This window comes from Mytilus trossulus, chromosome 11 (genome assembly GCF_036588685.1).
Source record: "Mytilus trossulus isolate FHL-02 chromosome 11, PNRI_Mtr1.1.1.hap1, whole genome shotgun sequence".
Lineage (NCBI taxonomy): Eukaryota > Metazoa > Mollusca > Bivalvia > Mytilida > Mytilidae > Mytilus > Mytilus trossulus.
In genome coordinates this window covers 4,847,064-4,981,008 of record NC_086383.1, presented here as the reverse complement: position 1 = coordinate 4,981,008, position 133,945 = coordinate 4,847,064, and the positions used below count along the sequence as shown (strand labels likewise).

At 34.2% G+C, this 133,945-nt stretch overlaps 2 protein-coding genes across 2 annotated transcripts; one reads left to right on the top strand and one right to left on the bottom strand.

Moving 5' to 3' along the window:
* Window positions 1-43,436: 43,436 nt before the first annotated feature.
* On the top strand, window positions 43,437-55,818 carry LOC134691599 (uncharacterized). The gene is made up of 7 exons (XM_063552166.1): window positions 43,437-43,570; window positions 45,144-45,315; window positions 51,560-51,639; window positions 52,939-53,010; window positions 53,891-53,905; window positions 55,272-55,289; window positions 55,775-55,818. The coding sequence occupies exons 1-7, from the start codon at window positions 43,501-43,503 to the stop codon at window positions 55,816-55,818; spliced, it is 471 nt and encodes a 156-aa protein (XP_063408236.1). The 5' UTR covers window positions 43,437-43,500.
* Window positions 55,819-57,478: 1,660 nt separating this feature from the next.
* LOC134690664 (tetratricopeptide repeat protein 38-like) lies at window positions 57,479-116,482 on the bottom strand. The gene is made up of 14 exons (XM_063550655.1): window positions 116,341-116,482; window positions 73,893-73,970; window positions 70,148-70,229; window positions 68,503-68,674; window positions 66,933-67,106; window positions 65,968-66,043; window positions 65,375-65,494; window positions 64,599-64,658; window positions 64,014-64,052; window positions 63,293-63,374; window positions 61,980-62,145; window positions 60,927-61,083; window positions 60,471-60,544; window positions 57,479-58,088 (listed from the first exon to the last, which is right to left on the bottom strand). The coding sequence occupies exons 1-14, from the start codon at window positions 116,374-116,376 to the stop codon at window positions 57,998-58,000; spliced, it is 1,407 nt and encodes a 468-aa protein (XP_063406725.1). The 5' UTR covers window positions 116,377-116,482; the 3' UTR covers window positions 57,479-57,997.
* Window positions 116,483-133,945: the final 17,463 nt, after the last annotated feature.

Here is a 133,945-nt window from a genome sequence, read left to right as displayed (position 1 = left end):
TAGGTTGTGGGACCCTAAAGTAAACGAAAGCATTATAGCACTCTTTTACTTTAGGGGTCCCAATCAAATAATCTTTATATGGTTTTTGGCTTGTATATAGGTTGTGCGACCCCTTATAATAAGTAAATCAAAGCATTATAGCACTCTTTTACTTTAGGGGTCCCAATCAAATAATCTTTATATGGTTTTTGGCTTGTGTATAGGTTGTGAGTCCCCTAAAGTAAATGAAAGCATTATAGCACTCTTTGACTTTAGGGTCCAAATAAAATAATCTTTATATGGTTTTTGGCTTGTATATAGGTTGTGGGACCCCTAAAGTAAATGAAAGCATTATAGCACTCTTTTACTTTAAGGGTCCAAGTCAAATAATCTTTATATGGTTTTTGGCTTGTATATAGGTTGTGGGACCCATAAAGTAAATGAAAGCATTATAGCACTCTTTTACTCTAGGGTCCAAATCAAGTAATCTTTATATGGTTGTTGGCTTGTGTATAGGTTGTGGGACCACTAAAGTAAATGAAAGCATTATAGCACTCTTTTACTTTAAGGGTCCAAATGTATGACAAAAAATAAAAAAAGTGAATGTTAGGTCATTTTACTAAAAGCAAATGCATTTTAAAACACCAAAAAAGATTGGAAAATTAATTAAAAAATTAATACACTTAAAACAGGTATATAGGGAACTATTTTTTTTTTATATAATAACATACCACAAACTTTTATGGACTGGGACCCCTAAAGTAAAATCCAAAAATGTTGGGACCCCTATAGTAAAAGAAGGCCAAAAGTCTGTCAGGCATAGGACAAAAAAAATATTTTGAATCCAGATCTTCACCAAAAATAATTTTATCTTTCAGATATGCAAAATAAATTTAACTTTTATATATCTAAAAACAGAAAAACTTCCCAAACCGCACATGTCAGTCTGTACAGTAACACAGTAGTTTTTTTTAGGTGATAATAAGGCCGTATTTGCCAATTTTTTGTGATAAACCATAAAACTAGTGTTACATTTTGACTAAATAATTTTTATTGATAGTACTGAAGGGCTTTGTTAAAAAAAATCTGACTCGAATGCAAAAACATTTGTATTTCAGATCATGTTCAGTTTGGGAGTTCTACATCAATTTCATGTACTAATTCAGAGTCAGTTTTATGTGATTTTTGCATATATTTTTTGTTACATGTACATGATGTAGCTTTCTTTTCAAGTTTTTATATGTGCAAAATAAAATTGAGAATGGAAATGGGAAATACAAGCATGTCAAAAATTTTCTTTCGAGTAAGAAGATGCACTCAATAGGGTGTTTTAAATATTTTATCTGTAATTTGTGTATTTTCCTATGATAATGTCAATGTCAGTATCATGATAAAGAAAATATATTTGGTAAGTATATATTCCCAATTGACATGCGCCAGTGCGCTGTAAAAGGATCTTCTTTCCCTTAAATTCCAAACATTGCACCTGATTTTTTTTCCCTCACAGAAACATGAATTATTTGGTAAATAAAATACTTATCATTGTTTGAAACTTTCAGTATTTAAATTTAGTTTAGCCTTTTTAAATGTTTCACTGATTACATTTAATGAAATTGCATTATCTGCAGAATTATTGATAACTTTCCTCACAATATATTCACAAGGACATAGAACTAATATATTGTCCATGCTATTCTGATCTGAGTTTTTATTCATACATGCATGTATACTGGCATGGCTGGTGCTGTTTCAAGTTGTCTTCTTTTTCTGTTTCTCAAGAAGTATTTGTTTAACCTGCTCAGTCACTATAAAGTGTTACAATTCTTATTTAGACGCAACACATAAATAGTGACCAAAAAAGTACTGCTTTCACATGAGATAAAATTTAAACTTTTTGCAGTTCTATTGTCCCATTAAACAAATACAACAGATATTGTGTAACGGGGTATTTTCTGGTCTAATACAACAAAACTATTCTAGGGTTCTGTTCTTTTAATACACAATATTTAAGACCCTACAACATATAATAACAAATAATAAATATTCACATGACAAGACAGTACAATAACATATGGACAAAGGGGAATAACTACAATTCATATTTATTCCTTTAGATATCTATATACTGAAATAAGTCCTAAAAGCACTCAAATCTAACTCTTTGGTTAACTTTCCAATACATAAATTATTCATATGTATCTCATAATAATTAATAATTATATACATCCCAAATCTATTAATGAGTTGTTCATTCAATAAATATATTTGTATATAAAGTATACAAATTCTGACCAACATAAAGATATTACATAAACTACACTTCACATAAACAGACAATTACTTGAATAAAACATTTTACTCTTTCATACTCCAAATATTCCTCCATTCAATACATACAATCAATCCTTTCACAAAGTATTAAAATGACATACTATAAGTTTGTTAATTAACTGACCTGGATATAAGAATATTGAAAATCCAAGAAGTATAATACAAATATCATCAATGTCAGAATTGAATATATCAAGCAGGTAATTTTCACTGCATTCCAATATGTCTGCAGTCTCAATCTACCAGAAACAATGAAAACATATACATGTAGTGTTTGGCCTAAAGATTGACCAATCAAAAGGTTAGAATTTTCCCTCCAAAATGATATGAAAGAAAAGAGGTTCACCAAAGGGAAAAGAGAATGATACTAGAACAATAGTGCTAGAAATAGAAACAATGAATAACCAAACTATCAAACACTCCAATAAAATTAATATCATCAATATCATATTTGATATATCAATCAAATATGACTCTGCCACAATTGTTCTCTGTATATTTTATAGTCACTCAGACCTTTAAATTTCTTCTAAGAGAAATCTATCACTCATCAATTAATCTACCAGAGTAAAAGGTGATAATAAGATAATTTCACATGGTGAAACAAAACTTGTAAGATTTTTGCAGGTATTTTTTGTTGAATAGGTGCAATTTGGTTACTAAGTACAATTTTGGTACTTTGATGTTATATCATAAGTATGTATATTGCTAAATAGGTTGACATATGAACCTGATAGTGATATAGTGATAAAGTACTTGGTAGAGTGAAAATGTTTTGAACAGGGATAAACTGATGCATAAAATATGCAGGCAACTGCTGCAGCTTGAATTTTAAAGGATGTAGCCCACATTCTTTCAAGTAACATGCCCTGTATATATACCCATCATGGTTTATTCTCATGGGTTATCATAATAACTCCATCTTCCCATAAAATCCAATTTTGGACAATATAATTGGAGCATACAATATATACAGTAATCACAGTGTTCTCCCCAGAAATTGCATTTAGCATCATGGTTAACAGGGAAATTAGAAATACCATCTTGCTTCTAAAAATTATAGCATCACATCCATAACATACATGTAATCTATAAGAAAATCACTTTAGATAGCATCAAATTCAAAAATATAGCATCACATTACCCTGAAGCTAAAAGGTCCTGGGGAGAACACTGAGTCAGTTCTAAATGTACTACTCAGACTCAAGTCTCCTTTTATGATTTAACTTGGAGAGAAACTAAACAGTTTCCATTTCCTGGGACTGTATAAGGTGTGACATAATCAATGAATGGAAATTTGAAAAGATGTCTTGAGAGTTTGCCATTTAGGAAGTACAGAATTAAAAGATTGTGAATTATTTGAATGTTTTAACTTTTGTTAAGTTTTGAATGAGTCTGTGGCCTACCATAGGATCCAGAGGGAGACCCTTTTCTTGAGAAAAAAAAATGATGATTATATAGGGAATAACTGAAGCATGACTGGAGCGCCCCGTTAGCCCCCCCCCCCCCCCCTCCTTTTTATGAAAAATGCTAGATTCGCCATTGACTACATGAATAACCGTGATTACATTCTCACCTGTATAATTGTCACTGTTCCTTGGTTTGGGGAATAATGATATGTGGCAGATGAACATAAGGAGTCATGGTCAACCAGTGCACCGGAGTTTACCCCGCATGCCCGGCATGGCCAATTTGTAAAAAGAAATGCGAAATGTATTGCTTGCAGAGTTTTTTTTTGTGTTTCCATGGCTGGGCGGTACTTTTACGCTAAATTTGTTTTCGTTAACTATGATTTTGTGACTTTTGAATGAAGTACCTGTGATTATTTAGGACATTTGTTTTGACCTCACTCATAATGGAATGTTGAAGCAGACGAAACATGGCGTCAGATGTTGTTGTTATAACTTCGGTAATTTCCGTGGTACAATAAAATTTAAATAAGCTACACAAGTAGCCAAAATTTCTGAATTCTTGTTTTTGCAAACAAATAAAAATTTATGTCGTATTTAACATCGAAATTATTCCGATCTGTCCCGTTTTTTCAAGATCGCGTTAAAACGAGAATTTTGGCAGCCATTAAAAAAAAATAATCGTACGAGATTTAACGAGAGTGACGAAACTTTTCAGATGGGTCGTCTAGCAAGAGTTATCGTTCTTTGTCCCAAAACGATGCTTCTACCATAAGTGCCAGCCTAGCTGGCATAATAGGTATTGTCTTGGCAAATATTTAAAAGTATGTTGATCATGTTGATTGTCGGATATATATTTTCCAGATAAAATATAAATAGATTTCAGAGAACCATTCCTATTGTCTAGGACAAAATATTTAAATGTATGTTGATAATCGGATATCATCGCACAAAAGAATTCTTAATTGGACATACGTATTAACTTCAGTTACTTTAATTGAAAGTATTTACATGGTTTGCTGGTAATATTACATGTATTAACGACTCGCCATTATACTTTTGTTAAAGATATGCTTAACCTAAAACATAAATACACTACGTGCAAACGGATATAAACCCGATAAATATACACTGTAGAAAAATATTAAATTCATATTTACCAGCTTTAAAAACAAAATAGTAAGATAAGAAGTTCGACAATCGTTTCCCCTGTTTCGTAGCGAGTACAAAATATATTTGATTCACTACAGTGTACACATATTGATTTTTATCTTATAATTTAACATTAACGCTCAATAGTTGGTTCTAACTTCTGTCTAACATTTGAATTCGTTTTTTTGAATAAAAATCATCACTTCATAAACGCTTACCTCAATGCGGAATCCCAATTTTATAGTGCGGTATACAATAATTTGAATGAAACTGATCGCTCAAAATAGAACCAGGATACCAGGATAATAAATCGTATACTATATGTCCCTCGTCTTATCTTATCTGATCTATATTTCTTGGTGATAAAAAGTGTTATGGTCTTTTCCTTTACTTTTTGTTAACCTCCGTATTTTTGAAATCGTTTTGTCTGTTTCGCTTCTTTGTTATACTTTTTTGTCCCTTTCTGTTGACTGACGGTTTATTGGTTTCACGTTGGTATCTTTTTTTTTCCTTATTAATAATTCAAAGCAACGTTTTTTTTTTTTAAAAAGCCATAAAACCATATTGAATAGTTAATGAATCTATGATGATAGTTACATGTATGACGTTCTAATGGATAAAACCCCTCTATTTTAGTAATCCATAGAAAGCAAGGGATGTATAAATATGTAGCAACGCTAGTAGCTTTATAACATAAAGTCTTTTGTTTTATAGTTTACTGGATGCATACTTGGCAAAATAGTAATATCTCTACGAGTATATTTAAACAATCGAAACACTCTACTCCACATCAACTTAAATTGTTTCAATCTAATTGCTTAAGCCTTATACAATAAACAAAAAGAAGATTTAGAAACAAGCATATTGTATTTCCTTTCTGATCTTTGTTCAATAACCTAGCTTAAAAATGTAACATGCGTTTGTTGTCCTTTTGTCCAACTATAGTAATAAGTTATATAATAACAAACACAGAAAAATCAAATTTCTATTTTTAGAAACACGAAGTTTGTTATTTACTTCCTGTTCTCTGTGGATCAATCAATTTAAAGAATTGAACGTGGGTTTGTTGTCCTTTTGTTCGATAAGTAAAATTGATAAAAAAAAAAAAATACTCAATTAGACTTGTATTTTGTATAATTATGAATGCTTAGTTTTCTATATGTATGTTAGTAGAATGCTCGGGTTCTATCCACTAAAGAATTACAAAATCTTCACTTATAAATCAGCCACCAGAGGACTTTGACAGTTAGATGTTGGGTTTTTAAAAAAAAATCAACTTGAATATTACTTTTCAAGTTTTAACACTATTCAAGCATATCAAGCTTAGCAATGGACTAAACAAACTTCTCACTTAATCAACATTAAACCTAATGCATCCCCTTCCAAGCTGATGAATTGAAATATTGTTGCTGATTGTTGATAAATCTCGTTTATTTTTGGGAAAAAATATGACATTAAAACTAAAAAGTGATATCATTACAATAGGATATGGAATATATTGTAATATGTCATTACTTGTACATAGCAGTAGATTATGACGAAGCTAATTTTTTTTTTACACTGAAACATATGATGATTTATATGTCATAGTTATCAGAATCATCTATATCGGATTTTTAACCAGTGTGTGTCCACTGATTTGTATTTGTCAAAGTTCTCCAGTCCGGGTAAACGTATTGTACGTAACAAAGGTGTGATATGCAATTAAAGAGCGGATCAGAGTGATACATACAGTTTACAGACCGATACATACTTCTGGAAGAGTCATCATCGGATAACATCTAGGCAAATTGTCTGAGTTCAAAAATTGAAAACGTTCAAAATTATAGATATAGGAAGATGTGGTGTGAGTGCCAATGAGACAACTCTCCATCCAAATAAGAATTTAAAAGGTAAACCATTATAGGTTAAAGTACGGCCTTCAACACGGAGTCTTGGCTCACACCGAACAACAAGCTATAAAGGGCCCCAACATTACTAGTGTAAAACCATTCAAACGGGAAAACCAACGGTCTAATCTATATAAACAAAACGAGAAACGAGAAACACGTATATATTACTTAAACAAACGACAACTACTCTACATCAGATTATAGCAACCAAACGGAAAATATACAACAACAACAAAAATGCGTGAAATTTTGCGTGCGGGATTACCAACCTTTGATCCTCATTTTTAGAAATATTCACTTATTTCATGACGCATACCAAATATTCAAACTCATTTATCAAATGCAAAAAACGAAAAACGATCAAAAGACAAAGAACCGTATACAAAATATAAGTTGTAAAACATGTCCATAATTGTCAAATAAAAAAGCAGATACATTGTACAAAATTAACACAATATTTTTTTCTGATAGAAATTCGCATGACTATTGTGTAGTTCGATTTCTGATATGCCTTTATACACTTAACGAATCTTATGATGACCCATCAGAATTTAAGCATTTCAATATGCTTTTGTCACTTCTTTCTTACATATTTGTTTTATAGTGATTTTTATAATAAGACAATGCTGACTGATGTCACCTTTTTAGACAGTTTTTAACCTTAAAAGAGGGACGAAAGATACCAGAGGGACAGTCAAACTCATAAATCGAAAATGAACTGACAACGCCATGGCTAAAATTGAAAAAGACAAACAGAAAAGAAAACTAAAGAATAAACAACAGGTACCCCACCGAAAACTAGGGGTGATCGCAGGTGCTCTGGAAGATTATTATTCCATAACGGTCAATCAACTCGTGATGTCGTTCGTAAAATTTAAGAAGAGATTATTTCAACTTCACCATTTGGAACTCTTGATTTTACAGCTTCCTTGTGAGCAACAACCCTCTATCAAAAAGATCATGATAGGAAATGTAAGCACGGGAATATCGTATCATTTGGGAGATATATACACCGTATGCAGGTGCTGTTGGAATGATGCTACTTAGAAATGGAAAGTTCACAATTGGAAAGCTGAAATCATCTCTTTCGTCGTAAAGTTTTGTTTTCGATCTACCCTCTTTGTCAATTTCTGGATGTGAGTTAAGATATGAGGCCGACTTAACTGTATCTGTTGTTTACTTTATCTGTATTTCAATGGGATAGATGCGTTCGACATAATCTCCAAATTTTGAATTATTTAGTGAAATAACATCATCTATATAGCGGAAAGTAAAGTTAACGGATATTGCTAACCTCTTATCTTTCTTCCGATAAAGTTCCTGTATGAAGTCAGTCTCACAATAATACAGAAACAAGTCGGCAAGAAGAGGGGCACACTTCGTTCCCATTGGAATGCTGATAGTCTGTTAAAAACACGTCTTCCGAACGTAACAAATTTGTTGTCAATCAAGAATCAAGCATCTTGATAAAGTAAGTTTCAGAGATTTTTTTTTTTTAATCAGAGTGATCCTTTACAAAGTAGGATCTTTGTGTTTTTATATTCTTAAGTTTTATGTCTGTTTGTTTTGATCAAACATCGTTGACAAAATAATAGAAAGTGATGCGACTGTCATACAAGTGAGTGGTTTAGCTTGTTATAAAGCACAATTTCTACACCATTTTCAACATAAGAGAATGCCTGTACCAAGTCAGGAATATAACAGTTGTTATCCTTTCGTATTTTTCTCAATTTTAGGCCATGTTTTGCTGATGTGCATGTAGAGATTTGATAACCCTTATATATAACCCATATTCTATGTTTTTTCTGTTACATTTGCTTATCTGAAAGGTTTTTTTTTTAAATCGTAAAATTTATTTAAAAAAACAGCAGTTCTAGTATGAGTATTGTATTGCAATGATTATGTTTCACAAATAAATTCATGAAATAATAACATTTCATCGACTCATTAGTTTAATATAATACAAGTTGACAAGTAAACTTCACTTTGAATATAATCGTGTCATCGTGACATTGGGATTAGTTTAATAACTGTGAAAAAGATTAAGATATTAGCAATACTAGATTCAAAAACTATCAATCTGTTATTAGAGTCGTGAAACAATTAGAGGCAGGTGTTTACAGATTCGGATAAAAACATGTACAAAAATGTATACTATGATGAATCAAAATTATAGCTGTAACAGGTACAATAATTCAGTATGTGATTCTGTATGAACCAGCGCAACTATTTAACTCAGAATGTATTGACAAAGTGACAAAAATCAAGAAATATCCTGAAAGTTTTTAGTAAAGTTGAACTAAATGTAACAACATTTTTTTTTCTTTAGATGCTTGCTTATGAAGGAAATTTAAAAAAAGCTAGATGGTAAGCTTATTATTTTCGTCTTTTATGTTTCCAACACAAGAAAGATTTCTTGTTAGAAATGTACTTCACAGAATTTGTATATCCAACATTTTTATTTTATTTATAAGCGTGATTAAAACATTCCCACAAAAAGATTAATTTTAAATATCTACGGAAATATGCACGAGCTGTACATATATATTATAATGGCACCCGCAATCTGGTTATTAAATTTTATTCTTGATGGAAACATCTTAATTGCGAAATAATTTCAAAAAACCAAATATTTTAAGATACGCCCCAACTGGATGGATCTGTATTTAGAAATTCTATAAAGGCTGTCATTGTCATTCATCGTCGTCGTTATTTTTTTCACATTTTAACCGTCTTCTAGAGAACAACTGAATGGAACTACACCAAACATGGCATGAGTATTCATTTAGAGGTGCTGACCAAGTGTTTTTACTTTGAAACCTTCAATCATCAAAGATGACCAACAAGGGGGGGGGGGGGGGGGGGGATTACTTTCACATAGGATCCTATTGGATATTCATACATATGTCTTTTTTTAGAGAACCAGTATATGTAATGAAATCAGAAAATGGCATGAATATTCATTAAGAGGTGCTGACCAAGTATTTTTACTTTGAATCCGTTGAATAATCATAGATGACGGACAGGGGGGTGCTTAGTTTAACATAGGATTATATCGGAATTATATTGGAAATTCATACAAAGTCATATAGATATAGGAAGATGTGGTGTGAGTGCCAATGAGACAACTCTCCATCCAAACAAAAATGTATATGTCTTCTTTTAGAGAACAATTGAACTGTTCCTTATTAAGTGCTGACCGAGTTTTGCTACTTTGTTGCCTATTCACTGTGCAAGATGGTCATCAGGATTTTTTCTTTTATTAAATTACGAAGTCAATATGTATGTGAAGTTAGCAGCCGGTTCGTTATTCGTTATTCGATATTCAATATCCAATCGGCTGCTAGCAGCCGGTTTGATATTCAAAATTTTGTAAAAAAAATTATAAGAAAATTAAATACTTGATAACATAAAAAGCATGATTTTCATATTTAAAAAAGACTGATAAAATACGTAGGAAATCGTTAAATGACCTTTTCAAGCTGTCGTAATTTCTCGTCGTAATTTCTCGTTGTCCTCGAATATAAACCCTTTTTCATGTTACATATTTGTCTTCGACTTCAAAGATGTACTTTTGTATATAATGTTTCTTAAGACAAAAAGAAAAACCCATAACTCTAGAAATATTTATAACTATAAATAGAAATATATATGGAAAGCAAAAAAAAACAAAAACAAATCATTCGAAAAATGTCGAAATTTTAGGACAAAGGGCACAGGGTAATGGTGAGAGCCCCCTGAACTCTCAATCTTTCTAATATTTGACAGACATTTAGTCAATAGGTAAATACAAACGTGACTAAAAGGAATTTGGGTACACTTCCTGTCTTCTATGTTAACGGAGCGCCCAAAGTGCCAGTTGGATATTCAAAATATATAGCGAAAACCTACCCGAGACCGCTTAAAGGAGGTTGAGAGCCCCCGGGTCTTTCAATGTCCATATAATTCAACCAAATCATTGACTCTGTATATATGAAGGTTGTATTAGATGGATTTACCAGAATAACTTCATCTTCCATATCTACGGAGGGCTAAGATTGTCACTTTTCAGTCGAAAAATGTCGAAATTTTAGGACAAAGGGCACAGGGTAATGGTGAGAGCCCCCTGAACTCTCAATCTTTCTAATATTTGACAGACATTTAGTCAATAGGTAGATACAAACGTGACTAAAAGGAATTTGGGTACACTTCCTGTCTTCTATGTTAACGGAGCGCCCAAAGTGCCAGTTGGATATTCAAAATATATAGCGAAAACCTACCCGAGACCGCTTAAATGAGGTTGAGAGCCCCCGGGTCTTTCAATGTCCATACAATTCAACCAAATCATTGACTCTGTATATATGAAGGTTGTATTAGATGGATTTACCAGAATAACTTCATCTTCCATATCTACGGAGGGCTAAGATTGTCACTTTTCAGTCGAAAAATGTCGAAATTTTAGGACAAAGGGCACAGGGTAATGGTGAGAGCCCCCTGAACTCTCAATCTTTCTAATATTTGACAGACATTTAGTCAATAGGTAGATACAAACGTGACTAAAAGGAATTTGGGTACACTTCCTGTCTTCTATGTTTACGGAGCGCCCAAAGTGCCAGTTGGATATTCAAAATATATAGCGAAAACCTACCCGAGACCGCTTAAATGAGGTTGAGAGCCCCCGGGTCTTTCAATGTCCATACAATTCAACCAAATCATTGACTCTGTATATATGAAGGTTGTATTAGATGGATTTACCAGAATAACTTCATCTTCCATATCTACGGAGGGCTAAGATTGTCACTTTTCAGTCGAAAAATGTCGAAATTTTAGGACAAAGGGCACAGGGTAATGGTGAGAGCCCCCTGAACTCTCAATCTTTCTAATATTTGACAGACATTTAGTCAATAGGTAGATACAAACGTGACTAAAAGGAATTTGGGTACACTTCCTGTCTTCTATGTTTACGGAGCGCCCAAAGTGCCAGTTGGATATTCAAAATATATAGCGAAAACCTACCCGAGACCGCTTAAATGAGGTTGAGAGCCCCCGGGTCTTTCAATGTCCATACAATTCAACCAAATCATTGACTCTGTATATATGAAGGTTGTATTAGATGGATTTACCAGAATAACTTCATCTTCCATATCTACGGAGGGCTAAGATTGTCACTTTTCAGTCGAAAAATGTCGAAATTTTAGGACAAAGGGCACAGGGTAATGGTGAGAGCCCCCTGAACTCTCAATCTTTCTAATATTTGACAGACATTTAGTCAATAGGTAGATACAAACGTGACTATAAGGAATTTGGGTACACTTCCTGTCTTCTATGTTAACGGAGCGCCCAAAGTGCCAGTTGGATATTCAAAATATATAGCGAAAACCTACCCGAGACCGCTTAAATGAGGTTGAGAGCCCCCGGGTCTTTTAATGTCCATACAATTCAACCAAATCATTGACTCTGTATATATGAAGGTTGTATTAGATGGATTTACCAGAATAACTTCATCTTCCATATCTACGGAGGGCTAAGAATGTCACTTTTCAGTCGAAAAATGTCGAAATTTTAGACAAAGGGCACAGGGTAATGGTGAGAGCCCCCTGAACTCTCAATCTTTCTAATATTTGACAGACATTTAGTCAATAGGTAGATACAAACGTGACTAAAAGGAATTTGGGTACACTTCCTGTCTTCTATGTTTACGGAGCGCCCAAAGTGCCAGTTGGATATTCAAAATATATAGCGAAAACCTACCCGAGACCGCTTAAATGAGGTTGAGAGCCCCCGGGTCTTTCAATGTCCATACAATTCAACCAAATCATTGACTCTGTATATATGAAGGTTGTATTAGATGGATTTACCAGAATAACTCCATCTTCCATATCTACGGAGGGCTAAGATTGTCACTTTTCAGTCGAAAAATGTCGAAATTTTAGGACAAAGGGCACAGGGTAATGGTGAGAGCCCCCTGAACTCTCAATCTTTCTAATATTTGACAGACATTTAGTCAATAGGTAGATACAAACGTGACTAAAAGGAATTTGGGTACACTTCCTGTCTTCTATGTTAACGGAGCGCCCAAAGTGCCAGTTGGATATTCAAAATATATAGCGAAAACCTACCCGAGACCGCTTAAATGAGGTTGAGAGCCCCCGGGTCTTTCAATGTCCATACAATTCAACCAAATCATTGACTCTGTATATATGAAGGTTGTATTAGATGGATTTACCAGAATAACTTCATCTTCCATATCTACGGAGGGCTAAGATTGTCACTTTTCAGTCGAAAAATGTCGAAATTTTAGGACAAAGGGCACAGGGTAATGGTGAGAGCCCCCTGAACTCTCAATCTTTCTAATATTTGACAGACATTTAGTCAATAGGTAGATACAAACGTGACTAAAAGGAATTTGGGTACACTTCCTGTCTTCTATGTTTACGGAGCGCCCAAAGTGCCAGTTGGATATTCAAAATATATAGCGAAAACCTACCCGAGACCGCTTAAATGAGGTTGAGAGCCCCCGGGTCTTTCAATGTCCATACAATTCAACCAAATCATTGAATCTGTATATATGAAGGTTGTATTAGATGGATTTACCAGAATAACTTCATCTTCCATATCTACGGAGGGCTAAGATTGTCACTTTTCAGTCGAAAAATGTCGAAATTTTAGGACAAAGGGCACAGGGTAATGGTGAGAGCCCCCTGAACTCTCAATCTTTCTAATATTTGACAGACATTTAGTCAATAGGTAGATACAAACGTGACTAAAAGGAATTCGGGTACACTTCCTGTCTTCTATGTTAACGGAGCGCCCAAAGTGCCAGTTGGATATTCAAAATATATAGCGAAAACCTACCCGAGACCGCTTAAATGAGGTTGAGAGCCCCCGGGTCTTTCAAAGTCCATACAATTCAACCAAATCATTGACTCTGTATATATGAAGGTTGTATTAGATGGATTTACCAGAATAACTTCATCTTCCATATCTACGGAGGGCTAAGATTGTCACTTTTCAGTCGAAAAATGTCGAAATTTTAGGACAAAGGGCACAGGGTAATGGTGAGAGCCCCCTGAACTCTCAATCTTTCTAATATTTGACAGACATTTAGTCAATAGGTAGATACAAACGTGACTAAAAGGAATTTGGGTACACTTCCTGTCTTCTATGTTTACGGAGCGCCCAAAGTGCCAGTTGGATATTCAAAATAGATAGCGAAAAGCTACCTGAGACCGCTTAAATGAGGCTGAGACCCCCCTAGTCTTTCAATGTCCACAAAATTTTAGTTAATCATAGACTCTGTATATATAAAGGTTGTATCAGAAGGATTACCCAGAATAATGTCATATTCGATATCTATGGAGGGCTTGTATTGTCACTTTTCAGCTAAAAAATATCAAAATTTTAGGACAAAGGGCACAGGGGAATGGTGACAGCCCCCTAATTGCTTAATCTTTCTAATATTATGCAGACATTTAGTCAATAGGTAGATACACACGTGACTAAAAGGAATTTGGGTAGACTTCCGGTCTTTAATGTTTACGGAGCGCCCAAAGTGCCAGTTGGATATTCAAAATAGATAGTGAAAAGCTACCTGAGACCGCTCAAATGAGGGTGAGACCCCATGGTCTTTCAATGTCCACAAAATTTAAATAAATCATAGACTCTGTATATATAAAGGTTGTATCAGAAGGATTGCCCAGAATAATGTCATATTCGATATCTATGGAGGGCTTGTATTGTCACTTTTCAGCTAAAAATTATCAAAATTTTAGGACAAAGGGCACAGGGGAATGGTGAGAGCCCCCTAATTGCTTAATCTTTCTAATATTATGCAGACATTTAGTCAATAGGTAGATACACACGTGACTAAAAGGAATTTGGGTAGACTTCCGGTCTTTAATGTTTACGGAGCGCCCAAAGTGCCAGTTGGATATTCAAAATATTTAGTGAAAAGCTACCTGAGACCGCTTAAATGAGGGTGAGTTTCCCCTGGTCTTTCAATGTCAACAAAATTTAAGTAAATCATAGACTCTGTATATATAAAGGTTGTATCAGAAGGATTGCCCAGAATAATGTCATATTCGATATCTATGGAGGGCTTGTATTGTCACTTTTCAGCTAAAAATTATCAAAATTTTAGGACAAAGGGCACAGGGCAATGGTGAGAGCCCCCTAATTGCTCAATCTTTCTAATATTATGCAGACATTTAGTCAATAGGTAGATACACACATTACTAAAAGGAACTTGGGTAGACTTCCTGTTTTTTTATGTTTACGGAGCGCCCAAAGTGCCAGTTGGATATTCAAAATATTTAGTGAAAAGCTACCTGAGACCGCTTAAATGAGGGTGAGTTTCCCCTGGTCTTTCAATTTTCATTAAATTCAACCAATCATAGATTTTATATAAATAAAGATTGTATCAAAAGTGGAATGTTCTTGAACGGACTGTTTGCTGCAGATCAGATCAGACCAGAACGATAGGCCTAGTCGAATCGATGACCTAGTTTAAAATACAAACAGTCACTATAGGTTGAAGGGAAAATATACAGACCTTTATCACACACCTTCAAACAGCTCACACAACCACCCCTTTTTATGTAAAATCCAGATCCAAATGCATTGTTGATCGCTATTTCACACAGACAACTTAGGGCTCCAACACCTCATGCTGACATGAATTGTGTTCGCCAACATAGGAAAGGCTCGCATTGCCCTTTCCGCTAGCAGGGATAGGAATCCACTTTCTTTTTGAATGTTTTTCTTCAATTGGTTAGTTCTTGTTTCCACTATAACCATTTTGTAGAAGCTTGGTGATCTTTTCAATCTGTCGCGGGGTAAGCAACATCTTGTGTTCACCATGCTGGTTTGTGTCGGATAAACGAATGGTGACCGGGAAACCTTCTTTGTCTGCCCTCTGTAATATTTAGATTGACCTTTTATAAAGTTCAAACCGTATTTCGATAGACTATCTATTCATGCCTCGCGAAGATGGACGCGGATGGTGAGATGTTCTCTGCGGAGATTGTGGAGGATCGCCGTCTGGATTGGTGAGGTATTTCTGCATGCGATTGATGGTTATCAAGATCACGGGTAAGTACACCATATTTTTGGGGGGTTTGAATGATCTTTTCCCCGGGATCGATTGCGGGGGGGGGGGGAAGCTTCAGATAGTGGACTGTTGGAAGCCGTGTATGTAGCTGCTATTGATGATGCCACTGTTCACCAGGATGCTGTTGATGCTTCTGATGCTAACAATGTATTCACCCTCTTTGTAACATTTGTTGCCCGATCAAATGTGTAGAGCTGTCGCTTAAATCCCAATGTGGTGTTCGATTCCTTAAATTGTAGTTGGGGGAGGGGGTTGAACCGAGTAAAAATGCGACTGCCGTTTCTAGAGACAAGGATGGAAAACCCTTGTTTTTGGTCTGTGTTGTGGACGATTTGCTGCAACAGTGTGGTGTCCATTTATTTATTAAAACACGACGTTCAACTACTGACCGACCGATTCGAACTGGAGGCCTAGGACTCCTACGGAGATTGGAAGTGTAAATGCTTCGGTGTTGGCGGGATCATAACGCTCGAATTCCGCTCGAATCTGGATGTCCGCTCGGACTGATGACTTACATCGATGACCAACAGCGGCTATATGTCAATGAAATCAGAGGGGTTGACATCACCGTTACTAAGGAGGGTGTCAATGTTGTAGAATTTCTTTCTGAAGTCTACATCCTCCTTGAACACTATGGCAACATTGTTTTGTGAAGAAAAAAAACGGCATTTAAGTTGACGGCTGAGTAGCGTTCAGCTTTGAAGGTGACATGGATATTTTGCAATCGACAGCGATTGAACACGGAAGCATTATGGGTTTTGTCATAATCTCTGTCGGTTTGAAAGGCAACGATAATATATCTTGGCTTTTCGCGACCACTATTGGCAGCTAGGCGGCAGTTAAACTGTGTGGCTGGGGAACGACTATGAAATCACACTGTCTCATGCGAAATCCACAGAGGATCGTGGATTTTTTCTGGATGGTTTTGTACAGTTGCATCTTGTTTTCGTCTGCAGGAGTGACGCTCCAGAGTTGGTAAGTTGGGCGCCGGCTTAAGATTCGAATTCGTGAACCTAGTATTAATATTTTTGAAGACTTTCATCGAAGGTCAACCCTTCTGTGATTGTAAGGATGTCAGACATTATGTATTTATTTATAGCATTGGAGGAAGTTGGGATGGTACCGATGCCACGACCAGAGATGAAATTGTTTTAATAACTGGGTTTGGTTGTTGGGCTTTTTGCGTTTAACACTGAGCTGTTGATTGGGCTTGCTGTGTTGGTCAATGGTTTTCGAGTGTGGGTCACTTTGTCAACGACATGGTTGACGACTACCACCTACTACTCATATCATGGCTGCATTGGTGGCAGTGCTCATAGGCCTACTTTTCAATGTCTTGGCAGTAGAGGAGGTGAACATGCGACCAGCGATACTGGCGATAGTGTCAAAAAAATTTCTACCACCATATGCATACTTTCAAACAAAACCTTTCTTAATTGAGGATATTACGATGAAGTTGCTTATATTCCTTGATGCTGATGTGTTCACCTTTTTTTATGTCATCGATGATCGCCATAATCGCGTTGCGCACACCATTGTTTCCAGCACGGTATGCAGTGTTGCACAGATCCAAGCAATAAAGGAGCTGGTCAAAGTCGGAGGGTAGAAACACGGTTTGAAGTCCGCTACAGTGCTTATCTTGCTTTAGATGTGAGACACAATCTTCATCCACTTAGATCTTTATCGCCTTAGGGTTCTCGAGAGGGTTAATTGCCTTGATACATGGCACCGGAACTGTTCAGGATCTCTGCATAGTCGACAAGGTCTTAAAAACTTCGGACACGAAAGATTCTGATTTCTTTTTCACCATGAGTTCCCAGAGGTTAAGGGTTCCTTTGTACCTCACACCATCCACGAAAATATCATCGCAGTCTGAAGTAACTGGTTAGCTTCCGATGAAGAGATCGAGATCCAAAGGTGTGGTCGGCGAAGGATCGTTACTGATCTGCAAATACTGCTGTGCTAGAAGTCCGAGGATGGTGTCTATAGGTGGTGCAATGGGTAGTGGGTAGTCAAACTTGGGCGGTGGAGGCTGGAGGGCTGTCACTGCTGCAGGAAGTTAAACGATCGTTATGGTGGTCGGTGAAGCTGCCTCTCGCTGAGCCTCAACCACTAGCACCTTGGAAAGGTCAGGGTTGAGTCCAATCTTCTCGAGGCGATGCTGCATGTTACTGGCTTGAATCTTCCGCTTGATCTCTTGCAACTCCCTGGCGAGCGCCTCACACTGTTTAGGGTCTGTAATCTTTATAAACGTTCATTTATTTAAAGCGTTGACGTGAACCTTCCTAAGTGAAGGTTTGAATACCTGTAAGCGTTTGTTTGAACGCCCCTAAGCGTTGGTTTGAACAGTTGTACCTTTTTCTGAAACCAAGGCATATATCTATCGAAAGGTTAAAAAAAACACACATGCATTTTTGCTCGTTTTTCCATAATTTGAATTGAAAAGGTCGAGCTATAAATATTTGTTGATAAACACTACAATAATTTATGGACCTATGGGTGGTACGGATAGAAAAATACGGACTGTCAAACAGATACATACCATATAAAACATGCTAAAACAATCTAAATGTTCATATAACCCCACTAAGGAGGCTATATTATTCTTCAATTATCTAAAAATCTATTTCATTGTACAAAAACTTTCATATTTAAAAAATTCACCATGACCATAATGCGATACTAAACTTCTATTAAACTGTGTATTGCTACAGAACCTTATCATTTTTGATTTCAACCTTATCGGTAAATCAAAGCACTCAAAGTCCGCGTACACTACGAAAGGGACTCTCATCGGGTGGGTGTTGCTGACAAAAGTCAGCTGGTATGTCTCTTTTTTGGGCAGCTCTGATCTTGGCTGCCTTGTGGTTGACGCAACACTCTTTGTTGGTTTCCAGAACTTCCTTGCTATAAACGTGGTTCAAGCACATGTAGCCTTGGATCAGCAGTAAGTTGAGTTCTCTCTCCCGCTGTTCACCAATGTTTGAAATGTGCAGCGGGTATACTTCACTATAATCTATTCTAAATACATTAACCGCCAGGGTGGAATTGGACTTCTCAAATTAATTAATATTCTTAAGGCTTACCAGATTGAGCTCTGTGTAACCCTGTCCGTTTGTTTTGGGTCTACCTGCAAGGCCGAAAGAATGGCCCACTTGAAACAATTCTCGTCGTTATTTTTCACATTGATTACAGCCTTCTTATATTTGATCCATGCCGGCTAATCAATGTACTGTGACCTACCCAGCGATCGTTGGTAATATTGACTTGAAATTCTACAATTGCTTTCGATGTCCAGGTCCACTGTGCAATCTTCTCTCCGATCTTTTCATCCATCTTCTCAAGGGTTTCAAGCAAGTCCGTGGTTGAGTGGAAAATCTGGTTTCCCGAGTGAAAGTATCCCACGTTCTCATCATCCATCTTACCTGTTGGGTTAATCTTCACAGTGCAGCATCACATTGACTTGTTATCCTTTCAATGCCCAATCGTCTATAAGTTTCACACTTGACATCTGAAAGACCTCAAGGAAGGTCTGCACATCCATGTCAATAATATTGGTCATCTTTCAGGTAGTAAATACATCTTTAAAGGCTTTCTTCAGTGGATGAACCTCAATTTTATCCCCAATGATTTCCTATCTTCTCTGATCTGTTCCTGTAACTTATCCAGTAGTTGATCTTTCGACATCCTGCTAACCTCTATCAACTCATGCTGTTTGGCCTGGGTGATAATATCATTCCTAGTATAGGGTTGGAACAACGCTAAAAAAATGTTGGTCTACGTTCCGATCAACTAATCCAACTGATCCTTCCTCATCCGGGAGTACCATCGGCGATGGTTCATTTTGGCAATACCACTCAGGGCTTTGACGTTTTCAACAACTAATTTCAGCTATTAATAGCTATTGGATCGATGTCTTAATCTTTATAACAATCCAAAATAAAATCAATTTGTTTCACCCAAAACCAATATCCACGATTAAATGGTTTTTAGACCCAGCTTTTGATCTTTCGATCCTATCGTCCATATCAAAATATATAAAATTCGTGGAAATCATACCCGGTGCGCCTGTTTTTTTCATCCCATAGCTCACAATTTGCCGAGCTCAATCGGTCTCTCTCTTTGTCAAGACGGTGGTCAGCTGCTTGTTTAATCTCTCACAACCCCAAATGGGGATATGGTTGCCCCTTTCCAACATAAGGTTATAATTTCTGCCTACCTATAAACTAAATGTATGCTTAGTAATACAAAGATTGAGAGTTTAGAGGGCTATCATCATTGCCCTGTGCCCTTTGTCCTAAAATTCTGATATTTTTTAGCTAAAGTGACAATACAAGCCCTCCATAGATATCGAATATGACATTATTCTGGGTAATCCTTCTGATACAACCTTTATATATACAGAGTCTATGATTAACTAAAATTTTGGGGACATTGAAAGACCAGGGGGGACTCACCCTCATTTAAGCGGTCTCAGGTAGCTTTTCGCTATTTATTTTTAATATCCAACTGGCACTTTGGGCGCTCCGTAAACATAGAAGACAGGAAGTGTACCCAAAGTCCTTTTAGTCACGTTTGTATCTACCTATTGACTAAATGTCTGTTAAATATTAGAAAGATTGAGAGATCAGGGGGCTCTCACTTTCACCCTGTGCCCTTGTCCTAAAATTTGGACATTTTTTGACTCAAAAGTGACAATCTTAGCCCTCCGTAGATAATGAAGATGAAGTTTTTCTGGAAACTCCATCTAATACAATCTTTATATATACAGAATCAATGATTTGATTGAATTTTATGGACATTGAAAGACCAGGGGGTCTCAACCTCATTTAAGCGGTCTCGGTAGGTTTTCGCTATATATTTTGAATATCCAACTGGCACTTTGGGCGCTCCGTAAACATAGAAGATGGGAAGTGTACCCAAAGTCCTTTTAGTCACGTTTGTATCTACCTATTGACTAAATGTCTGTTAAATATTAGAAAGATTGAGAGATCAGGGGGCTCTCACTTTCACCCTGTGCCCTTTGTCCTAAAATTTGGACATTTTTTTACTCAAAAGTGACATTTTAGCCCTCCGTAGATATTGAAGATGACGTTTTTCTGGAAACTCCATCTAATATAATCTTTATATATACAGAGTCAATGATTTGGTTGAATTTTATGGACATTGAAAGACCAGGGGGGTCTCAACCTCATTTAAGCGGTCTCGGGTAGGTTTTCGCTATATATTTTGAATATCCAACTGGCACTTTGGGCGCTCCGTAAACATAGAAGACAGGAAGTGTACCCAAAGTCCTTTTAGTCACGTTTGTATCTACCAATTGACTAAATGTCTATTAAATATTAGAAAGATTGAGAGATCAGGGGGCTCTCACCATCACCATGTGCCCTTTGTCCTAAAATTGGACATTTTTTTACTCAAAAGTGACAATCTTAGCCCTCCGTAGATATTGAAGATGACGTTTTTCTGTAAACTCCATCTAATACAATCTTTATATATACAGAGTCAATGATTTGATTGAATTTTATGGACATTGAAAGACCAGGGGGGTCTCAACCTCATTTATGCGGTCTCGGGTAGGTTTTCGCTATATATTTTGAATATCCAACTGGCACTTTGGGCGCTCCGTAAACATAGAAGACAGGAAGTGTACCCAAAGTCCTTTTAGTCACGTTTGTATCTACCTATTGACTAAATGTCTGTTAAATATTAGAAAGATTGAGAGATCAGGGGGCTCTCACCATCACCCTGTGCCCTTTGTCCTAAAATTTGGACATTTTTTGACTCAAAAGTGACAATCTTAGCCCTCCGTAGATATTGAAGATGACGTTTTTCTGGAAACTCCATCTAATACAATCTTTATATATACAGAGTCAATGATTTGGTTGAATTTTATGGACATTGAAAGACCAGGGGGGTCTCAACCTCATTTAAGCGGTCTCGGGTAGGTTTTCGCTATATATTTTGAATATCCAACTGGCACTTTGGGCGCTCCGTAAACATAGAAGACGGGAAGTGTACCCAAAGTCCTTTTAGTCACGTTTGTATCTACCTATTGACTAAATGTCTGTTAAATATTAGAAAGATTGAGAGATCAGGGGGCTCTCACTTTCACCCTGTGCCCTTTGTCCTAAAATTTGGACATTTTTTTACTCAAAAGTGACAATCTTAGCCCTCCGTAGATATTGAAGATAACGTTTTTCTGGAAACTCCATCTAATACAATCTTTATATATACAGAGTCAATGATTTGGTTGAATTTTATGGACATTGAAAGACCAGGGTGTCTCAACCTCATTTAAGCGGTCTCGGGTAGGTTTTCGCTATATATTTTGAATATCCAACTGGCACTTTGGGCGCTCTGTAAACATAGAAGACAGGAAGTGTACCCAAAGTCCTTTTAGTCACGTTTGTATCTACCTATTGACTAAATGTCTGTTAAATATTAGAAAGATTGAGAGATCAGGGGGCTCTCAACATCACCCTGTGCCCTTTGTCCTAAAATTTGGACATTTTTTTACTGAATTTTTTTTTTTGCTTTCCATATATATTTCTATTTTTAGTTAAAAATATTTCTAGAGTTATTGGTTTTTCTTTTTGTCGTAAGAAACATTATACACAAAAGTACATCTTTGAAGTCGTTTTTATGACAAAACTCTATATTACATACAGACAAATAAGTCGCACGGAAAAGGGTTTATATTCTCGGTTTATATTCGAGGACAACGAGAAATTGCGACAGCTTGAAAAGGTCATTTAATGATTCCTACGTATCTTATCAGTCCTTTTGACTATGAAAATCGTGGTTTTTATAATTTCAAGTATTTAATTTCCTTATGATTTTTCACTAAATTTTGAATATCAAACTGGCTGCTAGCAGCCGGTTGGATATTGAATATCGAATAACGAATAACGAACCGGCTGCTAACTTCACATACATGAAGTCAATACTAAATGGAATGAAATCAAAAATTGAATTAAAGGTGCTGACCAAGTTTTAATACTTTGAAGCTGTTACACCATCAAAATGACCGACAGGGGAGGGGGGCTTAGTTTAACATAGGACCCTATGGGAAATTCATACAAATATTTTCTTTTAGAGATAATTGAATAGAATAAAACAAAATATGGCATGATTGTTCCTTATGAGATGCTGACCGAGTGTTGCTACTTTGTTGTCTATGTACTGTTCAGGTTGGTCATCAAGATTTTTTTTATTAGATTAACAGATCAATATTAAACTAAATCATTATTTGGGTATCTGTTATGCTTTTTATCTATTTTTACATGATTTCTAAAACCAAAGTAGAGTCAGGTAAGCGACAGAGTCTCCTGAGAGCCACTAGTTTATAGTGATTAGAGTATTGATTTCCCTGTTTAAATTTGTTCACACTATAATTTGAGACCCTTTGATGCTTGTCTTTTGCCTTTGGCCAAGACTCCGTGTTGAAAGATGTACTTTGACCTTTACTAATTAACTGTTTATAAGTTGTAGCATATTACCACATCTTTTTATGTGTCGCTGTGCTGTTTCAAATTTGGAATTGTCAAAATAACAGTCGTTGCCATAGAAATTGGGCGAACAGGGTGTCTTCCGCTATTGCTGGTAATTGCAAATCTACTTGTTTTTGTCTTAACTCTCACTCTTCCTCTGCACCTGTGATCAAACTCAATTTTGCTGGGAGTTGTGTTACTCAGGACATTTTTAAATGTTGTGTTTTGCGTACTGTTTGTTTGTCATTTTGTTGTTTGACTTAATGAGACTGAATTTCTCTTTAATATGTATTATAAACAATTCTGAAACAGCACAAGAGTACCTGACGGATCTCATGAATTTTATTAAAAGATATTGGCACTCACACCACATCTTCCTATATCTATATCACCCACATGCATTGGTATTGTGACAATTTTCAACTTCAAAGAGAAATTATCATTTAAAAAAATTATATTTGGTATTTTCTCTATAATCTCTTTCTATATTGTCAGTGCGTTTGCATAATATTTACTAATTTTTAACATGATTCACCGAAACCATATAGTAATTTTTTTAATAAAAGTTGTTAGCATGCATGTAGTAATAACATTTCCATGTAATATTGCGAGAAAATAAAAATGTAAAAATGTGTAGATAAATTATTAAAAATACATACACAGGTGTTTATATTTAAAGAAAATAATGTTTTTTTTCTTCTATCGATTTTTTAATACATTATCTAGATACAACCAGGTTCAACCAACTATTTCTTCTTAAAAAGTACTGTACCAAGTCAGAAAAATGGCCATTGTTATATTATAGTTCGTTTCTGTTTGTGTTACATTTTAGTGTTGTGTTTCTGTTGTGTCGTAGTTCTGCTTCTATATTTAATGTTTTCCCTCAGTTAGTTTGTAAACCGGATTAGTTTTTTCCTCAATCGATTTATACATTTCGAACACAGGTATACTACTGTTGTCTTTATTTATTCCAGGAAATGGGATATGTAACGAAAGCAAGCGCCACTTGTAGGGTTTTATATTCCAGGTCATTTGATACACAGGTCAAATGTTTTGACATGCACACTTAAATTACAATTAAATATAACTATATAAATCTTGAGTAAGGCATTAAGGATTACTGGATTATCCTGAAAATATGATAACTGACTTAAAAGATTAGTATACCTTTAATAAAAGTGTTAAAACTAATTAACTTTGAATATATAAAAGTTGATGATTAAACCTTAAACCATCCTGTATGACAAACAGCTAAAAGACAAATATTTAAAAAAAAAGGTATGTAAAGATAGTTCTTACTCTTATTGTTATGTATAATCAAATTGCAGAAAATGTTATGATATATAAAATGCATATCTATGTGAAAAATTGAAAACAACACGTTTAATAATTTATTTCGTTCGAAGCGTTTTCCTGGATTTGCCTTCATCAGGAACGTTCAAAGCCAAACATTTGCAATCCGACAATGTTTAAGTACCGAAACCGTTAAAGAGCTATATGTCAAAATACCCTAACAGAAATAGCCAAATTCATCTAAAGCCAACTTTGCCTAAGGGAGTTGAAACCTTAGTTACTTAATAATTTCTAAATTTTTAAGCGGATCATGTCAGTTCTGAAATAGTGACTACTAAACTGATGATATCCTCGGGGACTGATAGTCTACCAGCAGAGGTATCGAATTATTACATTATTTTATTTTGGATAATTTCGCAAACGTCTAATCCGTCAATATGATGGAAACCGGATAAATGTGCTTTTTTTATCGCAAGTAAGATAAAAAAGGAAAGAGGAAAAAAAGGAAAAAAATCAGTTTTATAAATATGTTTCTAAATATGTTCAAATGGTAAACAGATGTTGCAAAATAAGGCTACAGTAGTATACTGGTGTTCAAAACAAATCCGGGTAACAAACTAAAACCAAGAAAAAACATAATCTATGAGAGGAAAACAAATGATCAGTGCAACAAACACAAACGCCAACATACATGGGAGCGAATAGTTTATTAATTGCCGTATCCCAGACTTGGTACACGATGTTTTAAGAGAAAATGGTGGGCGGAACCTGGTGTTATGGATAACATCCCACAAATAAAGTATTTTAATAAACCGACTATGAATAAAGGCAACCGTATATATACATCTGTTAGAAATTTATAAATCGATTGAGAAAAAAAAACAAATCCGGGTTACAATTTAAAACTGAGGGAAACACATCAAATAACTTCGACACAACAGAAACACAACACATAAATGTAACGCACACATAAACGAACTATATTATAACAATGGCCATTTTCTTGATTTAGTACAGGACATTTTAAGTAAACAATAGTGGGGTTAACCTGGTTTTGTGGCTAGCAAAACCTCGCACTTTTATGGCAATATTAAATATTACACTAAAATGACACCATTACATGACAGGATTACAATAAAAATTAAATGCAAGCTCATTCAGACAAACAAACAATACAATATAGTACATTTCGGCAACAAAACAACAGAAACACTGAAGTGAAAATAACGAAAATTGAACACATAAAGTATTCATTCAGCGACAGTTATATTATTATTCATCAAATACTTTTATATTTGACCAGGAAAGTATAGCATATGTAACAAGACTGTAGCACCTTAAGAATAGATACAGAATAACTCTATCACAAGCAAGTGATAAAAATCAGGTGTAGATATAATGCATACTACGAAAATAATATGATTCAAACAGTGAAACATGTTTGGTCGGTTTAAGTCCATTTTTAGTTATTGGATTTTGATTTGTATTCATTTTCTCTCAATCGAGTTTTGATCTGCATAATACTTCTGCTGCCCTTTAGCTATCTCCTGTTTTGTATGAGACATCATGTATTATTTTTTTTTTTTTTATAATTCATTTATTTACCTTTTTTTTACAGGTGCAAACATTTATCATGTTTATATTGAAGAATTAAATGCATCGTTTTGTAAATTTATTGGTGTGTAAAAGTGAAAGCTAGTAATTATAAAAAGGTGCGCACGGTCAACGCTTTTACAACCCTCTAAAATTACTAAAAGAAGCATTTAAAACTTAAAATTACATGTTTTGATAGGATTATGAAATCATGATCACAACCTAGCTTTAATTTAATTAAACTGTGTATTAAATTGCTGAAGCTTTGTCATCATGAATGTTACTTTTCATTTTGAAATAAAAGTTAATTAAAGAATGACACGATATTGCTGTTAGCTAATCAAAATAACGTATTATAATAAAACAAACATGGAATGTAGCTATTAGTTTTTTTTCTCTATTTTATTCTCATTCAAGTCATATGTACCTTTACATTAGAGTACATCAAATAGTAACCCAGTGCAAACGATATGAGTTCTGTGTAGTTGATATTTGACCTTTTAAATTGTCATTCTAAAGATTTAAAGATGTATCTACATTTTGTTCAGTTTTAGAAAGTAGTTACACATCGATGTCCCTAGATGTAAAATTGGGCATGAGCATCCTTAAACTGAAATTGTTTATTACTGTGATGAATTGTTGGTGCAGTTAGTCAGGGAAATAATAAATGTAGCAAAAAAAAAGCTAATGTGATATCTGTTATTTTGACTGTTTGTATAATATACAAGGCAACTAAATAATATAAACCCTGTTTCGACTGACTATATTGTTTAATAAGTTTAATACTGTATTGCATACTTAAACCCTATATCATACACAAGTATTATATAATATACAAATAAAGGCAACGGTAGTATACCTGTGTTCAAAAGTCATTTATAGAATGAGAGAAAACAAATCCAGGTAACAAACTTAAACAGAGGGAAGCACATCAACATAAAACAGTTATCAGAATAGACATCATGAGAAAAGATCAGAAGAATTGCAACTTATTATGTGGTTCATTCAATGCACATGTAAACACTTCTTATATATTATCTTGGCTGATCAAAAGATCCGTTACACTCCTATTATATTATCTTGGCTAATCAGTAGATCCTTTACACGCTTATTATATTATCTTGGCTAATCAGTAGATCCTTTACACTCTTATTATACTATCTTGGCTAATCAGTAGATCCTTTGCACTCTTATTATATTATCTTGGCTAATTAGTATATCCTTAACACTCTTATTATATTATCTTGGCTAATCAGTAGATCCATTACATAAGTAGGACATTATCTACTTTAATAGATCAATCATTTACTATTCACAACAACGGCAAACACATTATATATCATGTATATGGGATAAAAGTAATTTATAGTTTGTGCTTAAGATTACACATATATGTATGATAAGCGTTGTTTCTTAATGTTTTAAAATATGCAATACATTAAATATTATTTGTAAATACAAATGAGAAAAATACAAATAGAAATCTTATATGTTTACAGATATCAGTATGCCACCAAAAGATATATCCGCATGGATGAAAGATTTCATTCACAGTGTACATGACTTGAATGCTGTCAAATCAGTACAGGAAAGTAGTTATTTTTCACCAAAACAAATATATTCGATGAATACTCAACACTTTTATTCATACGTGCAACCAGTTATTATAACTATGATTATAATCTGGCTAATACTGTCATTAAAACTTCTGTGGGTTAAGGATTTCACGAAGAAATATGGCCTTATGACAGCATACACTTGTCTCGATATACTGGCATTTATAATGCAAGACATCTTCTTGGTCATCTTTCTTTCAAGCGAAAAGAAATATGTGCAGTATGAATGGTGCTACGTTTTTGAGGCTTTTACACAATATGTTCCTGGATGTCTACACATGGTTGCAACGTGGTTAAAATTGGGCCAGTCAATACGCATGTTTCTTATTTTCTATAAGCCATTACAAGTCAAAATCATTCTCAGTAATTTCAAGATAATGCTTTATATATTTCTATCTGTTGTAATTTCTTGTGCTATAAGTGTCGGATCTTTCACAACTAACGTCACTTTTGGCAAGGCTATATTGATGGACAGATCCACAGGAAATATCATTGAAGTCTGTAGAGATGATAACTTCTTCAAAATAAAATCAGAAAACAGTTCGCGCTCTAAACAAACAATTGCTGTACAAATTTTGATTGAGGTTTATAAAGGTTTTTTGCCAAGTTTATTTATGATAATTCTCAGTGGAGGTATTTTGTTTTTGCTAAAAAGACAAGAACGCATGCGTACAGATATTAACCGACAGCAAACTAATAGAGAAGAGGCAGATGAAAGGCTGGCAAACGTGACAATTTTTGCTACTGTCACATACACAATAGTAGCCCTTCCATCACTGCTAGTTTATATCCTTTTACATTTACAGTCAGAGTCACAGATAATGCATTCCCAATCCATATATGAACTTCTGTCCGTATTACATTCAGCTTTTGTTATATGCAATGTACCAATTACGTTCATTATATATTCTTGGTTATCGAAAGATGTTAGAAAATCGTTTTATAATTTGAAGAAACGTATATGTAAATATCTATAGACTATCATATTTCGTCGTCAAAGTAAAACTACCGATGGACGTCCGAAAAGCTTCAAATACAATACAGTTATCTCTATTCTAATGCAAAACAAGTTTATAATTAAATTTCAATCATTATTTCAGTGTAAACGACACAATGACGAGTTTTAAATGACACTGTTCCTTTGAGAAGTTAAAATGCATTGATAATTATATTTTGGAATGGTTTACAATAACTGATCGTGTATTCTGTTTTAATACATTTTTGACACAAATGATTCCCTTTGTTAATACATGTAATGGTAAACATTGTCTGCTGCAAATGCAAAACATGATTAATTTCAAATGATATTCAGGCGTTTAAAATATTGTCAAATGGTTTTTAGCTAAACAAAATAAATGTAATTACAGATTTGATACATGTTTTTTTTTTAATTAATTGATGTTGGCACGAATTAGGTGTCAATAAATGTGAGTTCTTCTTGATCTGGTCTTAATGTGTTGTTTGTTCTTGTTGAATGAGATGGAGTATGGACTAATATTTCTCTAATTATTAGCCGATTTATCCTTTTCCTGAATTGTTGAATTTTTTTTTAATCAACGCGTGGTTCGATTGATCTCAGTTTCTCATACTGATGTCACACATAAAGAACACATTTTGTTTCAGATCTGTACTTACTGTCTACTTGTTGCCCTTGTTGACAGAAACGAGGGACGGATACATGTTTCTCAAACACTTGTAGTGAGATATTTTGTGTAGTCATTTATGCAGTAATGTTTTAGATATGAATACATGTAATTCAATGGTAGTTTCTCCCTTTGCTCCATGTTATGTTTGATACCTACCATTTTTTTCTTTTGTCACCATTGTCTTTTAAAAGTTGTTTCACCTTAAAGTAAAGCGTGATGATTGATTACATATTTTTTCAACTGTGTTACCTTCTTAAAATGTATAAACTTTTTCTAAACTTATTCAGGAGCCTGTAATTCAGTGGTTGTCGTTTGTTTTATGTGTTACATATTTGTTTTTCGTTCATTTTTTTACATAAATAAGGCCGTTAGTTTTCTCGCTTGAATTGTTTAACATTGTCTTATCGGGGCCTTTTATAGATGACTATATGCGGTATGGGCTTTGCTCATTGTTGAAGGCCGTCGGTGACCTATTATTGTTAATGTTTGTGTCATTTTGGTCTTTTGTGGATAGTTTTCTCATTGACAATCATACCACATCTTCTTTTTTACAGTATAATTTATTATGTATATCAATGCAGTTGTCAATATCATCGCTATAAAACTATCAGCAATATTACAATTATACACACTACGACAAGTTGTAAATCGTTCCGGATGACATTAAGGAATAACTCAGCAGAGAAAGCAAAGTTGGATTATCCGAACACTGAGTGACGAGATGTATTAAGAATAGTCTTAGTTGAACGACTGTTTCACTAGCATGTCAGAACTGAAGTTGTAAGTTCGAGTTTTACTATTGATTGTCTGCAGTTTTCTGCTTGTACTTCAGATTACTCAACCAGTAAAAGCTGACCGTAACACAACAAAGCAGTACTTCTGATATTGGCATCACACAATAACCAATATGTCAATTAACCATTAAAGTACATTGTATGACGATGTTGTTTACATAGTACATTTGTATAACGGGTATATAGAAATATGTTTTAAAACTCTGAACATCTACATCATATCCACTTCATTAGAATTGTGTTGAAAAGTTGTCGGATGGGCAATAATGTCACATCTCTTTTTTTAAATCAACTTCATTATATGATTATAATACCATGATTACTAGCATTAATATAACACATTTACAAAATGAATCAATATATAATTCGCATCTTTTCCAAATAAAAATGATTTAAACAGAAATGATAAAAAGTTTGTCAATTAAGACTATATCTTCAATTGACAAAGCCATTACGATACGACATATTGCCTTTATAGAGCATTGTCTGGCGTTGTTCATGCCTTAAGACGGGTATATAAAAATGTATTTTAGGACAGTTTCCTAGAGAGAAAACTTTATTTATGTTGTATTTTAACATTTCTATTATTCAGACATTTAGTAATAAATACAGATAAATTGTATGTGTAATAAAATCGCTTGGAATTTTACTGTTTTGGCCAAATGTGAAGGTATCGATATTAGTCAATGTTGCAAATAGATATAGGAAGGTGTGGTGTGAGTGCCAATGAGACAACTTTCCATCCAAATAACAATTTTTAAAAGTAAACCATTATAGGTCAATGTACAAATGTAAGGCCTTCAACACAGACCCTTGACTCACACCGAACAACAAGCTATAAAGGGCCCCAAAATAACTAGTGTAAAACCATTCAAACGTGAAAATCAAGTGTGAATTCTATATACAAAACGAGAAACGAGAAACATATATATATTACATAAACAAACGACAACAAACACTATATCTAACCCTTGAATTATATGACAACACTTTATCGATATCAGACATCTAAATAACAGAACTCAAATGAAGCAGACACGAATATGGGTCCATGTACATTTCCATGTTTTTTTTAATGATAAAAAAAAAGCGGGAAATTGTATTTAAGTTATCTCACAGTGACAATTTTGAATGAACGTGGAGAAAAAATATTCAACAACCTGAAATGTAAACATGTCTGTTTTTTTCATGGTTGAGAGGGTTTGTTGCTAATGTATTAAAATGCAGTGCAATATATGACAGTCATTTGTTTGTTGTGTATTACATGTATTTCAAAATTTGTGTTTCTTCTATTTTCTATCTCAATCAACTTTGGGTTTTTTTAAAATTCAAACTCACGTTTAGCACTATGAAACCATGTTCAATCCACCATTTTTAATTGAAGAGATATAACATATTATGGAGAGGTATTTGCGAAAAATACCAGTCCAGGGCCGGTGAAATTTCCCGATCCGAAAGGCCATGGAAATTCTGTCCCAAGACTGGTCTGGTTCGCAAAGACCCCTCCATAACATAATATATCTTCTTAATTACACCGAATAGATTTGTAATGAAACTTTCTATAAAGGTGCACATAAATACTTGAAAGCTGTAATAAGGAATATTCAAAATGGCAAATACTATCATGGTATTTGAGGTATATTAAAAAAAATGTTTGAATTTGGGAAAAATAAACAGGCTTCCAACCAATCAAAATCTGGCATTCTTATATAAGGTGTAATTATTAAGAAAATGTCTGTCCCAAGTCAGGAATGTTACATTTGTTATCCAATTGTTTGATGTGTTTACGCTTTTGTTTTTACCATTTGATAAGGCACTTTCCGTTTTAAATTTTCATCATAGTTCAGTATTTTTGTGATTTTAAGGAGCCTGTTTCTCTTAACTCGTTTTATATTTAGATTATACCAGGTTTTTTCCAGTTTCAACTGTTTAACACCAGTCATTTTTGGGGCTCTTTATAGCTTGATTTTTGGTGTGGGCCAATAATCCGCGTTGAAGCCCGTATTTTATCTATATCTGTTTACATATTATGACTTGGACGGGGATGTTTTCACACTGACACTAATACATATCTGCATATTCCCACGTGACTCCTTTATGTTTAGTAGGGGGAAACGGGTTTTGTCGTCTTGTTCTCAGGTGTAACACATGACAAACGCTCAATACAAAGTCTTTTCCACTCCAGGAAAAGATTACCTAAGCTGTACTTGGCCAAACCTTGTAGTAATTGTTGGTTTTCACAGCTCCTCAACTTCGTAATTTATTTGGCTTTTTTCGAGCGTCACTGAGTCTTTTTGGAGACGAAACGCGTAAATATAACGATTCAATTCTGTTATCTATGGTGAATTTATTTGACCACTCAAACCAATAACGACGTTGAAAAGCACAATAACATGGATGTCAAATCTGACTAAGATCAAATATGTCTTAGGGTAAAACACACATTAGTGTTGCATAGGAGGAATTTAGGGTTAAACTGGAATATTCTGCAGCAGTGGCGGTATATAAAAACAAAAAAGATACGAGAAAGAAAGAATTTTAAGTTAAAGGCAAAGGATGCTAGTTGGACACTCAAACTCATAAGTTCGACAAAACAAACTCCAAACAAGATTTGGCAAAACTCACCCGTCAAAAGTAGATGATGATAGTTATATGACAATACTTTCTGAAATCAAAAGGACACTAAAGGTTTTAACTGTCTCAGGCAAAGTTGTTCTGCGATTGATTTTATTATTTAATTAGGTTATGTATTGTTATGTATGGTCATATCGCTCTTCAATTGCTTTGGTTCTTATAAATCCTTAGCTTTGCACTATTTGTCATTTTGCATTCCTGGTGAGAGTAAAGCCAGAAAAGAGCGTCGGTGTTATTTTTATTCTCTTCAAGAATTTTACCATGTAACGATAATGCATACGAAACAGTGGCTAAATGAGTCCACGGGTAATTTATAGTGAAACCGTTGGTTTTCCCGTTTGAAAGGTTTTACATTGGGGCCCTTTATAACTTGCTGTTCGGTGTGAGCCAAAACTCCATGTTGAAGACCGTACGTTGACCTATAACGTTTTACTTTTATAAATTGTGACTCGGATGGAGACTTGTCTCATTGTCACATTTGGCAGCTTCTTATATCTATCTATGGCTCAAAAAAGGATGCGAAGACCACCCACGAAATTTCAATGACGTTTGTCCTTTTGCATTATACACGTTACGAAACGTAAACAAATACAGTTTTCCCATGATTCTTATTTCTATAATAGACATACTCGCATATGATAGCGAAAGTGAACTAGCTTGATTTGCACTTAAATACAATGATAGACGTATTTTAACATTTATTATTATTATCATTGAAACATGAATCGTTTTGTGTTAACAAAACTTTGAATCTTTAAAAAAACTAAGGAATTTCTTATCCAAGGCATAAATTTCCTTAGTCGTGTTGGGCACAATTGTTTGGAATTTTGAATCCCCAATGCTCTTCAACTTTGAACTTGTTTGGCTGTATAAATAGTTTGATATAAGCGTCACTGATGAGTCTTAAATAGACGAAACGATCGTCTGGCGTACACAATTATAATCCTGGTACCTTTGATAACTATTTGTATAGGAAATGTTTTTGACCATTCCCTTGGTAAATTTCTTTACTTTTCCTTTACAATAAAATTGAGAACGGAAACGGGGAATACGTACACATCTGACTGTCTAAACGTGACATTGAGAAATCGCATCAAAACTTTAATTAGAGAATTAATCATTCGTTTAAAATGTGTGAAAAAGGTCATTTGGATGATAAATTGAAAATAACTTTTCTTTCTTGTTACAAGTAATGAATGATTAAAACATTTTTTTCTAATTAGCTTCGTAAAATGCATAATTTATATGTTGGTTGCATTAAAAAATTGTGAACGGGTCTTAATAGCAACTACATCTACATGCACATTACTCGTTACAATCTTAAACGGCATAAACATTTAAACTAGCATCAGTTTTGCTATGTAAAATACTCTGCATAATTTCGAACTAGCTAACACAACGGTGACAAAGACAGCAAAAAAGCATAAATAATAAACAAATGAAGGAAAAAAGATAACAAGTGCATTCAGGTTTTTTTTAATAACCATTATAATGCTCTTACAGTAAATATGATCATAAAATTTGTATACTCTATAAATAAAGGCAACAGTAGTATACTGCTGTTCAAAACTCATAAATCCATGGACTAAAAACAAAATCGGGGTAACAAACTAAAACCGAGGGAAACGCATTAAATATAAGAGGAGAACAACGACACAACACCGAAACGCAAAACACACAGAAACGGACTAAGCAACAGACAAAACACCACGAGAATAACAAATATAACATCAAAACCAAATACACGAATTTGGGATAGACAAGTACCGTGCCACGTCTTATCTCAATATCTCAAAAATAAGAGAAAACACAAACGACTCAACGTTAAAATGCAACACACAGAGAAACGAACAATATTACAATAATGGCCATCTTCCTGACTTGGTACATGACACTTTTAAAGGGAAACGCATTGATTATTGGCTACGTTCAGGCCATCTTCTCTATCTGGATACTAGTAAATACATCTGATAATTTAAACGAGGAATGTGCCAAAGAGACAGTCTATCGACCAAAGATAAAACAACAATCTGAGGCAACAAATTGATCTCCATCACAAGGTGAAAATCCCCAACGCAGAGGTTTGTATAATATCTTTATGCAAAACAAATGAGGCAAACATTTACAATATTTGTTTTATATTTCATTTCACCAGTTGATACATTAAACTTCGATATTGATCTATAATATTTGCTATATTGTGATTGTGGCGAGTTCTGGTCTCACGGTCATAAAACTTTCGAGCATGATTTTTGTACTCAGACTCGAAAAATCAACCAATCAAATTGCTGGATTTCATGTTTCGAGCATGATTGTTGTGCTCCGAGCACTGAGCAATGTTTTATGCCTTCAAGGCCTGGTCTATTTAAAATTAGTCTCATGAAGCCAACATCAGTAAAATGAACCGTCTATCACTGTTGTTGTCTCTTGCCATCAAGATTAAGACGGGGATTTACGTTTTTAGCAGCCTACATTTCAACATAATATTAACCTTAAATACTTATATTTTTGCATGGATTCTCATTGCAGTTAACATGATTTATTTCATTTGTTCAATGTAAAGATGTGGTCTGCGAATGAAACAGTCCCTCCTAGAGACACAATAATGTGAAAGGTAACAACAATAGAGCAGTGCACGATCCCCAACAACGAGCATAACCTATACCACAGAGCCAGTCACAAACAGCTCCGAATTGCCGAAAGTCAATCAATTCAAACAAGAAAACAATACATAGGCCCGACCTATGTACAACACAAATAACGTAAAAAATGAAATGTATCGGCAATTACTGCTGTAGTCTCATAAATTTCTGTTAGAGCCAGCAACAAATAGAATAAACAGTTTAACGCTGCATCAGTAACGAAAACATCGATAAAACATTCAATATCTGCTGAAGTCTCATACAAAGCTACTTGTATAAATGCCATCATCAAACGGAATAAAACTTCAATACTAGTAGATACTTTATATTATTCACTTAAACATGCTTTTTTTATACTGTAAAATATTGTATATAGTAATTTTTACAATTGACGAATGTATCGGGCGTTATACGGTAATAATCTTGTTTATGTCATTCAGGAAGTTTTTGCTGATTAATCAATTTGTTATTTCATGAATACTGATTACAACTTTGTTTTCATATTTAGTAAATGTACTTTATGTATGATGCGCGGTTACATCTTATTGCACTCTTCATAACCATAGTGCATGAAATAATGTACAATTTTGTATTTTTTATGTTTCTAACAAATTGATGTAATTTCTATTCATGCTTTCCCTTTACATTTGTTATTCAAATTGTCAAATTACATCGTTGATGTTTTGTTGTAGCCCCATGCGTCGGAATGCATTTCCAGCTGTTTAAAGCCAACATGTTGTAGCTTTACACATACTAGTTCAGAAGGAATACAGTTTTGATACTGCTGTCAGGCTGTTGCGTATTTTGGAATTATTACTAAGTTTTGAATTTTCTCATAGGTTCTTAGCATCGTAAATTAGCACATTTGTTCTTAAACCAGTTGCTTGTGTGATTCGGATTATTTTGTTTTCATCATGTAAGATCGTTTGATACCGAACCCCTTATGCTGCTTTTTTATAACGTTTGTTACTAAGAAAAATTAGGACGTTGAGGGTGGCATATTAATGTAATTTTCAAGCTAGAGATATTATAGGATTAGACAAATTTTTCCTAAAGGTTATCGATGTGTGAACCTGGGCCATTAACTCACAAACTGAATAAAAGTCCGAAGAGACCCGGTTTACACATCAATAACCTCTAGAAAAAAGTGTTTAATCCTTATAATTCTTCAGCCTACCATACGCGATTATCAACTTACATTATTTGTTTGAAAGGTACTATATTCACCATTAAAAGTACAATGGCATGTTGTAACTAAAAAGTACGCCACCGTCTTGACTTCCTAAAAACCATAAATGTCCGATAAAAAAAGAATCTAAAATGAGATAGCATCTACCTAAAAAAAAATCATTTTGATTAGATATTATCCGAATTTGAAGCGTACACGTAACGAAATATCAATATTTCCCTTGAAAATGTTCATTCATATAACGTCGTGTTTTGCCATAACGTAAATTCGCAAAATCCTTTATGAAATTTCGGGGAATTTTATATAAAAAAAAATGTCTACATTTTCGAAGCTTTAGGGCATTTATTTTATTGATTTTTTTGTTATATATGCATTAGAATCAACACAAGTGTAATGCAATTGTTTTATAATCTCAATTTGCTGAAAATCCCAGTATCCATGCAAGAATGTGTATCGTGCATGAATAGATTACGAAAGAAGTTTTGGAAACATGGTTTATCGAAGCGTAAACCAAGAGAACAATTTTAATTGGCCAATCCAATTCATGTATTTATAGACATGCAAATGATAAAAGAATTATTGGCAAATATTGTGTTCATTTTAGTCATAAGTCTATCAATAAGGCAAATTGCTGGTGAAGATTTCGATAAGTTCCAAATAAATTCATTCACGTCTCTTTCGATCGCACTGTCATTTAATGGGATAAAAAGTAAAAACACAAAAAGACTGAACTCCGAGGAAAATTCAAAAAGGAAAGTCCAAAATCAAAAGGCAAAATCAAAAGTCCAAACACATCAAACGAATGGAAAACAACTGAAGATAGAGTAGAAACGGCAGATATATATGCATTTAATTGCAATGCATTTGTTTAACAACGTTGCAAATGATATGCAGACGAACAAATCACTTACGTAATCAAATCATAATACATTTTCGAAAAACCTCTACCAAGTCCGGAATATGACAGTTGTTATCTGTTCGTTTGATGTGTTTGAGGGTTTTTTTTTGTTAAAAAAAATACATTTGTTAAAAAAAAAGTTACACATTAAACAAACAAAAAACGTAGATTTATATTTGTGGTCATTTCTGCCGCATGGAAACATCTATGGATTTTTAATTCCAGTTGTTGCATGATTTTTAAAGCTGGGAAAATTAAACCATGGCAAATTAGGAAATCAAGAATCATTGGAAGTTCAGAAAACCCGGTTAACTTTATCATTTAAAAAACATATCTAAAATACATGATACATTGTTTCAAACTGAAAACGAAAAGAAATACAAATACAAATAGTTGGTCACATGGTGTGGTCTTAATTAAGGAACCACTAGAGTTGCGTGAGGTCCACATTTGGTCATTTGTCTACGTACATGATAATTAACTTGCTTAACATTAATGTATGTGTTGTTTGTACAATTAGTATAATTGTAATTAACGAACAGAACATTCAGATGTTGTTTTTTTTTATAACGCGCGTGGGTTTACATTTGAAAGAAAGTAAATTTAGTCGTATTTTATTCGCAATAAAATTCCTAGGAGGGACAATCTACTAGGCTTCATCTGATCAACTCATTTTAGTTTCAATATTTTTATAGAAATATTACCCTAAAAAATCTATTCATCTTTAACGATATAATTACAAAACTTTCACTTCCGATAAATGTACTTAACTCCTTATCAGTAAGTCAGTATAATACTTTTAATCTGTTTATTTGTTAGAACTATCAAATATGTTTTATAATATAATTGTCATACTAAATTATAATCCTGGTACCTTTGATAAATATTCTGAAATAGTGGTGTACGAGATTAAGGTTGGAAAATTTAGACTGGTATGGGAAATATGGGTATAGTGGATATGGACAGAATTTAAAGCCTTGCAACAGGTAACCTAAAAATGTCGTAGCAAGGGTTCTTGACGAGCAACTAGCCTGACACTCTCTAACATCTCGCACAGCCAAACGGACGCCCAACTGTGACGAGGGTTATATTGGCGGTCGGATGAAAACCAATGGTGGCCATTTTCTATTTCACAGTCTTTCAACTTTGAAACAATTATCTTGTTCATGAATGATGATGTTATATTTGTTATTCTCGTGGGATTTTGTCTGATGCTTGGTCCGTTTCTGTCAGTGTTACAGTTTAGTGTTATGTCGTTGTTCTCCTCTTATATTTAATGCGTTTCCCTCGGTGTTAGTTTGTTACCGCGATTTTGTTTTTTTTACTTTGGATTTATGAGTTTTGTAACAATCGGAGTACTGTAGCTTTCTGATGATTTAGAATAGCTCTTAAACTTATTTGTGAGGATGCGTAGCATGTACGAGAAACTCCCATGTCAGGCATGATTTGACGATACTAATATTTGATGGGTTTGAAATCGATTATTTCCTAAAGTATATCAGTAATTTTTAAACAATAAGATAGTCATGTTAACACAATAAGTCTCAAGAGATGAATAATACATACTCATATAAAATCTTTAACAGACTTATTCAGATTTAGTAACGATAATGTTGTCGGGCCATTAAATATGGCATATGTTGGTATTAATATCGATTCACTTTTGGTCTTTTCATCGGAAATACACACATATATACTAACAACAGTTGTTGGTATGATACGGAACATGTTCTTCTCGTATAATTTATGATGGTATAATACTGAACCCCAGCAGGTAGAATTGCGCTTGATTTTCATATGACATAATGTTTAACCAGTTTAATTGAGGTCTGGGATGTCATAAAAGTAACTGCTAATAGTCCCTTGCCTATTTAGCACCAATGTCGTTTTGCTTAGTTTTTTCCTTAATCTAAGGAAAAACCTAGATATCAAATAATCAAATTTATTAATAACATAATTAAATGAATTAATAAATAATGAATTATAATTCATTTTATTATCAATAAATAGAATAAAGAAACATAAATATAATTAATTCGTTTTATCATTGAATAATTTAGTTTTGGATGTAACGCGTCTTCTGGTTGGCTGACGTTATTTTGTTATCAGCCCATAAACATACTTTAGTCATGTGACCCTGACCACATGAACGTGTTTTCATAGTTTTTTAGGGTATACAATGGAATTAAGAATTAAACTATAATTAATGACTGTAATATTTTTTTCTGTCTATTCGAAATAGCATTACAAATGTGGTAAACACTGTTAAATAACCCGCTACGCACGTTATTCAGTGTGCACCAAACATGTTATTTCTTCACAGCCAGAAAAACTATTACAGTCAGTCTTTAAAAACATAAAATAAATGAAAGATATCAAATAAATTAAATGAAATAAATATAATGAATAAAAGAATCGTATCAATAAATATAAAATAAATGCATACACTAAAGGAAATATATTAAATAAAGGTGGCACATGAAATAAATGAAATGTATAAATAAACAAATAAATTACAGGAATTAGATGAAAAGAAATGAAATGAAATGAAATAAAATGAAATGAATCTAGATAAATGAAAGAATTGAAATAAATTCAAAAAAAATGAAATTCAAAAAAAATTCAAAAAAATCAGGAATATCAAGAAAATCATCTTTTTGATTAAATAAATAAAATTAAAAAAAATGAAACGAAAAAAAAAATTCAAAAAAATCAGGAATATCAAGAATATCAAGAATATCAACTATTTGATAAATAAATAAAATAAATAAAATAAATAAAAAAAAAAAAAAAAAAAAAAAAAAAAAAAAATAATAAATAAAATGAATCAGTTAAATAAAATTAAATCATTAAATCAAATAAATAGATAAAAGAAATAAAAATAAAAAAATAAAAAATAATTAAATAAATAAAAAAACTTAAACAAATTAAATAAATTAAATAAATTAAATAAATTAAATAAATTAAATAAATTAAATTAATTAAATAAATAAAATAATGAAATACATAAAGTAATGAAAGAAATCAAATATTGGATTAAAAAAATATAAAAAAAAACAAAATAAATAAATTAATTAATTAATTAAATAAATAACCAAATAACTTTAAAAAAAAAGAATTAAACAAATAAAATAATTTAAATAAATTAATCAAATATATCTGAGGTAAAATTTGCATTCTATCCGTGAAAACAATTTTAACAATTTCTTTAACGCACAACGTAAGTCATGATCTATAAGATATAATTGATTAATTTCTTGAGTTTCATGGTGTTTTTTGTTCGCGTATAAACCACGAACATCATACGGATCTAGCGACTATAAAATGCAAGTTCCTTCAGAAGTCAGGCCTAAAAAACGGTTTAAATGCAATTTCTACAAGCTTCATTGTATTAATTATGTTCAGTATACTGTGGAAAAATACGTCAATAAATAAATCATTGAATCTTTGTTTTCTTCAAATTCTCGAAATTTAAGAAAGACTCGCCAAACGTGTGCTCGCGATGATTTTTTCAACACCTCGAACACATAGAAACGCATACTAATCATTTCTTTTAATGAAATTTAGCAATAAATTGCATATCTATATCGTTTCATCCTGGTATAACAAGGTATTTTAAGGAGTTTGCTTAACATTTCCATTATTTACTGGATTCAATTTTATTTTTCCCCAAAACATTCTAATATGTTACCTATGCTACTTATATCACTGTTAATACTCTATCATTAGTCCTGGTATTTATGGTGAGTTATTTGCAACCATCGGAATAATGGTACTGCGGTATATTAAGCCCAATAGTTCACACTTCTGTGACATTGAATTGTCCATAATATGTAAAGTTAACTATTTACAACTTAAATGCTACAGCGTCTCTATCCCTGGGATATGTTACATGTGATGTATTTCGAAGAAAAAAAATTCAATGAAGTGCCTTCAGTGCTCTTTAACTTCTTAATTGCTAAGCTATTCATAGTAAGTACAATTATTGAATTGTTTTCATCTAATTTTGTTTCGATTTTATTGATTATCGCCTTTAAGTCTTATCTTTTTCTAAAATATGACATTAACATCACACATGAAAATGTCAAAAAAATGGGGTACAGGAAGAAAAAAAAGAGGCGAGAGAAGCCAAAGGGTATTCAAACTCATAAGTTAAAAAAAAAATAAGGTCGTCAATGTAACAGGTGTAAAAAAAGAAAAGCTTAACATCAGTATGCGAAACACAATAAAAAGACTACAGAACAAAAAAATAATAAACGACTGAAATAGATACTTTGAAGGCAACATTCTTCAGGTAGATAATAAAATTACATTGACCCATAAACAGTTTCATCCTCTCTTATTCTTATAGTTGCATCGGTGGTCAAGTGGTCAAATGGTTCTACTACTGTAATCACTAGCCAGTCAATACTGATTTTGTGAGTTCGAACCCCGATCTTGCGGGACAATATTTCTGTTTTATTACACAGCGATCATAATTCAAGACCATGATCCTTCCGTTTACGGTTATGTCCAAGTCAGTCAAATACTGATTCTAGCTCAGTTCTACTGATTATTTACTCTTTCTAACTTATAACAGGACACACAAAAATAAAGATTACATGTGTATAACCCCCCCCCCCCCCTTTTTTTCCCTAGGCCACTTCATGTCAGTTGATGTTTTGATTGATAGAGAAGATTTTATCATCGCGATGATTATTTTGTTTGCTGTGTTACAATTACTTGATTTATTATATCATATTCGATACATCATTGGTGATTTAACATTATTTTTAATCAAAGGTATTGTATAGCGTGTTTTAATTAGTCAAACATATATATGTGGGGATCATCATTGCAATATAGACATTAAAAGTCACATATAATTCAAATTTTTCTATTCAGATTTTTAGAAGGAAATAGGTGTGTTTCATTATAATATAAACATTATTTTATCACACTGCTTTGACAAACCAGCCATGGCGTTGTCAGTTTATTTTTGATTTATGAGTTTGGCTGTCCCTCTGGTATCTTTCGTTCCTCTTTTAGATGCAGCCTTAGCATATCCATCGGTAAAAAATAAAAAGCTTAACCCTACATCTGGTTGGGACGAATTCATTTCTATATTTCAGTCAAAAGGGAAGCGCTTCACAGATTATTATACACGGAAATATAATCTCTATTTCCTCGAACAGATTGACTCATACTAATCAACCAGTAATTGTAATGATTTCACAATTTTAACTAGGTTTGCCGCAATACAAGGATTGCCAGTTTTTTCACTGAAGAGTGGTGGCTTTCATCGGGCACGCTGGTTCCCTTTACCTTTATACTGACCGTCACAAATTAGCATATTACTGTTGACAATGGCGTAAAACACCAATCAATCCAATAATCAATCAATGTAGAAAAGTAGATAGTATTAACATATTCATTTTATGATATTTCAAACAGCTTTTTCCTGAGTTCGTACAACAATGTAGACACAATGTTGTAATTTCAAACATGTGTTCTTTATCTTGTTTAAGCATTTTTAAATAACCACAAACATTACAAGTTGTACTTGTTAAGGATAATGACAAAAACCATCTCAAAAATCGTACAAAGAAAAAATAAGCGTATCATACATTGACATATTCAGCTATCAATGTCCAAATTGTTTTATGTTATGTAGTGTGGTTTAGTGACCTTCTCATCATTAGAATGAACTTTATTATTTATTTTTGCATAATTTGTCAATGTATTTTGCAGGTAACATCCCATTACGTATAATGTATAATCATATATACGTGACTGTGTTGCATAAGTGATTTAGACATCCCCTATTGTTCTGTGTGTGTTTTAACATTTATTTCAATTCATTTTTGTTAACATGATCATTAAGACGATGAGTTGTTCTTCAATATTTTTTGTGTTGTTATTTTCTTTACTGTTTGTTTTAGGTAAGTGGAATTATTTATATTTATACAATAAAAAAACTATAAAGATAAACATACCAATGTTAATGTATAAATCAACAAACTGGACACCAAGCGATTAAAAACTTAAAAATGAATAATTGTTTTTTTGTAGATCACCAATTTACATCTATCAACTAGTAGTATTTTATATGTTATGTTTTTGTTTTTAATTTTAACTCTTGCAAAGATAGTTTGAAGGGAAAAAGAAACACTTTTACAAAAATTAGAATATTTTTTTTTCAAAACCTTAACCGATTTATACTTTTCATTAGCAGTTAGCAAATATTTAATCATTTTATTGTTCTGTTCATTGGAGCAAATAAAAAATGACGTCAAATGAAATGTTATAGGTTCCTCTTAATTTTCAATTGTTAGACTGAGGATAAGGCGGTCATGCCAAAAAATATTCGACATTTTGAAGTCGACAACTGTTTTATTTTTATTTTAACTGTTGTAGACTGGCGTTTTAAAATTGTCTGAAAGAAGTTTCCTACCGACAATAGTTATGTGATATATAGTTTACCAATGCAATGTCACACAAGCTTTAAAACCAAATGGCAAACGCATTATATATTATATGTATCGACCAACGAGGCATCAATAAAATGCAGACAATTTAATACATTTTTATTGAAACAGCAATGCTACATCAATCTTAGTTTACATAAGAAAATGCCTGTACCAAGTCAGGAATATGGCAGTTGTTGTCCATTCGTTTGATGTGTTTGAGCTATGGATTTCGTCATTTGGTTATGGAGTTTCGGTTTTGAATTTTTCTCGGAGTTTAATATTTTTATGATTTGACTTTTGATGCAGCAAACATAAACAATGAAGTAATATATATATATAATCATACACTAAAAACAGATATGTTAAGCCATGTTCTATTTGGGGATGTAACAGCAATTGATATAGTGTATCCTTGTTTAAACTTCATGTGGTGAACAAATCTCTACAGTGACGTACATTCTGTAAGTGTTTGGGATTCTTAGTATATTTTTTAACCTTCTCTATTTAAAAAAAAAATTGTCTAGATATCAGACGTATAATTATGTACACCAGACGCGCGTTTCGTCTACAAAAGACTTATATCCGACGCTTAATTCCAAAAGTAACAAAAACAATTCAACATTGAGGACCCTTTATTCTAAAATATGTTAGCCAAATACAGTTAAAGAAATGTAATCCTTTGGTAGAAAATTCTTAGTTCTTCGAAAAATTTGAGTTAAAAAAAACAGTACATTTACAATTACGTCCTTACTAGTAATAATTTATAGGAATGACTAGTACTGCCGATATTTTTTATCGATGTAATTGATGTATAAAACCCAACTTACAAACTTCGCTTACCTGTCGTTCGCATTTTAATAAATTGTGCTTGGTTCGGTCGATTTTTATACCAATATACTCCACATGTTGGTCCATTTTATTTGATGCTGGCAGGAAAATTATCAGGCAGATCAGTGGTTATTACATAACAGAACAAAATGATTTCTTATTAAAAATTGACACTTTATGTAAAATATGTATTCAGCTGTTTTCATTTGTTTTTCAGTTGATTCACTTTGCAATTTTCCATGCGCTGTCCGAGAGAAACAAACATTCTCAAGTCAATTCGGAACGTTTAAGTTTTGTCGCTATAATTCATCCTATCTGATCAGAAGTAGTGGAAGTAAACAGGAAAGGCAAGAGTGTTACATGAGAAGCGGACCATTCACTGTCTTAAGGTATTTATCAATTTTAAAATAATCTCCCTCGAAAACATCCATAGTACATAAAGGTGAAATTAGAGAACAGAAAGCATACAAAGTACATAGTGAGCTATAAAAGGACGATACAATAGCAAAGTGTAACCCATATAAAAAATATATACGAAAGTATTGATTCAAACATGTTTACATCATTTCAAAACTGAAACATCTATAGTGTGTGATAACATTGTGTGAGGGAAATCGACGTTTGCTGTACCACTGTTCACTCCAGCGCAATTTATGACAATACCACTTCATCAATCAGAATGATTTGTTTTGCAGTGATTCAAGAAATGATTTTACTTTGATGTCACGTATTATTTATGGATCAATCAATGTATTAAAAATGGGAATTTTCTGTATAAAGTAAATGATTATGTTGACTTTTGAAGGCCAAACTTTCTACAGGCTTAAAAACGCAAATGAAAGATCCAAAAACTATACCAATACAGAACGAAATGTTTATGAAATTATAGCAAATCTATAGGTTAACAAATTTTTATTCTTTATTGCAAAATAATGAACTTAAAAATATCTGAAATTTTCTCCCTCCCCAGTTTACCCCTATACAATTATATGATGTGGACTGGTCACTGTTATTGAATTGTAGGCAATTTGATTGGATTAACTCGTTATTAGTTTACCTTCAAACTTGTTTATGCTTTTCATACATGACTATTGATTAATTAGAACGTGCATACATGTGTACGGTAACTAAAATGACCTTCAAACTGGACACTGGACGAGTAAATACTATGTTTTATCAATGAACGTTAAGGTATGAAAGTAAAGAATTGCCACTTCTTCTATTTTCACAAAATTTTCTGAATACACAGTTGAAAGATTATTTTTTAAAAGCCTATTGTGGAGATAATGAGAAAGTTTACAAGTAAGACGTTTTGTTCCATTAAACAAGTCATTTTCTTAAGAGAAATGCCGAAATGTATTTTACGCACGACTACGGCAGGTAAATTAATATTTATCATAACAAAAAAAAGTATTTTTCAGTTTCATTAGAATATGTTAATTACAATTAATCCCAAACGTAAGAAGTAAGTTAATAAAGTCAAAATATGTGCGATCTGCCTATTTCTGGACATCAAAAATCAATACGATCGTTTTAAAGTCAATTTCGTCTACCTCACAAAATCTTGTTAGGCACTATAGTTACGTCGTATTCATGGGAGATAACTCATGCAACAAGTAAGGAGCTCAGTAAGGTTCCCCGCAGATGAATAGTTAGGTTATTCACCCCTCATTATAAATGATTATAGCTGTTTATCATTCTTTTCTCTTAAACTAAAATTACCTTAATTTTTTCACATCACGTAATTACGTAGAATAATCCAACACCTTTTTACAGGTGGTTTTCATTAATTAAAACAAATAGCTTATTTAGCGACCTTACTGCACTTACAATACATTAGCCTGTTTAATCTTTAATTGGAAACTTATAACACGTAATGTCTAATTTGCCTCGACGACGATAAATAGTGCGGCGTTATTACTGTTAAATAAAGTCAAGGGTGAACATTTTACACACTCCCTATTTCCATTCTCAATTTTATACAATAATTTCAAATCGATTTCAACTTAAAAGTCAATTGCGCAATAAGTCCAGACATTGTAATTTTAAACCAAATCCTCCAAAATGGAAAATAATTTGCTTGATGTACATTTATTAGTGCTGCGTAATTACTGTTAAATAAAGTCAAGGATGAAGATTTGTTGATATAATGTGAATCACACAATTGCTGTTTATGTTCATGCAGAATTGTCTTCTCTATAAGAAACATACAATGTAAATACAAAAAAATCCTATACATTTTATTTTGTATTATTTGCATTTTGTTTATTTTCTGTGATAACATCTTCTAACATCAGACTTGGACTTCTTTTGAACTGAATGTTAATGTCCGTATTGTTATGCGTTTACTTTCCTACATTGGTTAGAGGGATAGGGGGTTGAGATCTTATGAACATGTTGAACCCCGCTGCATTTTTGCGCATGTCCCATGTCAGGAGCCTCTAGCCTTTGCTAGCCTTGTATTGTATTATTTCTAATTTTAGTTTCTGGTATACAATTTTGAGTTAAGTACGGCGTTCATTATCTCTGAACTAGTACAGTGGGGTGCTCATTTTCGCCATATTTCAAATGCAAAATATTCTTAAGCTTGAAAACGTGTTTGTATGAAAATAATCACCTTAAAAGTTAGATTAAAAGGTGCTTGAAATTGCCTGATGTTTTGTCAATGGGGGACACATATTCGCCGTTTTTATACATCTATTTAAACCCAAATAACTGCAATTTTAAACAATATTTTTCAAATCAATTCATTATAGATGGCAATATCAGACATTTTAAAGGTGTACAGAACTGAAATTTAGGGCAATCAGTCAAAGATTTACTAAGAAATACTTCATTGAAATATTGTTACTCATTCAGAAAATTGGCCGAAAATCGTTATCCATTTTTCGGTCAATTGCGGTGAGTGCTGCAATGTTGTCGTAGTTTAAAATAAAATCATATTAGTTATTGAAACCTTAGTTACTGGCATATTTCTTCCATTTCAGCCAACTTTTGAAGTATTTACAACTCAAAATTATAAAACGGCGAATTTGTGTCCTCGGCGAATATGCGCACCCCACTCTATATATAATATTTGTTAAGGGGTCAGCTGAAGGACACCTCCGGGTGAGGGAATTTCTCGCGGCGTTGAAGACCTGTTGGTGACCATCTGCTGTTGTCTGTTCTATTATCGGATTGTTGTCTCTTTTACACACTCCCAATTTCCATTTTCAGTTGTATACAATAATTTCAAGTCGATTGCATCTCTAGAAGTCAATTGCGCAATAAGTCAAGACATTGTAATTTTAAGCCAAATCCTCAAAAATGGAAAAAAAATGTTAATAATTCACTTCCGGCTTTCAGTTATTTTAACGTCAAATAGTCACAAATACATCATGAAAAGACATCAATTGAACATTATTCTTTGTTGGTGCTCATTTAGTACGGTTTTTGGTATGAATATTGAGGTATTATCTCCTGCAAACACTTGCTATTACATATATATTATGCTAAATGGGTGATATGTAACTATTGGTAAATATATTTCGTATTCTTTGAAGATAATATATAACAAAAACTGTCATGTGTGTCGTCATCTTTGCAGTTTAATTGACTTTCAAATGAATAATTATGGCAAATCAAATATTTTTAAACTTATAAATGGTTAAGTGGTGCTACCGTCTCCAGTGCTTTTACGAAATAATGGTTATAACATCGGATGTGTTTGAAACCGTGACATCTTGTTCTTGATCATTTGGAAGTGTGCATGTCTTTGTGTGACTGGCACGAGTAAAGATAGACACTGAATTTGCATTTCAGTTTTGAATTGCCATTTGGTATGAAATATGACTAAGACTTGGGTGTGGATGCTTGACATTTTTTTAATTAACGTCCACACAATATGCATTCAAAATTAATAAATCGTAAATAATGATCTGCTTTTGATTGTTTAATATGCAACTATTTTGCATAAAGTGTGAATGATGTCTTTTAATATTCGCAGATAAACAACAACATAAATGTGTGCTTATTTATATTAAAAAAAGTGGAATGCTGTCAGTTAATATTTTAGACAAATCATTTCAATAAGCACAATAATAAGCATGACATAATTTAATATTGCTTTTTATGATTTCAACACATATGTAAATAAAATCTATTATTTTTTTTTTAATCCGATCGACTGTTAAATGTTTTTATAATTCGATATTCGTTCCTTGCAACAGTTCATCTCTTGATATGTTTTTTTTTAATAAATACTATAATATGAAAGTTCAAATATACCTTCTGAGTGGTGTTCGGAAATACTGTTTTGTTCTTATTCTTGTTTGCTTGATCTTTTATATTTTTGTCATAAAGTTATATGTCTTTCTGCGTCATATGGATTGAGATTGTCCCATTGGTAGTTTTTTTAATTTTTTAATAGAAAAAATGAAACCATAGATCGTACGACAAGTTTACACAGAGAATGTATCACACTACAAATATGCTTGTGCAACCTGCAAAACAATGTGTGTAGCGATATACACACGATTTATTACCTACAACTTTTACATTCATTTGAAATATTTGAAAACTATTATATTATAAAAAAAAAGAAAAAAATGCTACAAAACAAGTTCTTCAATCAACATTCGTGTCCTTAAGTTTTTCCTTTTCTTATTATTTATTATCGTTATAGTTATCATAAACATTCTTTAGATGAATATCATTCGATCTAGAATAATTATTGTATAGATATTACACTAAGTAAGATGTATGGTTTAATCAAGAAGAAGAAATAACACAATTTAACAGTCACACGGTGTTACGCCCCTTACTCGATTTACGACGTTTGAAGTACGGTAAACTACTAAGGTTGTAATTATTTTAGAGCTAGTTTGAAATGATTTCAAGTTAAATGTATGTTGTGGTGCACACGAAGAATTTATCACGCTGCAAATAGGCTTGATCGAAAAGAAAAGTGTTGTGATATACGCCTGATTTATTACATACAACTTCAACATTGAATTTAAAATATATGATTACTATTATATTATAAAAAAAATGTTCCTACAAAACAAGTTCTCCAATCAACATTCTTGTTTTAAAGTTTTTCATTTTTTTTATTATTATTTATTACTGTTAATATCATTATATATAGCTACTTATTATTCTATCTATAATAATTACAGTATAAATATCAAACCATATAAGATGTATGATTTTAATCAGGAAAAAGAATGAACACTTGAATAATAAGTTTTGACAGTTACAAGAATGTTCGTTCTTTATTCGATTTACGACTTTAAATCAACGATAAACTACTAGTGGCTTTATTATTCTTAGGCTAGTTTAAAAAAATCTTTGGTTAATCGTTTACTCTAATCAAACGCTATCGTGCAACGAATTCGAAAGCGGTATATTAATACATCATCGTGTATTGTATAGACTTTTTATTATTTACAAGAATGGTGTAATTTTCGATCTTATACTTTACACAGATGTTCTATTTTAAGAATTATAATAATAAAACTCTAATATTTATAATGAAAATGATTTATGTAATGATAGTGTCGGTAATAACATGAATAGATAACAGCCATTTGTCATTCGTTTGATTTGAACTTATTTTATCTTGATTTGACCAATTTTTTTGTCGACGGGCAAATTATAGGGAAAACGGTTGTATTACATTTTCCCAGCATTAGGTTGGCCTTTTGTGTACCCAAAACAGGTGAAGGAAGTCAAATTAGGAGTGCTGTGATTGGATATAAGGGACCAATATATTTTGTATTTATCTATGAATAACTGCAGTGTGTTTATTCATAACATAAATTTTAAAACCTATTGAAATATTTTCTATAGAATTATTCGAAAAGACTTCCAAAATTTCAATATTTGGTGCATAATGACGGTAGGCATGGATAACATAAACAAGCTCCGTTGGAAGTTGATCATGATACTATTTGGCTTTATTTTTTAAAACAGAACACTAAAGTACTAAAACCATATCTAACTGTTTTATCCAGGTTTTTATCATAAAAATTGGTAAATTTAGAAAATGTTAATGTTGTCGCCTATGGCAGTGAAGATAGTACCACTTTCCCTATAGTTGGGTTGTATACTCTCCAATGACTATGTTAGATGTATGCTTGGACAATGAAACCATTATTGATATTAGTAATTTTGTTTTCAAACAAATTCTAACACATGTGTTTTTTCTTAATAAAAGCTGGGCTTCGATATTAGTCATAACAACTAAAGATAGTCCTCCTACAAAAAGTTATATACAAAAAATCTAAATAATCACTGTTTGAAAAAATGTCCAATAAATTCATTACATTTAATTAATAAAGTAATAGAATTAAAAAAAAATAGAATTAATAACAGTTGGATACAAGTCCATTTTCAGATATAGAAATATTTATCAAAGAATCGTTATGTATACCGTATTTAACTAAGTAAATTTTATAAAAAAGATTGTCTTCAAAATTTCTACTAATTTCTTCAGCCACAAATAAAATATGTACAATGAAAAAGTGGTGACTGTTTTTGAAAAGGTTGAATGGTTAAGAATGTATGTATTGCATAATGTTACTCAAATTGAATTGCATAAAAAGATGATATATCTTTAGTCATAATATATATATATATAATACTTTCTTACAGTCGAAATGGCAATCAATATCAATGTGTGAAGGAAGTAGAACTCTCGGGAAAGATCACGTGGGTGTACGAGAGCAAGTTTAGTATGTATTGATTTTTTTCTGGCAACAATCTCCTACACAACTGCATCTACATGCTTGTTTTATGTTTACTATTACATGTGCTATTGTTGATTTTTTTTGTCTGTGTAGACTAGCTATACTACAATATAATATCATCCTAAAGGAATAGACTTATATTGTATATCATCATAAATGTACGTAAAAGGTTAACACATTGCGACGATGACGACGAATGAACTTCAACGGAATTTAAATAACAGTTCCATAAATCAAGTAAATGAGCTTTACGTTAAACTGGCCAAACCCCAATTTAGAAACTCCAAGAATTCGTATAAGACATATTTAGCAAAGGAATTCAGTGCATTTGACTGCTTATTATTTTAATCATGTTTATTTGTTTCATTTGTAGATTTTTATTATTCTTACATTTTAATCAACATAATTAGCATTTGTTTTTTGTTAAATTTATTGTTAAAGAAATAATTATTTGATATAAAAAAAAAAGAAAAGATAAATCATTCTCAATCATATTGATCCTACTTTTTTCAACTTAACGCTCGTATAACAGAGGTGTAATCTTACTAATTCTTGCTTGGGTGGTCATACTTTTTTATAATGTATTGTTTTAAATGACGTCCAAACTATGATTACTCTTATATTTGTGATTCATGTCCATTTTTTGAAGTTTAAACTGATCTTATTGTGTGCTGTTACACCACTGTCGTAGATTATATGATGGTTTAGTGCTGACAACATATAATCCTACTACAATTTTTGTATGACTGTTCAAAATGAAGAGTGTTGTATGTCATTTTTAATTCGCATTTCAATTGTAATCCATTTATCAGGTGGACTTTTATAGCGGGCTACATGTTATTCATCTTCCCTATTGTTGAGGGCCGCACATAATGAGGGTGACCGTTAATTGAATGTATGTTGTTCAGCTGGACTCTAGTAGATAGTTGTCTCATAAGCATATGTAGAAGTCATATCGCATCTTTTCATTTTTATTTCCAAAGGTGTTTTAATTAGAAAGCCGATCTGCCTCCTATTCAATTGTTAGTATTGCACCCTTTTCCTGGTCTCTTAAACACATGTTAAGCTTGTTTATTTTTCGTGGGAAACACATCATCTATAATCCGACATATTAACATTCAACTGACCAAATGGACCAATAAGACACCTTTAACTTTCAATTCATCTATATATTTTATAATTATATCATATCTTTATTTTCATTCAAATTTTAGAGAAATATAATCATACTTACAGAGTGAGATGTTAATCTGTATATCTATTTAATTTTATATCTTTTTATAGGAACTTACAAACATCCTCCAACTATCTGTGCCATTTGTTCGCCAAAGTATATGAATCCAATAGTTTATGTAGGTAAGTGTCTATATCATTTTCTTAATTTAATGTCAGGACATTAAAAGTCACGATGAAAACAACTAGAACATATTAGGTAATTTCAAGAAATGTCTGCGTATTTGACTTTTTGACGGGATGTAGAACAAAGATCATATGTAGATTAGATAAGGCTAACAACACAAAAAAGAGAACAGGCAAACTAAATTTGATATTTTATAGATATTAAGAGTTTTTAAGGTAGCCGAAGAAGGATGGAAAAGGGTGTAGAATCGTTAAGGAGATTGCAAATGCATTGTTCTTTATTATCCATCCAGAAAAACAAACGCATATTCAAGACGGGACAATACCATTGTGATATGAATTGAAACCTTTCACAGTACCTAAAAAACTAAAACACTAACATGACTAAATAATTGTTAACATACAAACATTATAGTATAAAACTTCGAAGGTCGGCATACCATACTCTCAAGACACACTTATTTGACTTAGAGCTGTCCAGTACTGGCCCTTTTGTGTGACATCTAAATGTTTAACACTCTGTTTTCTTGTCTACATGTCTTTTGGTTTCACTTTGATGGAAATCGAACGCATGACCCCACGCACACTAGGAAGCCATCGTATAAAAATACAGCCGGAAAAGTCAATGCGAAGGAAAGACCAATTAGAAAAATATGCAAAGACTGTAGCAGAAAAGTAATAGTACAAAACATTTCTGCTAGAATGATATAAATGTTCTTTTTGATACTTTATCCCAAATTTAAAGTATGTTTAACATTTTTAATACATTTGTTATCTTCTATATGTAGTTTCAATAGATGCAACGATTAAATTACTTTCTTTTAACTTTTATGTTTTGATGTCTATCCTTATAATTCATTTTTTACTTTTACTTCAGCTAAAGGAGTATCACGTAAGTAGATATTTTCTGGTTGTGTAATGTAAACGTTTTTTTATGTATGATAATAACACTTTTTACTATGATATATGTGCATGTCGATTAATAACAGTGTATTTATGATGGTCATTCGAGATATGTATAGATTTTTATCACAAGGTTATGACAAGTCACTGACCAACAGTGCACTCATACGGATCATTCTCAAAATATCATATTGATGATTAAAATAAAAAGCAAAATAACAAAAATACCGAACAAATTGGAAAATAAAAAAAAAAATCAGTAAACAAATGGCAATAGCAAAAGCTCAAACACATCAAACGAATGAAAAACAACTGTCATATTCCTGACTTGGTACAAGAATTTTATAATATAGAAAAGGGTGAATTAAAAACAGTTATATAACTGTATGACAGCTGAATAAAATTGTATTCTACTGGAAACGACGTGAGAACAAAAAAAAACAGACATAGTAGACAGAAGTCAATAAAAGCATCTTTTGATATTTAACGTAATTCTTGTTTTCGGAGATTCGGGTTAAATACAACCACCCTGATTTATTAGCCATTGGGTTTGGACCAGTTCTATAATTCAATATATGGAATATGAGAACAGGCTAAAATAGGAATAATCAAATTAAAACTGGTTTCAAAAAGTAGAACTATAATGTGATCGGTAAGAAGCATGTCGGATATATTTTAAAATGCAAACAAAATCGACAAATAGTATAGTTTTCAAGGAGAACATAGGACATTTATATAGGAAGAAGCTGGGGGAAAGTCTCGAAGTAGATTATCCATGTATGTTACCTTAAAGAAGATAATGAATGATAACAGTTATTATTTGGCACTTAAAATTAAAAATGATAAAATAGTAAAATGACTTAAGAGTTCCGAAATTATGTTTATTTTATAGATACTTGAACAGGTTAATATAACATAAAAACGTTAATGCAGAAATACCATTGGCAGTATGCAATTTAAACGTGTCGAAACTGACACATTTGACCAGTATCATTTTCTGTTGCAGGAAAATTGGTACCGTTAATGTTTTTTAAAACGTTGTGTTTGGTCAAAATGTATATTAGATAATGTCTCGTTCACACCAATAAAAAAGTAGAACGTGACATTGGCAGGTCAGGGTAAGCGTAACGTCGATTCAGAGTATTTATTTCAAGCAGATTGATGTCAACTCTGACTGTTATAATAGCTTGTTTGTTAAATTGTAGATTGATATGCTTTTACACGAATTTTTAAAGTTTGAAAAATAAGATTATGTGGTTTTTAATACTTATTATGATCTACCGGTATATTCACAGATTACTATATAAATCAAACTATGTCAATATAATTCAGTTAATGCATATTTTTATTTTCAGTGAAATTTGCAAAATGTTGTAAGTATTCATTTGATATTTCTACAAATTTTTTGTGTATATAGTTATCACAGGTACCAGGATTATAATTTAGTACGCCAGACGCGCGTTTCGTCCAATTAGGACTCATAAGTTACGCTCAAATCAAAATATGTATAAAGCCAAACAAGTACAAAGTTGAAGAGCATTGAGGATTTAAAATTCTAAAACGTTGTGCCTAATACGGCTAAGGTAATCTATACCTTGAAAATTCTATTTTTTGTAAACAGGAAATTTATAAACATGACCACATTATTGATATTCATGTCAACACTGAAGTGCTGACTACTGGGCTGGTGATAACCTCGGGGACGAAACGTCCACCAGCAGTGGCATCGAGTGCACAAATCTGCTTTCTATTTCGAACTTAACAAAAAGTTAAATATCTCATAGAATACGTTTCATACGTTCAAGATCATAACATATTGGTATACTTGTTTTGCTTTAAATACTTTCTCAATTGGAAGCTGTTTTCTTGCATTATTTGTTTTTGGAAACATTTCGTAATTGAATATTAAAATTATAGATTTTATAAATAACAGGGAATATTTTACAAGTAATTTTTGTTTCAAATATTTGTTGCACAAAACATTTTGTATTCCACATGTATCTGTGTTAAATATACTTGCATACCTTCATTGTAAGGTGTATTCAATTGTTTCTTTTTAATTTGCAGTGAAGCCACCACGTAAGTACCACAATCAAACAAAATAAGTTTATTATTTAAGAAATGGCGGATGGATACCAGAGAGATTTTTAAATTCATAGATAAAAAAAAATAAAAAATTACAACGCCATAGCTAAAAATAACAGACAACAGTACACATGGTACACAAGACACAACATAGAAAATTAAAGACTAAATGTACCCTTGAATATAAAGGCTTGATTTTTATTATATACATCTAGAAATCAGAAATCTCTTGTCAGACATTACCCCTTTCCTAATGTATGTATTCATAAGCAATAGTTGTAATCGACCAATGAACTGTCTTGTTACTTATGTTATATTTATAAAAATGAAGATATGGTATGATTGCCAATGAGACAACTCTCTATAAGAGACCATATGACACAGAAATTAACAACAATATGTCACAGTACGGCCTTTAACATGTTTAACAATGAACAATACCATATTTCTTTCCTAATCTTGGATTAAAACACGTTGTCTCAAGCTAGTATGTAACTGATGGGATTAATTTCTTTCTTATTCATTCGCATTGGTTTTTTAAAGAAGGGCCAAAGATACCTGCGGCACAGTCAATCTCATAGATCGAAAATTCATTGACAACGGCATGGATAAAAGTGAAAAAGACAAACAGACAATTAATAGTACACAAGACACACCATAGAAAACGTATGACTTAGCAACACGTTGATAAGCAATACTTGATATTGTTCCTGATTTTTCGTTTCTTTTCTTATTTTTAGCAATGGGTTGTAATCGACCAATGAATTGCCCCATTACTGACCGCCGAGATGTTCCATGTCAAGGTTGTGAGAAGTATGATGATGGTCAGTGTTGTGGAATACCACTACCTCCACCACCACCAGTCCAAGCATGGGCTTACGCACACGCAAGTGCTGGATTCAAATAAGAGACGTAGAGCTCGTATTGTTTGAACATGTGGAAGAATGGAAGAAATATATCACACAATGTATATCACCAATATATTTCCTTTATGTGAGATGTGTTACACTGATGGATTATAATTGTTTCGGTTAGAATTTTAAAATATAATCTTTTAATAAAAATGGTGTCAGAGTAGAAGAAATTCATTTTTTGTTATCTTTTAATTACGAAAGACAATGACCTATGATCGCTGATTGGTAAGGAAGGGGAAATCAGCATCCTGATTTTGAGTACTTAAAAGAAACAAGGGATAAACTGTTTTTTTTTGTAAAACAGGGACAAACCATTGAGTGGAGATAAAGAGTATACGTTAATTACAAAGCAAATTGTTGATTGCTTCAATACAGTGGCAAATATGTCATGCATAATAAAGACGATAGATATTAGAAGAATATGTGTTAGTAGGATACTATGCATTATTCGATATTTATACCTTTTCTATAAACTTGGACGAATGCGCCGGAAATGTAGAACACATAATGCGGTAGGAAAACAAAACCCAAACATGTAAATGATGTAAACTATCAAATTTTAAAAAATGTAGCATGTTAAGGGTCGATACATGTGTCAAATACCACAAACAGACAATTACGTCACTTTTGATAAAAAAAATATTTTGTTAATTTACAAATTGTATGCCACTCCTAAATCATAACCCTGTTATGTTGTCCAGGAATGAACAGGTACAGTAAATTATATATGTCATACTGATTAAGGTATTGAACTTGGCAGATTAACAAGAAGTATTATTGTCTATGCAGACTTGTCTAACACACATTCATTGAATATTTCACTGATAAACTGTTTAACGCATTGTCTTTTATGTTTTGAATGAAAGTCAACACACAATTTTGATACCATTTCTTTTTTTTGTAAATTACTATTATATTGTGTAATATGGTACACAAATATATAATAAACAAATGCCATGACAAAAAAAATATATGGATAAAAAATCATTACTCAAATACTTGTCAAAATGTGTATTTTGATTGGTGGGTAGATGTTTGAAGCATCCGTTACTACTACTATCCACAATTCTACAGAAGTCCTGTTAACCTGTATGCTGTACCATGGCTTTTGCCATTAATCTATCCGTCAAGGGTGAATTCTCCTTTAAACATTTTCTTTCTACTAATAATTGTCTGAAAATATTCATAACGTTAAATTAAACACTAAACAGATACAAGGATAAAATCTGAATTTTAAGTGTAAAAAAGAAAACATATAATGACAAACATTTAATGTTAAGCAAACGTATATAGTTTAAACACAAATTTGAACTGCTTGTTAAAATTGCATAGCACATATATGCATAAGGAAGACATATTGTTTGTTAGTGTACAGCACATCTAAATTAATCAAACGTACATAAAAAAAAAAGAAGATGTGGTTTGATTGCCAATGAGACAACTCTCCACAAGAGACAAAATGACACAGTAATTAACAACTATAGGTCACCGTGCGGCCTTCAACAATGAGCAAACTTCATACCGCATAGTCAGCTATAAAAGGCCCCGAAATAACAATGTAAAGCAATTTAAACGAGATTTTTTTACGGTCTTATTAATATTAAAAAAAATTGAACGAACAACATATACATGCGTTATTGTAAGTGTATGTCACACTTACTATTCACACTATGAAAGCCAGCTTTCTGAAAGGTCTTAAACCATCCGTATATACATAAGAATGGACTATTGAATGCAAAACCCCCTTGGTGGACACGATACTATTCGCGAGTTCTGGAGATAACTGAATTGATTCATGGCTGTGTCAACCAAAGACTTGAGCTTTCGTTTTTTATTCTTCATTAGGAAGTGGTATTTAGGTTTTAAAACGAACAAACACTTACTAGTTCGGAGTCCAAGTAATGTGTCAGTGTAGGGTGACATTCCTTCATGAAAACTATTACCATACTGGCCTTTGTTAGTCTTGTATATTTTTTTTTATAAGTTAATTTATATGTTATGAAGTATAGTTTGCCGTACATTTTACAAAGATAGTACACAATTTTATTAAGGGGAAAGCTGCAACCTTCGGGTGCGGAATTTTCTCACTGCATTGAAGACCCATTGGTAGACTTCTTCTGTTATCTTCTGTTTGTCCGGTTGTTGTCTTTTAAGCATTTTTTCAATGTCTATTCTCAAATTTAATCTACGTTACTAGCTGTATTTCAGACCGATTTGATCAGTCAAGTACGAAACACGTCTCTTATTTATCACGGCTCATATTTATCATGTTCATATAGCTTTTATATGTTTCAACTTGTTATGCATGTAATAGTTGGTGATACCAGATGCGTAACACCAATTAATACACATGTTTGATGGTACATGTATCACATACAATGCGTATCCACAGCTTTCAATCGAAGATCTTGAGCATCACCGATGACGATTAATCCATAACCGTACGCACTATATTTAGAAAGATTTACCTCCATTAATCCAAAAAGATGAACTTACATAACTTATAATCTTCTATTGACTGTTGTGTGGCTGTCTGACTTTTTTTAGTTCATGTTTTAGCTGTTCATTTATGGTATTAGGTGTCTGTACAAAGATTTTGTTATGAAAGTTGTGTCGAGTGTATTAAATTTGGTTTTGATATTTAGATATGTGTAGTACATCCGTAATTTCTGTTATTCCTAACAACGTGATAATGAATTTCATAGGCACAGGACAATTTCTGGTTAAAACTTTCACATATAGTAAAAAGTAACAAATCATTTGTGCCATATAACAGTAAGAGGATGTGGTATGATTGGCGTGTGACATCTCTGAAACAGAGACCAAATCATCAGGAATTAGGTCATGTAGGTGGCTGATACGATCATCGATGTGTCTGTGTTTTAAATTGCGAATGAATTGGTCAAGAGTTTTAAGACTCTTAAATACAAGAATAAAACTACAGCGCTTGCGTCTGATAAGTCTTACTTATAATACTAGATTTGAAATATTTTCGACTGTTTTTTACTGATACTATAATTGAATGTATGTTATTGGTTTTAATATACGTAAACTTCTGAAGCCTTTGTCTATCCTTTCACTTCAGTGATACTAAATCACGGCCAAATGTCTGAATGATTCGTGAATCAGTTGTGATGAACAGAAAGTGAGATGTATAAGGGAAGCCTCTTTAGTATATTACTTCTCGGGAAGAGAAATAAGTTTCTTTGGCGTTTAGCTAAATTTATAAATGTCAACAGAACGTTTTAAAAACGCACAAGTTAAAAGTAAACCGACAAGACAAGGTTTTTGGGGAAAATAATTCAAAGATATACAACGGTACAAAATCTACAACAACGACAAATTAAAACTGAGAAATATAACCCAAAACAACAAGCTGCTCCGGGAGGGTAAGTAAATCATGTTATCCAATTTGCAGCTATCGGGTTGCTTATGTTAGTATAAATCCTATGGTAAGTATAACGTCAGTGAGTCCCATTATATTGTGGATACTCCAATTGAAACATAGCCATTCAGATATTTTATAAAGGTCAACAAACTATGAGTGGCATTTACCTTGCAAGTTTCTTGTGCTTCTCTGTGTCAGATTTCATTGCACAGTGAATTAAAAACTGGTTAAATATATCTCTCTGAAAACAAACAGAAAGAAAGACCTTCGTAAAGTTCAAGTACTAATTAGAATATTCAAAATAGCTGGATTGAACTTATTTGATACTTTTAATTACATCATAAATAGTAATCCCTTTGTTTACTTTTTTAATAATTAAAATCATGCATGGAATTTAAGTAGCAAATAGATAATAAAAATCATCGCTGCAGGGTTTTAATTAAGTTTATGTGAACAAAGTTCATTCATTAAGTTATTCACAAACAACAAACAACACATACTTTGTGTCTTTCGTTTCACAATTGAAACTGCACTCTAAGATTGTTCGTCCCAATTTGTCATTATTTCACCAATAAAGTTCTATCGAGTTAAGTATGTCTAACCAGAAAGGCTACAATACATACCTGAGCATGACTCCCGCCAATCTTGATGACTTGGTATCTAACAGGGCTGGCAAGATCCACTGCCTTAGCATAGTCCCCATTATCATAGGCTACTAACGCTTCACAGAGAGCAAGTCCAACTTCGGTTGTTACGTCACAATTATAACCCTTTCCATTTCTGTAAAATATAATATACTTGTTTTTACTACATGGTTCATTTTTCTCCTTATATGTCAATTTCTTTCTCTTTTAACAACAAATGGAAATCGTATTAATTTTGATAGATATTGAGTTCTTCTGGATCTGGTTTTATATTAAATGTTACCTTAAATTTAAACATGGTCATTTTATAATAATATGTTGCTCTTCTTTAACTTTATATTTGAAGTCGTGTTCTAAGTCCAATGAAATATTGCGTACGTCAATATGACGTTACACTTTTTAAACCAGCAATGTCAGATATGTTTCAATTATTGTGATATAGATAAGATTTGAAATTTCTGAAAATGATGCCCTCAATATCTGACAAGTCAATACGATTCCATCTCTTTAAGAACAACGACTAGAACCAACGATTATAAACATTAATGTGACCTTTACTTTTTCTTTCGTGAACTTTTCACATTGACGTACAAGGATCATAATATTTGTTTTGCTTCTATTTAAGGCAGTACAGTGCCCCATAGACGATATTTGTCTAATTTGCCATCAAACTTCAACTCCTTATTCGTATATACTTTTAATTTTAGATAAAGATCATGATTAGGTTATTTAATCAAGTATCAAACACATGAAGCCGCATTTTTGCGAATGTCCCAAGTCACGAGCCTCTTGCCTTTGTTGGTCTTGTATGATTGTTTTTTTTTAATTTTTGTTCATTTATATGCTTTGTAGTTGAGGTGACGTCCATGTTCATTGGACTAGTTCTTATTTTTTAGGGCCAGCTCAAGTCCGCCTCAAAGTGTAGGATTTTCTAGCTGTGTTGAACACGCATTGGTGGTCATTGGTCGGGTTTTTGTGTCTTTGACACGTTCACAATTTCTATTTTCAACAACTTTATTAGCAAATATTTACTTGACAAAATTTCTCATTGATTCCAGCAACTTTTCTGTAGAAACTTTATCGCCAGCTCCTATACAGGACATCATGAAATGAGCATCGTTAAACGCTAACACGTGGTCATCTAGATGTTGTCTACATACGTCCTGGATGTCTTTATATCTATCTCCAACATTTACACCTTAATACAATTATAAAATAATTATCGTTATGACTTGTTTTTTGCTGATTGTAACAATTTGACTGAGTGGTGATTCTCATTGCGACTGGTGCATATGTCGGAGTCGGATTCTTTTAAACTAAGTTTTGCTGTTAGTATTGATATGTGTTAAGCCTGTCCAAAGCCAGGAGCCTCTGTCCATTGTTATTCTGGTATGATATATATTTAGTTCATTCATATGTTTTCGGAGTTCATAGATATAATGAGTCAACTCTCAATCCAAATAACAATTTAAAAAAGTAAACTATTCAATATGACGTCCTATGTAACTACACTAGAACACATATGTGTTTAGGGGCAAGGTGAAGCCCGGCTCCGGATGCGAGGTTTTCTCGCTGAAATGAAGACCCATTGGTGGCCTTCTTTTGTTTAATCCTCTTTATTTGGATTGTTGTCTCCTTGGCACATTTCATATTTCCATTATCAATTTTATAACAGGAGACGACTATCCTGTCGACACACCCGCACTTTTTGGGAGATTTCCTCAGTTTGTCTTCTTAATCAATTGGTAAAATGTGTACGTCGGTACCTTACTGTTGTCTTTATACATAAAGATGTAGAATATTGACTTGGGTTTAAGTGGTTTTATTTTCTGTACATTTATGGTAAAACTGTCTTCCAATCCAGAATCAATTAACCTGTGTGTAGTTTATATATATGTCCATCGTGCTATTATTGAAGAAGGATATCTGTTATCCGAAATATCTAATATTTGTATATTTTATAGTTATTTTATGGTGATGTTGAACCCTTTTTGACTTGTTATATATTATATTTTGTAGTGTACAGAATCATATTACATGATCCATCGCCCTGTAAGATTGATCGTTGACTATTTATTCAGTCATTTAATGTTTATATATATATATATAAAGAAGATGTAGTGAGATTGCCAATGAGACAACTCTCCAACAAAGACCAAAATAACACAGAAATTACCAACTATATGTCATCGTACAGCCTTCAACAATGAGCAAAGCCTATTCCGTATAGTAAGCTATAAAAGGCCCCAAGATGACAATGTAAAACAATTCAAACGAGAAAACAAATTATTTAAACTTAACTTATTTATTTAAAAAAAAAAAAAAAATTATATGTACGTTCTCACCTTCTAGCTGTAATCTGTATAACAATGAACATGCGTCAACCATATCTAACATTGCCCCAGATTTTGCCGCTAGAGGTCCTACCTAAATAAACAAGAAAATAATAATGTACCTATCGCAAAAAGGTTGCAGTTCTTATTTTTTTTTAATTTTGTATTATTTGTTGACGTGCAAAAACACTTCAATATAAGATGTATGAATATAGATTTTTTTCAACAAACCAAAGTGCTGAACGTTTGAAAAAGTGCTTTGCCTACTCTTATCTCGTGATCATAGTTGTTTTGTCTCTTTTTTCTGCATCTTTCTGAGAATTGTCCCATTGGTAATCATACCACATCTTCTTATTTTTTTGTTTGTTACTTTCATATGGATTATGTGTCTGTGTTCCTCTTAGAATAGTATATGTATTATTGTGCAAAGACAACGCACAGTTATATTGTTTTTTACGTCAACATTACTTGACTGCAATAAAAAACAACAAATTATTTATTCATTCACTTTCCATTCTGTCACGAGCAGGATCGTCTCTTTATTGTTTTAAGTATTTTTACCCTTTTTTTAACAATATAATGGTCATCCCACCCAACCTAAACCAGTATACATTTTTACCCAACCCCCCAATCCAAACCAGTATACATTTTTACCCAACCCCCAATCCAAACCAGTATACATTTTTACTCAACCCCCAATCCAAACCAGTATACATGTAAACGAATTACCTACCTGAGTATCATACAATCCTACTGCATCAGAGTAGTTCCCCTGAAAAGTTTCAATTTTTTTTACAATACTTGTAAAACATGTATCATAGAGTTTGTTGATAATTTCAGCTTTTTATTATAAGTTATGTATTGTATACAAATTGAATACAATATTGTAAATAATTGAGGACGATGAGGGGACATCTGAAATATTCTATGATTTGACTTTGTATTTCAAATTCATCTGTAAGTACATGCATGTGAAATATTGATATTCAAAATTTATAAATTGCTTGTTCGGTGTCAATACACAAACTGGTCTGACACATCCTGATTATATAAACAAAGAAAGACAACAACAAGTCATAAGATGAAGAAAACAGAGACAAAATTGTCACAAATATTACTTAATGTGACGAATCGCGTACAATTCACCAGTACTAAACAATGCACCAGATGGACATTTCAAGCATTCAATAAATGGGTCTCTATTGATACTGATCGAGGCTAAACTATAGGACATTTTTTGTAATCTAATACAATTTAGCATAAACTTCTTTATCAATAGACATATACATAAACATTATACATTTTCTAGTATATCTACCTTTTCCACGTTATAAAGAGCGTAATGCCAGTAGTCATGACATGCTATCATTCCACAAACCTGAAACAAAATACATACTAGTATGATGATATATCAAAGAATTTATATAAGACAACTTGCTCAAAAGTAACATAACAAAAAATTCGGGCTCCTATGAAATCAAAAATGGAAAGTTCATAATCAAATGGCAAAATCAAAAGCTCAAACACAGCAAACGAATTGATAACAACTGTCATATCCCTGACTTGATACTATTAGTTACATAGTGTGTTAGGGACCTAATATGATATATACGGGATCAGTAAATTCCATATGGGGTTCCATTGCGATAATGTAACAACCCGCACATCTTATAGCATAAGTTACTCACACCGACAAACCTGGGAAACGAATTTTTGCAGAAAAATATAATTTTGTCAACTTTGTCTTGGACACGGCGATTTCTCAACTTTGTAAGGTAACTAACAGTCCTGCTGATATATGCTCTGGCAGTACAAAGGTTAGGGATGACTTAGATAAGCTAAAAATGTAGGTCTGAAATCCTTTCTCCGGTGAAATGACAGTTTGCAAACATTCGAATCGTATTTTTATTTTATTTTATTAATATTTAATTTTCCGGGATGCGCGGTCAATACATATATGTTTTGAGTAGACATAAGAAAGCAACAACATTCTAACAGATAAGTCGAGTATCATTTTGGTAATCGATACTAGGTGCTACCGAGCGATACCCGAGTACTCGAGTACTCATTGACATCCTTATATTATTAACTTACATTCCAATCATTCTCTGTCGCTGACATGAATTGCAGTCCTTCATCTTGGCGCCCTCCCATTTCAAATACATGTGCCATAGCATGGGTAGCCCAGGCATCGTGTCTGTTTATATCAAGGCTCTATATACAGAGAAAATATATGAAAATTTTGCATTGCTTTCTAACTTAGTGTTCGAATTTATCTTGTTTTCATTTGATAATAAGAATTTAATTATCTTTCTGTAATCTTAACGTGGCGTAAAAGCGGTTTTTTAAGCATTGTGTGTATAAAGAGTTAAAGCAATCCGTACTCAAAACAAACTCATAATCAAAGCATTAAACACCATTTAATTTTTTTTAAAAGAAGCAAAGAAAAGTTGAAGAAAGTTTTAGTCGAAAGTCCTACGGACGGACGGACAAAATGAAACGGTTACTAAGCTTGATTTCACCGTTGTCAACGCAGATGATTAGTGAGTGAGTAATATTTGACACTAAGATAGAACAACTTCAGTGTCAATAGACACAGATATAAAGGTGAATTCACACAATTACTTTTCTTTTCATTCTTGACTATTTATCATAACCATATAAATTTACATATCAAAATTTAATACCATCCTTGCTGTCTTTTCTGCACGATCATATAAGTTTGTTTCTTCTAACCCAAAAGCATACATCCCATATAGATACCTACAAAGAAATAGTATAATTAGTCTCTTTATCGACAGTCGATTCATCAATTCATATATTCAGACGAGTTATAAATCATAACAAACCGACAAAAAAAAATGCAAAAAATATGTAAATCAACAATTAAGATACATGCACTGACATGCACTCTAATCAGTCATGTGTAATTAAATTTGTAAATACAAGTAGATTCAACATATAATGTCATTATGCCGCAATACATCAATCATTTAAAGATGAAACTTTGTAAGATTTTTATAAGTTGATTAAATAAATGACTGATATTTTTTTTTTCTCTCTCCGAAAATTAACATACCGGTAATAATATAATGCGTGCACTGAATAACCCGCGTAGCTAATCAGAGGACGTGTTACACCCAAAATAAAATTATTCCACAGGAAAACAACAACTTAAAGATACAACTTGCTAGTTTTGTTCCTAAAGTTTTTATATATTGTAATGTGGTTTCTGTCTATATGAAGAAATAGCATACAAATTGTGGTGAGTAGCGGATTATTTTAAGGTGTCAGCCAATAAGAGGACGAGTATTAACGTATAAACATAATTTACTGTCAAATATACTCGGCACAGTCATGACTTTTCAAATGAAACGAATTGTATGTTTACCACTTTTTAAACTGTAGTGTCTAGGCTTTTGTCCACAAGAAGTTAGAAAAATACATATAAGTATATGAGGAGATGTGGTGTGATTGCCAATGATACAACTATTCACAAGAGACCAAAAGACGCCGACATTAATAACTCTTGATCGCTCTAAGGCATTCAACAATGAGCTTAACTTATAAAACATAGTCCTCTATAAAAGGTCAGAACTAATGGATTTTTTTACACTAAAAAAATGTTCCAATCCTCAAATTCGAAACATACCCGTATAACGGCATTGACTTTTTCCAGTATGGTATCACTCTTGCTATTCCATCTCTCATCTGAGGGTGATACGCCAGATAGAAATACGAGTCGTGAGCAAACTTCAGAGCAAGCATATCTAGTGGATTGTCGACCAAGATGTCCTCCCAAACATCACAAGCTTTTGACGTCTCTCTGAAAAAAAACATTGACGTTAAACCAAGAGTCTTTACAAACATCACAAGCTTTTGACGTTTCGCTGCAAAAACATTGACGTAAAACAAAGCGTCTTTATAAACATCCCAAGCTTTTGACGTTTCGCTGAAAAATCATTGACGCAAAACCAAGAGTCTTTATAAACATCCCAAGCTTTTGACGTTTCGCTGAAAAATCATTGACGTAAAACCAAGAGTCTTTAGAAACATCCCAAGCTTTTGACGTTTCGCTGAAAAATCATTGACGCAAAACCAAGAGTCTTTATAAACATCCCAAGCTTTTGACGTTTCGCTGAAAAATCATTGACGTAAAACCAAGAGTCTTTATAAACATCCCAAGCTTTTGACGTTTCGCTGCAAAAACATTGACATAAAACAAAGCGTCTTTATAAACATCCCAAGCTTTTGACGTTTCGCTGAAAAATCATTGACGTAAAACCAAGAGTCTTTATAAACATCCCAAGCTTTTGACGTTTCGCTAAAAAATAATTGACGTAAAACCAAGAATCTTTATAAACATCCCAAGCTTTTGACGTTTCGCTGAAAAAAATCATTGACGTAAAACCAAGAGTCTTTATAAACATCCCAAGCTTTTGACGTTTCGCTGAAAAATCATTGACGTAAAACCAAGAGTCTTTATAAACATCCCAAGCTTTTGACGTTTCGCTGAAAAATCATTGACGTAAAACCAAGAGTCTTTATAAACATCCCAAGCTTTTGACGTTTCGCTAAAAAAAAATTGACGTAAAACCAAGAGTCTTTATAAACATCCCAAGCTTTTGACGTTTCGCTGAAAAAAATCATTGACGTAAAACCAAGAGTCTTTATAAACATCCCAAGCTTTTGACGTTTCGCTGAAAAATCATTGACGTAAAACCAAGAGTCTTTATAAACATCCCAAGCTTTTGACATTTCGCTGAAAAACATTTAAAACATGCCAAAAAATGTCCTAAAAAGCATTGCATGCCTTTAACGTCTCCCTTAGACACATTCATAAAAAAAGACGATGTCCTCCGCAAAATCAAATTGTATTTATATATTTGCTCATGTTTTGCTCATGTGTTACACGTACACAACTTAAATACATTCGTAAGTTTAAAAACCCACCCTATTTAAACATTGCATCAGTAGAAGACAAGGAAAATGCAATTGTTGCGCAATGGACTTTTTGCGAAAAATAAGTGTGCGATTGAAACATCGCTACATACAAATTAAAACGGACGTTTGTACAATTGAAAACACTCATCTGGTATATATATCAATAAATAAAATGAATAATGAAAAGTATCCCAAATAATAGTGAATTATTAGGCTGTGTACTTGGTTATGATTTATAATGTTTCTTAAAATTATTTTCATTGAATATTTATACAAACCCTTCAGCCCATAACTTCACAGCTGATACATGTTTTCTTTCCCTCGGAGAAACTTTCTGTTGTTCAGCTATTTTTTCCAAACTGTATATTTCACTTTTGAATTTCGGGTCTAAATCGATTGTCCGACCAGTTCCGAGTAAATCTAATCCGTTCTTTATCACATGACCCATTACTAAAGATAAAACAGTCGTCATCAGAAATTTACAATTACACCACTGCCGAATGTCAAATCAAAACCCCGACTTTATAGGTAGTATCTATCTTTGATGAGTACTTTTGGACCTAGGTACTTGTAAGACTTATAACATAGTTGTTGTTCGGTTTTTTTTATATATAAATCAAGCCGTAATTTTTCTCGTTTGAATTGTTTTACATTGTCATTTCGGAGCCCTTTTATAGCTGACTATGCTGTAAGTGCTTTGCTCATTGGTAAAGGCCGTACTGTGACCAATAGTTGTAAATTTTGTGTCATTTTGGTTTTTTGTGGAGAGTTGTCTCATTAGCAATCAATCCACATCTACGTGTTTACATTAAAAAACAAAAGTTAGTCATATAGTTCTTCGAACTGCTTCGGCTCTATCATATCCTTGGCTTTCAAGTATTCGGCTTCAAGTGATCCAGATGAAGAAAAATAAAGAAAAGCACTTTGAACTCATCAAACAAGAATAGAAATCGTTTAGCATACAACCACAGAAATAGTTAACCTGTACAATGTACGAGAGAGCCATTAATAAATATTTATATTGAATTTTCTATGTAAATAGTATTGATAAGATAATCTCTTTAATGTGACTATACATATCATTAATGAACATTTACCCATTTATGGGGTGCACCAATATAGTGGTGGATAATATATACCAAAGAAGAAGATAGCCATATGTGACAGCAATAAAAAAAATATTGATCACCATGTTATCCTCGTTCGTCGGAAATAAGGAAAGTCTTTTTTATGTTTATCAAATACTAGTATCAATAAGGACAAACGTTTACATTTGTACATGTGTTTATGCTGTAAAGATAAGAAAAGTAACAAAGGGCAGACATAAGGAAAGTCCATTGGTCTAGGAATGGAGGGCACAAATACAGAAAGGAAGGAAATCAAACTGAACGTCCATTCCCCTGTGAAGAGAGGGCAGACAAACTGAACGTCCATTCCCCTGTGAAGAGAGGGCAGACAAACTGAACGTCCATTCTCCTGTGAAGAGAGGGCAGACAAACGGAAAGTCCATTCCCCCAGGAGGGTAAACATACGGAAGTCCGTTTCTCTGGGAAGGTGGTGGACTTTTTTTTCAATAAGTAACACAGTACGGTTATGCATGACAAAACTATGTTATTGTATCAGTCCGTGTGCAGAATAGAGATCAACAGCTGTCTTGAGTTTGGTATATTTTTTTATCTATCCTTAAAACAGTGCATTAAAACAAAACTTAAATTATTGTTATATCTGTATTGATTTAAGTTTTGATTTGTTATAACATGGATACATTGTATGCTAACTAAATTAATTGGCTGGGTATTGATCATAGTTGGTCATAGTTTAGCCGTTTATGTATGTATGTATTTTATTTATTTATTTTACTTTATTTATCAGTACAGATACATATCATTAATAGGTCACAACTAAACAAAATAAAACAATTACCAAAATTAGAATCAGCTGCCATCATCTTATCTAAACTGGCCTCAATTCCGCCCACAGAGCTCTCGTCGTACCAGCCCACATACTGAAACATATTATAGAAATTATGAAATGACAAAAGATTCATTCATAGATTAAATAAAGGACTTGAGTATTTTATTATGATCCCAACCTTTGGGTTGCCAAACGGTTTACTCCAACGGTACTTTTGATCAGTAATACTCAAGTCCTTTATTTACACTATAAACAAGTTGTTTATAAAGTATCTGTGATATGTAATAGTAACAGCTAACGTTAACATAATTTATTGTACTAAAACAAGATGTTTTTCAAGGGGAAATTATGTTAACGCCAGCTATTACGGAAACAATTGATATATACTAATAGTAAAAAACTAATTTACACTTTTCACTCTTTCCATATGTGAACACATTGAGGCGCCTTAGGAACAAGAACACACGTGCTAATGCACATAATGTGTTAGCCTCTCCCTTTTTGAGTAGGTTGTAATATTTATGAATTAAATTATTGATTAAGTTTATTGAATTAAATTAATACTAGAACACACCCGCGAAATCGCGGGCATTCAGAGTGTATTTGAAACGATGTAAAGTGTTGTAGGAAGAATTTTGTAAAAGATTTAATGACTTGAGAATTTCAGGAAAAGTATCAAAAGTACTAAAAGGTACTTAGGGACAGGAAAATGTTTTTTTAACCCTCCTCCTTTATTTCCAAAATTCCCATTTTTTGTTTTCTATTAATTTCATTATGAACATACATTTAGTGTACATACATTATTAACATACATTTAGTGTACATGTATTACGAACATTCCAGTCAGGAGCCTGTAATTCAGTGGTTCAGTGATATTTGTTTTTCGTTCATTTTTTGTACATAAATAAGGGGCTGTTAGTTTTCTCATTTGAATTGTTTTACATTGTCATTTCGGGGCCTTTAATATCAGACTATGCAGTATCGGCTTTTGCTTTTTGTTGAAGGCCGTAAGGTGACCTTTAAATGTAATTTCGGTGTCATTTTGGTCTCTTGTGGCATTCATACCACATCTTCTTTTTTTTGTAAAACATTTAGTGACTTGAGAATTTCAGGAAAAGTATCAAAAGTACTAAAAGGTACTTGGGGACAAGAAAATGTTTTTTTTTAACCCTCCTCCTTTATTTCCAAAATTCCAATTTTTTGTTTTCTATTAATTTCATTATGAACATACATTTAGTGTACATGTATTACGAACATTCCAGTCAGGAGCCTGTAATTCAGTGGTTCAGTGATATTTGTTTTTCGTTCATTTTTTGTACATAAATAATGCTGTTAGTTTTCTCATTTGAATTGTTTTACATTGTCATTTCGGGGCCTTTTATATCAGACTATGCAGTATCGGCTTTTGCTTTTTGTTGAAGGCCGTAAGGTGACCTTTAAATGTAATTTCGGTGTCATTTTGGTCTCTTGTGGCATTCATACCACATCTTCTTTTTTTGTAAAACATTTAGTGACTTGAGAATTTCAGAAAAGGTATCAAAAGTCATAGGTAATTTGGGACAGGATAATTGTTTTTTAGCCCGGCTCCACCTTTTTCCACAAAAACATCCTTTTTCTGTTTGTTCTCTATTGATTTTAATGACACATGAATATTTTTTAGCGCTTATCTGTATATATATATATAATGAACTTTCATTAAAGGGGGTCAGGACTGGGCGGATTTAGCCCCCCCCCCTTTTCTGGAAAAATAATTGGTTGCTTATATAGGATAGGGAATCACCGAAGCATGACCGGAGCGGGCCCCTCTTAGGCAGTCAACGGGCCCCTGCGTATGAAAATTTCTGGATCCGCCACTGCGGAGGGGCCCTGATCCCAATATCCCGGGCTTAAAAACATGAAATCCTGAGGTTCTGAATTTATTATACTAATTAAATATCTCGAAATCCCAAAATTCGAAAGAAGAAATCCCGGATCCCGAAATGGTCAATCCTGAAATTTCGATCTTAAAAACACCCGTCCCAGACGTCCCGAAAGTGTATTTTCTTTTTACAGTCAATTTTCAGTTTTATAATTGATCCACAGCGGTCATTGATTGGTTATTCAGACCCTCTCTATTAAATAAACCCTGTGACTGCCGTGGATAGTAAACTTTAAAATAATATCAGACAGAAAAATCCACTTTATTAGTAGTATATGTATTTGTTTCAAAGTAAAAAGAAAAACGCAAACCGGGGTTCTAATTTGACTTAATTTTCGTCCAATGACGGATATAAGACAGAAAATACATTGTATTCGTAGTATTAATGTATGTTCAAAGTATACAGAAAAAACGCAAACCGGAAGTCTAATCTGACTTAAAACTTCGTCCAATGACGGAATGATATCCGGACGTCTTTTTTCTCGTTTTTCACCCAAAATAACTCAATCCGAATAATCATATGAATGGATGACAAATCTGATTATGCACTGTACCCATAGGACACAGAGGCATGATGATTAATTTATTGTGGAAAGAAGAGAAGCGACACCCAAAATGAGGTCTTCTCGTTTAATAGTATAGATAAAAAATATATAAACGGTTAGATCAAAGGATCGTGATAAAGGGCTGGAAATTTTAGACATTTAACACAATCAAAGCACACTTAATTCAGTAAGATTTACTGCATGATGACCATATTTATATATTCCATTCAATCCCTTTGGTTTAAAGCTATTATAGATTATCGTTGGTTTTCTCAACGAGATTGATTTTCTCGCCTGAGCCGGAACGTCAAAAGTGAGAAAAGCAATCGAGTTGAGGTGACCAATAATAATCTATTCATCGCTATTTTAACTATGATGACGTTGTAAAGTTCATTGACAACCAGCATGTGCGCCCTTAGTTTATAGCGATAATTTGTTATAGAACTTGAATCCACTGATAAAGGAAAATATTAGTCAGAAAAATCATAGGAAAATTTCGTAAAACAGCGATCATATAGTTTACCAGACCCCACATTTGGGGAGGCCAAATGTATCTGATATAGTATATGTGTGTTATTTATATAATTACTGTGGCATTTTGCAGTTTCAGTTCGGGCATTGTACAGTGCTGTATTGTTATTAAGGATTTGAGAATATATCGTCAATATGACTCGATTTCAATTAAAACTTACCGGACTGAACAAAGAAGTAACACGACGGGTGACGTATACGGTGCAGGAAATGCTTACCCTTCCGGAGCACCTGATTTCACTTCCGGTTTTAGTGGAGTTCGTGTTGTTTCTTAATTATTATTTATAACTGTTGATGTAAATGTCCTTTAGTTTTTGTGAGTCTTTGGTTACTCCTTGGTTTTGATTGTTATTGTCTTACGACTAAGAGTGGTCATTTGTATACTGAATTGTTCATAGCTTACGATCAATCTTAGTCATAAGTTTTTTGTGTGTTTGAAACCGAATCCTGAACATTAAAAAAGGGGTTGACAATCTTGCAAAAATGAACAAAATCAGTGCTTAATTTGAGCGAATGCAATCTTGAACATACATACATATATGATGAGTTAACGAACGAACTATATGGATCTTCAATACTTTTTACATTTAATTCAAACATTACTCTGTAGAACTATTTGTGTCATTGTCACATGTTAAAATAAATTCCGTGCGCTCCGTCAGCCAACGATTGATTATTTCAAAGCATTAAGATTGGACTTTTTTTTATTAAGTTGTTACTGTATTCAGTATATCAATGTATCACTAAAATTAATACCAACCTGCGTCAATACAGCGTCGTATAACTTACAGGCTTCATCACTCGTCGTAGTCAGAGGTGTTCCGAAGTCAATCCAGTCCTTAAAATAAAGGAATGTTGAAATCATTCACAATTAAATTATTGTTAAATGAATAAACACATATGTATGTCCTACTCTGAGTTACATCGGAAAAGGTTATTGAATTATATTGTCCGTATTGGAAAAGTGTTCGACTCTCTCCATAGGAAGGGTCTTTATGTAACTTGGTATTTTCTAAGACAAGTACAGAAGTGTCCTTAAGTGAAAACTTGCAGCGGGATCACTTCAAATATCTGAAGCAGTGCAGTAAGGGCCATAAAAGAACAGCAACTTCTACTTCTCTCCTCGTTTATCCTCTTTTTCAAGTTACACTTTGTTGACAACTTTTTCTTGATTCGCGCTGTATGTTTTCGGGAACCCCGCCGCAATTTTGCGCCTGTCCAAAGTCAGGAGCCTCTGGCCTTTGTTCGTATTGTATGATTTTAAATTTTAGTTTGGTTTGTATAATTTGGAGTTTAGTATGACGTCAATTATTACTGATTTAGTATATATATATATATTTGTTTAGGGACCAGCTGAAGGACGCCATCGGGTGCGGGATTTTCTAGCTGCATTGAAGACCTTTTGGTGACCTTCTGCTGCTGTCTGTTCTTTGGTCGGGTTGTTGTCTTTTTGACACATTCCCCGTTTTCGTTCTCAATTTTGTAAAATTGAGAATGGAAATGGGGAATGTGTCAAAGAGACAACAACCCGACCAAAATAAAAAAACACAACAGCAGAAGGTCACCAACAGGTCTTCAATGTAGCGAGAAATTCCCGCACCCGGAGGCGTCCTTCAGCTGGCCCCTAAACAAATATATACTAGTTCAGTGATACCTGAACGTATAAAAAGTCTGCATGTTGAGCTATATTTACGAATGATGTCTTTATACCGATGATAAAATTTAGTAAATGTTTTGACTAGTTTGTGATATCGAAAACCCTGGTGTAATAATTTTTCAGTAATACATAAATTTCTCTCGTTAAAATCTAAAACATTGTTACATACACGAGCGAATCGTACAAGTTGAGATATATAAACACCGTAAGATGGTGACAAGGGAACGTCACCATCTAAAAACGGATAATTAACGATAGGAAATGAAAAATCATCCCTTTTATCATAAACCAACAATATAAAAAACCGAATAAAACTTGCAAAAATTAATCGAAGTCAAAGACCCTCTTCGACGCCGCATTTTAAGTGTAACGTGTTGTAGGAACATCGTGCCCAACGTTTGAAAGTAACATTAGAGCAATTGCTACGTCTTTAATTCACCCTTATTACAAGAAGTTCGGTTTTTTATATTGTTGGTTGATTCTGGTTCTGTTCGTTTTGTGATGTCATTTTATCAAAAATTACCTCGAGTTCTGGAAATCGATATAATAATGTTTACCCTTTAAGTTATTTGAACTAAAAAAAGCAGTACTGTCGCAAGTAATGTAGGAAGGAAAGATGGGACGGAAGTACATGTATACGGTTTTCATATTTTTTTTTATCATAGGATGTTTAACTTTCAAGTTGCATATCATCTGTCATTGTAAAATTTCTATATCTTAATTCATCCCCAATACAAATATATCTGACACTCTGCAAGTAAAGCGAACATTTTTACCCTTGGTTAAATTTGAATAGAATTGTATTTTCCCTCGCACATAAGTTGTCGAAACACACCCCTTCAATTACTTGAACCTTGGCTTGAGAATTATTCCCCAAGTCATCTTCAGATATATACATTTTAAAATATAGTAATCTACTCCTGGATCGTCCGCGAAAACGGCAAATAAAAATATAATCCCGTTTTTTTTTAATTCGATGAAACGGTTTTCGTCGCTGTTTGGGATTTGTCTTTCAATTACCCCCATTTCATGCACAAGTTTATATTGACGAAAAGTTCCGGCTTCGCTAGTACAGGAATTACTTTCATCACGAAATAGCAGAACAAATTGCAAAGTAAAACATTCCGTGAACTGGTATCAAGTGTTTTGATATTGGTGATTGCACCTTACTGAAGTGACGACTTTAAATGATCTATTTCGGAACCGGGCTGAAGTACGTCCATTATTCATAGTTCATTATTCATTATTCAATAATGAATAATGAAATAGTTCATTATTCACTATTCAATACTGAAAAATGAATAATGAATAATGAAATGGTTTATGTTTCATTATTCAAATTGAAGCGGTGAATAGTGAAAAAAATATAAAAAAATTTGACCTTGACACTATAGCTATATTTTGATTCGCAATGACCATAAGAGGGTTTACGGACGACCTAAATGCCACAATATGCATAAAAATGAGGAAATATAAAAAAGAAGATGTGGTATTATTGTCAATGAGACAAACATCCACAAAAGACCAAAATAACACAGACATCAACAACTACAGCTCACCGTACAGCCTACAACAATGAGCAAAGCCCATACCGCATAGTCAGCTATAAAAGGCACCAATAAGACAATGTAAAACAATTTAAACAAGACAACTAACGGCCTTATTTTAAAAAATGAACGAAAAACATATATGAAACACATAGACAAACGACAACCGCTAAATTACAGACTCCTGACTTGGGACAGACACATATATAAATAATTCGATGGTGTTAAAAATGTTAGCCAATTTTGAATAATGAAATGGATATTTTAAATAATGGAATGGACTGCTGCGACCCTTTAGCCCCTCATTATAGATACACTTTATACCTAATTCGAAAGTTTATAACGAGAGGAACAAAATGTATATAGTCAACATGTTCAGCAACGCATATTAGAGGACTTAAATGTCGTAATACGCGTGAAAATTAAGAAATAGCCAATTTTGAATAATGAAATGGATATTTTGAATAATGGAATGGACTGCCGCGAACTTTTAACCCCTGATTATAGATAAACTTTATACCTCATTCGAAAGCTTATAACAAGAGGAACAAAATGTATATAGTCAACATGTTCAGCAACGCATATTAGAGGACTTAAATGTCGAAATACGCGTGAAAATTAAGAAATAGCCAATTTTGAATAATGAAATGGATATTTTGAATAATGGAATGGACTGCCGCGACCTTTTAGCCCCTCATTATAGATTAACTTTATACCTAATTCGAAAGCTTATAACAAGAGGAACAAAATGTATATAGTCAACATGTTCCGCAACGCATATTACAGGACTTAAATGTCGAAATACGCGTGAAAATTAAGAAATAGCCAATTTTGAATAATGAAATGGATATTTTGAATAATGGAATGGACTGCCGCGACCTTTTAGCCCCTCATTATAGATACACTTTATACCTCATTCGAAAGCTTATAACAAGAGGAACAAAATGTATATAGTCAACATGTTCCGCAACGCATATTACAGGACTTAAATCTCGAAATACGCGTGAAAATTAAGAAATAGCCAATTTTGAATAATGAAATGGATATTTTGAATAATGGAATGGACTGCTGCGACCCTTAAACCCCTAATTATAGATAAACTTTATACATAATTCGAAAGTTTATATCGAGAGGAACAAAATGTATATAGTCAACATGTTCAGCAACGCATATTAGAGGACTTAAATGTCGAAATACGCGTGAAAATTAAGAAATAGCCAATTTTGAATAATGAAATGGATATTTTGAATAATGGAATGGACTGCCGCGAACTTTTAACCCCTGATTATAGATAAACTTTATACCTCATTCGAAAGCTTATAACAAGAGGAACAAAATGTATATAGTCAACATGTTCAGCAACGCATATTAGAGGATTTAAATGTCGAAATACGCGTAAAAATTACGAAATAGCCAATTTTGAATAATGAAATGGATATTTTGAATAATGGAATGGACTGCTGCGACCCTTTAACCCCTGATTATAGATAAACTTTATACCTAATTCGAAAGCTTATAACAAGAGGAACAAAATGTATATAGTCAACATGTTCCGCAACGCATATTAGAGGACTTAAATGTCGAAATACGCGTTAAAATTAAGAAATAGCCAATTTTGAATAATGAAATGGATATTTTGAATAATGGAATGGACTGCTGCGACCCTTTAACCCCCGATTGTAGATAAACCTTCAACCTTATTTGAAAGCTTATTCCAGGAAGAATAAAATGTTTATAGTCAACATGTTCCGCAACGCATATTAGAGGACTTAAATGTCGAAATACGCGTGAAAGTTAAGAAATAGCCAATTTTGAATAATGAAATGGATATTTTGAATAATGGAATGGACTGCTGCGACCCTTTAGCCCCTAATTATAGATAAACTTTATACCTCATTCGAAAGCTTATATCGAGCGTAACAAAATGTATATTATCAACATGTTCCGCAACGCATATTTGAGGACTGTAAAAATGTCGAAATACGCGTGAAAATTGATAATAGCAAATTTTGAATAATGAAATGGGTTTTTTGAATAATGGAATGGACTGCTGCGACCCTTTAACCCCTAATTATAGATAAACCTTCTACCTCATTCGAAAGCTTATTACGAGAGAAACAAAATGTATATAGTCAACATTTTCCGCAACGCATATTAGAGGACTTAAATGTCGAAATACGCGTTAAAATTAAGAAATAGCCAATTTTGAATAATGAAATGGATATTTTGAATAATGGAATGGACTGCTGCGACCCTTTAACCCCCGATTGTAGATAAACCTTCAACCTCATTTGAAAGCTTATTCCAGGAAGAATAAAATGTTTATAGTCAACATGTTCCGCAACGCATATTAGAGGACTTAAATGTCGAAATACGCGTGAAAGTTAAGAAATAGCCAATTTTGAATAATGAAATGGATATTTTGAATAATGGAATGGACTGCTGCGACCCTTTAGCCCCTAATTATAGATAAACTTTATACCTCATTCGAAAGCTTATATCGATCGTAACAAAATGTATATTATCAACATGTTCCGCAACGCATATTTGAGGACTGTAAAAATGTCGAAATACGCGTGAAAATTAATAATAGCAAATTTTGAATAATGAAATGGATTTTTTGAATAATGGAATGGACTGCTGCGACCCTTTAACCCCTAATTATAGATAAACCTTATACCTCATTCGAAAGCTTATTACGAGAGAAACAAAATGTATATAGTCAACATTTTCCGCAACGCATATTAGAGGACTTAAATGTCGAAATACGCGTTAAAATTAAGAAATAGCCAATTTTGAATAATGAAATGGATATTTTGAATAATGGAATGGACTGCTGCGACCCTTTAACCCCCGATTGTAGATAAACCTTCAACCTCATTTGAAAGCTTACTCCAGGAAGAATAAAATGTTTATAGTCAACATGTTCCGCAACGCATATTAGAGGACTTAAATGTCTAAATACGCGTGAAAGTTAAGAAATAGCCAATTTTGAATAATGAAATGGATATTTTGAATAATGGAATGGACTGCTGCGACCCTTTAGCCCCTAATTATAGATAAACTTTATACCTCATTTGAAAGCTTATTTCAGGAGGAAAACAATGTTTATAGTCAACATGTTCCGCAACGCATATTAGAGGACTTAAATGTCGAAATACGCGTGAAAGTTAAGAAATAGCCAATTTTGAATAATGAAATGGATATTTTGAATAATGGAATGGACTGCTGCGACCCTTAAGCCCATAATTATAGATAAACTTTATACCTAATTCGAAAGCTTATAACGAGAGGAACAAAATGTATATAGTCAACATTTTCCGCAACGCATATTAGAGGACTTAAATGTCGAAATACGCGTTAAAATTAAGAAATAGCCAATTTTGAATAATGAAATGGATATTTTGAATAATGGAATGGACTGCTGCGACCCTTTAACCCCCGATTGTAGATAAACCTTCAACCTCATTTGAAAGCTTACTCCAGGAAGAATAAAATGTTTATAGTCAACATGTTCCGCAACGCATATTAGAGGACTTAAATGTCTAAATACGCGTGAAAGTTAAGAAATAGCCAATTTTGAATAATGAAATGGATATTTTGAATAATGGAATGGACTGCTGCGACCCTTTAGCCCCTAATTATAGATAAACTTTATACCTCATTTGAAAGCTTATTTCAGGAGGAAAACAATGTTTATAGTCAACATGTTCCGCAACGCATATTAGAGGACTTAAATGTCGAAATACGCGTGAAAGTTAAGAAATAGCCAATTTTGAATAATGAAATGGATATTTTGAATAATGGAATGGACTGCTGCGACCCTTAAGCCCATAATTATAGATAAACTTTATACCTAATTCGAAAGCTTATAACGAGAGGAACAAAATGTATATAGTCAACATGTTCAGAAAGGCATATTAGAGGACTTAAGGTGGCTCGTGGGTACAAAAATTTTAGCAAAAAATTAAACCTTTATATTTTCATTACAAATTTTATTTATTACACTATTAGTTGATACTTTATGATATGGTACAAAAAACAACCCAAAAAAATGATTTGGTTTGGCCCCAGATGACTTTAAAAATTGAAAAAGCTCCAAATTATCTCCCTTTGGTGCAAAAATGCCATTTTTTGGCCTTAAATTTGAAATATTTTTTTAACTCATCGGTGACCTATATTTTTTATTATTGTTTTCAAATAAGCTGTACATAAACTAAATAATTGTAAAATTTAAGCAATTTCTTATATTAGGTTATTTTTTTATTTCGATATTTCCTCTTTTTCTCCTATTAGTTCAACAGAAAAAAAGGACATTAACAAAAATGTATACTTCTTCCAGAGGCAGATTTTAGCTTAAATGAACGGTGACCCCATTTTTTTATTTCATTTTTCTTTTAAGTATATGATAGAGTTCATTTATGAAAAAATATATCGAAATCCTATATTAGGAAAAAAAAATCATTTATACCCAGGAGCCCCCTTAAATGTCGAAATACGCGTGAAAATTAAGAAATAGACAATTTTGAATAATGAAATGGATATTTTGAATTATGGAATGGACTGCTGCGACCCTTTAACCCCTAATTATAGATTAACTTTATACCTAATTCGAAAGCTTATAACGAGAGGAACAAAATGTATATAGTCAACATGCTCCGCAACGCATATTACAAGACTTAAATGTCGAAATACGCGTGAAAATTAAGAAATAGCCAATTTTGAATAATGAAATGGATATTTTGAATAATGGAATGGACTGCCGCGACCTTTTATCCCCTCATTATAGATAAACTTTATACCTCATTCGAAAGCTTACAACAGGAGGAAAACAATGTTTATAGTCAACATGTTCCGCAACGCATATTAGAGGACTTAAATGTCGAAATACGCGTGAAAGTTAAGAAATAGCCAATTTTGAATAATGAAATGGATATTTTGAATAATGGAATGGACTGCTGCGACCCTTAAGCCCATAATTATAGATAAACTTTATACCTAATTCGAAAGCTTATAACGAGAGGAACAAAATGTATATAGTCAACATGTTCCGCAACGCATATTAGAGGACTTAAATGTCGAAATACGCGTTAAAATTAAGAAATAGCCAATTTTGAATAATGAAATGGATATTTTGAATTATGGAATGGACTGCTGCGACCCTTTAACCCCTAATTATAGATTAACTTTATACCTAATTCGAAAGCTTATAACGAGAGGAACAAAATGTATATAGTCAACATGCTCCGCAACGCATATTACAAGACTTAAATGTCGAAATACGCGTGAAAATTAAGAAATAGCCAATTTTGAATAATGAAATGGATATTTTGAATAATGGAATGGACTGCCGCGACCTTTTATCCCCTCATTATAGATAAACTTTATACCTCATTCGAAAGCTTATAACAAGAGGAACAAAATGTATATAGTCAACATGTTCAGCAACGCATATTAGAGGATTTAAATGTCGAAATACGCGTAAAAATTACGAAATAGCCAATTTTGAATAATGAAATGGATATTTTGAATAATGGAATGGAAGGTTGCGACCCTTTAACCCCTGATTATAGATAAACTTTATACCTAATTCGAAAGCTTATAACAAGAGGAACAAAATGTATATAGTCAACATGTTCCGCAACGCATATTAGAGGACTTAAATGTCGAAATACGCGTTAAAATTAAGAAATAGCCAATTTTGAATAATGAAATGGATATTTTGAATAATGGAATGGACTGCTGCGACCCTTTAACCCCCGGTTGTAGATAAACCTTCAACCTCATTTGAAAGCTTATTCCAGGAAGAATAAAATGTTTATAGTCAACATGTTCCGCAACGCATATTAGAGGACTTAAATGTCGAAATACGCGTGAAAGTTAAGAAATAGCCAATTTTGAATAATGAAATGGATATTTTGAATAATGGAATGGACTGCTGCGACCCTTTAGCCCCTAATTATAGATAAACTTTATACCTCATTTGAAAGCTTATTTCAGGAGGAAAACAATGTATATAGTCAACATGTTCCGCAACGCATATTAGAGGACTTAAATGTCGAAATACGCGTGAAAGTTAAGAAATAGCCAATTTTGAATAATGAAATGGATATTTTGAATAATGGAATGGACTGCTGCGACCCTTAAGCCCATAATTATAGATAAACTTTATACCTATTTCGAAAGCTTATAACGAGAGGAACAAAATGTATATAGTCAACATGTTCAGAAAGGCATATTAGAGGACTTAAATGTCGAAATACGCGTGAAAATTAAGAAATAGACAATTTTGAATAATGAAATGGATATTTTGAATAATGGAATGGACTGCTGCGACCCTTTAACCCCCGATTGTAGATAAACCTTCAACCTCATTTGAAAGCTTACTCCAGGAAGAATAAAATGTTTATAGTCAACATGTTCCGCAACGCATATTAGAGGACTTAAATGTCTAAATACGCGTGAAAGTTAAGAAATAGCCAATTTTGAATAATGAAATGGATATTTTGAATAATGGAATGGACTGCTGCGACCCTTTAGCCCCTAATTATAGATAAACTTTATACCTCATTTGAAAGCTTATTTCAGGAGGAAAACAATGTTTATAGTCAACATGTTCCGCAACGCATATTAGAGGACTTAAATGTCGAAATACGCGTGAAAGTTAAGAAATAGCCAATTTTGAATAATGAAATGGATATTTTGAATAATGGAATGGACTGCTGCGACCCTTAAGCCCATAATTATAGATAAACTTTATACCTAATTCGAAAGCTTATAACGAGAGGAACAAAATGTATATAGTCAACATGTTCAGAAAGGCATATTAGAGGACTTAAATGTCGAAATACGCGTGAAAATTAAGAAATAGACAATTTTGAATAATGAAATGGATATTTTGAATTATGGAATGGACTGCTGCGACCCTTTAACCCCTAATTATAGATTAACTTTATACCTAATTCGAAAGCTTATAACGAGAGGAACAAAATGTATATAGTCAACATGCTCCGCAACGCATATTACAAGACTTAAATGTCGAAATACGCGTGAAAATTAAGAAATAGCCAATTTTGAATAATGAAATGGATATTTTGAATAATGGAATGGACTGCCGCGACCTTTTATCCCCTCATTATAGATAAACTTTATACCTCATTCGAAAGCTTATAACAAGAGGAACAAAATGTATATAGTCAACATGTTCAGCAACGCATATTAGAGGATTTAAATGTCGAAATACGCGTAAAAATTACGAAATAGCCAATTTTGAATAATGAAATGGATATTTTGAATAATGGAATGGAAGGTTGCGACCCTTTAACCCCTGATTATAGATAAACTTTATACCTAATTCGAAAGCTTATAACAAGAGGAACAAAATGTATATAGTCAACATGTTCCGCAACGCATATTAGAGGACTTAAATGTCGAAATACGCGTTAAAATTAAGAAATAGCCAATTTTGAATAATGAAATGGATATTTTGAATAATGGAATGGACTGCTGCGACCCTTTAACCCCCGGTTGTAGATAAACCTTCAACCTCATTTGAAAGCTTATTCCAGGAAGAATAAAATGTTTATAGTCAACATGTTCCGCAACGCATATTAGAGGACTTAAATGTCGAAATACGCGTGAAAGTTAAGAAATAGCCAATTTTGAATAATGAAATGGATATTTTGAATAATGGAATGGACTGCTGCGACCCTTTAGCCCCTAATTATAGATAAACTTTATACCTCATTTGAAAGCTTATTTCAGGAGGAAAACAATGTATATAGTCAACATGTTCCGCAACGCATATTAGAGGACTTAAATGTCGAAATACGCGTGAAATAATAAGAAATAGCCAATTTTGAATAATGAAATATATATTTTGAATAATGGAATGGACTGCTGCGACCCTTTAACCCCTGATTATAGATAAACGTTATACCTAATTCGAAAGCTTATAACGAGAGGAACAAAATGTATATAGTCAACATGTTCAGCAACGCAAATTATAGGACTTAAATGTCGAAATACGCGTGAAAATTAAGAAATAGCCAATTTTGAATAATGAAATGGATGTTTTGAATAATGGAATGGACTGCCGCGACCTTTAAGCCCCTCATTATAGATTCAGTTTATACCTCATTGGAAAGCTTATTACGAGAGGAACAAAATGTATATAGTCAACATGTTCCACAAAGCATATTAGAGGACTTAAATGTCGAAATATGCGTTAAAATTACGAAATAGCCAATTTTGAATAATAAAATGGATATTTTGAATAATGGAATAGATTGCTGCGACCCTTTCACCCCTTATTATAGACAAACCTGATACCTCATTCGAAAGCTTATTACGAGAGAAACAAAATGTATATAGTCAACATGTTCCGCAACGCATATTAGAGGACTTAAATGTCGAAATACGCGTAAAAATTACGAAATAGCCAATTTTGAATAATGAAATGGATATTTTGAATAATGGAATGGACTGCTGCGACCCTTTAACCCCTAATTATAGATAAACTTTATACCTCATTTGAAAGCTCATTTCAGGACAAACACAATGTATACAGTCAACATGTTCCGCAACGCATATTAGAGGACTTAAATGTCGAAATACGCGTGAAAGTTAAGAAATAGCCAATTTTGAATAATGAAATGGATATTTTGAATTATGGAATGGACTGCTGCGACCCTATAACTCCTAATTATAGACAAACCTTATACCTCATTCGAACGCTTATTACGAGAGGAACAAAATGTATATAGTCAACATGTTCCGCAACGCATATTAGAGGTTTTAAATGTCGAAACACGCATGAAAATTAAGAAAAAGCCAATTTTGAATAATGAAATGGATATTTTGAATAATGATTATGGAATGGACTGCTGCAACCCTTTAGCCCCTAATTATAGATAAACCTTATACTTCATTTCAAAACTTATTACGAGAGGAACAAAATGTATATAGTCAACATGCTCCGCAACGCATATTAGAGGACTTAAATGTCGAAATACGCGTGAAAATTAAGAAAAAGCCAATTTTGAATAATGAAATGGATATTTTGAATAATGGAATGGACTGTTGCGACCCTTTAGCCCCTGATTGTAGATAAACCTTCAACCTCATTTGAAAGCTTATTCTAGGAGGAATAAAATGGTTATAGTCAACATGTTCCGCAACGCATATTAGAGGACTTAAATGTCTAAATACGCGTGAAAATTAAGAAATAGCCAATTTTGAATAATGAAATGGATATTTTGAATAATGGAATGGACTGCCGCGACCTTTAAGACCCTCAGTATAGATTAACTTTATACCTCATTCGAAAGCTTATAACATGAGGAACAAAATGTTTATAGTCAACATGTTCCGCAACGCATATTACAGGACTTAAATGTCGAAATACGCGTGATAATTAAGAAATAGCCAATTTTGAATAATGAAATGGATATTTTGAATAATGGAATGGACTGCTGCGACCCTTTAACCCCTGATTATAGATAAACTTTATACCTAATTCGAAAGCTTATAACAAAAGGAACAAAATGTATATAGTCAACATGTTCAGCAACGCATATTAGAGGACTTAAATGTCGAAATACGCGTGAAAATTAAGAAACAGTCAATTTTGAATAATGAAATGGATATTTTGAATAATGGAATGGACTGCTTCTACCCTTTAGCCTCTAATTATAAATAATCTTTGTACCTCATTCGAAAGCTTATTTCGAGAGGAACAAAATGTTTATAGTCAATAAGTTCCGAAATGCATATTAGAGAAGTAACGAACGGCCTAAATATCGAAATTAAGAAATAGCTTATTTTGATAAATGGAACGGACTACTTCAGCCCTTCAGTCCCTAACAAAGGCAAATTTTATACACTAAATTAAAGCGTATTGATAGAGGAATAACTTGAGTATAAATGATATGTGCCGCAATGACCATTAGAGGGATTACGGAGGACCTAAATACCAAAATACGCATGAAAATAAAAAATAGCCAATTTTGAATAATGAAATGCATATTTTGAATTACAGAGCACTTGTCTTACAGAATGTACTGTTGTGACCCGTTGACCCCTTATTACAGATATATCTTATACCTCAATTGAAGGCTTATTAAGAGATGAACAGTAGCATGATTATGAGAGTTCTGTCACACACCCATTTTGAGGTTGGAGTCGAGGGAAACGTTTTCTCTGTGGATGAAATAAACACACACACACAAAAATAGAAATTCAAATATATAATAAACACAATGGACTTAAAGATTACAAATATGTCTGGTCAGAGATAGAATTAGGCGCAAGAGGTAGAAATTCTGAAAAAAAACCTGGCCGCTGTTAAGGCCAATCGAGAACAGCGCTGCAATGATGAGGAAATTATCAAATTGCGAAAAGTAGGGCAGGACTCAACCTTGATTGTCAAAGACATTAAAGACTTCGACACGAAGTAAAGGCCTGCAAAATTATAACCTTGTGCTGGAAAGCGGAAATATTCGCACATGGGGATGTGAGAGATTAAATAAGCAACTGACTACCGTCTTGGCAAAGAGAGAACCGATGGAGCTGTGCAAATTGTGAGCTATGGAATGAAAAATCATGACGCACCGCGTACGTTTCTCGACTTTCTTATTTTTTATAAGGATTGTAGGATCGAAAATGTTCGAATATATGTTTTGTAGGCTCGAAAACTGGGTCTAAAACAGTAAATTGGGAATGGTGGTTTTGGGGTGACCTAAATTGATTTTTTTTGTTATGATAAAGACATTGATCCAATAGTGAATATGGAGTTAGTAGTTGAAAACGTCAAATATAGCCAAAATGCACCACCTTTGAGGGTAATCCCGGTTGAGGAGATATCAGTTGGTTGAGAGTTGATAGAAACGAAGACAAGTCTTAAAATTCATCGTCGTCCCAAACCCTACACGAGGAGATTGTCACCCAGGCAAAACAACTAGGGTTAAAAGGGGTAAGCAGGCTGGTCGACTGCTAAAGAAGGTACAGGAAAAGATTTTAGAAGATAGGAAAGCCATTGTGGATAAAATTGAGGTACATTTCGCCTAAAAAAACGTTTAAAGATTTATTTACTACCTGGAATATGAACCCGCTTATTGAGATGGACGTGCATACCTCCCTTAGGGTCTCTCTGATGTCACGGATGGAAGTTAAAGACGATTGGGCGTTTTAAAGGGCAAAACAATGTGATCATGCACTGTATGTACCTTTGTAAATATTAATCCAACAGGTAAGGCGGATGATGAGAACGAGGGACACTTTCACTCGGGGAAACTAGATTTTCACCGCGGCCATGGAATTTTTTGAAACCCTTAAGGAGATGGATAAAAAGATCGTAGAAGGCCAATTAGACATATGACAAAACTAGGGAAATGGTGAATACTTCCTCTGTCCCTCGGGGGTGTATCCCTTCTCGAAAGTACATTTCTTCTTCGGAAATTCGCGGTGGTTAAATGGGAGATGAAAGGTTCCAATACAAATTGTTTTTCATGCTCCTTATGACTTACGGCAACGGGGGCCATCTTGATAGCGGTGTTTGTTGGTATTGTACTAGCGAACAAGATCGTCCAGGACATCGATATAGGTGCGTGTGGAGTTGGCTGAAAAGTTTCGAACGTTTGACAATTCTCGAATTCTATTCGTTCCCGCTGGAGTAGATATCGATACCTTGCTTTTGAAGCAGCTGATTTACGTGTTTGTTGTAAAATTTTTGCTTTTGTCTGTCGATAGCTTCTTGGGCACACCGCTTGGAATGCATTCCGCACCGTCACCTCTTGAGTGGTATAATCCAGCCATATTTGGAAAATACATCGATAATGCTCAGGACAAATTCATTTCCCTTGTCCCTGGAAAAGTCACTCATATCAAAAAAAGGTCGCCCGCCCGCCCAGGTCTCATCCACACCACCCACCGCTACACAGCGTTTATGAAACTAGCGTCGAACTGGTTTGTGAATCCCTCAGCTAGCTCATCGGTCCAGCGAACATTTTTTTAACAACCAGAACGAATCCAACTTTGGTACTGATGATGTATCCGATGATGCTGCAGTCCAAGTGTTAAGCGAGGCTACATTGTAGCATAGCTTCGTGAACGATGGAGTTGTGTGCGGATGAATCATTATACTGGGTATAACAAAGATAGTGGTGATATGCTGCCTCGTCAACTTGATTAATTGGTTTTGACCAAGCCTTCAGGGTGTCGTCTGGAAGTTGTCGCTTTCTAAGTTAAGTCCCTGGCCTGGTGAAGTTGTGTCCGGGTAGATGCATTTCCATGGGTAATCGGTTGCTAAGTTTGTTCATGAACCCTGTACCGGTTGTAGCAAAAAAGTGAGACATCTTGGCATCGCACACCTTGCAGTTGCCAACCTTTCACCGTCGCCCGTTGCTGGTCATTACCTCGCTGGTGTTACTTGTGTCCGTCTTCCTACGACTTTCACACCGAAAATCATCGCCATTTTATTTTAATAAATGAACATTAAGGACATTTCATAGAGTGCCAACGCCCACACGAGGAGTAACCACTACCTCCTACTTCAATGATCGATAAGACGGTCGATCATTGGGAAGTCGGACTGTGGAAAGACGACGCAGCTAAACAACCTATTTCTGTGCGATGGATGGCTCCGAGTACAATCAATTTTTCGTCTTCGGATAATCCATTCTCTAACCTATCTACCAGCTGTTGGAGCAAGCGCTAGAATAAAGCTTCCCCAAAAAAGATATCCGAGACCTCCTACAGTGCAGGGCAAGTCACCCTTCTCGTTGATCGATGTGGTTAATACCTTACTACCACCACGACACCCGAGTATCGACACTTTTTTCTTCGAGCAAGGAAGTGATGTACTAGACCCCCGAGAACTTGATCCCAGCCGCAAGAACCTCATGGTTAACCCCATGGTGTTCTACGATGCTGAGAAAACAGAACATGTAAGAAGACATCGACGATTGTTTCTACTCGTGCCAGAACTACTTCACAGTTGATCCGGGGAAATGCCTACTTCTCCTGCCTCTTCCAGCAGAACGCTGAGAATATCGACCACATCCGACGCAATCACTGCAACGATCTCACCAAGAAACAGTTTGACGCTCTGTGTAAGCATTGCTGGTCCAAGGCAAATGGAAAATATCGATGCAAACTAAATGAGTGCTATGCGGTATAAGATAGAGAATGGATCAGCTCGAACATTTCTGTAGGTATAAAGAATATCTGGACACAGTTCGAATGGCCCTGCAAATGGAACTTGAGTGGATTCCAGTCGATATGAGGAGCATATGTTGAAAATGCGGTTGCGTGATTCTTCACCCGATCTAAAGCAGTGGATGTGATTTCAACGCAAGGACCTCCACCATTATGGTAAGGTGGAGCAATTTTCTCAATCCCAATGCCCTGCCAAGACGATTTCAGGCCATCAGTGCATATACCCATGACACGTGAATCTATCGAAGAAAAGGGATCCGTATCAGCTGTGTTATACCTTCATGTGCAACTCATAAATTAGGACGTTCACACAAACGCTTAGGGTCGTGCAACAGCATTCGATCTATTAGATAAATGACGTAAGTTGCAAGACACCAAACGGAAGATTCAAGCCAGTTATATGCAGCATCGTCTCGACATCACTGAACGTAGCTGGGACCTTTAAAAGGTGTTCAAGCCTGTGGTTGAGGCTCAGCGAGAGGCAGCTTCACAGATCAACGAAAATATGGCAGACCTTCCTGCAACAGTGCCAGCCAGCCATCCCTTCACCACGCCAGAGTTTGCCGACCCACTACTCATTACACGACATACAGACACTGTCCTCGGAGTTCGAGCACAGCAGCATTTGCAGCTCAGTATGCCGACGTTGGTATCTTCATCGGAAGCTCACTAGTTACTTTTGACGGCGGTAATGTTTTTATGGATAGAGTGAAGTACAAAGGAACCCTTGGCTTCTGGGAAGTCATGGTAAAAAAGAAACCATAATCGTTCGAGCTCAACGACCCTGACGACTATGCAGAGATCCTTAAAAGTTCTGGTACTATGTATAAAGGAAATTCCATCCTTGCAAGAACCCCGAAGGCGAATAGGAAGTACATGTGGAAGGGAATCGTGTCCCACATCTTCCAGAAGTATTAGTGCAAACCGTGCTTTTTTTGCACTTCAAGCAACTTCTCGATCGCTTGGAACTGTGTGCTGCAGCTTACCGAGCAGGAAATAATGGTGTGCGCAACGAAATTGTGTCAATTTTCCATGCCATGAAAAAGGGTACCATATCAGCATCGAAGAATATATGGCGCTTCATCATAGCATCCTATAAGTAAAGGTTGCAAATCAAGAAAGGTTACGCCTGAAAGTACGCATACGGTGGTAGAGGACTGTTTGAAACAATCGCCAGTTTGGCTGCACACATGTTTACTTCATCTACCGCCACAACCACAGGAAGTAAGGCCGTGAGTGCAAACACCAATGCAGCCTTTAAAGGTGTTGCAAAAGGGGTCCCAAAGCCGTCGACTACGTGGTTGATAAAGTTACCCGCCCCCGAAACCGCAGAATGTCCACTCAACAGTCCAGTGTTCAACGCAGCAAACCGCAGCAAACCGCAGCAAACCAAGTTGAACAACCTGATCTCCGGTTCTGGCATTGGTACCATCCACGACTTCGTGCAGCGCTTTAAATAAATACATAATGTCCAACATCCTTATAATCACCGAAGGGTTGGTCTTCGACGAAAGTCTCCAAGAATATCAGGTTCACGAATACGAACCTCAAGCTGGTGCCAACCTGAATAATCCAGGTGAGATCCGAATCAACATCGAAACCCAAGACTTGTTCCTCCATCCCGCTGAAAATTATCTCTTGGTAGAGGGGTGACTGTACAATAACGACGGCTTATGCAGATCTAGTGCCTCTCATTCTTAATGGGATCATGTATCTCTTTAAGACCATCAGTTACAATTAATGCAAGCTCTCAAGCTAGCTGATCGAACATCCCAGTCGTTGCCATCATCATGCTGGGAATGTTGATTTATCCCAACAATTTCTCCAAATTCCAAGGATTCAACTAGCTGTGGTACAAAGAACCATCTACCGAAGCCGAGGCCGAAAACACAGGGTTTGCAGCAGGTCATGGGTATATTATCAACAAGCCCACAGAAAAGGATCGTTTTCATTCACCATACATCCGAGACACATTTTCGGCTTTGCAGACTATTACAACAAGATTTTGCATGGATCACGCACGAATTGTCACTCGTACGCGACTCGGATGACAATGCCATCCTGCTACTGCCGTCAACGACGTGGCGAAAATCAACCTGTGGACGTGGCGAAAATCAACATGAGTAAGATATCTTGGTTTGTTCCTCATGTCCTTCCTTCCTTTCGATGAAAACAAAACTGCGGTTGTACAAGACCATCCAGAGAAAGAGTAAGATCGATTGTGGTTTCCGAATACGACAGTGTGATTCTACAAGTGTTACCCCAAACTTACAGTTCCACTGGCGTTTGTCTGCCAAGAGCGGTCGGTATAAACCGAGATACGTCATCGTAGTACGATCAGACTCAAAATGCAATCTACGTCACTCTCATCGCAGAACCCTACCCGGCGGTAGACTTCAATGCGAGTTTCACCTTAAGAGCAACGATGACTCTCGCCAGACTCTATCAACGTTGTCAATAGCATCAACACCGTCTTGGGATTCAAATGGCAGATTTACACGTTCGGTTTATCACAAACGGCTATACAAGACGGGGAGCTCATTGTAAATATCATCAGAATCAACAGCATTCTTGGGAATAGTGATATTAGTGCGGCGGCTACACGTATATTTTAGACGATTTGTACACATCCTGCTACAAGCATGACATTTGGCATAGACCTTCCTCAACTAATACTCTTTCATTTCAGAAACGGAGACATCTGCAAAAAATGTCTCACTTCCGGTAAAATCCAAAATTGCGCTTATCATACTTAAATCCGCCCTATATCGAAGACTAATATGAGAAAAGGTATTATTATCATGCTACTAACATAATATTAAGTACCAACCTTTGTTATCTACTACCTTTGGCTATATGATAGAGATTAATTGTCTTGATAAACCCTACTTCTGGTATAGTCCAACATGGCGCACATACTACTAGAATAAGCTTATTTTTAGGGAGGGTAAATAAAATGTGTTTTAATGTATTTCTACTATCATTATATTGTGCAGCAAACCTTTCTTTTGTGTCTCTCGTTGGTACAATGTATAAGACATATCTCTTTAAAAACATTACCTCCGTTGTGGGCATAGAAATATATTTTTTTCTATTTCAACATTCAACTTTTTTCAAAATAAAAAGAAAACGCTTTTTTTGTTGGTTTTGTTGTTTGTCATTAACTTTGTTTTCTAGTTCTCCACTAAATTATTCTGATCTAAATTTTTAGATAACACTTCCGTTAAAAAAAAACATATGGCGTAGATTTAAGAAATGAGTCCCCAAACCACATCTTTGATTTAAAGTTTTAGATAGATTGATTAAAACAAAATCAAATTACTAAAACACTAAAAAAAAATCAAATTACTACTTTTTGGCTAAAAAAACCATATTCATTCATTGTGACGTCACCACCACATGAAAACAAAGCCGTGCAGGGGAGACCCGATTTTTCACATTAACAACGACCTCTGTATTTGTATCTGTATATAAAATTAAGATTGAAATGGAAAATGTGTCAAAGAGACAACAAACCGACCGAAAAACAACAGCAGAAGGTCACCAACAAGTCTCCAATGTAGCGAGAAATTCCCGCACCCGGAGGCGTCCTTCAGCTGACCCCTAAACTAGTACTAGTTCAGTGATAATGAACGCCATACTAATTTCCAAATTGTACACAAGAAACTAAAATTTAAATAATACAAGCCTCACAAAGGCCAGAAGCTCCTGCCTTGGGACAGGCGCAAAAATGCGGCTGGGTTAAACATGTTTGTGAGATCCCAACCCTCCACGTATACCTGGAGCTAATGTAGAAAAGTAAACGCATAACAATACGCACATTTAAATTCAGTTCAAGAGAAATTCGAGTCTGATATCAGAAGATGTAACCAAAGAAAATGAACAAAATGACAATAATACATAAATAACAACAGACTACTAGCAGTTAACTGAAATGCCAGCTCCAGACATCAATTAATTCACTGTCTTTTCAAAGAGTGAGTTTGAGTATTGTGGTGTTTTGCTTAGTGGAATGTCAAAACACTTAGAGTGATTCGAACTTGTTTTCCACAATATTTGTTGCGTGATAATCTTCGAACTTCTTGGCAGTTATGTTTCTCTTAGGACGTGCTTTTTTGTAGAAATTCGTCTGGTTCAATAACGGGAATCAGCCCCTGAACCACTTTGTACATAAACATCAACTTCTAGCTTGTTAGTCTTGCAATTGTAAAGAGGTCTTGTAGTTCCAGTTTGGCAATCATATTGGAGACACAACCGTCCTCTCTTGACTTGTAATATATGGTGATGAATCTTGCCGCTTGCCGTTGTATCCTTTCTAGCTTATTTTTGTGTGTTACCGTGTATGGGTTATCTTTGGACTGTTGGCTTCATATTCCATCGTTGATCTGACGAGCGAAATGTTTAATATGTGGGTGGTCCATTTGAGGTCTTCCGAAATATTTAGGACTAGGAACGGGTCATGCTTGACTTGTTGAAGTATGTGTCCACTTAAACTGTAGATTGTATGGCTTTTGTTTCTGATGCTTAGGATGTAGAATCTTTTGCATTGAACCGCATTCCCCAGTACATCCCCAATTACAAGCTTCTGCCAAAATGATGAGGCCTTAGAAAGAGTTATTAATAAGTGATCCTCTTTGTCCCTTCGCCATCCATTAGCGCCTGAACTAGGTAGTATAATAGCCAATTCCAAGCTCGTCCCCTCTAAACACCTGCCTTAGTATATTGCACGTTTTACATGCTGGAAAAGACTAGACCAAGTTGAGGGAATACCCTCAATTAGTCTTCCCTTTTGCGTAAATAGATACTTTCTTGAATCGTTAACCATGTTAACCTCATCTGATATGTTTGTGTGATCTTACAATTAAACCTCGGTGATTTATGTTGATCAATCATCATTCTTTACCTTAAATTCACATCTTCAAATTGCCATCAATGTAGCCCACATTTTTTTCCTTTTCAATCAATCAGAAAACTATATCACAACCGGTAAAGACATGGACCACAATAAGTGTTTGTAATCACTCATTGCCAGGTGCATTTGAAAGGTAATTGATATACTAGTATATTTATCAAAAGCTTTTTGCCCTTCAAACCACAACCCATAGTTCGTCTACCCCTGTCACGGGATAGCGAAACAGTAATGACAGCATCATTAGTAGCGACTATTCGAATCATGACTGGTGCACGTTCGTGTTTCATCACATTAGACAAATGCAACATGATTCAATCGCAGCCTGTTAATGTGAACATGGTGAATAACTTGAAATACATCACGAGGTAGATAAGATATACTAGTAATATCAGAAGCAAGAGCTACATTTAGAGAAAGGGGAATACACAGACGAACCCAGAGTTCCAACAAAATCCTCTAATTGGCACAGTGTTCTGAAAGATGACGACAATAAGTAAGAACTTTTAAGTTTTCATTCGCAACAGATTGCTCAAACCATTTTGAGGAAAAGGTAGTTGTAGCAACACTTACTCATGATGTTTTGTGTTATCCACCACATGATGATGTTTCAAGCTTAGCACCATGTTCACACGAAGAGGCTGACACTTGAATCAAGATGCATGTGTCTGATGCAGTGAAACACAGACTTCAATTGAGTCATGGCTCGAACAGTCGATACTGATGTTGATGTCTCGCTATTCAGTGAAATAGGGGCAGACGAACTTTGGCTTGGATTTGGAAGTGAGAAAAGCTTCAGATTAATATCTATCCATGACCTTTTGTTACAGTTTGCTGGAGAAGGAACTGCGTTTTGGACATGGATTATTTTTGAAGATGTGACTCTCTCATTTAAAATGATGATTGATACCCAACGTCTTTAGATATGGATTTAAAAATGTCGTTGATAGAACGATCCGTGGTTTTGTTGTAAGATCGAACAAACCTATTAGATGGGGTTAAAGAAGCAAGAAAACATATGTTTTTTTGGAATAGGAAATACTTAGGGAGGCTATTCCCACGACTTGGTCTAGTCTTTTTCCCCAAGTATAAAACGTGCATTATACCATGGCTGGTGCGAATGAGTAACAAACTTTGTATTTGTTTCTATGCTAACTAGTCAAGACGCTTATGAATGGCGAAGGGAAAATATGATCCATGCGAACCCTTTTGGACAACTCTTTGTGAGGCCTCTTCATCTGATCAGGAGCTTGTACATTATAGATGTAAGAAAAAATACGATCCTTGTAAATTTGGAAAATAAACTCTCCGATTGTGAATAAACATGTATTTGCGGCTATAAAATAGTAGTTTTTAAGATGTTTAAGAACTTAAGTAATTTTATTCTGTTTTAATCAATCTATTCAAAACTCTTCATCGAAGATATGGATTGAGTACTCATCTTTGTAATTTAATCCATATTGGTTTTTTCCCGGAAGTGTTAACTTTGTATTTAAACATATAAAACTGAATAAAATTAGTGGTTTTGAGGATAACTTAAAGCCAAAAATGACCAGCTAAAAAAACATTTTCTTTACATTGGGAAAAAAGTTAAATATTAAAATGAAATACAATATTTCTATGTTCGCCATATTGGATATATCCGGAAGTAGGGTTTTAAAGAAATATGTCTTACATTGTATACATTGTATCCATGACAAGCAGCAAAGAAAGGTTCCTGCTCAATATATTGATAGTAGCAATAGTTTAAAATACATTTCAATTACCCTCCCTAAAAGTAAGCTTATTTTAGTACAATGTCCACCATGTCGACTTTTACGGGAAGTAGAGTTTTTGAAGACGTCTAATCACATATCCAAAGGAGTACATAACAAATGTTTGCACCAAATTTCATGATAGTAGCATGTTCATAACGTCTAGTCACATACTAGCCTTCGGTATTGGGCTAATTAAAGTATGATGTCCGCCATTTTGAATTATACCGGAAATGAGACATTTTTTTCAAATGCCTCACTATCTGAAATAAAAGAGAAGTAGTTTAGTAAGGTCTGTGCCAAATTTCATGTTTGTAGCAGGATGTGCCCAACTTTTCACAAAGCCGCCGTACTATATCAACCATATAAGTTATGTAAATGGTATTACAGCAGTCTTCCATTTAGAGTTTTTTTTTCCGCAGACGGTCCTGGTATAAAAATCATTCAAATCCCCAAGAAACTAGTATACTTACCAGTGATCTTGCAAACCAGCAATCGCATGCAAACATATCTCAACGACTAAGACGGTAGGCAATTCGATCAAGAGTTATGAATAAATGACTTATCACGAATCAGAATTAAGAAACTGAATGGGTCCATCAATGCCCATGCTACGTCAATCTTCAAAGACCCAAATGTTGCTAAACACCTATCCGACTTCCATGATAAATATGTTGATGTCCCCGCAGACAAAGCCCCAAATAACATCGTTTTTGTCTGTAAAAGTCATTACATTAAATGCTTGATAAACGAATTAGGTATAGACAATTCACTTGGAAACTCAACATATACCCTCACGACACTTGCCATAGAGGAAATCCTGGATAATCATAGGTCTGTTCTTTGTTCCTTTGGTATTTCAACCAAAGATGAAGAACTGGATCTTCCATCACTGTATTGGATACCTAAACTACATAAGTGTCCTTACAAACAACGGTATATTGCTGGGTCTTCCAAGTGCTCCACGAAACCCCTTTCTAAATTATTAACATCTTTTTTATCAGCAGTCAAATACGGGCTTCAAAGTTATTGTGAAACTGCCTATTCTAGAGGTGGCGTGAATCAGATGTGGATACTTAAAATTCCAAAGATCTTTAAGAGTACATACAATCTAACTCTCTTTCATCTTGTAACAGTATTAAAACATTTGACTTTTCTACTCTTTACACAATAATTCCTAATTTTAAACTAAAAGACAAATGAAAAGAGTTGGTATTACTTTGCTTCATAAAAAAGAATGGCCAACGTAGATACAAGTATCTTGTCTTATGGAGCAGGATCTGCTTACCCTTCCGGATCACCCCTAGTTTTTGGTGGGGTTCGTGTTGTTTATTCTTTAGTTTTCTATGTTGTGTCATGTGCACTATTGTTTTTCTGTTTGTCTTTTTCATTTTTAGCCATGGCTTTGTCAGTTTGTTTTAGATTTATGAGTTTGACTGTCCCTTTGGTATTTTTCGTCCCTCTTTTCTTCTACAACGGACTGCCAAGTCTGCATTCGTTTGTCCCATGCAAAGCTGGCTCACCTCTCTAAAGGTTCAAAAGATTACCAAGCCTCTCCCAAAAAGGTACTGGTGGAATGAATCGGAAGCTGAGTACCACACAAATGAAGGTAAACGCAACAAGTAGGTGGATATCTACCCATGTTGGCAGGGCTGGAAATAAGGGCACTCCCCATGATAGCAAAAGACCATAATACCAGCCTTGGGTGTTGGAACCTTGAGCGGTTTGGGTGGTGAAGCCGTCAACAATGCCTTAAGGTCTGAATTGTACCTGTAGCGTGGTGGATGCGTTTGCGCAGTGAATCCCATGTGTCAACGATCTCTACCTCAAATCTTCAAACGCCCGGATTACCTATCGAACTGGACTTTACTTGAAGCGTGGTCAGCGTATGTACGTCTGGACAAAGCTGTGCCTGTAACACTGTGTGCTTGTTCTGTGGGTAGTTTGGTGTTAACCAGCAGTACCCTGGGTTCAGTTTTGACCGGCACAGGTGTTAAAGCCACCCTTCCTATGGGATTTCTATCTTGCTTGGATGCTATCACCGTAATGGATCTCACACTATTTTCTAGGCATGTAACCAAAAAGAAAAAGAAACACCACGATACTTTGCGTTTGGCCCAGTCCAAAAAGTCCTTGGTTGAACAATGTGTCAGATCTGCTTTAGCTGATGATGAACAGATCGATGATGCATAGTTTGACTCATAAAGTACTACGACCTTAAAGATCAGATGCAGCAACCCATGTCAAGTTTCAGCGAGGAGGTTTTTCCTACCAACCCCAATTCAATGGTTTGAACCCCATTTTCAGGCCTAAACAACATATTCTCACACTTCCAATCATACCATTTTTATTAAAAATATAAAAGTCGTGGTAGTCATACCCTGTGTGCCTGTTTTTAGCTCACCTAAGTGAGCTTTTCTCACCATTTGGCGTCCGTCGTCCGTCGTCTGTCGTCGTCCGTCGTCGTCGTTAACTTTTTACATTTTGAACTTCTTCTAGAGAACCACTAAATGGAATAAAACGAAACATGGCATGGATGTTCCTTATGAGGTTCTGACCAAGTGTTGTTACTTTGTAGCCGATCCATCATCCAAGATGGCCGCCAGCGGAGGACTTAGTTTAACATAGGACCCTATTGGAAATGCATACAAATGACTTCTTTTAGAGAACCACAGAATGGAATGAAACCAAACATAGCATGAATGTTCCTTATGAGGTGCTGACCAAGTGTGTTGTTACTTTGTAGCTGATACATCATCCAAGATGGCCGCCAGCGGGGGACTTAGTTTAACATAGGACCCTATGGGAAATGCATACAAATGACTTCTTCTAGAGAACCACTTAATGGAATAAAACCAAACATGGCATGAATGTTCCTTATGAGGTGCTGACCAAGTGTTGTTACTTTGTAGCCGATCCAACATCCAAGATGGCCAACAGCGGGGGACTTAGTTTCACATAGGACCCTGTGGGAAATGCATACAAATGACTTCTTTTAGAGAACTACTGAATGGAATGAAACCAAACATGGCATGAATGTTCCTTATGAGGTGCTGACCACGTGTTGTTACTTTGTAGCCGATCCATCATCCAAAATGGCCGCCAGTGGGGGGAATTAGTTTAACATAGGACCCTATGTGAAATGCATACACAAGTCTTCTTCTAGAGAACCACTGAATTGAATGAATCAAATATAGCCTGAATGTTCCTTTCCTTATGAGGTTGTGTTGTTAGTTTTAGCCAAATTTTATGTTTGTTTATATGATTTCAAAAACCTAAGTAGAATAAGGTAAGCGATACAGGCTCTTGAGAGCCTCTAGTTTTTTTCACAGCTCCATCGGTCTCTCTCTTTGCCCAGACGGTGGTCAGCTGCTTGTTAAGTCTTTCACATCCCCAAGTGCGGATATTTTTCTCTTTCCAGGACAAGGTTATAACTTTTGCGAACCAACACTTCATGTCAATATTTTAAATGTCTTTGACAGTCCCGGGTGAGTCCTGACCTACTTCTCGCCATTTGAGGGTTTCCTCATCAGTATTTTCCAAAATTTCTACCTCTTGCGCCATTAACTCTCTGATCAGACATATTTGTATTCTTACAATCCATTGTGTTTATTCTATCTGTAGATTTGTTTTGGTGTATTTTCTTTTTTCCACAAAGTTATATTTTCCCACGACCCCAACCCCCACTTTTTCCCTTCAAGCCCAACCAACAACGTTTTGCCCTCTTAACCTCGTCAACGAGCGTGTAAAATTTTCGGATTTTTAGGTGCAGTCCAAGCAGAACTTACCCTCAAAATGTTCAAGCGTATTTCGATTTTTTGTCCCTTGTTACTGCGCGGAATAAATTGACTATATACCATTTGTTCCTCTTTTTATAAGCTTCCGAATGAGGTAAAACGTAGGTCTGTAATTAAGGGCTGAAGGGTCCCAGCAGTCCATTCCATTATTAAAAATATCCATTTCATTATTCAAAATTGTTTTTTTCTTAACTTTCACGCATATTTCGACATTTAAGTCCTCTAATATGCGTTGCGGAACAAGTTGACTATATACATTTTGTTCCTCTCGTAATAAGCTTTCGAATGAAGTAGAAAGTTTGTCTATAATAAGGGGTTAAAGGGTCGCAGTAGTCCATTCCATTATTCAAAATATCCATTTCATTATTCAAAATTGGCTATTTCTTAATTTGCACGCGTATTTCGACATTTAAGTCCTGTAATATGCGTAGCGGAACATGTTGACTATATACATTTTGTTCCTCTTATTATAAGTATTCGAATGAGGTATAAAGTTAATCTATAATGAGGGGCTAAAAGGTCGCGGCAGTCCATTACATTATTCAAAATATCCATTTCATTATTCAAAATTGGCTATTTCTTAATTTTTACGCGTATTTCGACATTTAAGTCCTCTAATATGCGTTGCGGAACATGTTGACTATATACATTTTGTTCCTCTCGTTATAAGCTTTCGAATTAGGTATAAAGTTTATCTATAATCAGGGCATAAAGGGTCGCAGCAGTCCATTCCATTATTCAAAATATCAATTTCATTATTCTAAATTGGTTATTTCGTAATTTTTACGCGTATTTCGACATTTAAGTCCTCTAATATGCGTTGCGGAACATGTTGACAATATACATTGGGTTCCTCTTGAAATAAGCTTTCAAATGAGGTATACAGTTTATCTATAATAAGGGGCTAAAGGGTCGCAGCAGTCCATTCCATTATTCAATATATCCATTTCATTATTCAAAATTGGCTATTTCTTAATTTGCACGCGTATTTCGACATTTAAGTCCTGTAATATGCGTAGCGGAACATGTTGACTATATACATTTTGTTCCTCTTATTATAAGTATTCGAATGAGGTATAAAGTTAATCTATAATGAGGGGCTAAAAGGTCGCGGCAGTCCATTACATTATTCAAAATATCCATTTCATTATTCAAAATTGGCTATTTTTTAATTTTCACGCGTATTTCGACATTTAAGTCCTCTAATATGCGTTGCGGAACATGTTGACTATATACATTTTGTTTCTCTCGTTATAAGCTTTTGAATTAGGTATAAAGTTTATCTATAATCAGGGGCTAAAGGGTCACAGCAGTCCATTCCATTATTCAAAATATCAATTTCATTATTCTAAATTGGTTATTTCGTAATTTTTACGCGTATTTCGACATTTAAGTCCTCTAATATGCGTTGCGGAACATGTTGACTATATACATTTTGTTCCTCTCGTTATAAGCTTTCGAATTAGGTATAAAGTTTATCTATAATCAGGGGCTAAAGGGTCGCAGCAGTCCATTCCATTATTCAAAATATCAATTTCATTATTCTAAATTGGTTATTTCGTAATTTTTACGCGTATTTCGACATTTAAGTCCTCTAATATGCGTTGCGGACCATGTTGACTATATACATTTTGTTCCTCTTGTTATAAGCTTTCGAATGAGGTATAAGGTTTATCTATAATTAGGGGTTAAAGGGTCGCAGCAGTCCATTCCATTATTCAAAAAATCCATTTCATTATTTAAAATTGGCTATTGCTAAATTTTCACGCGTATTTCGACATTTTTACAGTCCTCAAATATGCGTTGCGGAACATGTTGACAATATACATTTAGTTACGCTTGATATGAGCTTTCGAATGAAGTATAAAGTTTATCTATAATTAGGGACTAAAGGGTCGCAGCAGTCTATTCCATTATTCAAAATATCCATTTCATTATTCAAAATTGTTTTTTTCTTAACTTTCACGCATACTTCGACATTAAAGTCTTGTAATATGCGTTGCGGAACATGTTGACTATATACATTTTGTTCCTCTGGATATAAGCTTTCGAATGAGGTATAAAGTTTATCTATAATGAGGGGCTAAAAGGTCACGGCAGTCCATTCCATTATTCAAAATATCCATTTCATTATTCAAAATTGGCTTTTTCTTAATTTTCACGCGTATTTCGACATTTAAGTCCTCTAATATGCGGTGCGGAACAGGTTGACTATATACATTTTGTTCCTCTCGTGATACGCTTTCGAATGAGGTAGAAGGTTTGTCTATAATGAGGGGTTAAAGTGTGGCAGTAGTCCATTCCATTATTCAAAATATCCATTTCATTATTCAAAATTGGCTATTTCTTAATTTTCACGCGTAACTCGACATTTAAGTCCTCTAATATGCGTTGCAGAACATGTTGACTATATACATTGTGTTCCTCCTGAAATAAGCTTTCAAATGAGGTATAAGGCTTGTCAATAATTCGGGGTTAAAGGGTCGCGGCAGTCCATTCCATTATTCAAAATATCCATTTCATTATTCAAAATTGGCTATTTTTTTAACTTTCACGCGTATTTCGACATTTAAGTCCTCTAATATGCGTTGCGGAACATGTTGACAATATACATTGGGTTCCTCCTGAAATAAGCTTTCAAATGAGGTAAACAGTTTATCTATAATTAGGGGCTAAAGGGTCGCAGCAGTCCATTCCATTATTCAATATATCCATTTCATTATTCAAAATTGGCTATTTCTTAATTTTCACGCTTATTACTAGATTTAAGTCCTGTAATATGCGTTGCAGAACATGTTGACTATATACATTTTGTTCCTCTCGTGATACGCTTTCGAATGAGGTAGAAGGTTTGTCTATAATAAGGGGTTAAAGGGTCGCAGTAGTCCATTCCATTATTCAAAATATCCATTTCATTATTCAAAATTGGCTATTTCTTAATTTGCACGCGTATTTCGACTTTTAAGTCCTGTAATATGCGTAGCGGAACATGTTGACTATGTACATTTTGTTCCTCTTATTATAAGTATTCGAATGAGGTATAAAGTTAATCTATAATGAGGGGCTAAAAGGTCGCGGCAGTCCATTACATTATTCAAAATATCCATTTCATTATTCAAAATTGGCTATTTCTTAATTTTTATGCGTATTTCGACATTTAAGTCCTCTAATATGCGTTGCGGAACATGTTGACTATATACATTTTGTTCCTCTCGTTATAAGCTTTCGAATTAGGTATAAAGTTTATCTATAATCAGGGCCTAAAGGGCTGCAGCAGTCCATTCCATTATTCAAAATATCAATTTCATTATTCTAAATTGGTTATTTCGTAATTTTTACGCGTATTTCGACATTTAAGTCCTCTAATATGCGTTGCGGAACATGTTGACAATATACATTGGGTTCCTCTTGAAATAAGCTTTCAAATGAGGTATACAGTTTATCTATAATTAGGGGCTAAAGGGTCGCAGCAGTCCATTCCATTATTCAATATATCCATTTCATTATTCAAAATTGGCTATTTCTTAATTTGCACGCGTATTTCGACATTTAAGTCCTGTAATATGCGTAGCGGAACATGTTGACTATAAACATTTTGTTCCTCTTATTATAAGTATTCGAATGAGGTATAAAGTTAATCTATAATGAGGGGCTAAAAGGTCGCGGCAGTCCATTACATTATTCAAAATATCCATTTCATTATTCAAAATTGGCTATTTTTTAATTTTCACGCGTATTTCGACATTTAAGTCCTCTAATATGCGTTGCGGAACATGTTGACTATATACATTTTGTTTCTCTCGTTATAAGCTTTTGAATTAGGTATAAAGTTTATCTATAATCAGGGGCTAAAGGGTCACAGCAGTCCATTCCATTATTCAAAATATCAATTTCATTATTCTAAATTGGTTATTTCGTAATTTTTACGCGTATTTCGACATTTAAGTCCTCTAATATGCGTTGCGGAACATGTTGACTATATACATTTTGTTCCTCTCGTTATAAGCTTTCGAATTAGGTATAAAGTTTATCTATAATCCGGGGCTAAAGGGTCGCAGCAGTCCATTCCATTATTCAAAATATCAATTTCATTATTCTAAATTGGTTATTTCGTAATTTTTACGCGTATTTCGACATTTAAGTCCTCTAATATGCGTTGCGGACCATGTTGACAATATACATTTTGTTCCTCTTGTTATAAGCTTTCGAATGAGGTATAAGGTTTATCTATAATTAGGGGTTAAAGGGTCGCAGCAGTCCATTCCATTATTCAAAAAATCCATTTCATTATTTAAAATTGGCTATTGCTAAATTTTCACGCGTATTTCGACATTTTTACAGTCCTCAAATATGCGTTGCGGAACATGTTGACAATATTCATTTAGTTACGCTTGATATGAGCTTTCGAATGAAGTATAAAGTTTATCTATAATTAGGGACTAAAGGGTCGCAGCAGTCTATTCCATTATTCAAAATATCCATTTCATTATCCAAAATTGTTTTTTTCTTAACTTTCACGCATACTTCGACATTAAAGTCTTGTAATATGCGTTGCGGAACATGTTGACTATATACATTTTGTTCCTCTGGATATAAGCTTTCGAATGAGGTATAAAGTTTATCTATAATGAGGGGCTAAAAGGTCACGGCAGTCCATTCCATTATTCAAAATATCCATTTCATTATTCAAAATTGGCTTTTTCTTAATTTTCACGCGTATTTCGACATTTAAGTCCTCTAATATGCGGTGCGGAACAGGTTGACTATATACATTTTGTTCCTCTCGTGATACGCTTTCGAATGAGGTAGAAGGTTTGTCTATAATGAGGGGTTAAAGTGTGGCAGTAGTCCTTTCCATTATTCAAAATATCCATTTCATTATTCAAAATTGGCTATTTCTTAATTTTCACGCGTAACTCGACATTTAAGTCCTCTAATATGCGTTGCAGAACATGTTGACTATATACATTGTGTTCCTCCTGAAATAAGCTTTCAAATGAGGTATAAGGCTTGTCAATAATTCGGGGTTAAAGGGTCGCGGCAGTCCATTCCATTATTCAAAATATCCATTTCATTATTCAAAATTGGCTATTTTTTTAACTTTCACGCGTATTTCGACATTTAAGTCCTCTAATATGCGTTGCGGAACATGTTGACAATATACATTGGGTTCCTCCTGAAATAAGCTTTCAAATGAGGTAAACAGTTTATCTATAATTAGGGGCTAAAGGGTCGCAGCAGTCCATTCCATTATTCAATATATTCATTTCATTATTCAAAATTGGCTATTTCTTAATTTTCACGCTTATTACGAGATTTAAGTCCTCTAATATGCGTTGCAGAACATGTTGACTATATACATTTTGTTCCTCTCGTGATACGCTTTCGAATGAGGTAGAAGGTTTGTCTATAATAAGGGGTTAAAGGGTCGCAGTAGTCCATTCCATTATTCAAAATATCCATTTCATTATTCAAAATTGGCTATTTCTTAATTTGCACGCGTATTTCGACTTTTAAGTCCTGTAATATGCGTAGCGGAACATGTTGACTATGTACATTTTGTTCCTCTTATTATAAGTATTCGAATGAGGTATAAAGTTAATCTATAATGAGGGGCTAAAAGGTCGCGGCAGTCCATTACATTATTCAAAATATCCATTTCATTATTCAAAATTGGCTATTTCTTAATTTTTACGCGTATTTCGACATTTAAGTCCTCTAATATGCGTTGCGGAACATGTTGACTATATACATTTTGTTCCTCTCGTTATAAGCTTTCGAATTAGGTATAAAGTTTATCTATAATCAGGGCCTAAAGGGCTGCAGCAGTCCATTCCATTATTCAAAATATCAATTTCATTATTCTAAATTGGTTATTTCGTAACTTTTACGCGTATTTCGACATTTAAGTCCTCTAATATGCGTTGCGGAACATGTTGACAATATACATTGGGTTCCTCTTGAAATAAGCTTTCAAATGAGGTATACAGTTTATCTATAATTAGGGGCTAAAGGGTCGCAGCAGTCCATTCCATTATTCAATATATCCATTTCATTATTCAAAATTGGCTATTTCTTAATTTGCACGCGTATTTCGACATTTAAGTCCTGTAATATGCGTAGCGGAACATGTTGACTATAAACATTTTGTTCCTCTTATTATAAGTATTCGAATGAGGTATAAAGTTAATCTATAATGAGGGGCTAAAAGGTCGCGGCAGTCCATTACATTATTCAAAATATCCATTTCATTATTCAAAATTGGCTATTTTTTAATTTTCACGCGTATTTCGACATTTAAGTCCTCTAATATGCGTTGTGGAACATGTTGACTATATACATTTTGTTTCTCTCGTTATAAGCTTTTGAATTAGGTATAAAGTTTATCTATAATCAGGGGCTAAAGGGTCACAGCAGTCCATTCCATTATTCAAAATATCAATTTCATTATTCTAAATTGGTTATTTCGTAATTTTTACGCGTATTTCGACATTTAAGTCCTCTAATATGCGTTGCGGAACATGTTGACTATATACATTTTGTTCCTCTCGTTATAAGCTTTCGAATTAGGTATAAAGTTTATCTATAATCCGGGGCTAAAGGGTCGCAGCAGTCCATTCCATTATTCAAAATATCAATTTCATTATTCTAAATTGGTTATTTCGTAATTTTTACGCGTATTTCGACATTTAAGTCCTCTAATATGCGTTGCGGACCATGTTGACTATATACATTTTGTTCCTCTTGTTATAAGCTTTCGAATGAGGTATAAGGTTTATCTATAATTAGGGGTTAAAGGGTCGCAGCAGTCCATTCCATTATTCAAAAAATCCATTTCATTATTTAAAATTGGCTATTGCTAAATTTTCACGCGTATTTCGACATTTTTACAGTCCTCAAATATGCGTTGCGGAACATGTTGACAATATTCATTTAGTTACGCTTGATATGAGCTTTCGAATGAAGTATAAAGTTTATCTATAATTAGGGACTAAAGGGTCGCAGCAGTCTATTCCATTATTCAAAATATCCATTTCATTATCCAAAATTGTTTTTTTCTTAACTTTCACGCATACTTCGACATTAAAGTCTTGTAATATGCGTTGCGGAACATGTTGACTATATACATTTTGTTCCTCTGGATATAAGCTTTCGAATGAGGTATAAAGTTTATCTATAATGAGGGGCTAAAAGGTCACGGCAGTCCATTCCATTATTCAAAATATCCATTTCATTATTCAAAATTGGCTTTTTCTTAATTTTCACGCGTATTTCGACATTTAAGTCCTCTAATATGCGGTGCGGAACAGGTTGACTATATACATTTTGTTCCTCTCGTGATACGCTTTCGAATGAGGTAGAAGGTTTGTCTATAATGAGGGGTTAAAGTGTGGCAGTAGTCCTTTCCATTATTCAAAATATCCATTTCATTATTCAAAATTGGCTATTTCTTAATTTTCACGCGTAACTCGACATTTAAGTCCTCTAATATGCGTTGCAGAACATGTTGACTATATACATTGTGTTCCTCCTGAAATAAGCTTTCAAATGAGGTATAAGGCTTGTCAATAATTCGGGGTTAAAGGGTCGCGGCAGTCCATTCCATTATTCAAAATATCCATTTCATTATTCAAAATTGGCTATTTTTTTAACTTTCACGCGTATTTCGACATTTAAGTCCTCTAATATGCGTTGCGGAACATGTTGACAATATACATTGGGTTCCTCCTGAAATAAGCTTTCAAATGAGGTAAACAGTTTATCTATAATTAGGGGCTAAAGGGTCGCAGCAGTCCATTCCATTATTCAATATATTCATTTCATTATTCAAAATTGGCTATTTCTTAATTTTCACGCTTATTACGAGATTTAAGTCCTCTAATATGCGTTGCAGAACATGTTGACTATATACATTTTGTTCCTCTCGTGATACGCTTTTGAATGAGGTAGAAGGTTTGTCTATAATTAGGGGTTAAAGTGTGGCAGTAGTCCATTCCATTATTCAAAATATCCATTTCATTATTCAAAATTGGCTATTTCTTAATTTTCACGCGTAACTCGACATTTAAGTCCTCTAATATGCGTTGCAAAACATGTTGACTATATACATTGTGTTCCTCCTGAAATAAGCTTTCAAATGAGGTATAAGGCTTGTCAATAATTCGGGGTTAAAGGGTCGCAGCAGTCCATTCCATTATTCAAAATATCCATTTCATTATTCAAAATTGGCTATTTTTTAACTTTCACGCGTATTTCGACATTTAAGTCCTCTAATATGCGTTGCAGAACATGTTGACAATATACATTGGGTTCCTCCTGAAATAAGCTTTTAAATGAGGTAAACAGTTTATCTATAATTAGGGGCTAAAGGGTCGCAGCAGTCCATTCCATTATTCAATATATCCATTTCATTATTCAAAATTGGCTATTTCTTAATTTTCACGCGTATTACGAGATTTAAGTCCTGTAATATGCGTTGCGGAACATGTTGACTATATACATTTTGTTCCTCTTGTTATAAGCTTTCGAATGAGGTATAAAGTTAATCTATAATGAGGAATTAAAAGGTTGCGGCAGTCCATTCCATTATTCAAAATATCCATTTCATTATTCAAAATTGGCTATTTCTTAAATTTAACGCATATTTCGACATTTAAGTCCTCTAATATGCGTTGCGGAACATGTTGAATATATACATTTTGTTCCTCTCGTGATAAGATTTCGAATGAGGTAAAAGGTTTGTCTATAATCAGGGGTTAAAGGGTCGCAGCAGTCCATTCCATTATTCAAAATATCCATTTCATTATTCAAAATTGGCTATTTCGTAATTTTTACGCGTATTTCGACATTTAAGTCCTCTAATATGCGTTGCGGAACATGTTGACTATATACATTTTGTTCATCTTGTAATAAGCTTTCGAATGAGGTATAAGGTTTGTCTATAATAAAGGGTCAAAGGGTCTCAGCAGTCCATTCCATTATTCAAAATATCCATTTCATTATTCAAAATTATCTATTTCTTAATTTTCACGCGTATTTCGACATTTAAGTCCTGTAATATGCGTTGCAGAACATGTTGACTATTAACATTTTGATCCTCTTGTTATAAGCTTTCGAATGAGGTATAAAGTTAATCTATAATGAGGGGCTAAAAGGTCGCGGCAGTCCATTCCATTATTCAAAATATCCATTTCATTATTCAAAATTGGCTATTTCTTAATTTTCACGCGTATTTCGACATTTAAGTCCTCTAATATGCGTTGCTGAACATGTTGACTATATACATTTTGTTCCTCTCGTTATAAGCCTTCGGATGAGGTATAAAGTTAATCTGTAATGAGGGGCTAAAAGTTCGCGGCAATCCATTCCATTATTCAAAATATCCATTTCATTATTCAAAATTGGCTATTTTTTAACTTTCACGCGTATTTCGACATTTAAGTCCTCTAATATGCCTTTCTGAACATGTTGACTATATACATTTTGTTCCCCCTGTTATAAGCGTTCGAATTAGGTATAACGTTTATCTATGATCAGGGGCTAAAGGGTCGCAGCAGTCCATTCCATTATTCAAAATATCCATTTCATTATTCAAAATTGGCTATTTCGTAATTTTTACGCGTATTTCGACATGTAAGTCCTCTAATATGCGTTGCGGAACATGTTGACTATAAACATTTTGTTCATCTTGTAATAAGCTTTCGCATGAGGTATAAGGTTTGTCTATAATAAAGGGGTTAAAGGGTCGCAGCAGTCCATTCCATTATTCAAAATATCCATTTCATTATTAAAAATTGGCTATTTCTTAATTTTCACGCGTATTTCGACATTTAAGTCCTGTAATATGCGTTGCGGAACATGTTGACTATAAACATTTTGTTCCTCTTGTTATAAGCTTTCGAATGAGGTATAAAATTAATCTATAATGAAGGGCTAAAAGGTCGCAGCAGTCCATTCCATTATTCAAAATACCCATTTTATTATTCAAAATTGGCTATTTCTTAATTTTCACGCGTTTTTCGACATTTAAGACCTCTAATATGCGTTGCTGAACATGTTGACTATATACATTTTGTTCCTCCCGTTATAAGCTTTCGAATGAGGTATAAAGTTTATCTATAATCAGGGGCTAAAGGGTCGCAGCAGTCCATTCCATTATTCAAAATATCCATTTCATTATTCAAAATTGGCTATTTCCTAATTGTCACGCGTATTTCGACATTTAAGTCCTGTAATATGCGTTGCGGAACATGTTGACTATATACATTTTGTTCCTTTTGTTATAAGCTTTCGAATGAGGTATAAAGTTAATCTATAATGAGGGGCTAAAAGTTCGCGGCAGTCCATTCCATTATTCAAAATATCCATTTCATTATTCAAAATTGGCTAACATTTTTAACCCCATCGAATTATTTATGTATGTGTCTGTCCCAAGTCAGGAGTCTGTAATTTAGCGGTTGTCGTTTGTCTATGTGTTACATATTTGTTTTTCGTTCATTTTTTTTAAATAAATGAGGCCGTTAGTTGTCTTGTTTAAATTGTTTTACATTGTCTTATTGGGGCCTTTTATAGCTGACTATGCGGTATGGGCTTTGCTCATTGTTGTAGGCTGTACGGTGAGCTATAGTTGTTGATGTCTGTGTCATTTTGGTCTTTTGTGGATGTTTGTGTCATTGACAATAATACCACATCTTCTTTTTTATATTTCCTCATTTTTATGCATATTGTGGCATTTAGGTCGTCCGTAAACCCTCTTATGGTCATTACGAATCAAAATATAGCTATAGTGTCACGGTCAAATTTTTTTATATTTTTTTCACTACTCACCGCTTCAATTTGAATAATGAAACATAAACCATTTCATTATTCATTATTCATTTTTCAATATTGAATAGTGAATAATGAACTATGTCATTATTCATTATTGAATAATGAATAATGAACTATGAATAATGGACGTACTTCAGCCCGGTTATTTCGGAGTACTTCCGTAACATAGATTTCAATTTATTTTATATAATGGGATTTTTCCCACATGCATTTTCAAATTCTTTTAAATAAATCGTTAAAAGCTATACAATTAATAAAAATTGCAAAATTTAACCTGTGTCGAACCTATTTCCCCGGGCAGAGTCTATAGCAACATGCACTATTCTTTTTTTCGGCAGCAATCATCAACATCTTTTTCCAAATTTCATAACACGAATTGTTTTAATCATCATAAACATTTAAATGAAACTTTAGCACATTTAACGTCGGAAATTAGCGTCTTTAGGATTTTAGACGTTTTCAGACGTTTGTAAAAATTGGCGACCGTTTTGTAATGTATGGAAGCATTTTATTCCTTTAAGACCCAAATATGTAGTTAATAAGGAAAGAATCTTGGCATTTTTTACTCTTCGTATATCTAACTTTTGTTTTGATCAATTATATAAATATACGTGTTAACTGCTTTGAAAAATGAAATATCAACTTGGACAAAATGGCTTCCGTTTGAAAAACGACTGTGTAGAGAAGATTTTATTGAATCAGCAATATTTGAACTCACATGAGACAAATATTTGTACTTTTGTCAGATATTATTATTGTCTTACTATTTTTATTCATTTTCTGCTATAATATGCAGTCGAGTCAAATGAAATTTGGTAAAATAACGGCTTTAACGCCACAAAGAACCGACACATGTCGTTGTTCCTGTCAAGAATCAAGAATATCAGAGAATAAGAAATAGGATCACTATACATAAGAGTTAAAACAGTTTTTCATAAATGTAACGTTGAACGGGGACATCCGGTTTTTTTTCACATAGCTTTCTTATTTTAATCCTCAAATATACTAGATATTACTTAGTATATGATCAAGAGCTGTAAAAACATAATTCAAAACATATATTGAATTTGTTTTAATATTGGTTCGTTTTTTCTAACATTTTTATTTTGTTTTGCGGGTGAAATTTCGAAGATTCTGTTTTAAATCCTAGGGGTTGTAGGGAAATCGCCATCTTCGCTAGCCAAGGGTTACGATCCACTCCCGAGTGAAGAGAGCGGGAGTGGATCGTAACCCTTGGCTAGCGAAGATGGGAAATCGCGCGTGCCCAACGTTTGAAAGTAGAAATAGAGCAATCAATACTTCAATACATCCTTATACCAAGAAGCCATGTAGTTTGCGATTATTTAAAGGGAGATGGAAAGCTTGGCTTGACTTGGTTGAACAAATTCAGTCCTCTAATAATTCCTCATTTCATTCTTCCAACATGTGTGACTGCATACAATGTAGCTATTCTATGACCGGTAAGGGACGACATCAAAAGTTCAATGAAGGATAAAAAAACTTAATTCACATAGTTTTTTCACTGAACCCCCCACTCCCATCTTAAATTAATTTGGGAAAAACTGATTTTCCAATATAGATATATGTAAAATTCAATGTAGGTTATCGAAAATTTGCATCAGTTCAACCCCCCTCCCCAAACTATTTGATTTAAGATTTGTTATCGTACATCCATCTTTTCATGTCGTCCCTAACTTGATAATCTAAACGACTTTATCTGGCTGTACAGCCCCATACGATGGGCAATGTTATTCTAAATTGGTATCTATAACATATATAAGTTTCTTACTGAAGGTATCCAAAGAAGGTAACCAAAGATTTTGCGACGATGCAAATATTAAACTTTACAATATAAATAAATATCTTTAATCAATGAATTCAAATAGCAAAAGCTATGCAATTAACAAATATATACTTATTAAGCTTCATGTAAATTATTTAACAATATAATACATTAAATATTAAATTTGGAGTTTTACCAAGGGAGCTAATAATTGAATAATAACACTGTCTGCCACACAGCATTTCGGGGACTCTCCCTCTGGTATTTTTCCTCCCTCTTTTATAGCTGACTATGCGGGGGCTTTTATAATTATCGGGGACGTTATGATGACGAATATAGTTGTTAATTTCTGTGTCATTCAGTCTCTTGGCAATCATAATACATATTCTTTTAAATATAGCAATGTCGTTATTACGACATAGCTATGTCGTTAAAACGACATAGTGATGTCCTTATTACGACATGATATGTCGAAATTACGACATAGCGATGTCGTTATAACGACATGGTATGTCGAAATTACGACATAGCGATGTCGTAATAACGACATGTTATGTCGAAATTACGACATGCTATGTCGTAATAACGACATAACATATTTTTTTTGAATGGCCCTTATCGGCTTCCGTACATAAAAGAACCTATTAAACAACAACTTATAAATTATCAAGAGGAAATAGGCCATGACATCCATATAACACCAATGGGCAAAGCGCTATGTCAGTCATTTGAAATGGACAAAGAAACTGGCATTAACATCGATTTAATAGAGCCGGAATTTACTTATAGACTTGGAGAAACATCAAGAACAAAAAAACACCATCATACTGGAACAGACTCGGCAGCTCGAAATCAAGAACATCAGAACAAAAGAAACTATGCATAACAGTCATGACAGAATTAATAGGTAACACAGCCAATAACCAAGCAACTGCATACACTGATGGATCATGCATGGGAAACCCTGGACCATGTGGAGCTAGTGCAATCATATACACAGAAGACTCAAGACCAGCCATACGACTACACAGACCTGTCGCTCAAAGAGGATCCACCTTACTAGCAGAGCTTGTAGCAATTGTAATGGTACTGGAATTTTGTATACTGGAAAGACTACACAACACCATCACCACACTTCTCTGACAGTCAAAGTGCAGTAGCACTTCTCACTCTAAATTGGGCCCCCAAATCCTATATTGATGTGATTCGAGACATCAGAGAACACATCGAGGACCTAAGAACTAAAGGGATGGAAATGTGCATCCTATGGACATCAGGACATGCAAATATTCAAGGGAACGATGAAGCGGACTATTGGCAAAGCAAACAGCAGAAGAAGCAACACAACTCTTGCCAAAAAACAACATAATTACCCTTCAAGACGTTAAACAAGGTGAACACAAAAGTGTCATGCTGAAGTGGCAAAGACGATGGAAACTAAGCAACACAGCAAGAGACCTCTTTGAGATAACACCAAACGTTAAAAACATCCCAATCTTTGACTATCCATCCAAAAAATTCTTCAGCATCTTTATTCAACTTAGAACTAGCCCTCAACTATTATAAACAACGCACAGGGCAAAACACCATCGACTTATGCAGCTGCGGAAATAAGGAAACACTCAGCACTACCTCACAGAGTGCCCCAACTACGAGAGTTATAGAGAAGAAATGTACCACCAAATTACAAAAGAAATTACAATACACAAGATCAACACATGCACCCTGTTAGGAAGACTAGACCACGAAAACACAGAAGAATATAAACGGAAGTTATAAATCATTTCGGCCTTTATTTCAAAAACAGGAAGTTTCGACTTACCGGAACCACAGGCGCTTCGGTATATGATAATTGTTTTTTTGGTTTTTTTTGTTGATTAAAATATTTAATTTTTCTTTATTTATAATGCATATCTATCACTTCTGTGTATGTCTCACCTAGTTTCGAGTGATTTAAACGACTTATTGAAAATACCAAATTTTACTATCCATACTAAGAAACAAATTATTGAAAATACCAAATTTTACTATCCATACTTATCCATACTAAGAAACAAATGTTTCTTAGTATGGATAGTAAAATTTGGTATTTTCAATAAGTCGTTTAAATCACTCGAAACTAGGTGAGATATACACAGAAGTGATAGATATGCATTATAAATGAAGAAAAATTAAATATTTTAATCAACAACAAAAAAAATAAAAAATAATCATATACCCAAGCGCCTGTGACCGGAACATCCGCAACCTCAATCGTAACAGCAAAAAACAAAATTAAAGTACATGAAGGAAAATACATGGAGGAAGATACACATAGGGCGTAATATGCACCAATGAGAAGAGTTGTGCCATAAGGCCATACGATTGAGGATTGAGGACCGAACGTAAAACGGCAATCTATTACGTAATGAGGACAATGGTCAATTTTCAGTTTTACGTTATAGCGATTTGATTCAATGATCGAAATTTACACTCTCTCCAGCTGCAAATAGCAAAAACAGGGAATGTTCAACCACCCATCCCCACCCCCTCAACCCAATTGCCCCGATTGTTCCGAGAGGGGGAATGTAGACGACATATGCATCAGACCCCCTATATAATCCTTGCTGTCATTACGAGTTATTTATGTTAACAATATAACTTTATTCAAATATGTACTAATATCAATTACTAAGAATATAAAAATATACAAAATACATAAAATAACAGACTATCAAATTTATATATAATAATTTAGTCGGAAGTCTACATTGTACGTTTTCCGTTTTTTTAAATGTATTTTGTTATTAGAATTTCAACATAAGCAATATTTAACATGCAGAAAATCTGTATTATTCAGTTTTATATCACTTTACTATTTATTAGTTATACAGGTTTAATGTGTTTCTGAACGCTTATTCAACAGAGCGGAATATTTCTGAATACATGTACCAAATTAATTGTTATGTAACATACTGACTATTTAAAGTACCCTGTGTATTTATATACGGGGTCAAACAAATATATATATGCGACAACGTTCGAAGTAATCAGGGTAATTCATTGTTATTCCAAGGTTAGATTAGCTCAATGTGCATGTAGTGGGAAAAAAAAAATAGATGTCTTGTGACAGAACTGGTTAAAGAATCAATCAATAAATATACATAAAACACATGAAATCGGAGAAACACGATCAAACATTTAATCGTCTTACAATCATCATATCTACAATTAGTATGTATTTCCATTTCAATAACTAGTCATGCTACATGTAGATCAACGTGTTCAAAATTGTATTTTATCCAAATCTGTGAAATAACCCATGTAGTTTTTACCTCAAAAGAGCCCTAAAGGACACATACATATATAAATTATTATTTAAGCCTGGTTTTACACTGTTCATCACTTAAAGCTAGTATGTTCTTATAAATATACATGATATTATTATTATATAAGAAAGTCGTGTATTTGTATGACATGCAAAATGTAGGAAGTAAATAATCGTAAACATTCTGAGATGATTGAAATCAAAATAAACAATCTAACACCTGACAAACATGACAAAGTCCAACTGTTACCTGACCGGTATATATTTTCTCGTATTTTTAACATGATCAATGTTCCGTAAAAAGATATTCACATGCTTGGCTTTTAATAAATTTAACTATAACTTCGTTTTTACTTATGTGTACGAAAGCATTAGATTATGTAGTTTGGTTTTAAACAAAGCACATTACCTTACAACCTCTCCAATTAGATCGTTGATTTTTCATTGCTTGTCCTTTGTCCTATATAATATTGATGTGTGTACATGTATAAATAAGTAGTTATTTATAAATAGAGCTATGTGTATACTCAACATCCAAAGACACGTTCATCATTTACGATCGACGTATGATTGTCCCGATGATTGTCGAAGTTAAAATTGCACCATACTCTTTGGCACAACGTGTTTGTGGTATGAGATTGGCTAATGATGCAAAAAGACCAAAAGTATCGACTAATAAACCAAATAAGGGAAATAGTAAAATATGTTGGTATATCATAAATACTTAAAAGTCCTTCAATTCCACTAATATTCTTTATATTTTTTATGCTGATTTTCATTAAATGTTTTTAAAATTAATTTCGCCAAATATTCTCTAAACTTTATATTTTAGCGCCCCGTTAATAGATACTAATCTTTATTTTATTAAGTTACAAGTTTCTTTTCTTTAATATCTTTATTTGCAAAACATACAAAAAACAATTTTGGTTGTGGCAAATACATTGACAAACAAACATAATGAAACATAATGAAAACTCGACAATATTATAAGAAATATGATAAAAACAGTAACTGATCTCCTTTCCCCAGTTCTAATGACTCTTTAATAAAAGAAACAACTGCTTTTACATCATTTGGTGTTGATGGATTAAATATTATCACGAGTTTATCAGTAGGTACTAATCTTTATTTTATTAAGTTACAATTTTCTTTTCTTTAATGAAAACAGACACGCTGCATTTTTGCGCCAGCCTCAGGCCTTTGTTAGTCTGGTATGTTTGTCCATTTATATATATTTTGGAGTTTAGGTCGACGTCCATTTTTACTGAACTAGTACACAATTTTATATAGGTGCAGGCTGAGGACAACCTGAGTCCACCAGGTGCGGGATTGTCTCGCTGCCTTGAAGATCAATTGCCGGTGGCCTTCGGTTGTTGTCTGCTCTAAGGGCGGGCTGTTGTTTCTTTGACATATTCTTCATTTCCATTCTTTATTCTACTTAAACGAGACATCGAATTCACACTGCAGTCAAATTTAGTACAGCTGAGACTTGAAAAAAAAATTAAAACTTCATTCAATTAATTCCTTTATAACTGAACAGATTATTCTTGACCTTGTGATTCCAGGATTTATATTTTGTAAACCAGTAAAAGAGAAAAATAGAAAATACGTATGCAATTAATGTTCTACAATTATGGCCTTCATTAAAAGTTTATATTTAAAATTATTAACTCTAGAAAAAGAGTTTTTGTCTGATCCCTTCAGCACTAGTAAAACTAAACTTTTGATGAAGTCCATACTTTTTATACATTATAGAACCGAACTAAGTATAAATATAATATATGCTGATTTTGTTACATGTTTTGTATTTTTAATCTGTTTAAATAAATCTCTAGGCATTCCTTCTCTAAACATGTTAAACCTACGTCATGTTACAATCCTAAACATGTTAAACCTACGTCATGTTACAATCCTAAACATGTAAAACCTACGTCATGTTACAATCCTAAACATGTAAAACCTACGTCATGTTACAATCCTAAACATGGTTAGCCTCCTTTAAATTCCCATCCTAAACATGTTTAGCCTCCCTTAAGTTCCCTTACTAAACATGTTTAGCTTCCCTAAAGTTCCCATCTAAACATGTTTAGCTTCCCTTTAGTTCTCATCTAAACATGTTTAGCCTCCCTTAAGTTCCCATCCTAAACATGTTTAGCCTCCCTTAAGTTCCCATCCTAAACATGTTTAGCCTCCCTTTAGTTCCCATCTAAACATGTTTAGCCTCCCTTTAGTTCCCATCTACACATGTTTAGCCTCTTTTAAGTTCCCATCTAAACATGTTTAGCCTCCCTTTAGTTCCCATTCTAAACATGTTTAGCCTCCCTTTAGTTCCCATCTAAACATGTTTAGCCTCCCTTTAGTTCCCATCTAAACATGTTTAGCCTCCCTTTAGTTCCCATCTAAACATGTTTAGCCTCCCTTTAGTTCCCATCTAAACATATTAAGCCTCCCTTTAGTTCCTATCTAAACATGTTAAGCCTCCCTTTAGTTCCCATCTAAACATATTTAGCCTCCCTTTAGTTCCCATTTAAACATGTTTAGCTTCCCTTTAATTCCCATTTAAACATGTTTAGCCTCCCTTTAGATCCCATCCTAAACATGTTTAGCCTCTTTTTAGTTCCCATCCTAAACATGTTTAGCCTCCCTTTAGTTCCAATCAAAACATGTTAAGCCTCCCTTTAGTTCCCATCCTAAACATGTTTAGCCTCTTTTTAGTTCCCATCCTAAACATGTTTAGCCTCCCATTAGTTCCCATCTAAACATGTTTAGCCTTCCTTTAGTTCCCATCTAAACATGTTTAGTCTCCCTTTAGTTCCCATCTAAACATGTAAAGCCTCCCTTAAGTTCACATCTAAACATGTATAGCCTCCCTTTAGTTCCCATCTAAACATGTTTAGCCTCCCTTTAGTTCCCATCTACACATGTTTAGCCTCTTTTAAGTTCCCATCCTAAACATGTTTGGCCTCCCTTAAGTTCCCATCTAAACATGTTTAGCCTCCCTTTAGTTCCCATTCTAAACATGTTTAGCCTCCCTTTAGTTCCCATCTAAACATGTTTAGCCTCCCTTTAGTTCCCATCTAAACATGTTTAGCCTCCCTTTAGTTCCCATCTAAACATGTTTAGCCTCCCTTTAGTTCCCATCTAAACATATTAAGCCTCCCTTTAGTTCTCATCTAAACATGTTAAGCCTCCCTTTAGTTCCCATCTAAACATATTTAGCCTCCCTTTAGTTCCCATTTAAACATGTTTAGCTTCCCTTTAATTCCCATTTAAACATGTTTAGCCTCCCTTTAGATCCCATCCTAAACATGTTTAGCCTCTTTTTAGTTCCCATCCTAAACATGTTTAGCCTCCCTTTAGTTCCAATCTAAACATGTTAAGCCTCCCTTTAGTTCCCATCCTAAACATGTTTAGCCTCTTTTTAGTTCCCATCCTTAACATGTTTAGCCTCCCATTAGTTCCCATCTAAACATGTTTAGCCTTCCTTTAGTTCCCATCTAAACATGTTTAGTCTCCCTTTAGTTCCCATCTAAACATGTAAAGCCTCCCTTAAGTTCCCATCTAAACATGTATAGCCTCCCTTTAGTTCCCATCTAAACATGTTTAGTCTCCCTTTAGATCCCATTTAAACATGTTTAGCCTCCCTTTAGTTCCTATCCTAAACATGTTTAGCCTCCCTTAAGTTCCCATTCTAAACATGTTTAGCCTCCCTTTAGATCCCATTTAAACATGTTTAGCCTCCCTTTAGTTCCCATCCTAAACATGTTTAGCCTCCCTTTAGTTCCCATCTAAATATGTTAAGCCTCCCTTTAGTTCCCAGCAAAACATGTTTAGCCTCCCTTTAGTTCCCATCTACACATGTTTAGCCTCCTTTAAGTTCCCATCCTAAACATGTTAGCCTCCCTTAAGTTCCCATCTAAACATGTTTAGCCTCCCTTTAGTTCCCATTATAAACATGTTTAGCCTCCCTTTAGTTCCCATCTAAACATGTTTAGCCTCCCTTTAGTTCCCATCTAAACTTGTTTATCCTCCCTTAAGTTCCCATCCTAAACATGTTTAGCTTCCCTTTAGTTCCCATCTACACATGTTTAGCCTCCTTTAAGTTCCCATCCTAAACATGTTTAGCCTCCCTTAAGTTCCCTTCTAAACATGTTTAGCCTCCCTTTAGTTCCCATTCTAAACATGTTTAGCTTCCCTTTAGTTCCCATCTAAACATGTTTAGCCTCCCTTTAGTTCCCATTCTAAACATGTTTAGCCTCCCTTTAGTTCCCATCTAAACATGTTTAGCCTCCCTTTAGTTCCCATCTAAACATGTTTAGCCTCCCTTTAGTTCCCATCTTAACATGTTAAGCCTCCCTTTAGTTCCCATCTAAACATATTTAGCCTCCCTTTAGTTCCCATTTAAACATGTTTAGCTTCCCTTTAATTCCCATTTAAACATGTTTAGCCTCCCTTTAGATCCCATCCTAAACATGTTTAGCCTCTTTTTAGTTCCCATCCTAAACATGTTTAGCCTCCCTTTAGTTCCAATCAAAACATGTTAAGCCTCCCTTTAGTTCCCATCCTAAACATGTTTAGCCTCTTTTTAGTTCCCATCCTAAACATGTTTAGCCTCCCATTAGTTCCCATCTAAACATGTTTAGCCTTCCTTTAGTTCCCATCTAAACATGTTTAGTCTCCCTTTAGTTCCCATCTAAACATGTAAAGCCTCCCTTAAGTTCACATCTAAACATGTATAGCCTCCCTTTAGTTCCCATCTAAACATGTTTAGCCTCCCTTTAGTTCCCATCTACACATGTTTAGCCTCTTTTAAGTTCCCATCCTAAACATGTTTGGCCTCCCTTAAGTTCCCATCTAAACATGTTTAGCCTCCCTTTAGTTCCCATTCTAAACATGTTTAGCCTCCCTTTAGTTCCCATCTAAACATGTTTAGCCTCCCTTTAGTTCCCATCTAAACATGTTTAGCCTCCCTTTAGTTCCCATCTAAACATGTTTAGCCTCCCTTTAGTTCCCATCTAAACATATTAAGCCTCCCTTTAGTTCTCATCTAAACATGTTAAGCCTCCCTTTAGTTCCCATCTAAACATATTTAGCCTCCCTTTAGTTCCCATTTAAACATGTTTAGCTTCCCTTTAATTCCCATTTAAACATGTTTAGCCTCCCTTTAGATCCCATCCTAAACATGTTTAGCCTCTTTTTAGTTCCCATCCTAAACATGTTTAGCCTCCCTTTAGTTCCAATCTAAACATGTTAAGCCTCCCTTTAGTTCCCATCCTAAACATGTTTAGCCTCTTTTTAGTTCCCATCCTTAACATGTTTAGCCTCCCATTAGTTCCCATCTAAACATGTTTAGCCTTCCTTTAGTTCCCATCTAAACATGTTTAGTCTCCCTTTAGTTCCCATCTAAACATGTAAAGCCTCCCTTAAGTTCCCATCTAAACATGTATAGCCTCCCTTTAGTTCCCATCTAAACATGTTTAGTCTCCCTTTAGATCCCATTTAAACATGTTTAGCCTCCCTTTAGTTCCTATCCTAAACATGTTTAGCCTCCCTTAAGTTCCCATTCTAAACATGTTTAGCCTCCCTTTAGATCCCATTTAAACATGTTTAGCCTCCCTTTAGTTCCCATCCTAAACATGTTTAGCCTCCCTTTAGTTCCCATCTAAATATGTTAAGCCTCCCTTTAGTTCCCAGCAAAACATGTTTAGCCTCCCTTTAGTTCCCATCTACACATGTTTAGCCTCCTTTAAGTTCCCATCCTAAACATGTTAGCCTCCCTTAAGTTCCCATCTAAACATGTTTAGCCTCCCTTTAGTTCCCATTATAAACATGTTTAGCCTCCCTTTAGTTCCCATCTAAACATGTTTAGCCTCCCTTTAGTTCCCATCTAAACATGTTTATCCTCCCTTAAGTTCCCATCCTAAACATGTTTAGCTTCCCTTTAGTTCCCATCTACACATGTTTAGCCTCCTTTAAGTTCCCATCCTAAACATGTTTAGCCTCCCTTAAGTTCCCTTCTAAACATGTTTAGCCTCCCTTTAGTTCCCATTCTAAACATGTTTAGCTTCCCTTTAGTTCCCATCTAAACATGTTTAGCCTCCCTTTAGTTCCCATTCTAAACATGTTTAGCCTCCCTTTAGTTCCCATCTAAACATGTTTAGCCTCCCTTTAGTTCCCATCTAAACATGTTTAGCCTCCCTTTAGTTCCCATCTTAACATGTTAAGCCTCCCTTTAGTTCCCATCTAAACATATTTAGCCTCCCTTTAGTTCCCATTTAAACATGTTTAGCCTCCCTATAATTCCTTTTTAAACATGTTTAGCCTCCCTTTAGATCCCAATTAAACATGTTTAGCCTCCCTTTAATTCCCATCCTAAACATGTTTAGCCTCCCTTTAGTTCCCATCTAAACATGTTAAGCCTCCCTTTAGTTCCCATCCTAAACATGTTAAGCCTCTTTTGAGTTCCCATCCTAAACATCTTTAGCCTCCCTTTAGTTCCAATCTAAACATGTTTAGCCTCCCTTTAGATCCCATTTAAACATGTTTAGCTTCCTTTAGTTCCTATCCTAAACATGTTTAGCCTCCCTTACGTTCCCATCTAAACATGTTTAGCCTCCCTTTGGATCCCATTTAAACATGTTTAGCCTCCCTTTAGTTCCCATCCTAAAAATGTTTAGCCTCCCTTTAGTTCCCATCTAAATATGTAAAGCCTCCTTCAGTTTCCAGCAAAACATGTTTAGCCTCCCTTTAGTTCCCATTTAACATGTTTAGCCTCCCTTTAGTTCCCATCTACACATGTTTAGCCTCCTTTAAGTTCCCATCCTAAACATGTTTAGCCTCCCTTAAGTTCCCATCTAAACATGTTTAGCCTCCCTTTAGTTCCCATTCTAAACATGTTTAGCCTCCCTTTAGTTCCCATCTAAACATGTTTAGCCTCCCTTTAGTTCCCATCTGAACATGTTTATCCTCCCTTAAGTTCCCATCCTAAACATGTTAAGCCTCCCTTTAGTTCTTATCTAAACATGTTTAGCCTCTTTTAAGTACCCTTCCTAAACATGTTTAGCCTCCCTTAAGTTCCCATCCTAAACATATTTAGCCTCCCTTTAGTTCCCATCTAAACATGTTTAGCCTCCCTTTAGTTCCCATCTACACATGTTTAGCCTCCTTTAAGTTCCCATCCTAAACATGTTAAGCCTCCCTTAAGTTCCCATCTAAACATGTTTAGCCTCCCTTTAGTTCCCATTCTAAACATGTTTAGCCTCCCTTTAGTTCCCATCTAAACATGTTTAGCCTCCCTTTAGTTCCCATTCTAAACATGTTTAGCCTCCCTTTAGTTCCCATCTAAACATGTTTAGCCTCCCTTTAGTTCCCATCTAAACATGTTTAGCCTCCCTTTAGTTCCCATCTAAACATGTTAAGCCTCCCTTTAGTTCCCATCTAAACATATTTAGCCTCCCTTTAGTTCCCATTTAAACATGTTAAGCTTCCCTTTAATTCCCATTTAAACATGTTTAGCCTCCCTTTAGATCCCATCCTAAACATGTTTAGCCTCTTTTTAGTTCCCATCCTAAACATGTTTAGCCTCCCTTTAGTTCCCATCTAAACATGTTAAGCCTCCCTTTATTTCCCATCCTAAACATGTTTAGCCTCTTTTTAGTTCCCATCCTAAACATGTTTAGCCTCCCATTAGTTCCCATCTAAACATGTTTAGCCTTCCTTTAGTTCCCATCTAAACATGTTTAGTCTCCCTTTAGTTCCCATCTAAACATGTAAAGCCTCCCTTAAGTTCCCATCCAAACATGTATAGCCTCCCTTTAGTTCCCATCTAAACATGTTTAGCCTCCCTTTAGATCCCATTTAAACATGTTTAGCCTCCCTTTAGTTCCTATCCTAAACATGTTTAGCCTCCCTTAAGTTCCCATTCTAAACATGTTTAGCCTCCCTTTAGATCCCATTTAAACATGTTTAGCCTCCCTTTAGTTCCCATCCTAAACATGTTTAGCCTCCCTTTAGTTCCCATCTAAATATGTTAAGCCTCCCTTTAGTTCCCAGCAAAACATGTTTAGCTTCCCTTTAGTTCCCATCTACACATGTTTAGCCTCCTTTAAGTTCCCATCCTAAACATGTTTAGCCTCCCTTAAGTTCCCATCTAAACATGTTTAGCCTCCCTTTAGTTCCCATTCTAAACATGTTTAGCCTCCCTTTAGTTCCCATCTAAACATGTTTAGCCTCCCTTTAGTTCCCATCTAAACATGTTTAGCCTCCCTTTAGTTCCCATCTAAACATGTTTAGCCTCCCTTTAGTTCCGATCTAAACATGTTAAGCCTCCCTTTAGTTCCCATCTTTACATGTTAAGCCTCCCTTTAGTTCCCATCTTAACATGTTAAGCCTCCCTTTAGTTCCCATCTAAACATATTTAGCCTCCCTTTAGTTCCCATTTAAACATGTTTAGCTTCCCTATAATTCCCTTTTAAACATGTTTAGCCTCCCTTTAGATCCCATTTAAACATGTTTAGCCTCCCTTTAATTCCCATCCTAAACATGTTTAGCCTCCCTTTAGTTCCCATCTAAACATGTTAAGCCTCCCTTTAGTTCCCATCCTAAACATGTTAAGCCTCTTTTGAGTTCCCATCCTAAACATGTTGAGCCTCCCTTTAGTTCCAATCTAAACATGTTTAGCCTCCCTTTAGATCCCATTTAAACATGTTTAACCTCCCTTTAGTTCCTATCCTAAACATGTTTAGCCTCCCTTAAGTTCCCATCTAAACATGTTTAGCCTCCCTTTAAATCCCATTTAAACATGTTTAGCCTCCCTTTAGTTCCCATCCTAAAAATGTTTAGCCTCCCTTTAGTTCCCATCTAAATATGTTAAGCCTCCTTCAGTTTCCAGCAAAACATGTTTAGCCTCCCTTTAGTTCCCATTTAACATGTTTAGCCTCCCTTTAGTTCCCATCTACACATGTTTAGCCTCCCTTAAGTTCCCATCTAAACATGTTTAGCCTCCCTTTAGTTCCCATTCTAAACATGTTTAGTCTCCCTTTAGTTCCCATCTAAACATGTTTAGCCTCCCTTTAGTTCCCATCTAAACATGTTTATCCTCCCTTTAGTTCCCATCTAAACATGTTTAGCCTCCCTTTAGTTCCCATCTACACATGTTTAGCCTCCCTTAAGTACCCTTCCTAAACATGTTTAGCCTCCCTTAAGTTCCCATCCTAAACATGTTTAGCCTCCCTTTAGTTCCCATCTAAACATGTTTAGCCTCCCTTTAGTTCCCATCTACACATGTTTAGCCTCCTTTAAGTTCCCATCCTAAACATGTAAAGCCTCCCTTAAGTTCCCATCTAAACATGTTTAGCCTCCCTTTAGTTCCCATCTAAACATGTTAAGCCTCCCTTTAGTTCCCATGTAAACATGTTTAGCCTCCCTTTAGTTCCCATCTAAACATGTTTAGCCTCCCTTTAGTTCCCATCTAAACATGTTTAGCCTCCCTTTAGTTCCCATCTAAACATATTAAGCCTCCCTTTAGTTCCCATCTAAACATGTTTAGCCTCCCTTTAGTTCCCATCTAAACATGTTAAGCCTCCCTTTAGTTCCCATCTAAACATATTTAGCCTCCCTTTAGTTCCCATTTAAACATGTTTAGCCTCCTTTTAATTCCCAATTAAACATGTTTAGCCTTCTTTAGATCCCATTTAAACATGTTTAGCCTCCCTTTAATTCCCATCATAAACATGTTTAACCGCCCTTTAGTTCCCATCTAAACATGTTTAGCCTCCCTTTAGTTCCCATCCTAAACATGTTTAGCCTCTTTTTAGTTCCCATCCTAAACATGTTTAGCCTCCCTTTAGTTCCCATCTAAACATGTTTAGCCTTCCTTTAGTTCCCATCTAAACATGTTTAGTCTCCCTTTAGTTCCCATCTAAACATGTAAAGCCTCCCTTAAGTTTCCATCTAAACATGTTTAGCCTCCCTTTAGTTCCCATCTAAACATGATTAGCCTCCCTTTAGATCCCATTTTAACATGTTTAACCTCCTTTAAGTTCCTATCCTAAACATGTTTAACCTCCCTAAGTTCCCATCTAAACATGTTTAGCCTCCCTTTAGATCCCATTTAAACATGTTTAGCCTCCCTTTAGTTCCCATCCTAAACATGTTTAGCCTCCCTTTAGTTCCCATCTAAATATGTTAAGCCTCCCTTTAGTTCCCAGCAAAACATGTTGAGCCTCCCTTTAGTACCCATTTAACATGTTTAGCCTCCCTTTAGTTCCCATCTACACATGTTTAGCCTCCTTTAAGATCCCATCCTAAACATGTTTAGCCTCCCTTAAGTTCACATCTAAACATGTTTAGCCTCCCTTTAGTTCCCATTCTAAACATGTTTAGCCTCCCTTTAGTTCCCATCTAAACATGTTTAGCCTCCCTTTAGTTCCCATCTAAACATGTTTAGCCTCCCTTTAGTTCCCATCTAAACATGATTAGCCTCCCTTTAGTTCCCATCTAAACATGTTAAGCCTCCCTTAAGTTCCCATCTAAACATGTTAAGCCTCCCTTTAGTTCTCATCTAAACATATTTAGCCTCCCTTTAGTTCCCCCATTTAAACATGTTTAGTTTCCGTTTAGATCCCATTTAAACATGTTTAGCCTCCCTTTAGATCCCATTTAAACATTTTTAGCCTCCCTTTAATTCCCATCCTAAACATGTTTAGCCTCCCTTTAGTTCCCACCTTAATATGTTAAGCCTTCCTTTAGTTCCCATCCTAAACATGTTTAGCCTCTTTTTAGTTCCCATCCTAAACATGTTTAGCCTCCCTTTAGTTCCCATCTAAACATGTTTAGCCTTCCTTTAGTTCCCATCTAAACATGTTTAGTCTCCCTTTAGTTCCCATCTAAACATGTTAAGCCTCCCTTAAGTTCCCATCTAAACATGTTTAGCCTCCCTTTAGTTCCCATCTAAACATGTTTAGCCTCCCTTTAGATCCCATTTAAACATGTTTAGCCTCCCTTTAGTTCCCATCTAAACATGTTTATCCTCCCTTTAGATCCCATTTAAACATGTTTAGCCTCCCTTTAGTTCCTATCCTAAACATGTTTAGCCTCCCTTTAGTTCCCATCTAAATATGTTAAGCCTCCCTTTAGTTCCCAGCAAAACATGTTGAGCCTCCCTTTAGTACCCATCTACACATGTTTAGCCTCCTTTAAGATCCCATCCTAAACATGTTTAGCCTCCCTTAAGTTCACATCTAAACATGTTTAGCCTCCCTTTAGTTCCCATTCTAAACATGTTTAGCCTCCCTTTAGTTCCCATCTAAACATGTTTAGCCTCCCTTTAGTTCCCATCTAAACATGTTTAGCCTCCCTTTAGTTCCCATCTAAACATGATTAGCCTCCCTTTAGTTCCCATCTAAACATGTTAAGCCTCCCTTAAGTTCCCATCTAAACATGTTAAGCCTCCCTTTAGTTCTCATCTAAACATATTTAGCCTCCCTTTAGTTCCCATTTAAACATGTTTAGTTTCCGTTTAGATCCCATTTAAACATGTTTAGCCTCCCTTTAGATCCCATTTAAACATTTTTAGCCTCCCTTTAATTCCCATCCTAAACATGTTTAGCCTCCCTTTAGTTCCCACCTTAATATGTTAAGCCTCCCTTTAGTTCCCATCCTAAACATGTTTAGCCTCTTTTTAGTTCCCATCCTAAACATGTTTAGCCTCCCTTTAGTTCCCATCTAAACATGTTTAGCCTTCCTTTAGTTCCCATCTAAACATGTTTAGTCTCCCTTTAGTTCCCATCTAAACATGTTAAGCCTCCCTTAAGTTCCCATCTAAACATGTTTAGCCTCCCTTTAGTTCCCATCTAAACATGTTTAGCCTCCCTTTAGATCCCATTTAAACATGTTTAGCCTCCCTTTAGTTCCCATCTAAACATGTTTATCCTCCCTTTAGATCCCATTTAAACATGTTTAGCCTCCCTTTAGTTCCTATCCTAAACATGTTTAGCCTCCCTTAAGTTCCAATCTAAACATGTTTAGCCTCCCTTTAGTTCCCATCTAAACATGTTTAGCCTCCTTTTAGTTCCCATCTAAACATGTTTAGCCTCCCTTTAGTTCCCATCTAAACATGTTTAGCCTCCCTTTAGTTCCCATCTAAACATGTTAAGCCTCTTTTAAGTTCCCATCTTAACATGTTTAGCCTCCCTTTAGTTCCCATCTAAACATGTTAAGCCTCTTTTAAGTTCCCATCTTAACATGTTTAGCCTCCCTTTAGTTCCAATCTAAACATGTTTAGCATCCCTTAAGTTCCCATCTAAACATGTTTAGCCTCCTTTTAGTTCCCATCTAAACATGTTTAGCCTCCCTTTAGTTCCAATCTAAACATGTTAAGCCTCTTTTAAGTTCCCATCTAAACATGTTTAGCCTCCTTTTAGTTCCCATCTAAACATGTTTAGCCTCCCTTTAGTTCCAATCTAAACATGTTAAGCCTCTTTTAAGTTCCCATCCCAATATTGTCGACGTCTTACATTAATTACATTGAAATCTTTGAATGTGCAAGCATTCGCAACCTGAAACATATTAAAACAAGAATGTGTCCCCAGTACACGAACGCCCCACTCGCACTATCATTTTCTATGTTCAATGGACCGTGAAATTGGGGTAAACACTCTAATTTGGCATTACAATTTGAAAGATCATATCGTTGGGAACATGTGTACAAAGTTTTAAGTCGATTGGACTTCACCTTCATCATAAACTACTTTGACCAAAAACTTTAACCTGAAGCGGGACAGACGGACGGACGGACGGACGCACAGACCAGAAAACATACTCTACTATCGTAGGTGGGGTATAACAATCCACAAAGTATCATTATTTAATTGCACTGATATCAATGATACTCGCGTGTATCTGTCTGATTGCGTATTTCTGTAACTGAATTAAATGGTAAAAATAAAAACGGCATTTTCTGCATGGTTCTATATTGACAACACTGAATGGTCTGAAATGAAGAGTAATTATTAGCTACCAAAATGTGGTTAAATGTTGGGGTTTTTCTCCTTTAGTGCAATAGTATGGTCCAGTTTATTAAAAGTATATAGTGTTATATTTTCTTCGTATTTTCAAATTCAACTTTTTGTTCTAAACAATCATATTGATTTAGATGAGATTAAAATACATATAAAATTTCAAATTGAATTTTTGGATGTCACACGTTTTCTGATAGGCTGGCATTTTTTTGTCTATCGTTCAGCTCGTATACATTATTTTGTGACCGTGACGTCATCAAAGTTTTTGCATGGTTTACCCCTTTAACACAGAATTTGGAATATCATTTTGCATGAAAGGAGTTGTATAGAAGGTTCATGTGTCACATAGTCAGGTAAATTTGATAGAGTTACGCCACTTTATACACATAATAACATATTCATATGCCACTAGAAATTGTAATGGGATTTTTCTCTTCTGTTGAATCTTTGCAATATGAAAACCTCCATTTGATTGGTTATTTCACAGACACTTGTCTCAGAAAAAAATGTCATATATACCTTAATATTATTAAGGTATATATGAGAAAAAAAACTCTGAGACAAGTGCCTGTGGGTTATATGCATTATCTTTATCACTATTTAGATGTATATTTCTCAGTGACTGCAAGTCGGAATCCCTGAAAATTCTCCCCCAAAAAAATTCCACAATAAAAAATCTGGTAATGAAATGAGTTCAAATCATTTTAAATTTTGTGAGTGCCAATGAGACAACTCTCCATCCAAATAACAATTTAAAAAGTAAACCATAATAGGTTAAAGTACGGCCTTCAACACGGAGCCTTGGCTCACACCGAACAACAAGCTATAAAGGGCCCCAAAATTACTAGTGTAAAACCATTCAAAACTGTCCATAATATCGGCATGCAATTCCACATTGAAATCGTTTGTACATTTGATTTTTAAATAAACTTTTGGGATATGCACTATAACAATAATTTTTTATTCAAAGGTATATGTGATAACCATTACACCAAATGTATTTGCTTGCTACCAACATTTTATTCATACCTGTACCACTTGTTTTTCTTCTGTTTTCGCGGTTATTACGTTTGTCCATATCAGTGACAATTAATTTTGATCATATCCGGGTTTATTAAATATAGTTTATTGAATAAATGCACATTTATACCCCAATGGGGTTGAAGGCATATATAAATGAACACAATACATCATACAAAAATAGCAACAAAAGAACAAACATTATATACATATAAGTATTTATCATGCAGTTGTTGAGTCCACTCTCCTCAGTGACCATGACTTTTTGACAAATGAGGCCCTTCATGGGGGGGGGGGGGGGGGTCCTAGTAATCACATAATCACAATTTTTTTGCCAATATAATCACATAATCATTAAATATTTGCTTATCTTTAGTAATCAAATAATCATAAACTAAAAATACAGTCCTAGGAAATCAAATAATCATGAAATATTTGGCTTAAAAATCAAATAATCATTAAAAAAATAGCCAAGTAATCACATAATCAAAAACCCCATGAGGGCCCTCATAAATAGACCGTATACTGCATAATTGAAGGACACGAAAGACATAAAACCAATTTATCCACATCATTCATATTATCTATATCAGAATAGGTATTTCTAATGTATGTCCATATCTTGTATGACAATTATTTTTCTCCAAATCCGTGATAATTAATTTTGTCTGTATCCGTAGCAATCAATTTTTGTCCATATCCGTGATAATTAATTTTGTCTGTATCCGTAGCAATCAATTTTTGTCCATATCCGTGAGAATTAATTTTGTCTGTATCCGTAGCAATCAATTTTTGTCCATATCCGTGAGAATTAATTTTGTCTGTATCCGTAGCAATCAATTTTTGTCCATATCCGTGAGAATTAATTTTGTCTGTATCCGTAGCAATCAATTTTTGTCCATATCCGTGAGAATTAATTTTGTCTGTATCCGTAGCAATCAATTTTTGTCCATATCCGTGAGAATTAATTTAGTCTGTATCCGTAGCAATCAATTTTTTTCCATATCCGTGAGAATTAATTTTGTCTGTATCCGTAGCAATCAATTTTTGTCCATATCCGTGAGAATTAATTTAGTCTGTATCCGTAGCAATCAATTTTTTTCCATATCCGTGAGAATTAATTTTGTCTGTATCCGTAGCAATCAATTGTTGTCCATATCCGTGAGAATTAATTTTGTCTGTATCCGTAGCAACCAATTTTTGTCCATATCCGTGAGAATTATTTTTTTCTGTATCCGTAGCAATCAATTTTTGTCCATATCCGGGAGAATTAATTTTGTCTGTATCCGTAGCAATCAATTTTTGTCCATATCCGTGAGAATTAATTTAGTCTGTATCCGTAGCAATCAATTTTTGTCCATATCCGTGATAATTAATTTTGTCTGTATCCGTAGCAATTAATTGTTGGGTTGATGTCTTAATATTGACATATACTCAAAATCTTTACAGTAAAACAATGATCAAAAGCATTTGTATATAGTTTCTATACTAATAGATATTTTACTTTGTAAACATTTCAAGTCTTTGATGTTTAAGCAAGTATATATTTTTTGAAAATTCACTACCCTGTATTATTGCAAACCATTCAAGTTACGTAGAAACTCAAGGATATCAGAATTTAAATTAAAAATGAAGATGCCTCATTAAAAATTATATAATGCAAGGTTCATTTGAAAAAAGAAAAATGAAAATATTTTCCCACACTGTAATCGCCAAGGCAGCCCCAGTTGCTTCGCTCCAGAAAATCTGTTTTTATTAAGTTAATTTATTAAAAAACATTTGTAAATAATTACATTAGATGTATGTTTCATTATAATACTTTATTTTGATTGGCTAACGGCATATCACTTGTTATTCCGTAAGCAATTGCATCACTCAATAAAACTTTTCATTCATGATAGCACGTGGTCCCACAATAAAGTGCACGAGTGAATGATATACAAAATTTATAAAATTCGTATTTTCATGATCATAGCTAAAAAAATGTAATTATAAGTATTGAATGCTTCTTTTTGTAACTTTATAGGGTTGTAAAAGCGTTGACCGTGCGTACATTTTTAGAATGAAGCGCTTCCGCGCTTCATACAAAATGTACTTCGGTCAACGCTTTTACACCCCAATAAATTTACAAAAAGAAGCATTCAATTCTTAAATAAAGATTAAAGGTCGTTCATGATGCCTTAAATATTGATCACTTTGTACATGATCTGTCATTGACAGAAACAGATTAAAATTAAAGGGGGTGGAATTAAAACGGGTAGTTGAAAAAAGTTTTAAACATGTGCTTTTATATTTTATTGTTAATACTTATATATGTATATGGAAATATATTGTAAAGCGCTTAGGGTAATTTTAATATTATATAATGCGCTGTTATAAATACTGTATAATAATAAATAATAAAACAATTTATTGATGAGGATATGTAAATTACGTAAAACCAAGGATTTGTATAGTTTCTAACTATACAAATCCTTGGTAAAACAATCATTAATTTTGAGATGATAATTACTTGAAAGAGCAGTCATATATTTTTTGTAAATATGAAAGAAGTTTTCAGATTGCGACTTGTACCGTCAGCCATATTTTGCAACATTGTCATAATTGTTTACATGTTGGTTGCTTATAAAGACAGTGTTTATCCAAATTCATTAATTAGTTTGGATATAACAGAAAAGTCAAACACAATCGGAACAAATATTTCTACAAAATATTACACCGGAAGTCAGGAGACAACATTCATAAAAACGGAGTCGTTTGTGAGCACAGTATCTGTGAATACAACTACTAACAGAAATATTGAAAATGTTCTTTCAAACAAAAGTGTTCCGAGCCTTATAGACGCCGAAAACAGAAGTGTTCCGAGCCTTACAGACGCCAAAAACAGAAGTGTTCCGAGCCTTACAGACGCCAAAAACAGAAGTGTTCCGAGCCTTACAGACGCCAAAAACAGAAGTGTTCCGAGCCTTACAGACGCCAAAAACAAAAGTGTTCTGAGCCTTACAGACGCCAAAAACAGAAGTGTTCCAAGCCTTACAGACGCCAAAAACAGAAGTGTTCCGAGCCTTACAGACGCCAAAAACAGAAGTGTTCCGAGCCTTACAGACGCCGAAAACAGAAGTGTTCCGAGCCTTACAGACGCCGAAAACAGAAGTGTTCCGAGCCTTACAGACGCCGAATTGAAACAGATCAAAAGAATCAGGTATAATTCTCCTATTGTAGTAATGAAATATAAATTGATATTTTTTTGGAACGAAAAAGCAGGCTGCAGTTTCTGGAAAAGTCTCCTTCAATACATACAGGGACTGAAGACTGATGATATACACAACCCTTATGTAAATGGGTTGAAGTATCTTATTGACTATGAAGATAACGATATTGTATCGATGATGTATAATGATTCCTGGACGAAAGCAGTATTTGTGAGAGAACCTAGAGAGCGGATATTATCATCTTATCTAGATAAAGGTTTGAACGAGGGCTTTATAAAGGGCAATTGTAATCGTACCGTGAAAACATTTTCGGAATTTTTAGAACTTGCAAAAAAATGTCCCAATGCACATTGGGAATCACAAATAAGGGCGCCAAAGTATTTCTATAAAAAAATGATGATTGGGAAAATGGCAGATATATCTACATTTACAGAAAAGTTGTTAACAAAAATCGGAGCATGGAATGAAACAGTGAAGGGTTGGCTCGAATCTAAAGAAATCGCGGTCACATGCTCAAAACGCAGGGGATAAATTGTTACAATATTACAACAATACGAAATTACAAGATGTGGTTTTTGAAATGTTCCAAGATGATTATAATGTGTTTAAATTTGAAAGGAAATACTTTGATTTCAACAAAAATGTGGACAAGGCGGTAAAGACTGTAATCTCTTGATTCCTTCTCATAACATGATAGATACAAAATACCATACCAGTTATAAGATTATTTGCAACAACGAATGTACCATTACGGATTGAATCT

Bases quoted from the DNA above. Each gene is read 5' to 3' on its own strand.
- LOC134690664 (XM_063550655.1), bottom strand. From the start codon at position 116,376: ATGAAAAATCAACGATCTAATTGGAGAGGTTGTAAG. The intron at 70,230-73,892 runs GTTGGTATTAAT...AATATGTTTCAG, and splicing joins ACGACGCTGTATTGACGCAG to TATGTGGGCTGGTACGACGA. The intron at 68,675-70,147 runs GTAATTGTTTTA...TTTTATCTTTAG, and splicing joins GGCAGCTGATTCTAATTTTG to TAATGGGTCATGTGATAAAG.
- LOC134691599 (XM_063552166.1), top strand. From the start codon at position 43,501: ATGATCATTAAGACGATGAGTTGTTCTTCAATATTTTTTGTGTTGTTA. The intron at 43,571-45,143 runs GTAAGTGGAATT...TTTGTTTTTCAG, and splicing joins TTCTTTACTGTTTGTTTTAG to TTGATTCACTTTGCAATTTT. The intron at 51,640-52,938 runs GTATGTATTGAT...ATCTTTTTATAG, and splicing joins GGTGTACGAGAGCAAGTTTA to GAACTTACAAACATCCTCCA.